Source organism: Lissotriton vulgaris, chromosome 4_1, assembly GCF_964263255.1.
Source record: "Lissotriton vulgaris chromosome 4_1, aLisVul1.2, whole genome shotgun sequence".
Lineage (NCBI taxonomy): Eukaryota > Metazoa > Chordata > Amphibia > Caudata > Salamandridae > Lissotriton > Lissotriton vulgaris.
This window is the reverse complement of record NC_141691.1, coordinates 347,497,254-347,641,432: the sequence shown is the minus strand read 5'-3', so window position 1 is coordinate 347,641,432 and position 144,179 is coordinate 347,497,254. Positions and strand designations below refer to the sequence as shown.

The 144,179-nt window shown below is 45.9% G+C and overlaps 1 protein-coding gene and 1 pseudogene across 1 annotated transcript; one reads left to right on the top strand and one right to left on the bottom strand.

The window, feature by feature from the left end:
- Positions 1–52,904: 52,904 nt before the first annotated feature.
- On the bottom strand, positions 52,905–113,117 carry LOC147718732 (sodium- and chloride-dependent neutral and basic amino acid transporter B(0+)-like). The gene is made up of 14 exons (XM_086918725.1): positions 112,929–113,117; positions 104,155–104,299; positions 98,013–98,144; positions 92,061–92,231; positions 87,841–87,973; positions 83,654–83,786; positions 69,939–70,079; positions 67,554–67,782; positions 66,545–66,670; positions 66,319–66,437; positions 63,035–63,134; positions 61,130–61,239; positions 55,555–55,722; positions 52,905–54,263 (listed from the first exon to the last, which is right to left on the bottom strand). The coding sequence occupies exons 1-14, from the start codon at positions 112,986–112,988 to the stop codon at positions 54,099–54,101; spliced, it is 1,932 nt and encodes a 643-aa protein (XP_086774851.1). The 5' UTR covers positions 112,989–113,117; the 3' UTR covers positions 52,905–54,098.
- Positions 113,118–127,395: 14,278 nt separating this feature from the next.
- Positions 127,396–128,429, top strand: LOC147718731 (mortality factor 4-like protein 1; annotated as a pseudogene).
- The last annotated feature ends 15,750 nt before the right edge of the window (positions 128,430–144,179 follow it).

Sequence of the window (144,179 nt, the reverse complement as noted above, 5' to 3'; positions counted from 1 at the left end):
GGTTGTTAGAAAAGATGCAATCCAAAGTATGGCCTGCCCGGTGGGTGTATTCCGTTACGAGTTGGGGTAGACCATAAGCCGCGAGATTATTCAGCAGCCTAGCTGATTCTGGGTTATCTATTAATTCTAAATGGTAAATAAAATCGCCCAGAATTGTAAGGGAATGAGAGTCAGTGAAGGACTCCAGAAGCATCAATAAGGCTTGAGAGAAAGCCGCCCTAGGTCCAGGTGGGCGATATATAAGAAGCCATAAACACAATCTTCGGGTAGAAAAATGTTCACTTCCATTTTCTGGCAGACTCAAAATTAGACCCTTAGTGGTTGCTCGATTGAGTATGACAACTGATAGGTGAATGAGAGGCTCAATAGATGAGTTGGTGAGTGACTATATATATTTATGAGAAGGGAAGTAGAAAGTGCTTGTAAGTGGGTTGAAATTATAGGAGTCTTACAAAGTAGCCAGCCTATGTGTGATCAATTGGCAACAGTGGGAAAGTAAGGATGAATCTGTGAGAGAACATCCTTGTATATGATTGAAAGATTGAAAAATTGTGTATTCGACTAAGGTATTTGAGCCAGAAACTAACAGACTAGGGCCTTTTTCACAAACGTAAGTTACACTATTAAGTAAGCATACATGTTGTAGTAAGTTTACTAGTTCCAGTATTCGCAAACAGAGTAGAAACTTGCTACAAAGGTGTATATTAAATTTCTCCACCCCCAGACTAATGTAATTGGCTTACATCTGTCTAGGTGATGTCCCTACCTAAACCCCTCTCTGTTTTAAGAAGTTGTGAGTGTGATCTCCAAGTAAGATTGAATTTATTTGCCAGGATTAATATCCGTTTTTTCAGCTCTTGATATGAAGGACAAAAATCTTTCTGTTTGTAGAAAAATTACTTTATTTTAATTCATACGATGAGGACAGCCGACACGTGTTTCGCCCCCTCTTGGCGATTTGCGCCGGGGCTTTCTCAAGGCTAGATGAGTTAATTCACGTCGAAAATTCCTGTTACAGAAGTATGTGCGTTATCCGTAGTATAAAATTACAATTCTTCAGTGATAAAACATTTCACGTGTTTTGGGCAGTTGTTGAAGCAGGTATGATGTCTCTTTTTTATCACTGACACTGCTGCAGCTGAATCTCTGAGGTAAGGCACAGGTGTAGAAGAGGAATTGACTTTCTTCAGTGTCTCAAAGGCTTGTGCTTCCAAGCGTACCACATATTTCCTCATTGTGGCTCCTCTGCGTGAGAAACTTGAAGAGCATGATAGTGGTGTGATGCCCCCTTATGCATCGCCATGCGTGGAAGTTTTCCGTTCCCTAAGAATACTTGATGGTGATCACCATCAAGTATTCTTAGGGAACGGAAAACTTCCACGCATGGCGATGCATAAGGGGGCATCACACCACTATCATGCTCTTCAAGTTTCTCACGCAGAGGAGCCACAATGAGGAAATATGTGGTACGCTTGGAAGCACAAGCCTTTGAGACACTGAAGAAAGTCAATTCCTCTTCTACACCTGTGCCTTACCTCAGAGATTCAGCTGCAGCAGTGTCAGTGATAAAAAAGAGACATCATACCTGCTTCAACAACTGCCCAAAACACGTGAAATGTTTTATCACTGAAGAATTGTAATTTTATACTACGGATAACGCACATACTTCTGTAACAGGAATTTTCGACGTGAATTAACTCATCTAGCCTTGAGAAAGCCCCGGCGCAAATCGCCAAGAGGGGGCGAAACACGTGTCGGCTGTCCTCATCGTATGAATTAAAATAAAGTAATTTTCCTACAAACAGAAAGATTTTTGTCCTTCATATCAAGAGCTGAAAAAACGGATATTAATCCTGGCAAATAAATTCAATCTTACTTGGAGATCACACTCACAACTTCTTAAAACTGTTTCCTTAACCCTGAAGCCCAAGAGGTCCAGAGCTTCGAGTGTGTCTCCATCCGCTAACTAACCACACTTATTCAAGTGTTGTCTAAAGCCTTGAAATCCTTGGACCTTTGCTACCTCATCCACACTAAACCCCTCTCTGTACCTCCCTGAACATCCCCTTTTCTTCTCTCTAATCCCACCCATTTTGTAGCAAGCCTGCCCCTTTTCCCACCCACTCCCCTGTGTCCTACCTCCACTACTAAAATCTATACTGTTTAAACTCCGCATATATATATTTAGGAAGAACACACATTTGGTAATATCTTTTGAAGCATGTTTTGTATTATGACAACACTTTCGACATAGTGCAGTTTGAGAATTAGGCCTTAAAAATGTAACAAATGAATGATCGTTAGTATACGTAGAGTTGCTAGGAAATGTAAGAGAGACTTAGCATATGATGTAGAGGGTCCTTAACATGCACATGCTCTTCTGAGGACTTCATCCTTATCTACATAGCCTCAAACTGCTACTCCACAAGTATTCTTCTCAGTAACTTCAGCCAGCCTCCAGGGTAATTAAACAACTAATATTGTAAACGCCTCAAGCAGTCTCCTGGAAATTGCCAACACCAAATGTTCTGCTCTTCATCAATCTAGACAAAAAATAAAATTTTGGACTTCAGTTGTACAGCTAGAATCAAGCTCAACTGCATTGCAACTATGTTCCTTTGGCTGAACCGAGTGCACAGCAATCCCTTGTGATTTTCTTTACTCCAGGCTTTCCAGAGAGGTCACAAAAAACACCCAAGCAACATATCTGCTAATTCAAAAGATTTCCCATTAAAAATCTGCAAGTTACATAATACACTCAAACAAACACATCTAACCCTAGTAATAATGACAACTCTTTATTCTCAGATCTCAACCACACCTTCTAGGTGGCATCCAAGAACAACACTTTAGTTAGAATGAGCTCAACCAAAGTCAAAGTACATGTGCCTGGTATATGAAATCCACCTTTGAATGGTCAACCCTGATTTTTCACCTTTTGCTGGACTCTTTATTTTATGCTGCTTTCAAAACTTTCTATGCTTACCCCTTCTAACAAGGAGTACATTGCATGTGCTCCCCCTTTAAACATGGATACATTGGCATAGTCCTGTTTGGCACATGTAACCTGCCTTTAATCCCCTGATATGTAGTGTAGAAAATGCACCAAGGACCTGAAAGTTAAACTCCACCTGTGGACTGCAGCACTTATTGTGCAGTCCATTACAGTGGCAATGCAAACATGGCTGGTGACCTCCCAGCGCAGCCTGATTATTGCAGTGTTGCACTTGCAGTATGACCTATTTAAAAAAACATTCATGACAAATAAAATCTTCCATTTGTAAATATCAGTAAGCCAATCTATGTAAACCTTGAAGGCTCACGTGTGGAAAATCATATTACCATGTACCTACAGTGCCAAGGCCCTGAAGGTTATTTACACTGTGGCAGACCTAGCTGTCCTATGTAGTAAACCAGAGTACAGATTAAAATACTAATGCTATATCTCAGGAATGTGGCCAGCTAAAAAATAATGAAACCGCTGTTTTTAATAGTTATTCACATCTGAATGAATGGTGAAATAGGCTTTTTAATAAATATTAAGAAAACGTAATGTTTCCAAAGATATTCTTTGCCCGACTTTCAGAAGGCTGATCATCAGGCTCTTAGCCTGTGCTCAGCCTTGAACGCAGTGTGAAATACCTTCCAGGACCGAAAAATAGGCTGACTTGAATGGGCAGAGATGTATCCACTAAACTCCACAGAATATTCAGAGTCCGAGCTGGGCATCCTATGACACCACTCTCTCAAATCCTGCTCAACAGGTCTGTTGAGTCAAATGTAACACTTGGGAAACACTTGAAAGGGAGAGAACAGGTCGCCAAGACAATTCTTATGCATCATCTGTCTGCTGAAGAGCCCTGCTCTTGTACTTCCCAATGTCTGTTAATGATGTCTCCCAATCTGCTCTAGTATTTTATTTTAGCCTTTTTGCAATTTTCATCGTTACTTGTTTTTTTTGTTAGGATATTTCTTTGATTTTGGGCTTCCTTTTAATTGGGAGTGGGTTTGTCAAAGTCTTGTTTGAAAGAAGGTATGAGGCATTGCAGCTGCTCCCACTCCTCCTTGTGCTCCCGTCATGAACCATCCCTCTCCCCTCCCACCATGTTGCAAGAGCTGCAGACTCGTAGGAGCCACCTGCATCCACAATCTTGCTCAAAAAGCCTTCCAACTACCTTCACTGTTGTTTTTATTCTTTTACATTTTGCAAAGTTGAGATAAGGCGAACTCTACCCGAAGGTGTTGGTGGCTTTACATGAGACCAGTTTCATCACACAAGGACATAATCATTTTTTGTAGGCACTGGTAGATTAAGTGATGGTGAGCAGATTCTGAGACTCAACCCGGTTCCTCAGTTCCAAAGTCGGCAGCTCTATTTGTTACTTGACAACCTTTCTCTCTTCTGTTACAATTCCATGGAGTCATGGGGCGTTGCTGTTCGTTAGATAGAGAAAAGATTGCATGGCAAAAATTCCCATAGCCTTAGGTAACTAATTGTTGCTTTTCCACTATATTAAACAGGAAAACTTTACTACTGAAAGGAAGGTAACAAACACAAGAAATAATATGTGGTACTATCAAAAATGTCACTTTAAATGAATGTGTATCTCATGTGTGGTTGGAGTTTTACGATAATGTTAGAGCTCAACAGCCTATTTTACATTACATCATTGGATATTGTTTGTTTGGAAAAAATAATGGATTTGATATAATGTTGCTTTCAAGTGCATAGTTTATTGAGCACTGAAGGGTTGAACAGTGCATCAACAGGACTCGACTCTCCCTGCAAGATGTCAACTAACATTTACTGGCGTTAGGAGAGCACAGGGGAGCTGTCTCGCACAAAATCCGTCCTTACGTTTCCAGCAGGGTAGAAGGGGCCCTGAGCACAATGCGCACTGCCGTCTGCCTCGGTGGCTTTTAGCACAGGCTTAGCAGGCTGGCGATCGTGGTGCTTTGTGGGAGCTCAAGGTAGTTACAGGGAAGAAAGGGTAAGAGCAAGCCTGTTTCTGACATGAAAATAAACCAGGCAGCTTGGTTGGGAGGAAGGGATACTTTAGGGTAGCAGGTGGACCCTGAGATATCTGCTACCCCACCTCTCCACAGCCTAAACTGGTAACCAGAAAAAGGCACGGTCACCTGCTTCTCATATGCCAGTATCCCTGCACTGTGTATCTCCTGAAGCCATAGCAATACCCTTCCTGTGCAAAGTTAACCGGCATTTTAGCAACTTTTAGAAAGACCGCCACACAACTCTCAACCCGGCTGGATGCCATGAGATCTCATCTGTTCAACTTTGATGGCTTCTTGTTTTGTTAGTGACAGGTTGTCTTTCTGTAATGAAAAACTAGTGTTGATCTTGTCGAGATGCACGCTACCTGATACATATACACTGATGTAGCCTGTTGTTTGTATTGTTGTAAGAGTGGTGGAAGCCACCACATCCCCCACTGTGTTAGGGGTGGTTCCGTTAGACCTCCCCCTACAAGCGTAAGTGTAAATGAGCCAGCCCGCTTACGCCGGCTTAACGTAACATATGCCAATAAATAGCCCAGGGCTGTGGGCGTGGCTCAGTCTGGATCTGGCCACCACCACTAACGTGCCTCGAGGTCTCATTATTTGTAGCGGCCGCAGGGCCTAGGCCACTACACCACACTGGCAACGAGGTGGTACCGTAGCCTGCTGCACTGCCTCTCACCCATTGTGCTGGCCATTGTCGCTTCTTTGGGAGCACTCCTGCACTGCTTCCTGTGCCCTCGACTCGGCATTCCCCTGCCGCGTGTACGGCCTACCCTGCACCAGTGAGTGGCGCCGGTCTCCTGCCCGCCCAGTTTGCTCACCTGCCTGCCTCTCGACCCGGGATCTCCACGCAGCTCCACAAACGAGTGCGCACGTGCAGTCTCAGCCTCCGACCCACGTAGCACTGCAGCGCTCTACAGACTGTGCAAGTGCGCTCTAGGACACTGTGCACCGACTCCAGGTAAGCTGCCCTAATTGGCCCCGCTGCCTCCCTGATATCAAGCTGACCTCTGCCAGCCCAGCGCTGCAGGCACTGCTACTCGTGCTACCACACCTACGAGGGCCCAGCTGCCAGCCCCCTCCTCTAACCACGTGGTCTCCCGGACGCCGGTGCTCCCTGTCAACGCCTGCATCCAAGGCCACAGTTGGACTTCTGCCACGCACACAACTTTCCAGCAGGGGTTTCCGCTGCCTGCAGTGTGCTCCCTTTGTCCATGCTCCCCCTCCAGGGACCCAGCCACCTGTCCTTCAGGCCCTCTCACCGACACACGTTGCATGGCGCCCACAACTCACCTGTCACACTCTCTCACCCAGCCTCTGCCTCATCTGTTGGTGCCTGCGCCCACCTGCGCCCTCTGCCCGTGTGCACGTCACCTTCTTGGCTGTTAACTACCTTCTTGTCCACATGACGTCTGTTCCACCACTGAAACCCTTTGCCATCACAGAGTCCCCGCCCACCCAAGCGGCATGCTGGAAAGTGTGGGTTGAGCGCCTAGAAACGTACTTTGATGAAGCAGACATCCCAGGCCTGGGGAGGAGGCATATGCTCCTCCACCTGGGGGGAGCAGACATTCAGAAAATTGAGAAGACTGTTCACGAAGCTGGGCCCCCAATGAACTATGTCACGATGCGCGATGCCATTCCTGCCCATTTGAGCCCTATGCCAACCTCGACTACAAGTGTTCCCTTCTTCGCCAAATGCGGCAGCAGCCGGATGAGTCTGTTAACATCTTCTATGGTTGACTTAAGGAGCTGGAGAGCACCTGCACCCTCCCCGATGTGGATGATAAAGTCTGGGCACAATTCATTCAGGGCTGCGTGAATGCATCCTGCAGGAGCACAACACGCTGATGAGGGACATCCTGACCCTAGGACGCTCCACGGAACAGTCCAAACCCAGGGCGGCCCACATGGTACTCAAGGCCTCTGCTGTTGTCAAGGAAGAACCAGTCTGCGCCATCCGCTAGGATGCCCAAGACACCCAGCTATGGTCCACAAAGCAATCCTCACAAACCTCCAGATAGAGCCCAAAGACTCTCCTGTGTGGATGGTGCGGCGGCCCACTCACCCACAAAGGCACCTGCCCAGCCCACAGAAAATCCTGCAGTACATGTGGAAAGCTGAATCATTTTTCCAAAGTATGCCGCTTGATGCCAAGACGAAAACCGAAAGGCCCACTTTGCCACATGAGAGCCCTCGAACCTCTCCCGGAAGAATCCGCAAGTGGGTACATGGACAAAGATGAAGCGGTGCCAGTACACGTCATACGCATGCTGCACACCCTCATGACCTCCCTGCAGGCGGCGCCCATGTGTACAATCAAGGTGCAGCCCATGTGGACAATCAAGGTGCAGTGCTAATCGACACAGACGCAACCATCAACCTCATGGCCGCCAGCGTCTACCAAAGCCCACCCAGCCCACCATCCCTCAACAACACCAAAGTCCAGGTGTATGCGTTTAGCACCTGCTCTCCACTCAAAATGTGTGGTGTCTTCCAGACGGACCTCTCCCATGACCACAGTCACCAGCGGTCAAAAGTCTACGTATCGCAAGAAGGGTCACGGGTCTTGCTGAGCTGTCGCACCATGCAGGATCTTCACCTTATCCAATTTGCCTTCACCGTGCATGCCCATGACCTTGACCCCCTGCTGAACAAGTTCACATGTCTATTTGAAGGGAATGCATGCCTCAAAGGCCCGGCTGTTCAACTGGGCATAAACAAGTCTGTATCTCCTATAGCCCTCAGACACAGGAGGATTGCTTTTCACCTCCGACCGAAGGTTGAAGCAGAGCTCCGCCTCTTGGAGAATGCTTGGATCATTAAATAGGTGCAAGGCCCCACTCCGTGGGTGTCCCCCATTATTGTCGTGAGGAAACCAAAGGAGCCTGACGAAGTCCGCATCTGTGTGGACATGAGGATCCCAAACCTCGCCATCAAACAAGAATGCCACCTGACGCCAACGGCCGATGACATCATTGGCGAGCTTGCAGGGTCCAAGTGGGTCTCGAAGCCAGACTTCCGCTCAGGGTACCACCAGGTCCCACTACTCCCTGACTCCCATCCGATCACCACGTTCTCCACCCGCCTCAACTTCAGAATTTCAAACGCAGCGGAGGTATTCCAAAACATCATCAAGATCGTCCTCCAAGGGCTAGAGGGAGTACTCAATGTGAGTGACGACATCTTGGTGCACGCTCCCTCTTTGGAAGAACATCTCCTGTGTCTTCACGCTGTGTTCGTTCGCCTCCGAGACAGCTGGCTTACCCTCCACAAGGAGAAGTGTGAGTTCCTGCGGCGGGACATCAGCTTCTTTGGATATCGGTTCTCAGACAAAGGCATCTGACCCGATCCGGGCAAGGCGTAGGCTGTCAGGAGTTGGCAGGTTCCTGGGCATGGTTATGTACTGCAGGCGTTTCATCAAGAACCTTTCCAAACTAACTTGCCCCCTTCGGGACCTCACCAAAACCACCAACCACTGGACATGGGGTCCGGAACAGGAGATGACGTTCCAGCAAACAAAGTCTGCTCTGTCTGCTGATACTACGCTGGTCCACTTCGATCCCAACTGGTGGTGGACGCCAGCCCCACATGCCTGGGCGCTGTCCTAGCACAACAACAGGACTGCGGAGAATGGGCCCCTGTTGCCTATGCCAGCCGGACCCTCATGCCCACCAAACAATCATATTCTCATATTGAGAAAGAGGCCATCTGATCCTATGGAGGTGCCGCCACTTCCACATCTACTTGTACGGCCACCCATTTACAGACATCACAGTCCACAAGCCTTTGATTTCGCTATTCCAAGGCTCCTTGTCTCACCCTCCCCCACAGATAGAGAAATGGACCCTACAGTTGGATGAATTCCAGTTCACAGTGGAATACAAACCTGGTACTCGAAATCTGCGGACTTCTTGTCGCAGCACGCCCGGCCGGTCACCCCTCAGGAAGCGGCTGAAGCAGCAGCTGCACGAAAGACTATGTAAGGCTGGTTGTGGAAAGGTCCCGACCTCTCCCAATGACTCAGGAAGTCATAGAAGCCACGCAAGCTGGCGTCTACCTCCAGATCGCCATCCGAGCTGTCGCTTCAGGAGACTGGAAGCCCCTACAAAGCCCTTCACCACTCTGGACAGTATCCGCCCAGGCAATATTGAAGTCCTTGTACCTACTCCGCCATGAACTGTCTGTGTCAGCTGACGGCTGCCTTCTGAGAGGCCAGCGCCTTTTCCTGCTGGAAAGTTTGACTCAATCAGCAGCCCTCCTTGTGCATGGCGCTCACCATGGAATCGTCATATAGAAAAACCACATCCGGAGCAAGGTCTGGGGCCAGATGTAGGTAAGTTCCATTTACCGTTTCTAAAATACCGAATTTTACCGATTCAGTATTTTAGAATCGGTAAATGGTATGTAGGTAAGTACTCGGTAAAGTTTACCGAATCAGTAATATTCGTAATTAATGATTCGGTAAATACCGAATCGGTAATTCCCATTCATTTCTATGGGCCTGGAGGCCCATAGGAATGAATGGGAATTACTGAATCGGTATTTACTGATTAGGTAATGGGGGAACACATTCAAGGGTGGCAGGGTGTCACATTGACACCCAGTTGCACCCCTGAATAGTGCATGGGTGCACATGTGGCACACATACATGCCCTAAGGGCATGTATGTCTGCCACATGGCACTTTTGAAAAAGGCACAAATTTGCATTTTCAAAGGTTTTCGATATTTACCACCAACTTTTATTTGGTGGTAAATACCGAATCCTTCACCATGCAATGCACTCATTTGAGTGCTCCCTACATTTCAGATTCAGTAATTTTCCGATTCGGTATTTTAAGGAATCGGTAATTTACCGATTCCTGAAATTACTGATTCGGGAAATTACCGAATCTGAAATGTAGCCACCTACATCTCAATAGCCAAATACCGGTTGGTAACGGCTTAAATTCGGTAATTTCGGCTGTTACCGACCGGTATTGGGCTATCTACGTCTGGCCTTTAGTTCCCTGGCCTGGACCAACGGATAGAGTCAGTGGTACAACACTGCCCTGTATGTCTAGTGATGAGCCTGCCAAGCAAGACCTTTATTCTTCCCCTCCATCGCCTCATCAGACTTCCTAGTGGTTCGGTCACTTTCCTTTAGCACTCCGCTCACCTGTCTTCTTATGTACCGCCCCCCACCCTCTCATCCCTTTCTTCCTAGCTTCCAAGACCTGGTGGCCACTCTAACAGTCAACAACTCCTCCATCTTGGTGCTAAGAGACTTTAACTTCTGGCCCTCAGACCCGGCTGAGTGTTCCACATCCAAAGAATTCTCGGAGACCCTTTATTCCCTCAACTTCGTCCCTCACGTTCATTCCCCCACCCATATTCAGGGACACATCCTTGACCAGATTTGAACCCTTAGTTGTCCTTTAACTTCTCTGTCCATCTCCCCTTGTACTTGGTCCGATCACTTCCTGATCTCATTTTCCCTACCCATTAGCCCAGCCGTTAAGCCCTCTCTTCCTAAAAATATCTGGGCACGTTCCTGGAAGCATGCAAATGTGGCCTCTCCGTCCGCCACACTTTCCGCATCCAGCCCGGATCTTCACGGACTATCGTCTTCCACGCAAGCCGACTCCCTTAACTCTTGGATTCGATCAGGCTGCGACTCAGTCGCCCCCCTTAGGCGGGTGTCTTCCAGGCGCACCAACGATGCAAACCGCTGGTTTAATGAGGAACTGAAGGCTCTCAAGCTCAGTGTCCGCCGTGCGGAACGGACCTGGAGGCGAGACTATTGCCCAAACCTTAAAACTCAGTACATCTCCCTTCTGGCCTTGTACAAAAAATCAATCTTGGCGACTAAGAATGCCTATTTCTCCGCCAAAATCCTAACTGCCAAAAATCAGCCCAGAGAAATCTTCTCCATCGTGCACGATCTTGCCTACTCTGACCGTGTCACCCTTAAGCCCGCTCTTTCCCAGCATCTATGCGATTCCCTTAACTCCTTTTTCCTAGACAAAATTTCTAATATTAAAGCAAACATCCCCCCCTCTCCCTCCTTTGTTGACCCCCAGTGCCCGCCAGTCTTAGCTCGCCTTGACTCCATCCCCCTTCTTACAGAAGAATCCTTCCTCTCCCTCCTGCCTATGGTCAAATCAGGCTCCCCTCTGGACCCTTGCCCCACTCAAATTTTGAAACAGATCTTTTCTGCCTGTGTGTCGCCCCCTCTTAATTTTCTCAATAGCTCACTCTCACAGGGCATTGTCATTCCACCTCTGAAATCGGCCGCCATCCTTCCCATTCTCAAAAAACCAGGCGCTGACCCATCCGTTCTTGTCAACTATCGCCCCATCTCCCTACTGCCCTTTCTGGGGAAGGTACTAGAGCGCCATGTGACCAGAGCGCTTGGTACCTTTGTGGAGGAGAACAGGGTACTAGCCCCCGGTCAGGCTGGGTTCCGCCCCGCACACTCCATGGAGTCCGTCGTGCTATCGGTCCTTGACAACCTCAGAGAGGGTATGGACACCAACCATCCCCAGGTCTTGGTCCTCCTCGTTCTCTCCGCCGCCTTTGACACGGTTGACCACTCCATCTTAATGTCCCGTGTCAGGGCGGCAGGGATCGGAGGTTCGGCCCTGGTCTGGCTATCCTTCTTCCTGAGAGACCGCACCCAGGCAGTGCGCCTGGGCGAATTTTCGGCGGACTTCCGTGCAGTCCAATGCGGGGTCCCCCAGGGCTCCTCCCTCTCCCCTCTTTTATTTAATTTGTACATCGCCCCCCTTATCTTTGCCCTCCAGCAGATGGAGGTCTCCGTCTACAACTACGCGGATGACCTCCAGCTAATTTTTTCTTTATCCACATCCCCCGACTCCACTTCCAACTTCCAGTCGGTGATGCTTTTCATCCTGGACTGGATGAATTTCAACCACCTGAAGTTAAAACCCGACAAAACGGAGTTGGTTTTGACAGGTGGTTGCTCCAGTCCCTGGACCCCCCTTTTCTGGCACCCTTCCTTAGGCCCCTCCCCCACCCCCTCTTCATTTGTAAAACTCTCGGTTTCAAACTGAACAACCAACTTACCCTTCACTCCCAAGTCAGCTCTGTCGTATCCTCATCCTTCCTTTCACTCCGCACCATTCGCAAAGTTTCTCGTTTTTTTTCCTTCCCTGCTCTTAAGCTCATAGTCCTGGTGATGGTAGCCTCTCGCCTGGACTATGGCAATGCCCTTTACTGCGGCATGCCCGCCTACAGCATGCGACGACTCCAGCTGGTTCAAAACCAGGCTGCCCGCCTGGTTTTCAACTTGGCCAAATCTCATCATGTCACTCCCTTCCTCAAGTCCCTACACTGGCTCCCCATCCGAGAACGAGCCCAGTTTAAGTTGGGCTGCATCACCCTTTGCCCTCCTAGGCTCAGTACTCCACAGCGCCAAGAAACCGCCAGGTGTACGTGCGCTCTATAAATATTTTTAAACTCAAACTCAAGCCTGCACCAGTCGTCATGGAAGCGGCTCGGAATGCACCATGGGAGAGAGTGAGTGCTGATTTTGGTAGCCTGCCCGGAGGAAAGTACATGTTGGTAGTAGTGGACGATTTCTCACAATACCCCGAGGTTGAGTTTGTCCTTTCCACAGCCGCTGCAGAAGTGATTCCTAAACTAGAGAAGCTCAGGGTGACCCATGGACTCTTTGTTGAGCTCTGCACCGACAATCGACCACCATTCACAAGTGCAGAAGTAGCCGAATATTTAGCCTTCTACAAAGTGAAGCACCGCAAGATAACGCCAAGATGGCCCCACGCCAACGGGGAGGTGGAACACCTGATGCGAACCCTGAACAAAACATTCCAAGTTGCCCTAGCTGACGGACACAATCTAGAGCATGCTGTATATCGGTTCCTCCAAGAGTATCGGCTCACTCCTCACTGCACCACAGGCATCATCCCCAGCCAGCTGTGCTTTGGTCGAGCCGTGACAGAAACCGTCCTGCATCATCCAGCGTGGGCTGAAGCACCCAACCCCCCGAACCAGTCGTTCTCCAGGCGAGAAAAGAGTAACAATGCAGCATCCCAGAGCAGACATACCAAAGAAAGCCCAATTGCCGTTGGTGACCGCGTACTAGTATGAGTCCGCCACCCAGGAGGAAAGTTCAGGTTGCCCTTTGAACTAAACCCCTGGACTGTCACTGCCATAAAAGGCACAATGGTAACTGCCCAAAGAGGGCATGAGAGTATGACCCACAACATATAATTCTTAAAGAAAGTCCCCGATGACAATGTGGGCAAATTCCTGATGCCCGTAGGGCACAATGAGACTTTCTCAGATGGACTCCTATGCAACAGTGGTGTAGCATGTGAGCCCGCCTCCCCGGCCATGGAAGGTACGCCCCCTGATCCAGCTCTCAGGGCGACACAAGACCCTGAACCTGAGAGTGACCAGAGGTCTGCAGTCTGCAGCAACCCACTCGGATTGTTGCCAACACCTCCAGTGCGTGGCAGTCAGAACCAGTACAACCTGTGGCCTTGTCCCAGGCCATCCCAGAAGTACGAAGACTATGTATCCTGTGGCTAGTCGGCGACAGCAAAACGGGTCGCAGCCAGTGGGACCAACCGTGCACGAAGACCAAGTAAGATTGTTTCATGAGTGCCCAGCTCCAGGGGTTGTGTTTTATAGACTGTATGTTTTATTCTGTTCTGCCCTGGTCACCCGTTGGAGGTTTTCGTTCAGTTGACACTTAGGTTTTCGTTCAGTTGACACTTTTCTCCCAGTAAAGGAGGAATGTAATGTTGTGAGGGTGGTGGAAGCCCCGCACTGTGTTGGGGGTGGTCCCATTAGACCTTCCCCTACAAGCGTAAGTGAAAATGAGCCAGCCCGGCGTACGCCAGCTTAACGTAATGTATGACAATAACTAGCCCAGGGCTCTGGGCGTGGCTCAGTCTGGATCTGGCCACCACCACTAACGTGCCTTTTGGTCCCATTATTTGTAGCGGCCTCAGGGTCTAGGCCACTGCACCACATTGTTATTGTCCACCATATAATAAACACATTAAAATTAATACTTAGACTACACACTCATATTTTTTCCTTCTGACCGTAGGTTTTTTGTAGTTGTTCCAAAACTAGTAAATCACGTTTATGTTTTGAGATTCTGTACTGACATAAAATGTACAATCGACCACTGGGGGCCTTGACCTGAATAATATACTCGTCATTCGACCATCAATGGCCTATCTTTAAGTTATACAAATTGCCCCTGTTTTGATTCAAACTTGATTTATAGTGACGGTGACAGCCCTTAAATACACGTTCTATAAAACGAGAATGTCGAATCAATATTTCTAGATATGTCACAGAATACAGCAGACGGCTTTTGTTCGGTTTTTTTACTCCGGCTTTTTTAACCAACCTCCAGTATGCAAATTCATTTTGCATCTCGCGATTGCACAGTTATAAGTTGCTTTTGTCAAAGGAAAGACAACGTGTTTAAAAGGAAAGTGGTAGTTTTGTCAATCTCTTTAAATCCAAATGCTGTAGAAATATCAAGCCGTGGTCAGACATATTCAAATGCAGTTGAAATTAATTTGATTATCTGAAGATTTTATGAGCATGTTCACGTTCTTCAAAGAGTCATGGAAAGAATGTTGGTATCCCTAACTTTCATTGCCTTTTATACTTAGTTTATGCTCATATTTATACAGGAAGGCATCTATAATTTGTGATCTAGCCAAGTACTCAAACCTGTCTTGTGTTATAAAAAAATAGCATAATAGAAACGCAACATCAGTAGGTAGACCATATCTTTTGAAATGGCTCCAAGTTCCTCTTTTCTTATTATGCGGGTAGAAAACCATTTAGTTCTGTCTCTATCGAAGTTTAAACATGAAAACAGAAATATGTAGTGTTAAAGTATCTGGGTGGTATCTATGCAGAATGTTAGGAAGGAGTATTTTTTTTGTAATAGAACAAAGTTTCGTAATAAAGCTTTAAACGGCTGATGATGTGCATGTCCTTTACTCCAATGCTAATATTTTTATCCAAGTGTATTGCACATGAGTGAGCCATATCATATGGCTTCTTACAGCCTTCTTACAGTCCCCAAACCCTTCAAGCATCCATGTGCACAGATATCTTTGCACATTTAATGAATTTCGGAGCTTAAAGTCCTGACTAAATTACAGCATCTGACAGAGTATTTAGAAGGGCTGGGGTCATAAATACCTTTCCCCCACATCATGTGTGTCTGAATAGTGACCATCTGGTGAAACACATAACTGCAATTTCTAACTGGGGAACAATGTTTGCATTGTCCAGCATTCCGTCCATCAATTGTTTCTTTTGCATTTGTCGCCCTAAGTGAAAAAGGATATGCCCAGACTTGGGTCCCATGCTCACTACACCACTGGATTCAAGCTAGCCTGGCTGATGAAGGGTGATGTCCTGAAACCGGTCCCAGGATGCTCGTTTCCAGTCCAGGGAGGGTCTGGCTTGGCAGTTCGAGCTGGACTGTACCCCCAAGGGACAGGGTCAAGACTGATTTGCATATGGCTGGGTCCAACCTGGGGTGGTGTGGTGAGCAAAAGAATGATGGATTAAACCCAGATCTTTGTGACTGGGGTTGAATGTGTTGTCCAGCATTCCATCCATCAATTGTTTCTTTTGCATTTTTCGCCCTAAGTGGGAAGGGTATGCCCAAACATGGGTCCCGTGCTCCCTACATCACTGATTCAAGTTAGCCTGGCTGATGAAGGGTGATGCCCTGAAACCGGTCCCAGGATGCTTGTTTCCAGTCCAGGGTGGACCTGGCTTGGCAGTTCGGACTGGACTGTTCCCACAAGGAACAGTGTCAAGGCTGATTTGCATATGGTGGGCCCACACTGGGGTGGTGTGGTGAGAAAAAGAATGATGAATTAAACCCAGATCTTTGTGACTGGGGGTGAATGTTTGCATTGTCCAGCAATCCGTCCATCAATTGTTTCTTTTACGGGGCGTGGCTGAGCAAGCAATGGCGGCGGACGTGCCTGGGTAGAGCTCTGTGCAAGCTCCCCTAACACAGGCCGTTTCTCCGCGACAATTGCCCGCATTTGGCCCAAATCCTGAGCGAGGCTGCCTATGGCGATCCCCGGCCCCCCTGTTAAATCTGGGGCCGATCAGACGCTTCTGACTACTCCGGCGGAGAAGAGGAACAGGTGCCCCTCCGACAGGCTCCCCCGGCCGGCGCGCGTGTTCACGCGAGACCGGGGTTGAGCCTCATCCACAAGGCCCAACTGCCGAGAACTGCTGCGTGAGGCCTCCGAGCCTCAAACACAGCGAAATTGCCCTGACTATCGCCGTGACCCCAGTGGAACAACCGCTGGGCCCCTGCCACTGCTGAGATGCCGTCTATCCCGGAAGAAGAGACCCTGCGCATGCTTGCTGTTGATCCCTCCCGACCGGCATGAAAGCTGGTGCGCAGCCGGGGTTGAGGCACAGTCGAGAGGCCCAGCAGTGAGCTGCCAGCAACGCAGGACCCGGTGAACCCGCCACAGTGCCATAAACTTTTGCCCCTTCAGGCGCTGGCACTACTGGGGGCGGCCATTCTTGACCAGGCGCCCCCTGGGTGGAGCGAGGACGCTGGCTGATTGCTTGGACCGGGGCGGAGGTGAACTGCGCTTCGTATAGCCACCTCTAGCTGGCAGGACGCCTAACACGAGGGCGAAGACTTACGGAGCCGTGTGACTCCCGGGGGATCCAGCCACCGGACATTCTCACTGGTGGTCCAAAGACTTGAGCGCTGGAACCGGGGACTTTGGGGCGCTTGCGGAGTGGACGCCCCCCCCTAACCAAAAGAGACTATGACCATATCCACGGATGAGAACCACACCTTATTCGAGTGGGCACGGACCCCCCTGCATCCGCTGGCCGTTCCCGAGGTGCGACACTTGGGATGAGTGAGTACACAATACTGCTTGCCCCGCTGAGACTCTAGACAACATTGCCCCACTGTTGAGAGAGCCACTCCCTCCTTGGAAGCACCTGTGGAACTGATGTGAGGCGAGGAGGAGAAATACAGCAGACGCCGCCTGCCTTGTTTCGCGCACGGGAGCGGCCTGCGTCGTCCACGCGGGCAGCTGAAAGGGGGAGACTCCTGTCGTCGGGCCGCGCTTCCTGCCCTGGAACCCCATAACGGACAACTGCCTGCCACCTGGAGGCAAGGACAGTCGTTGACCGCAGGTGGGGAGAGCGCATTTCATTCCTCCTGGTCGCCCTCCCGAGTGTGACCGGCCGCCCTGGTGCATGACGGAGACGCCCGAGTTATGTGATGAGGCGGCCATTCTAAGTCCCCCCTACAGTAGGACCACTTTTGGCCTCACGACAGACTGTGCCCTACTTGGAACCCTGGGGGAACTTCCTGGATGAACTGACACTTTGACTGCACTACGCTGCCCATGTCTGGGGGACCCAAGATGAGAGCTGGTGCGGGTGGCACGCAGGTGAATGGGAAGATGGCGAAATCAGCTGAACTGGACCAGACTGCCAAATTAGACACAATGCTGGTGGCGATGGAGCGATTGGAGGAGTTAATACAACTGACCCGCACCTTTTTAGAATGGAAAATTGACAGCGTGGCCATAGACCTGACACACCTCCGGGCTGATCATGAAAAATTGTCGGAACAAACGTCTGCCCTCAAAGCCACCATGACGGATGTCACGGCCAAGATCGCGCAGATGGATAGACATGTTCAAGCTCTCCTTAACAGAGTGGAGTTCTTGGAGGACCGTGCGCAGGATGCTGAAGGTAGCGCGAGGATAAACAACGTCCGTATCGTAGGCCTGCCGGAACGCTGGGAAGGCAGAGAACCGACGGTACACATGGAACAATGGCTCACGGATCTATTGCCAGAAGGCACCCTCTCGCAACACTTTGTGGTAGAACGAGCCCACCGAGTACCGGCCCGTCCTCCTCTTGTGGGCTCCAATCCGAGACCCATGTTAATTCGCGTCTTGAACTACCGGGACCGTGACGCCATACTACGTCACGGAAGTTGTCAGGCATCAGAGTTGAGAACACTAAGATCATGTTATTCCCTGATTACACTGTGCAAGTCCAACGCCAGCGCGATACTTCCCTAAAGGTGAAGCAGTGACTCCGCCGCCTAGATCTGAAATATTCACCTCTATTTCCGGCCCGCCTGCGAGTGGTGGCCCAGGAAAAGACACACTTTTTCGACACTCCTGAGGCGGTTGAGGTCTGGCTTGACTCGGGCATCGATAAGGAACTCAGTAAATTGCTGCCGACGATGCGACGTGACAGAGGGACCCGGCTACGCCGTCGGAGGAGGCCCTCGCCAACGAAGCCGGCGCGAACGGAGACAGAAGTGGGTCCCACTCCCGAGCTCATACATAGCGAACAGCAGGAAGCCCTTCGGATGGTGGCGGTGATCAGCGGCTCAGTGGAAGCGGAACTTGACTTGGAGGCCAGCCCCCGCGCCATCACAAGCGACGACGAAAATATGTATGGATTGCCAGATTCCCAAATATCGGCGGACCTACCAGATGTTACTCCACAGACTGCTGACTTTGTCCAGTAACTGCGTCCTAGGGCATTTGACCCTCTCGTCTAACTCTAAAGACTTTTGCAACTGGCAGAATTTGGTGTTATAGAGACATTGCTGTGCTACTGGCGCGGCCCCCCTGTCTCTGAGGAGGCGCCCATTTCCGGTTCATTGGCTGGGGTGTAACGGGCCCCACTGTCCCTGGTGTGGCATGAATATAACAGTTGCTGGTGTGTCGCACGACAACATGGCAGTGGTGGACGGACCCCCAAAGGTGAGTGACATGTTGGGGCCTGACCTGGGGCACCGTCGGATGGCTGAGATCTGGGCCTGTGGAGTCCAGAACCCTATGTAGCAGGAACTCCTATTGGAACTGGGCCGAATTACACTATCTGCCTGTGGGGGAGGAAGCACCGTCATCCTGATCGCATGTTACCCCCGTAAGGACAGAGCCAAGGGCTCAGCGATCCCCTCTTGAACTCACGGTTTCTTGTGCTCATTAGAGCGTTTGGACGACAACATGTTCTGCTGTCGACCTTTTGGTATTGTGCTTTTGTTACCCTTGTTTACAGGTTTAATTGACTCCTTTTCTTCCTCTCATATTTTTTTACGGGCCCATGGATGTGTGCTAGAAACTTTCAATGATGTAGGGGGATGCCTGCCTCGCTGTGTGATCATGCTGGTTGTTGGGGGTGGTTGGCTGGGGGGGGGGGGAAATGAGAGACCAGATGTGTGATGGCCACGGTTAAATGTTGCACCTGGAACGTGCGTGGTATGCATACACCTTCACGCCGTTACCAGATTTATTCACATCTCAAGCGACACCAGGTGCACATAGCATTACTGCAAGAGACCCATTTGACCGGCTCAGAGGTGCACCCACTGCGCAGCAGATGGAGGGGGCAGTTGCACGCTACTGGCTTCTCCACATATGCGCGAGGGGCTCTGATCTGGATAAGCCCTTGGGTCCCTTTTGCACTCATTCATAGCACGGTCGACGCAGAGGGCAGATATGTGGTGCTTCATGGACGATTAGACGGACAACACATTGTTCTCGCCTCCATTCATGCCCCATAACACTGAGCAGGGCCGATTCTTCACACAGTTGTGAACGGTGATAGCCCAACAGCCAGGCGTTCCGCTTTTGCTGGGGGGCGACTATAATTGTGTTTTAGACATTGCCTTGGACCGGTCATTCCCCCCCTTGACTAATGCACCGGCAAATGGGGCAATGAAAGCGCTCACAGACTGGGCGATCCAGTGGGACCTACATGATGCCTGGCGCAGTCGCAACCCTCATGCAAAGGTCTATTCGTACTATTCGGGTTTCCACACGCTCCATGTTAGGTTAGACAGGTGCATGCTCTCGAGCAATATACTTCCCCATGTCACTGACACATGTTACCTGGGCCGCACTCACTCTGACCACAACCCTCACACCCTGGACTTTACTTGGGAACGCCCCCACCCGCCGGTGCCCACATGGTGGCTCCAACCAAATGCCTTATTAGATGCCCTATATGGAGAAGCAGTTTCAACCCGCCTCTTGCAGCATTTTGACGAAAACAACGGTACTGTGTCTGCCCCACAACTGGAATGGGATGCGTTTAAGGTTGTCACGAGGGGACATAGTCTGGGTATGCAGGCGGGAATGCGGAGACAGATAGAGGGAAACTGACAAGAGTCGAAGCTGCACTATTGGCGGGGGAGCGGGAGGCGGCTGAGGGGGATGATGGGGCGCTGATGGCAGCTCGAGAGCAACACACACAGCTATTAGACAGGCTGAAGAATCTAAATTATGTGGCCCATTCGGCGCTCACGCACCACCTCGGGGATAAGCCGGGTAAGCTACTATCTTGGCTGATACGGCGCGACACCCAAACTATGCCGGTAATGTCCATCCGCACCACACAGGACACCACTGTCTACACACAGAGGGCTATTCAGGAAGCCTTCACGCAACACTATGAGGGCCTTTATCGCTCTCAATTACGGGTCACCGCAGCTGACATTTCAAAGTATTTATCAACCTTACCGCTACCAGTAATTACCAATGCGCAACGTGGGGAATTAGGAGCGCCACTCACCTTGGAGGAACTCCGGACAGTCATCTTTTCCCTCTCCACTGGTAAACCCCAGGGACCTGACGGATTACCCGCGGCGTTCTACAAAGCCTATTCTATTATCCTCATTCCCGAGCTACTGCGAGTGTATAAAGCAGCAATAGCAGATTCTGCTCTCCAGCCTACGCTAAATGAGGCGTGTCTCATATCCCTCCTGAAACCGGGCAGTGACAAACTCAATATGGGATCTTACAGGCCACTCGCCCTTCTCAACACAGACTATAAGATCCTGGCGTCCACGCTAGCCCAGCGACTGGCGCCCTTGGTACCTGTTCTAGTGCATGCTGACCAGAATGGTTTTGTGCCGACCAGCAGTACCTCTTATAACATCAGGCGCCTGTTTAGAGTGCAGAGTCTAGCTACACCCCAATGGCCTCGCTCTGGATGCTTGGTGCTCGATCTTGAGAAGGCGTTCGACTCCGTGGAATGGCCCAATCTGATGCTAGTGTTGGAGAAATTTGACTTAGGGGATGCCTTTCTTCAGATGGTGGAGCTTCTGTACCGGGAGCCCGTGGTGCACGTTCGCATAGGCAGGCTTCTTTCGGACCAGATTCGCGTATGCAGAGGCACTAGACAAGGGTGCCCTCTCTCCCCCTTAATCTTCGCTCTCATAATGGACCCCCGGAGGTGAGTGACATTTTGGGGCCTAACCTGAGGCACCGCCGGATGGCTGAGATCTCGGCCTGTGGAGTCCAGAACCCTATGTAGCAGGAACTCCTATTGGAACTGGGCCGAATTACACTATCTGCCTGTGAGGGAGGAAGCACCGTCACCCTGATCGCATGTTACCCCCGTAAGGACAGAGCCAAGGGCTCAGCGATCCCCCCTTGAACTCACGGTTTCTTGAGCTCATTAGAGCGTTTGGACGACAACATGTTCTGCAGTCGACCTTTTGGTATTGTGCTTTTGTTACCCTTGTTTACAGGTTTAATTGACTCCTTTTCTTTCTCTCATATTTTTTTACAGGCCCATGAATGTGTGCTTGAAACTTTCAATGATGTAGGGGGATGCCCGCCTCGCTGTGTGATCGTGCTGGTTGTTGGGGGTGGTTGGCTGGGGGGGGGGGGGAAATGAGAGACCAGATGTGTGATGGACACGGTTAAATTTTGCACCTGGAACACCTTCAAGCCGTTACCAGATTTATTCATATCTCAAGCGACACCAGGTGCACATAGCAATACTGCAAGAGACCCATTTGACCCCATTTGACCAGCCCAGAGGTGCTCACACTGAGCCGCAAATGGAGGGGGCAGTTGCACGCTACTGGCTTTTCCACATATGCGCGAGGGGCTCTGATCTGGATAAGCCCTGGGGTCCCTTTTGCACTCATTCATAGCACGGTCGACGCAGAGGGCAGATATGTGGTGCTTCATGGACGATTAGACGGACAACACATTGTTCTCTCCTCCATTCATGCCCATAACACTGAGCAGGGCCGATTCTTCACACAGTTGTCAACGGTGATAGCCCAACAGCCAGGCGTTCCACTTTTGCTTGGGGGCGACTATAATTGTGCTTTAGACATTGCCTTGGACCGGTCATTCTCCCCCTTGACTAATGCACCGGCAAATGGGCAATGAAAGCGCTCACAGACTGGGCGCTCCAGTGGGACCTACATGATGCCTGGTGCAGTCGCAACCCTCATGCGAAGGTCTATTTGTACTATTCGGGTTTCCACACGCTCCATGTTAGGTTAGACAGGTACATGCTCTCGAGCGATATACTTCCCCATGTCACTGACACATGTTACCTGGGCCGCACACACTCTGACCACAACTCTCACACCCTGGACTTTACTTGGGAACGCCCCCCACCCGCCGGTGCGCACATGGCGGCTCCAACCAAATGCCTTATTAGATGCCCCATATAGAGAAGCAGTTTCAACCCACCTCTTGCAGTATTTTGACGAAAACAACGGTACTACGTCTGCCCCACAATTGGAATGGGATGCGTTTAAGGTTGTCACGAGGGTACACTCTCTGGTTATGCAGGCAGGAATGCGGAGACAGATAGAGGGGAACTGACAAGAGTCGAAGCTGCACTATTGGCGGGGGAGCGGGAGGCGGCTGAGGGGGATGATGGGGCGCTGATGGCAGCTCGAGAGCAACACACACAACTATTCGACAGGCTGAAGAATCTAAATTATGTGGCCCATTCGGCGCACACGCACCACCTCGGGGATAAGCCGGGTAAGCTACAATCTTGGCTGATACGGCGCGACACCCAAACTATGCCGGTAATGTCCATCCGCACCACACAGGACACCACTGTCTACACACAGAGGGCTATTCACGAAGCCTTCACGCAACACTATCAGGGCCTTTATCGCTCTCAATTGCGGGTCACAGCAGCTGACATTTCAAAGTATTTATCGACCTTACCCCTACCAGTAATTACCAATGCGCAACGTGGGGAATTAGGAGCGCCACTCACCTCGGAGGAGATCCAGACAGTCATCTTTTCCCTCTCCACTGGTAAAACCCAGGGACCTGATGGATTACCCACGGAGTTCTACAAAGCCTATTCTATTATCCTCATTCCCGAGCTACTGCGAGTGTATAAAGCAGCAATAGCAGATTCTGCTCTCCAGCCTACACTAAATGAGGCGTGTCTCATATCCCTCCTGAAACCGGGCAGTGACAGACTCAATATGGGATCTTACAGGCCACTCACCCTTCTCAACACAGACTATAAGATCCTTGTCCACGCTAGCCCAGTGACTGGCGCCCTTGTTATCTGTTCTAGTGCATGCTGACCAGAACGGTTTTGTGCCGACCAGCAGTACCTCTTATAACATCAGGTGCCTGTTTAGAGTGTAGAGTCTAGCTACACCCCAATGGCCTCGCTCGGGATGCCTCGTGCTCGATCTTGAGAAGGCGTTCAACTCCGTGGAATGGCCCTATCTGATGCTAGTGTTGGAGAAATTTGACTTAGGGGATGCCTTTCTTCAGATGGTGGAGCTTCTGTACCGGGAGCCCGTGGTGTGCGTTAGCATAGGCAGGCTTCTTTCGGACCAGATTCGCGTATGCAGAGGCACTAGACAAGGGTGCCCTCTCTCCCCCTTAATCTTCGCTCTCATAATGGAGCCCATGGCGGCGCAGCTCGGTGCCTCTCGCGCAGACTGGAGCATCCCTCTGGCTGATGGGATGCATACGGCGTCACTGTATGCGGATGGCCTACTACTTTACGTCGGAGACCTGACCTGTTTCCCGCAGGTGATTACAGACATATTCCGCGTATTTGGTGAAGTGTCGGGGCTCCGAGTTTACTAGGTGAAGTCAGGGGTGTATTCTTTTGATGCTGGCATGCCGGAATGTGATATTGTGGTCCTGGGCGAACGACTTCTTTGGTATCCAACCACTTTCCGATATCTAGGGATTTATATATATCGAGAACCCGCTGACTTGTTGGAAGGTAACCTGACAAGGGCAATCACATCACTCAATGCTCAGGTGACTTTTTGGAACACCCTCCCACTCAATGTCCCAAGTAGAATCACGCTTACAAAAATGATAGCGTTACCGAAATTGCTGTATTTTTATGCCAACCTTCCGGTTTATGTCCCGGCCCGAACTTTTCGTAAACTGGAAACTTTGACCAGGTGATTGATATGGAATACAGGGCAGCCCAGAGTCGCGCTGAAGACATTATATGCCTCGGCGGAATATGGAGGGTTGGCTGTTAATTAACCATGAGCTCTATTACTTAGCGGCACCGCTGCAATGGGTGACCTACTGGCTGAGCAGGAAGAATCTAGGTGATACTGCCACGGATGATACTGTCATGACGGTTGCACAGGTCCACACATTATTCCACCCCTTAGCTAAGGTCCGCTGCCCTAGGCAGCTACACCTTGCGGGGGCGCTGAAGTGCTATGTGAGGAGTCTGAAACTCACAAACTCCACCAAGCCATATGCTCCTAATCTACCACTCTTGGGGACGCCCTGGGAAGGCGGCGCACTCTCGGAGACGGCGTTGAGCGGCTGGACACGGGCTGAGCTAGAGGGACTAGGAAACCTCTTTGCAGAGGGCACCCTACTTCCGTTCGAGACCCTAGCGGCCAACACGGAGCTACCTGTCGGTCAATTGCTAACACACGCAGCGATCATACACTTGTTCACGCAAGCCTGGGGCAACCTCACGGACGAACCACCAACTCATCTGCTAATACAGTATTTACACGTGATGGGGAATGGCTCCCACATAGTACACTGGCTTGCGCAGGCCCTGCACATGCATACTCAATTTTCCTCACAGCGCTTGCGAGACAAATGGACTAGTGACAGGGGTTGAGACTGGACCGACAAAGAATGGGCAGTGGTGCTGGCTGGTGCGCTTAATGTTCCACGCAATTCCCTTTCAGAAACATCCAATACTATATTGTGCATCGTGCGTATTTATCCCCAAATAAAATAAATTGATATTTTGGTCTTAACACGACTGCATGCCCCAGGTGCGGGCTAGTAGATGTGCAGTTCCTGTATATGCTCTGGTCGTGCCCCCTCTTACATGATTACTGGAAGACAGTATCAAACTCTCTGGTGAAGGGTTCAGGGAGCAGTTTACCACACACATGGGAAGCTTGTCTATTAGGCTTATTCAAGTGGACGAAACAGACGAAGGTCCCGGCTAGATTTTGGGATCTCGGTCTGATAACGGCAAAACGACTTATTACCAAGCGCTGGAAAAACAGTGAACCTCCCCAGGCAATACACTGGCGTCACTCTTTTGACAACTGGGCACGGGCGGAGAGTGTGGCCTTGCACAGGGAAGAGACGGCGGGGCTTCGTATGTATACCATAGCCCGAGACTGGGATAACACCTTGGCTGCTTTTCACTAAGCGTGCCTACAGGGAGGTATCACTTAGACAATTTCCACCCTTTGGGAGATTGCCCGACTCCCCACCCTCCCTCCTCTGCCTCCGCACCTTTCACCCCTCCCGGCTCTGGGTCGTGGGCGATTGCCGGATTCCCCCACTTCCCCCCTTCTCACTACGGCCGTAGCGCGTTGCGCCGGATGACCCCTACTGCTGACGCAGTGACACACGCACCTGTCATTGACCGCGCCCCATCCCATTTGTTTTGACATCCCTCAGTTTCCAATCCCTATATTCTTAGGTTCTTACTTAAAGTTCATTGTTACGAACAAACAGTGTTATATATTGTTTGAATCACAGTTTGTCTTGAACGCTGCTTGATAGTCGCAGAGTTACCCATGAATGAGCCGCTACAGCTATCCTCAGGGAAGAGCGCTTTACTTTTGGGATAGGCACAGGAGACACACCCTAGGAATTGGGAGACAATGTCGAGCAAAACATATGACCTCACGCGCTGACACACACTGACTGTCCTGTCCTCCCCTTTCACGCCGTAACTCTAAGTGCCCCGTTTTAACCATTTACTTTGCAGGGCATGGATGGACAGATTGATTATCTGAGCGAACTGTTGTTGTTGATATGTATTTTCATGCAGCTATGTCCAACAACCTGGTCATATTGTTCTTCCTACTTTGTTTTTCTAAATATTTTTTTTCTCACTATCACGTATGGAAAACTGATAAGACATACTATGCATTTTCTGAATGGACGCTGTGTACTCTATTTTTTCATGTACTCTCATAAAAGAAAATGCAATAAAAGATGTTCAAACAAAAAATCAATTGTTTCTTTTACAATTTCTAAGTAGCACATCTGGACTCCAGAAGCTGTGAATTCCACCAGACTGGAATCACTTGTGCACCTAAAACGGAAACAGCGTAGTACCACTTTATTTGCCATTGATACCCCATTATTCCCTGAACACCAATCCCGCACTCGCTTCATTGACTACTCAGAAACTTTCCTGGGGCATGAGGAACAATACCACTAGCCTGCGACTCACAACCCTCATGTTACCCCTCCCCCATTGAAAATGTAATGGAGTACACATGGTTCAATCTTAGTGCCTTCTCCCACCATCTAGCCTTGGAAATATCCCCCTGCTTTTGGTTTGTTTGTTTTGGTGTCTCTTAAAAATCCTTGCTTGCTAGTTGTCAGTCCTGCCTCTTTGTCCCTCCTTTTTCCCTTCCGTTCCTCCCAGGCAGCAGGGACTAAGTACTATCTTTTTCCACTATCCTGCTTTGAGTGTTCTTTGGGGGACTATTTTTTCTTGATTTCCTGGTCTGTTTTTGTTTGCCTCTGTTCAGCTTCAGGCCTATAGCTGCTTACATGTAAATATAGCATTCCTCCCTCCTACCTACTCTTAATGCCACAGTTGTCTTACTGCTGCCTCCCGCGCTATACCTCCCGTACAGTTGATTGCATTTGTTTAGCCTTTATGCACTTTTCATGGCCACTGTCCGTTTGGCTTCTTTTTCAAACGATGTTCGTTTTCTTTTGGGCTTTCTTTTAAAGGGGATTGGGCTTGTTGAAGTCTTGTCTCCCACTCCTCCTTGTTGCTGGTGCTTCCATCCCATCCCTCATCCCTCTCGCAGGAGCCACCATTGTATCGTACTTTCAGGTAACTTTGAAGTAAAGCACAACGTGGTGTTTTTACTTACAAAGGCTTGTTTCCTGTGTCACTATTTGTTTTTAGGTCGAGCAGACAGAGTCTGCGCAGAGACCTATTGTTGGCCGTATTTGGGAATGTGGACACGAAAGGGGCACGAGCGCAGATTTCACCTCGTGGGCGCGCACGGCGCCGTGCCCCTCTCGTGCCTCATATTCCCATGCGCAAACACACTCACACAGCCACACTCATGCATGCCCACATACACAGTCACACGCATACAAAGGCACACACACTGCATACACACACGCACACCCCCTTAAACAGACACACGCGCACACACACAGACGCACGCACAGACACACTCGAACAGACACACTCGAACAGGCACAGACACACGTGCGTACACCCCCACCCTCACCCTCACCCTCACCCTCACCCCCACTCCCACTTCCACTCACCGGGCTCAGCTCCCCTTAGGCATGGGAGCCCCTTTCCGATGTTCTTCACGACGGGATTTCAGCTGCCGTACCTGGTAAGGCGGGGGCTGCCCGCGCATGCGCGGCATTTCTAACCGGGGCTCTTCAGAATGAAAGTGAGAAATGCCACGCATGGGCGGGCAGCCCCCGCCCTACCAGGTCTCGTTTGCTATCTGTCAGCCAGCCAGAACCACATTCCTTCTGACTGATGTCTTTTGCTACACAATGCTCGTTTTATGACTGTTGTAATGCTTTATTACCCCCGACTAAATTAGCATGCATTGCTAAATTGCATACAACGTCCCCACTATGTTTTGAAAGTGGATAGGATAAAGTCTTCCGTGTATATCCAGATATCTTTAGTTATATAGTGCATACATTTCTCATAGAGTTGGAACATTTGAAATAGACAAACAGCACTAAGGTATACATTACTGCAATGTACTGAACAGTCAATCGCTCACACCAAGGCCGCTCAAGAATAGTTCTGTTTCAACAGAGACGTGAAACCGTCCTTTCAAAGATGGCCACCACGTTCGCTCAGAGCTTGTTCTGGGCACCAAGGCGTATCCGTCCTCGATGTCTATGCTGCTAGACATGCCGCTGCTCTCCATACTAACACTGGCGTCCCGGCGCATGGCCGCGGATCCACTGCGCTGTTCTGACAGCAGCCCCGCCCCCGCCGTGACCATGCCCTGCCAGAACCAGAAGCCTGCCTCGGGGCCCGCGGAACCCGCTCCCCACAAGCAGCTGCGGTTTGCGGAGTCGGTAGAGAACGACATCCGGGATGCAGGCGGCAGCACCGGGTTGTCCCCCGCCAGCAGCGACGGGAGCGAGGACAATGGGAGTAGTGCCGCCCAGCAGGAGCAGGAGGAGCAGCTCCTGGCACAGCAGATCGGGCCCCAGCTCAAGGTGCTGCCCATCAACGACCAGATCCGGGAGCTGCAGACCATCATTTGGGACTAGTGAACTAGTGAGCGCAGGAGGGGGCTTGTCATACGGGAAGAGCGAGAAATGCTGTTATGGGGTTTAGAGATGCTGGGATTTTTTTTTAAAACCTTTATTTATCAAATGCACATTACGCAGCGTCTGCCTACAACCCTTTTGGGCCGGCCGCTATGACAATCGGTCAAGAAATATAACACATTAAACTTCAGAGAAGGCCGCTGCGTGCTTCATTATGGTGTAGTGCATGAAGCAATAATTAGAGGATACCGAAGGTTCAATTTTGTCATTTTGTCGAAGTTAAACAAACAGAAGAACAAACACATGGTAAAGCAATAGCAAGTTCACAGGAGGGGAGGAAAAGCGGGAAACGATATACAAGAATGGAAGCAAGTCCACTAGGGGAGGGGAACGATGAAGGGAATGATGAATGGAAGATAATGAATGGAACGTAAACTATGGGGAGAGGGGAGTGGCCTCGGCATAATCAAGTGGTGGGGTACAAATATCACCCCGGTATTCATTCCATTGCGCCCAGATTCTATTCCACTTCCTAGGACGACCCCGAGCCTCATACTCCGTCTTCTCCCGAAACATGCACCAGTCCATGTTATCTTTCCAGGCACTGAGTCCAGGTGGTCTGTTGGAGCCCCAAAGCTGCACTATGTCCCTTTTGGCAACCATGTTGCCCAGGGTAATCCAGAAAGTCTGAGCAGCCGTACAGTCCGTAGGCTCCCACATATTAAGCAGGCAACGCCTGGCCTCGGGAAGGAGGGGGACCCCAGTGACACGCCCCATCACTTCGTGGACCCTAGACCAGAAAGCTGAGATAACCGGGCATTGGCACAAAATATGAAGAAAAGTACCATTCATACCACAGCCACGTCTACATAATCCATCTGTCGTAAGCCCCATTCGTACCAGACGCATACCAGTCACATAGACGCGATGGAGGATCTTTAGTTGCACAAAACGGAGCCGAGCCGGAATAACCACCTCCTTAGGGGAAGAAATAGCCATTTGCCAGTCTTCGTCATCCAGTTCGAGCCCATCCGCCACCCAGGAGGCACGAAGCTTCTCCAGTAGGTCAGCCCTGTTGTTAATGAGTTTTTTATAAATTAAGTAGATCGTACTGTCCGGGACATGGCCATCAAGAATACGATCCTCCAACGGAGACGACTGGGGGATGTCAGTCCCGGGGGGGAAGGCGGAGGATAGGGCATGCCGCACCTGAAGATATCGAAAATACTCCTTATCATCCAACTGATATTCTACCTTTAGGGCCTCAAAGGATTTCACTGTTCCTCTGGCCCAGAGATCCTCCACCTTGCTAATCCCAATCATATCCCATCTATCAAACCCTTTCGTCTGCCACAGGTTACCCAGCCGTTCAGAATCATACAGTGGAGTCATATGCGTCAATCTACCGCCCCAACCCGTAGCCTCATTTGCATACTTCCAGGCACGCACAGCACCAAGAGACGGAGTGGTGACTGCGAGTAGAGAGCTCTATTAAAGTTGCCACCTGGCAACAGGAATTTATCCAGGGCGAAAGCGGGAGCGGGTTCCGGGGAATACGTCACATGGTTAATTGCACTTAAGTGTGAGGCCCAGTAATATCATCTGATGTCGGGCAGAGCAATACCGCCGTCGTACCAGGGGAGCGTAAGTTTTGATAAGGCAATACGGGCACGTCCGTCCCAAATCAATTGCCTCTGTAGGCCTTCAATCTCACGGAAATAGCGAGCGGGGACAGGATCGAAAAAGTTCTGCAAGGCATATAGGAACCTGGGGAGCGACATCATTTTAAAAAGTGCCGCTCGTCCCAATGGAGACAAGGGCAATTCACGCCACCGCCGCACATCCTGCTTAAGGCGTCGAAGGGGAGCGTAAAGATTACGATCGTATCGCACCGAGGAGTCCATGGAGATAAAAATCCCCAAATATTGAAAACCATCCTCTACCACCTGGATAGGAAACCTGCGGGGCAGCGGAGGCAATACCCCCGCTATAACATAGACACACGACTTGCTCCAGTTGATAACAAGCCCGGAGTTTTTACCAAAGGAGGTGAGCACATCAAAGAGTATGTTTAAAGACTTCTGGGGTCAGGTAAAATAGAGAAGGATACCGTCTGCGTAAAGCGAGACGCGATCCTCTAGATCCGGTGCCCACCGGATCCCTTAAATCGAGGGCTCCCATCGAAGCCATGCCACAAGGGGTTCCAGTGCCAATGCAAAAAGAAGTGGGGAGAGCGGGCACCCCTGACGAGTGCCACGTCCCAATGGAAACGAATCGGAGCCTCTGCCGTTCACCACGACTTGGGCCAACGGTTGTTCGTATAGGAGCCGCACCCATGCAATGAAACTAGGGCCGAAGCCGAACTTAGAAAGGGCCGCCCACAAATATGGCCACTCTATGGTGTCGAAGGCCATTGTAGCATCCAGGGAGGCCACCACTGCAGGCTCAGTGAGAGTTCCAGCTCTCGCGAGAACGCTGTGGAGTCTGCGAAGATTAAGAGCTGTGTTTCGATGTGGTATGAAACCGGACTGATCCGGATGGATCAAGTCGCAGATTACAGACAATAGACGGTTAGCCAGGACTTTGGCCAGAATTTTGGGCTCGGCATTGAGCAATGAGATGGGGCGATAAGAGGTGCCGCGATCACGAGGCTTGCCTTCCTTGTAGATGACCACTATAGTAGCCAAACGCTGTTCAGACGGAAGGACGCCCGCCTCAAATGCATCCGGAAACATTGTCCGCAAGTGAGCAGCCATTTTGTCCGGTCGAAGTTTATAGAGCTCGATAGGTAAGCCATCGGGTCCCATCGCTTTACCCAATCGCAAGGACCTGATGGCAAGAGCGATCTCATCCACTGTAATAGGAGCCTCTAGGGCCAATCTATCCTCCTCTGAGACACAGGGTAGTGCAATGTCACGCAACAGTAAACGGGAGTCGGCTTCATCACGGTCACTCACTGAGCTGTAAACTGTTCGGAAATGATCCACGAAACATTCAACAATCTCACCGGGATCAGTCACACATTCACCAGTCTCACGAATAATAACGGGCACCACGCGGTTCATCCTTTCAGCCTTGTCCAGCCACGCCAGGAGTTTGCTAGCCTTGTCACCCACATCATACAAACGGCCAAGCTGATTCACACGCATCACCTTAGCAGCATCAGTCACACAGGCTCTATAATCTGCCTGCTTCAGTTCTAAGGAATGTAGGAGTGCAGGCGTACCATCTCCACCCAACTCACTTTCAAGCGTAGTTATTTCGGCCTCAAGGGCCAACACCGCCTCCCTCCTGGCCTTCCTGTCCGCTGCAATAAGGGACAGTGCGGAACCCCGTATAACAGTTTTGAAGGCCTCCCACAGAACCGTAGGGGAAGCAACCGAACCCACATTCTCATCAAAGTAGCAATCGATCGCCTTAATCAAATCCGATCGGAGCCGAGGGTTCCTAAAGTGCCGGGGTGGGACAGGGGAACCCTGCTTCCGGAAAGACCTCCCACCGAAACCTCGAGTAACAAGAGGGAATGGTCAGAAATACCCCTGGGGAGATGTCGGACTTCACGCACCAAGGATAAATTAGCAGTCAGCATAAAAAAATAATCAATCCTTGAGAGGCTGCCATGGGCACCAGAGTGGAAAGTGTATTGAGTTTGTGAGAGGTGCAGCGATCGCCAAACATCTACCAATCCGAAGGTTTCCGTAAAGTCAGTCAGCCACATCTGTGACAATGGCAGAACTCTAGGGGGCAGCCGATCACACTCGCCCGACATCACCAAATTGAAATCCCCACCCATGATCAGGAGTCCATCTGGAAGCCCCAGGAGAGTCCTACCAAGGTCAGCATAAGTGGTAGCCTGCAGTCCCGGAGGAACATAAACAGTAACAATTACAATCAGCTTCCCCTCCCATCTCCCCGAGACGGCAGCATAGCGACCCCGATCATCGAGGGTGACATCGTCAATTTCAAGGCTAAAGAGGATTTCACCATTATACCAACCCCTCGGGAGCCAGATGTAAAACCAGCATGAGCGACAAGTCGGTAACCTCGGCGGTCAAGAGCTTTACAGGCATTACCAATCAAATGGGTTTTGTGGAGTAAAACAACATCAGGGGAATGGCGTCTTATAAATTGCAGCACAATACCACGTTTGATCCTGTCCCCCAAGCCATTAACGTTCCAGGATAGAACCTTCACGTCACCCCCCCATCCCAGAAAGAGTCCCAGCCCACACGCTCCCGGAACCTCAAGTCAAGGATGCATAGAAGCGATACAGTACCCTGTGAAAAGAAAAACATAGAACACAAAACATAACCAAGTCCCCACCTCCCACCCCCCAACCAAAAACCTGTTACAACACCCCCCACCCTGCACCCCTGCTGACCAAGAAGCCACCCCAAACTGCAGTGTGCCTGTCGCCCCATCTAAATCTACACAAAGAACCCCTGAGGAGGAAGGGAGAAACTACCCCAACCCGCCCCACCCCGGGCATAAAAGTGGAACACATGATAGAAGTTACGATCCAAAATCGGATCCAAAATCGGACCTCAGGACCCAAAATCATTCCTGCGCCGTTGCGCCTCCGGGGCCCCCGCTCTCGACATCGTCCTTTGGCAACGAGTCCAACCAGTCACTGGCACTGTCCGGTTGATCAAAGAAGTAAGCACGTTCCCTGTATTCGATACGCAGGCGAGCGGGGAACCGCATCGCATATTTAAGTCCCAAATCTCTCAGGCGACGTTTCACTCCCAGGAATCCGGATCGTTGCCGCTGTACTTGAGGAGTAAAGTCAGGGTAGATAGAGATGGAGCTGTTGTTGAACTTCAGTGGGCCGTGCTTGCGGGCGGCCTGAAGAATGGCGTCCCTGTCCCGAAAGTGAAACAGCCTAGCAATAATAGGCCTCGGGGGTCCCCCCGGCTTAACCTGTCCACCTGGGAAGCGGTATGCACGCTCAACCGCAAAAAACTTACTGAGGCCTACGGGAGCAAGTTTAGCAACAATGAATTCCTCGACCAGTAAATCGATCGAGGCAGCACCACTTTCCTCCGGCACCCCGACCAGGCGGATGTTGTTTCGTCGGGCCCTGTTGTCGTACTCCTCCATACGTCTAGTTAGCAGGTCCTGCGACGACCGCAGATTCCCAATCTCAGACTGCGCTTCCGCCATATCTGTCACCAGACTGGTAGCTTTTAGATCCAATGCCTTGACCCTCTCGTTAGTCTTAGCTAAATCGGCTCGAATAAGGGTAACATCGACCGCACCGTGTCTATCTTGGACACGATGGCCTCATATTGCTGACCCATATCAGCCTTGAGTCCTGCAATGGCGGCCAGTAGGGCTTGAAGTGACACCTCCGATGAGGCCGTCATGTCCGACTTTGGGTCCTCCAAACTGCGGCTGGCAGCACCGGGGGATCCTCTCGGCTGGGTATATTGATCGATCACATTAGAGTGGACCGATCCCCCACGATTGGTGACTTTCCTGCGCTTCTCCAGCTCGGGTTTCGTCGCCATGTTGGAATCAGCACCCCGCTGGGTCCTCCCTGGTGCGATAGAATGGCAGCCACCTTCCGAACCTCGAGAGTCTCAGTTTCACAAAAATCACAGACCACTGAGCCGGCGCTGCGATGGAGACCCGTAGCTGGTTAGACCACCAAAACCAGGAATGTAGATTGGGTCATAGGCAGTCAGTTCAAGGATGGACAAGAAACCGAAAGTGAAAGTGACACACCATCGGTGGAGCAGATGCCAGGCAGCCGTTGTTGTTGCATTACTGCTCGGCCATCCAAAGCAGCAGAGTCCCCGGTCCCGTCCGGGGCTAGGCCGGAAAGATTATGACGACGTAGCTATGGTTCCCGAAGTCCGATCTCGGCCCCAAAAAGTACAGTAGCATCAGCAAGAGTAGTACTTCAAAAGCCCGTCGAAGTGACCAGGATAACAAAAGGATAGATCAATAAGGGCGGCGCGGGTCTCAGGAGCTCTCTGCTCACGCGACCATCTTGGATGCCCGCGTAGCTCCTCCGATGCTGGGAATTTTTATTTTAAAAGTTTTATATAGCGCTAGCTTGACCCGTGGGTATGAGAGCGCTTTACATATACACAAGAGATAAAGTTTGCATTACATAGCATGATCTCAGGAAGCAATAAAATATGTAACCTATAGAGTACCTTCCCCACTTAGTCAAAGAGGTGGCTACTACTTTTTTTGAACCCCGATAGTATACTTATTTAATAAAGCCCCCTTGTTTCTTTTAGGAAATATCTTGATTGTAGCCCATTAGGTAAAAACTGTATGCGATGGGATGAGCATGACCAGCAACCAACTGAAGACTGTCCAGTGTTTTGAAACTGCTTGTCACGATGCTGTAAATGACACTGGGTTAAGTGAGGTTAAGGCTGGCCACAATGATGCCATAACAATTATATCCTATGATATCATCTGGGTCAGAAGCCACAAATCTGAAGGGGTATCGGATGGGGTGCGCCCGTTACAGGCCCTCAGGGCAAAGTTCACTATAAATTACAATACCTTTCATTTAAGTATTAATTATTGAAAAAAAACTAAAAGGCATTGTTATTTGCAATATCAATACGTGTAAGTCACGTAAATACAACACATATTGCATTACAAATGCTATAGGTGTCACATTTGCGAAAGTTATAACTATTGGCATTGTAAATGACAAAGCTATTAATTTAGCTATTTTCAAAAACAAAACATAAATAAAAAATGTGTCATTTACAATACCAATAGCTCAAACTTTCCTAATGCGAGACCTATTGCATTGCAAATGCTTGTTTAAAATGGTGCGCACTGAGCCGCGATTTCATAACCTAAGCTCAGCTGTGCCTGAGAGTTGAGGATTCCTGCATAAAGAACAGACGAACGTGACCTTAGTCCTTCCTCTATGCCTGCTTTATTGGATTACACACTTTTAAATTGTAAAGGAGCAGCTAGTGCAGTCGCAAAAGAGAGTCATATTAGGGTCAGGCAAATGGACAGTGTAACTTGCTTAGTATTGCGTGAACCTGAGTGGGCGGTAGCATTGAGAGGTATCACATTACAGGGACCATATTTTATTTTATCTGCCCAACTTAATCAGGACCAATATAGTTGTAAAGATGCATATTTATGCAAGAAAGGCCATGATGTTTGTGAGTTTACCAGCACGGGTTCAGATACCTCTCTGGTGCAGCAGTAAGATGGTGGCGCTCATGCAGTGTGTACTCCCACTTCCAGGTCAGGGATTTTCACAGTTTGGATGATCATAGACCTGATATGCTGTCAGGAGTGATGCACTGGGGTGCATATTGTTGTTGGCCAGAAGTGACAGGATGGGAAGGTGAATCTTTGATGTCTGTAAACAATCTTTCTTTCCAGGGCACTTTGTGGACCAAACCACTGTGTGCATCTGTGTGTTATTTAATGGCATAGATCCACGTGTGGGTGTAAATAATGTCATCATGTATGGGTTTAAACTACATTTTTAGTAACCCAACACTAACAAGTGTGTGACTCGCCTCCTCCTCTTACAACATGAGCATTGTTGTAAGAGCCACAGGTTCACATCTGTGTGCTCCTCCATCAGCGATAACAGCCCTACCCAAGCTTGCTAATACAATGCTATGGAATGCAAGTTTTCATCCTCCTTCTGTTTTTTCTCCAGTGTTCTTTTTTACCCCCTTCCCTGCTGTAAGTGAGCAGGAGGCCCAGGTTCGGCATCTCTTGTTCCACCTACCCCCTTCTTGCTCCTCCGGTTTCCGTTTCTCTTCTCCCTCATTGGGTACTCCATTCCTAGCTGGAGGCTGTACAGGTGGGCGCTAAATGTACTAGGCACCGGAAAAGACAAGGCTAGAAATTTTTTTCCCAGATTTTTTTATAGCGCAAACTTGACCCAAAGGTATCAGAACGCTTTACATGAGCACCAGTTGCATTATAGACGGACACATTCATTTTGTTAGGCACAGGGAGATGAAGTCATTTTCCCAGAATGACTTGATGTTGCACGCCCTGCCGAGAATCGAACCCGGTTTGAGGTCGACCGAGATTACGGGTGTCTTTATTGATACACACCTGTCGGCCTCCCAAACACACGTGCTGAACTAACAGTGATATGCAAGCATGCAGTTGTAAAATACCGGTTTTCAGCCTGCTTCTGTTTTTTCCCCATGTTCTTTTTTTTTTTTTACTACACCACCTACATTCACTCATAACACGAGTAAAAGACATTATCATTTACAACGGCAAAGCTCTAACTCAACAAATGCGAGACCAATTGTATAGCAAATGCTTGTTTAATTCAAATATTTTAGAGGGCACAGCAGCAAATTGATGCTGACCATTCTGCTTAACGAAAAAGTGATCTTGCGCAACTGAATTTCTTTTTTAATTATGAACCATCTTGTATTTGTAAATGAAAAAAACATGGCACCCTAGTCATATTGCAGGCGTATGCATGTTTAGTGCCTGTGTACACCTATGAAATAAATAGTAGCTGCAGTATTGCACCTTTTTCCCCCTATGACTGATTCTGTACCTCCTCGTCAAAAGGCAAATTCATTGCTTGTTTTTAAAGAACCATTGTACTCCAATCTAAATCAAATTCAAATGTGCACAATTAGAAAGCGGAATCTAATATAAAAATTTCACTCAAATTAAGTCGATTACACATATAAATATTAATAAAAACACCTATTTAACATGTTCACGAGAAAGACGGCCGCCGCCTAACTCGCCAGTAGCTGCATTCACACTACCGTTCTGGGCTGTTGGCCCCGATGCGGACAGTCACCGCATTTCTCGAGCCTGCCGGTGTGCAGCTCCATCATCACCTGGATTCTATGGCAGGACGGAGGCTTCGATTATGCTTTCTCTATTCCTTCACTGAGAAACAACAGCAGCCAATCAGTACACAGTAAAGAAGAAACTACAATACCCATGAGTACTCCGATAGTATAAATAGGGTCACAGAGGTCATAACTTCCTCTTTCTTTGCTGCTTCGCAGCCAGTTAAGTGCATTTGCTATTATTACTTACTGTTTGACTGTATTTACTTAATAGTGTATTTGCCCACGCTTTGTGCGCTTCTTTCGCTTTCCTTCGCGCAGGCTTATTTACTTTTGCAGCGCGTTCGGTGTGTTGTTCTCCGCGGTCTTCCGCGGCGGTGTGTATTCGACTTCGGTCTCTGTTCTGAGAGCGCGTGTGTTCGCCTCTCTTCAAGACACGCTGTGTCGCGTCTTTGTTTTCTGTGGAGCGGGAGGTTGACAAGGGCTGGAGAGACGCGCATGCGTCGTGCGTCCCTCCTATCGGCTGGCTGCTGTTCGCGCATGCGCGTCAGCGTTTGTTTTGGTCTGACGACGCGCATTCCTGAGGGGCCTGTTATTCCCTGAGGCATTCGCGTAATTTGGAGAGTCTGGTTTGCCGTGCCCGGTATTTTGCCTGCCGCTTGAGCCCTATTACGCCCCTGTTTGGATTTCTAAATTGCAGGGGTTGTAAAATTCTCGCATAGGCTCTGCCTAGAGTGGTTCAATTGTGTTTTGGTGCAAGCCCTCCCTCCACTTTCTACTACTTGTATCCTGCTTGTCAGGTTTTGTATTCTTGCTTGTATTAGGGGTTCCACTCCCCCAAATTTGGCTATGGCCTTTGAATACTTTGGACATTGTTCCTTCAAATAGTGGGCACTGCTGTTCCTTTTGTGGAAATGGCTGATTACTATGATGAGGAAGGGTACGACTATGACGAGGAGGAACCCTCTGCTTCCATGGATGCCTTCATGGGACAAGCTCTGTTTCAGGCGATTGCGCCTTTGAAGAAGCACTTGTCTGACTATGCTGCCCAACAGGGCTGGCTGCCTCCTTCCTCTGGGCGTAGTGGGAAGTCGCCTAAAAATCTATATCGTTCTGACTTTGTAAAGCTGGCAAAGTCTTTGTCTTCAGCGCCGAGAGCTAAAAAACGCTCTGCACCTACTCGTGACTCTCCTTCTTCAGCTACAGATGATGGTTCATCTTCTTCATCTTCTTCTTCTGAACCGGCGAGGCCGCCTCCTTCCGAAAAATCTAGAAAGGAGCATTTCGTGGATGCCCCTGCAACTCCTCAGGTATTGACTTTTGATCCGGCGGATATAGTGCATCCAAACTCTTCTTCGTGGTTGCCCTCTCCTGAGGTAGCTGATTATGTTCAGGATCATATTCGCACCCCTTTTGAGAAGGAGGTGCGAGAGCGTTTGCGCTCTGAGTGCCCTCGTTCTGATCTTTCTAACAAGTTGGCACTTACTCCTGAAGTGGATCTGACTATGATTACTTACATGAAGAAATATTTGAAGGATCCTACTAAGGGTTTGGATCGTTCTTGGCGTTCGTGTCAAGACAAACTTTTGGATCTGTTGGGACCCCTCATAAAAATCCTGGATATGGCCTATCGCGCCAAAGAATCCGGTGCTTTAATTGACCCGGACGAGTTGGTTGGGTGGTCCCAACGCGCCGTTTGCATTCTTGGCAATGCAAACTGCGCACTTTCATCGGAACGACGCCGTTCTATTCTTATGAAGCTGGACCCCAGATTGACCGACCTGGCTTCCTCTGAATCTGGCCCTCAGGCTCAGGGCTTACTTTTCGGAGCTCCTTTCCTCAAGGAATTGACAAAGTTCGTTTCCACCTTCAGTGGGCTGGATAAGGCCCAAGCCAACCTCCGTCGAGCTTTTCGTCCACTTTTTGGCAGGGCCGGACGAAGGGGACGTTCGTCCGGCCGTGGAGCTGAGCATGACTCACAGCGAGGCAATAAGTCCCAGCGTGGAAACCAGACCTATTCAAGCAACAAGTCTTCTTTCTATCCTTCCAAAAAGGGTAGAGGCAATTACGGAAAAGGTGGTTACAACGGTAACCAGGGAGGACGTCCAGATTCCGCCTCAGGTGAGCTTGATTCTCGCTTCAGATGTGGTTTTGGGGGGCAGAGTACAATCTTTTCTCCACAATTGGCATTGATCTCCAAAGATGCCTGGGTGCTGGAAACGGTGCAGGGGTTCAAGCTCGAGTTTTACTCTCCCCCTCTCCAGCATCTTCGGCCGCGTCCTCTTGTTTTTTCCCTACAAGATCAAGAGGTTATCTCCGCAGAGATCGCCTCTCTTCTGTCAAAAGGAGCCATTGCGCCCACGACTCCTCATCCCAGGGGTTTCGTCAGCAATGTTTTTCTGGTTCAGCAAAAAGGGGGTGGTCTCGTTTGGTCCTCAATTAAAAGGATTTCAACGGCGGGGTAGTCTACCGCCATTTCAAAATGGAGGGCATTCATCTTCTGTGAGACTTGCTGCAAGAGGGCGACTGGATGGTTCATCTAGATCTCAAAGATGCTTATCTCTCAGTGCCAATATTTGCCCCTCATCGTCGCTATCTTCAATTTCAATGGATGGGAACTTGGTACGAGTACAAGGTTCTCCCCTTCGGTCTTTCCTCGGCTCCGTTGTTTATTTGGACGATGTCCTTCTTTTGGCACAGTGTCCCATCCTTCTCCGTTCTCATTTGCAATGGTCCATCGATCTGTTACAATCTTTGGGTTTCCTGGTGAATCCTCAAAAATCCGACTTTATTCCATCTCAGTCGATGGATTTCCTGGGCTTTCGGATAGACTCTGTCTCTTGTCAACTCCTTCTTCCCGGACAGAAAATCAGGGCTATCAAGAAGGACTTGCGTCTCCTTCTTGCCAGACAGACTGTTTCCGGAGCGGAGAGCGGCAACAGAAGCAACAGTGGCAATAATTGAGAACAAACAAAAACTTCAAGAAACACAGCATGTTGACTTGATGTGGAAGATTGAGGATTTTGAGAACCGGCAGCGCAGAAACAACTTGTGGTTTCTTGGCCTCGCAGAACACGTGGAGGGAAAGACATCAGACACTTTATACTTGAGCTGCTTATGGGTGCCTTTCCAAAGCTTTTCTGATAGGATTGGGAATCTGAAATTCAAAGGTCCACCGATTTCCACTGTCTCCCAAGAAAAATTCCTCTCTCCAGCCATAACATCCAAGAGCCATCCTGGTTTACTTTGGTAATTTTCTTCTGTGTCAGGCGATCTTCGACAATCTTTAGGATTCTTTAAAGGCCTATTTAGTCTTGTTGTGCTGGGGACCTTTCCACTTTGTTGTCAGATTTCTTTTTTCCCCCTTTTTCCTTTTTTTTCTTTCTCTTTGGTATCTTTTCTGTGCTTGACAAAGGGCTGAGCTGTTCAGGGTGGGGGGCACTGGAAGTAGTGGTGGCATGTGAGTTTGTATCATCACCAGGGTCAGGATTTACCCTTTTGCTCATGGTATGGCAGGGTAAGAGGGGGGGGGTCGAGGATATAGGGGGAAGAGGCAGGGGGATTCAAGCACAGTTGGGGGTTGAGTTTGTGGTCGGTAACCTTCAGGAATTTATACTTTGTATTAAAAATGATTAGTTTAAGAATTGCCTCAATAAATATTTGTGGCTTAAATATTTTTCTGAAAAGACAGAGGGTTAATATTGATATGCAGTACCCAAAAGCCCATATACTCTGTATCCAGGAAACCTTTGTGGAAGGGTCTCAGAAACATCTTTTGGAACTCACTGGGTAGCAGGTTATTTCTAGAACGCTGCAAGGTACCTTGCCGGGAGGGGTGGCGATACTCGCACGCAAGGGCAACATTAGAAACATTGGATCTAAGTCAGATAAATTCGGGAGATGGGCCATTGTAGAATGCAAACAGGATGGAGGGGGTTTCCACTCTGTTCTATGTACGGCCCTGTTACCGATGATCCAACACTATTGGACTGGATTAGTCTTGAATAGGTGGGGTGGCCTATGCCTCCAGCAGTATGTGGGAATGTCAATATTAATTTAAAAAGGGAGGCCTTGTTATCAAGGACTGTAATGTATCAAGGGCGTAAGCCCAAGGTTTTCAGAGCATTGGCACAGCTGGTTGGTTTACATGGGCTTCCTGATGTATTGGCTGCTAAAGAACCACCAAACCCAGGCTATACCTATTATTCAGCCCCTCATCAGGGCCATGCATGCCTAGACTACTTTTAATTTCCAGCAGGTTGATCTCTTCCTCTTGCATATTTAAATATCCACGGGTTATGTCCAACCATAACCCCCTTGTATTAGAACTTGATATTCACGCAACTAAAGGGGGGTGGTCGTTTGAAAGGGCTCTGCTGCTGGATGAGGAGTATATTTCATGTATTAGGGAGTGAAATCCATTATTAATGGCTTAAAATCTAGGGACTGCTCCCATTGAAGAAGTTTGAGACACTTTTAAATCCGGGATTCGTGGGGAAACTACTAGATATAGCTGGAACTGGCAAAAAAACGAAACACCAACTGCAGGGATTCTATCAGGGACTAGAACAGGCTGAGGCAGGCCTGGTAGAGGCTGTTACCAGAGGCCTTGACATCGAAGTAATCCTGCTTCAGGTTATAGTAGCCAAAGCAGCTATAGGGGATATTTCAGCTAAAAAAGGCCCAAAAAATACACAGTATGGCAAAGCAATGCCTATGAATTGAGTGAAAAGGTGGGCATAACTTGCTAGACAACAGGCAACAAATAGCGATATTAAGCACATTTTGGCTCCATTTCTGAAGCAGGGGGATACGGTACACTTTCCAAAGATTCTACCAGAAACTGTATGCTGAGGAGAAAGGTGATCTGAAAAGGACTGAGTTATATTTAGATCAAGTGTCTATAGATAGCCTGGGCAGGGAGGATCGGGAGCTTTAATATTTACCTATATCAATTGAAGAAATCACAGCAGCAGTGTTGGATTAATAATAATATTAATCTTTATTCGGTTTTTTAGCATTTGCAAAACCATAAAAGATGACATTCAAACATTCACAGTAAAAATTTGCAGTTGAATATACATTTAAAAGAAGAGAAAGTGCCTAGAATTTACGTGACGTATAGAATTATCTTTTTAGTTTAAAGATTGTTTCTATGTCTCATAATGCACTTCAAAAAGTTCAACACATGATACACAATGGTTTCAGAGTCCAGAGATTGAAGTGCTAGCATAGCTGGACGACATTGTCTATAACCCCATTTTTTTAGTAAGGGGATAAGCCATATTTTTCGGTGGGTGTGGAAGAACTTGCAAAACAATATTGTATGCATGGTGGACTGTTGAGAAAGATCATCGCAAGGACACAGGTCCAGCTGAGTTTTCCAGTTATTTTTTTCCGGAAATGTCACAAGTCTGAAGAAGAGGTTCATTCTGAACCTTGTTAAAAGCATTTTTTCGTATGCGGTGATCTCTAAAGTCAAATAGAGCTGGATTTTTGGAGACTGCTGTGTTAAAATCGCATGCATGGTAGATTTTTTTGAGATCAATGAAGACAGTCTCAAAGATTCCAAATGGCTCAATGCAGTCTGTTTCAGTTCTTTTTTGGATATGTCTTTTAGGTCTTCTGGTTTATGATAATATTGTTGTAGACCCATGTCGGAAAAGAAGTGTCTTACATAGGAGAGCCAAGCTATTTTGTGGGCGTGGTCCAACTCCATAATGTCCTGTACGATGTTTTTGGTCAGAGTATTCTTTTCCGACAGCCAGACTCGCCTCCAAAGTAAAAGAGGTTGGATTTTAATTAAATCCTCAATGTATGATATTCCCAGTTCTATGTGTGAGGCATAGGTGGAGGTGCCTCGTGGTGTTGATAGAAGGAATCTTATGAAAATGTTTTCCTCTTTTTGAATAGAGCCAGTAGGAGTATGACCCCAGATCCCTGCGCCGTATAATGCGATGGATTGGCATTTCGCAGCATAGATCTGTAGTAGTTCTACCTGGGTTTTTTTCCCAAGTTTGTTTGAGAATTTCATTAATGCCATAATTGCACGTTTAAATAAATGTCTCCTAGCCTCAACCGCCGCTTTCCAATTTAGGGCGTCATCAATCATATCCCCTAAATAGGGATATTGTGAGGTCTTTTCTATTTTTTGTTTTTTCAAGTAAATGGATTTAGGAGCTTTTCTTGGTCCACCGACCACCATGACGAAAGTTTTTTTAATGTTGATGTGCAAGTCCAGTGCACCCATGAAATCTGCATATTTAGATAAGGACTTCTGCAGTTCAATGGGGGTACGTGCTAGTATGACAGCGTCGTCCGCGTATAATAGGGCGGGGATCAGGCGGTCTTTTGCTCTAGGGAGGTCCCTTCCTCCTCTCAACATGGTCTCTTCTAATCCATTGGTGTACAAGGAGAAGAGGAAGGGGGCCAAAACACAGCCTTGCCTCACTCCCCGCTCTATTTTGAATGGCCTCGTTAATTCGCCTCTTGTCCTAAACCTCACTTTCGCCGTGGCTTCACTGTACAGCTCTCTTAAAAAGTCCAGAAGAGGGGGATCTACCCCCATTTCGCTCAACAGTGACCAAAGCTTAGCATGCAAGACACAGTCGAATGCGGAGGACAAATCTACATAAACCATGTAGATGGCACCAGGTTTGGCGTGGGTGTACTTTGATGTTAACAAGCTTAGATTTAAGGCCTGTTCGATGGTTCCAAAACCCTCTCTGAACCCGAACTGCAGGTCCGAGAGGATCTTTTTATCTTCTGCCCAGTCTTGTAGTTTTTCAAGGAGGACTCGGCCCACAACTTTGCCCAAAGAGTCAAGAAGCGATATTGGTCGATAGCATTTAGGATCTTGTCGGTCCCCCTTCTTAAAAATTGGTACCATGGTAGAGGAGGACCATGAATCTAACAGACCAAGTTTGGTTGTTGCCATGCAAACTCTTGTAATTATTGGTACCCAGAGGTCAGGAAGATGTTTAAATAGATCGACTGGGACCCCATCAGGGCCGGGGGCTTTCTTGGTCTTGCTTAGGGATAGCGCCAGTTCAAAGTCCTGCAAATCCACTTCCAGTGGTATAGGATAGGTTACTACAGTGGTGGTATACTGGGATTCTTCAGTGCTAGATGTCAAGTTGAAGATTTTCGAGAAATAATTCACCCACGTGTCCTCATCAATAGCCACGTCGATTTTTGGGCCGTTGGAATCGGTTAGGAATGGGGTTTTAACTATTTTCCAGAATGCCTGGCTGTCTTTCGTGAGTGCACTCCGGTGCAAAGCATTCCACAAGGATTGTTTAAGCTCTTTTTTCCTTGTTTTTCTGACGGAGTTATACTCCCGTCGAAGTGATTGGATATTTAACTTGTCTCTGTTTGGTTTTCCGAGAGCTTTCCTCAGATTAGTATGCGCTTTGGTACAGTCTCGGTTAAACCATCCTGCGGAACTATTTCTGTTAGATGTTTTAGTTAAAAAGTTTTTAATTTGTTCTATTATAATGTTGAAGTTTTCCAATATTTGTTTTGGTTCCGCACAGGGATCGAGACAGATCATTATGTTATCATATGCAGATGTTATTAATTGCTTTGTCAAGATGTTAGGGTCCACTTTTTCCCATCTTATGGTAAATCCGTTCCTTTTGCCCAATTCAAGCTGATTCTGGGTTAGTGCGGATGCCATGGTTGTCATCAATGTTATTGGTTGGTTTATTATTAGGTTTAGGCTTATGGCGGAATGGTCGCTGAGGTTGTTTTCCAACATTTTGAAATTGTTAGTTTGAGCTTTCAAAGCTTCTGTGCCTATTACATAGTCCACGGTAGTCTTATGGCCCCTTCCTCTGTACGTTGGTTCCAGTGTGTTATTTGGTTGATGGATAGGATTTAAAATTTGCAAATCCAAATCAGACAGTATTTTATTCATGGCTGTCCCTGCTCCTGAGTGGATAAAGTGGACTAAGGGGTTGTCGTGCTCGTCCACCAGACCACAGGTATCGTTGTTGGGGCAAGGATGTAGGTTAAAATCTCCTCCCCATAATATGTGGGCATTTTCCGTTTTCTGTTTAGAGTGACAGTGTTCGGTTATTTTTTCCTGAATTATAGAAAGAATACGCAAAAAGTTTTCGTCCTCCAAATTATTGTATATGTTGATTATAGAAATAGAGAGTTTTTTCCCCAGCATGACAGTGAGGATCTGGAAGTTCGATAGTAAGTCTACCTTGAGAATCTTCATATCTGGGATTGTATTTGCCAGGTAGATTACCAGACCCCCTTTTGGTCTGCCTGAAATGCTGGGGAGGGCGGGGGATGTAAAAGTCCTGTACCCTACAAGGTGGAGGGACGCCGTTGCCCAGGTTTCTTGTAGGCAAATGATTTGAGTGTCCTTTAGGAAGCCAGCGGCCGTACCATCCTCGATCTTGTTTCGGAGGCCGGCCACGTTCCAGAAGATCACAGAAAGCTGGGTGGACATATTTTCTGAAGCTGTGTTTTCCATTTGTGGGGGGACTGTGATAAGGACGGGGGAGGTCACAGTTGTTTGTGGGGGCTCCGGGGGTATAATTGTTGGTCAATCGACCATTTCCAGGCCGCTAAACCTGTTCGAAGTTGGTATGCCCATGCAGTTTTGTCCGTAGATGTTATCTCTGTAACTGGATCCATAAGGTTGGTGGGGTGGTCTCTCCCATTGTTCCCAGATTCTGAATCTATTTTGTGGGCCGATGAGCTGCCATGGGGCCTCTCTCTGCTGATGGTTCTGATTTACTGGCCACCAGGAGTTATTCGGGTCATTAAGTTGTGGTGGTAGTTTGGGACCAGTAAAGTCTAGCTCCCATGGCTGTGGGATTGGTTTCCGCCAGATAGTAGGTAGTTGTTATTGTTAAACCTTTTTGGATAAAAATACGACAGAGATCTTGTTGCAATCCCTCCTGAGGAGTTATTGTATTCCCAGGAGCAGATATAATCGGCTATGCTGGGGTCCTCAAACGTGATAACTATGCAATCCCCCCGGATGGTTTTTTTCCTGTGACCTACCCACGAGGTACGGGATACTGATGCTATTTTGCTTTTCCAGGGTGGCGGGACGGGGCGATTTGTATTCAACCAATACTGGACTTTGTTCTTTAACGACCAGTTAGGTTTTGTCCCCTCACCTGTAAGTTCGGGGACCCCCGTCATAACTACCACAAATGGGGATGCCTCAGGGGGCAAGTTTAAAATAGGTCTGTGATCAGTAATCCCCCCCTGTTGACCTTTTGTTTTTGGAGCATTTGCATTTGTTGTAGCGGGAGTTTTAGGAACAGTTGTATTTATTGTTGGGGTATTTACTGTTGGTGTCGGGTGGGAATTGGTTTGTGAGGGAATGGTCAGAGGCTTTGGGATTGTTTTTTGTGCAGTGGGAGGGTTTGTTACTGTGGGGACTTTTACTGTAATTTGTTTTTTGGTCTGTGGTGGAGGTAAAGTTGCGGGTTTCTTATGTACGGGAAGTGTGGTCGTGGGATTTGGGGCTGGTTTAGGTGGGAGTATTGGTTTGAGGGAGCCAGAGATTTTTATTAATTGGCTCTCAATATTGCTGAGTCTGGTTTCTAAAGGGCGAATGTAGGAATTTAGGAGGGAGGCTATCTCCTTAATTAGCCTCGCTGATTCCCTGTCTCTGCCTGATTGGTGTGGTATAAGGGGTTCTGGTATTAAGGAGTCTTGGAAATCTTGTGGTACATGATGGATTGTTACAATATTATTGTTTGGGGGAACCGTGGGGTGGGATAAAGTTGCCGGGTTTGTATCACCGACCAAAACTATGTGTTCGGACGGTTTGAGATTTTCAGTGTGCTCTGGAGTTTTCCTTTTCTTTATGGCGCCCTCCCGCTTCCCTCTCTTTTGCCTTATTTCTTCTGGGGTTGGGTCAGGGAAGATGTCAGGGGTTTTCTCTAAGTCGCTCTCTGTAAAAGTTATGGATAGTTGAGAAGCTGAAAGGTTTACATTATTTGGAAGGCTGAGTCTATTTGCAGTCGCCGAGGTTTGGTTTGGCGCTGACTGTAGTTCTGGGGTTCTTGCGGTTGCTAGTAGCCCCATTGAGGAGCGGCGTGCTATTGCAAGTTCTGATGAAACTCTTCCCTCCATTAGACTTATGCTTTGGTCTATGAAGGAATTTGCTTTAGCTAGAAAGTCATCCATTGGACCTAACAGTTTTTCTCCTATCCCGTTATTTTTAGATTTTTTCTGCTTGCTAGATCTCGTATTCATTTTTCCGTGTTATGTTGCTAGGAGATCTTTCTAAGCTGTCTGACAGGGTTATTGTAGAGGTCAAAGAGATGATGGTTATCTGTGTCGGGATGACCAGTGTTTAGTGCTTAGGGATATGGGCCGGACCGGACTCTCACGATCTCGAACGGCCTCAAACGGCCCGCTCTTTGCCCGGTCTTCGCCCCGGCCTGCGTCCCGCGTTGCGGGATGGGCCCCTCTTCCTTTACGCTAGAAGGCTGGGGGCGTGGCCGCCGGGGGAAGAGGCAGCAGCTGTGGTGAGCTAAGGCTGCTGGTACTCGCAGTCCCCCGGTAGGCTTGCCGCTCTCTTGACCTCCGCTGTACTCAACCTGGGAGCGAAGATGGCTTACCACCGACTGTGGGCGCTCACACCAGGGAGAACGGAGGCAGGCAGGTGATGAGCGGCACCCGCGAAGCGGGTGTCGCGAAAGGTCAGCGTTGTATGCAGGCAGCAGGTTGTCCTTGCAATGGGAGTCAGATTATGGCCAGGAACACACCACTCTGTGTGCGCAGCTCAGCGCTTCAAGAGGCCGAAGGCTGGGGGCGTGGCCGCCGGGGGAAGAGGCAGCAGCTGTGGTGAGCTAAGGCTGCTGGTACTCGCAGTCCCCCGGTAGGCTTGCCGCTCTCTTGACCTCCGCTGTACTCAACCTGGGAGCGAAGAGGGCTTACCACCGACTGTGGGCGCTCACACCAGGGAGAACGGAGGCAGGCAGGTGATGAGCGGCACCCGCGAAGCGGGTGTCGCGAAAGGTCAGCGTTGTATGCAGGCAGCAGGTTGTCCTTGCAATGGGAGTCAGATTATGGCCAGGAACACACCACTCTGTGTGCCCAGCTCAGCGCTTCAAGAGGCCGAAGGCTGGGGGCGTGGCCGCCGGGGGAAGAGGCAGCAGCTGTGGTGAGCTAAGGCTGCTGGTACTCGCAGTCCCCCGGTAGGCTTGCCGCTCTCTTGACCTCCGCTGTACTCAACCTGGGAGCGAAGATGGCTTACCACCAACTGTGGGCGCTCACACCAGGGAGAACGGAGGCAGGCAGGTGATAAGCGGCACCCGCGAAGCGGGTGTCGCGAAAGGTCAGCGTTGTATGCAGGCAGCAGGTTGTCCTTGCAATGGGAGTCAGATTATGGCCACGAACACAGTGTTGGATTATCATCTGAAAAAGTTGCTGGGTCGGGGCAATTTTACAAAGTTCATTCCTCCACCCATAATAACTTTATAATAGAGGTATTTCTGGACATTCAGAAGGGCAAATCCCCTCCTGATTCATGGGCTTTAGCTAGGATGGCAGTTTTCCCTAAAAAAAAGGGAAAACCAATGAATCAGCTAGGATCCTATCAACCCCTTACACTAAACAATTCGGACACTGACCTTTTCGCCAAAATTTGAGCCTCGAGACTATCCAAGGTTATTAAAAAAATGTCTCACCCGCACAACATGGTTGGTTAACATCCAGCGGGGGACAAGGCAGGGCTGACCGTGTTCTCCCTTATTATTTGCCCTCTATATAGACCCTTTTATCCTTGGAATTAAGGTACTGCCTTAATTTCACCAAGGTCACTAGGGGCTGGGAGATGGAAATTCTTGCGTACGCAGACGATTTTGCAATTGTTATCCACGCTCTTAGTGAAGCAGTTAGGGAAACACATTACAGGATACAGACTTAATAGGTTTGAAACCCAAATACTTATAAATGAAAACCTTAAGTTTGAGGATATACGGATGGTCCCTAACGCAACATACTTGGTCGTTAATATTAGTGCTGATACGAATGATTCGGGTAAGGGCAACTTGGGTCCATAATCTCAGACTCTACCTGATTGAAAGGTGCAACTTAATCAAAATGATGTTTCTTCCAAGAGTTTTGTATTTCTTTAGGGCTATACTTCTTGAGGTGAATAACTCATGGTTCTAGGCTCTGGAGAGTATGATTGGGCTGTTTCTCTTGGCATATTCCTTGCTTTTGAGGGCCCTGAAGTTCCTCTGCCTTCCCAGGGAACAGGGCTGGTGGGCCTCAGCACTACAAAACTTAACACCAATGTTGTTTGATCCGCCTCAAGAAGATCTCAGGCGAAATATGTTTTCCTCATGTTTTGACTTAACCATTGCAGCTACAGTTTGCAGTTCCTTGTTCCGACAATTAGAATTTGGCTACTTTAAAAAGATTAGGTTTAAGACACTTATATATGCTTTCAGAGTATGGACTGGTGTTAGGAAAAAACTCGGGATTGGTTGCTTCAGTTTCTATACTCCTCTTTTTCATAACCCTCTCTTACAGGATATATTTCATGACTCATATATTAAACGATGGAGGAAAACCTTGGTCCACTTATTTTTGGGGGTTTCTTTTTCGATAATAGTTGTGCAACTTTTGAAAACCTGAAGAGTAAATTCCCCTTAGGGAATAACACATTCTTTAAATTCCTTCAAATTAGGGATTTTATAGGGAAGGAAAGGAGAGGTAGGGAGGAGTTTAACAGGTGTCAACTTGTAAATCTACTAGCTAGGCTCAACCCTAAGATTGGAGACATATATAAACTATTAAATGATAGGATGGGGAATGATATAGAGAAGCACACTGCTCGATGGTCAAAGTCACTACAATCTATGGTCAATACTTATATCTGCCAACCTCCAGATCCAACATTATAGGACTGGGTTTAATTTACATATCACCCTGGCTAAAATTTGTAAATGGGGGGAGTGTCTGGCACAAACTGTCCACGGTGTCAGGAAATAAGGGAAGATCTGGTATATATGCTGGCAGAATGTCTGGGTCTGGCAAATCTGAGAAGGGAGATTTCTCCGTTTTTTGAGGTACAATTAAATCTGTGGATCAAAGGTACCCCCAACTGATCTAGTTGGGAGTCCTGGAGCAGGAGCAAGAGGCTCTTCCCTTGGCTCGCCCATCAGCTATGCTGATCAATCGTGTCTCAGCCTTAGGCACTGGGCCTAAGGCCAGAGCCCTTCTGTCCTCATTTCTATCTAATTGCACCCAGTCAGTTAGTCTGGGCAATTTTAATTCACCAGTTCTTTCACTCACATGTGGAGTTCCGCAAGGATCCTCGCTAATTGCGACTTTGTTTAACATCTATGTCACTAGCTTAGCACAAGTAATTAAATAGTTTGGGATGGGTCTCACGTCATATGCGGATGACACACAATTGGTGCTCACCCTGCATGAAAAGGGGGACGTACTTTCGGCCAGCTTTCACAATGGCATTTTGGCCATCAGTACCTGGATGTCAAGTCACTGCCTTAAATTAAATTCAGCCAAGACAGAAGTAATGGTCTTTGGAAATTTATCCCCAGGATGGTCTCCGGGCTGGTTGCCAGATAATTTGGGATTACCCCCAATCTCTGTCAAAAAAGCCATGAATTTAGGTGTCAATTAGATTATCTTTTATACATCATGCTAACGCAGTGGTCTCCTCATCCTTTTATGGTTTAAGAATGATAAATAAATTGTTACCTTTCATCCCGGCTAGTACGGGGAGAAAGTTAATTCGTGCTCTGGTCATGTCTAAGGTTGACTACTGCAATAGCCTTTTAATTAATGCACAGGAAAAGGTTCTTAGTAAGCTGCAGTTGGTGCAGAATGCAGCCGCTAGGATACTGTAGGGTACTCCCAAGTTCAAGCTCATCTCTATTGTGGTGCAGCAGCTGGATGTACGACGTTACGACGCGTAATATAACAACGCGTGCTTTCACAACGCGTCCCTTACAACGCAAGTCGTTACCACGACTTGCGTTGGGGGCGCGGATTGAGAATAGTATAATTTACTATTCTAACACCAGTCCCCCTGGACACTAGGGAAGGTGTTGGAATAGTAAATATACTATTCTTAATCCTCTAGCGCCCTCCAGCGCAAGTCGTGGTTACGACGTGCATTGTAACGGACGCGTTGTGAAAGCCTTGCGGAGTAAAATCCGCATTGTAAAGGATGTTCCCCGCGGCAGCTCCATTGGCTGCCCATAAGAAGCAGAATGAAATTTAAAGCCCTCTGTATTGCCTACAAGGCAATACACAATTCAGGACCGGAATGCTTGAATAAAGCCTTTCTGGCTTACATGCCCAACAGATCTCTTGGCTCAGCAGATGTCAATCTTCTGGTCGTCCCTAGAACCAAGAAAGCCAACTAGGGTGACAGAAGCTTCATAGTAGCCACTTCCATACTGTGGAATTCTCTTACCTCGCAGATTAAGGCTGGTTCCACGCTGCTATCATTCAGAAAACAAATAAAAACTTTGCTTTTCAAGCAATAGGCTTTTTTACTAGCTCTATGCCTACCTTTTCAGCACATAGCACAGAGACACCTACGGGTATTTGTGCAATTTACAAGTGGTTAAAAATAAAGAAATAAAATAACTAAAAATCAGCTCCGTTTTTGTTTTTAGCTATAGCGGTATTTAGACTGTGCCTGGCAACTGTGTGGCTCGACCGGGCCCCTCCATCATTTAGTCACTGGTTGGCTCGACTAATCTCAGTGTATCAGATCAAGAGGATTGTATACGCATACAAAGGTGTCAAAACTCAGAAAAGGGAGCTTCAAACCTGGGCCCTTTTGAGGGAATGGCTTAAATCTGAAGGACAGGAATGAAATGTGTGATCTTCAAGAAGCAGCTAAAAACACACCTCTTCAGCATGTCTTTCTAAAACTCTCTGCTGCCCTCCTCAGACTCATTCCGCGCCAGGACACTCATGAGTAACAATGCGCGCTGTAAATACCACTATAACATAACATAACATAACATAACATAACATAACATTATGGAATTTTTGATATGCTATGATGTTGTTAGGATGAATATGTGACGTTACAACGTGATCAGTTTCATCGCGGTACGTTACATCGCAGTTATTACAACAAAAGTCGTTACAACGACTTTCGCTAGGGGTGCTGGACTTAGGAATAGTATGATTTACTATTCCAACTCCAGCCTATGTAACAGTAGGGAAGGTGTTTGAGTAGTAAATCACACTATTCCTTAGTTTAGAGTGCTATCCAGCGCACGTGGGTGTAACAACTTGCGTTCTAATGACCGCGATGTAAATGTATCGCAGTGTAACAACCAAGTTATAAAGGTCGTTCGCCTGCTAGGATATAAGTAAGTCTTACTATATCTCCTGGCTACTTACTCAACTTGTATTTAGTTATGTGTTTCTGTTGTTTTGTATGTTCTTGGATGGGGGGGTCGGAGGGAAACTTTGAAAAATGCAATAAAGATGGTTTAATAAAAAAATAAACACCTATTTGAAAAAGCAGCCGGAAACTAGACAAAGTATAAAACATTTGCATTTTATTTACTACATCTGATATTTCCATATTTGGAATTAAACAAAGGTATTTTCAGTTAATTATCATATTTAAATCACATATAAATTCATAAAATGTACACCGGTAAAAAAATATATGCGTTATTTTGTTTTGCCTGCACATTGGAGTTAACATTGTAACAAGAAAATAACTATATCCTTGTGTGGGTAATAAAAACAGTGGTTCTTATTAGTACGAAAAAGTACCTACAACACATGTAACAGTTCAGTAAGCATTCCGGGTAAAATGATAATTTACAATGTAATATATATTTTAGCTATGACTTTTTCTATCAACGTTCGTACACATCTCCCTGCATCTTTGATCGCTCTTTCTTTGGCAGCTCAAATAATGCATTTTATTTGCAGATGATCGCATGACGTCTATTATGATTTCAACATTAACAATATTAGGTATTCCCCCTCAGTCAAAGTTATGATTTATGTAGTTATTCCACTAGAGCAATAGCTTAAACATGTTCTTGTCATAGTTTAAGTAGCACAAATTCCACCTTTTAGTCTTGCCCTTTAAATAATCTCAGGTAACAAATACCCGGTAAGGCTGGCAGAAAACATGCTAGCGTTACGTGACAAAGCCAGCTCGTCATGCGCGTAGCGCAGGTAACGCCCATGACGAGCTGGCTTTGTCATCAGCACTGAAAGGGCTAGGGAAACTGAGCATAATGGGGCTTCCTGAGAAGATGAATAAAACATGTACCACAAGCACACCAACTCTGCTGGTGACTGTGGGGTATATGTTCAGGGTCCTCTGGTTCATGCTAGATACGCAAGCCTCCTTGATTGGGTCTATTTACCACGATTCCAGGCCATACATTACTCGCTGAGCAATTAACTAAAACACAATGCATTTACCTTTCCAAGTGTTAGGTTACTCAATGAGCAATTCACTAAAACAGAATATATTTACCCTTCACTCATACATTTACAGTGTCTTTGCCACAAACATCTCACAAAAGAAGACCCAACAGTTTGCCAATCTTTCACAGACATTGGCAAGTTTGCTGCCTTTTTTGTTACTGAATTGTATTGCAATATCTTTGTTGCCTCTGGTGACTGGGGCAACAAATATGTTGCACTATTGTGAGATTGTTCACTGTGGCATTATAGCCTCTCCAGATGTCCAACAAATCCAAGACTCCATCAAGATATATATGCTGTGTTGTCATAGCCTGAGATGGTCGGTATTTCCAGACCTTTGTGGGACTTTTTGGGATTCACGTCCAAAAGATGTTCATATCGCTGTCCATAGTGTTGTTCAAGAGCTGGCCCCCAGGTGGCAGCAGGCTGGCAAATGGATCTGAAGCGCTGGCGGAGAAAAGACAAACATGTTTTGGTGAAAGAATTGACAAAGCAAGGGCCTTCTGCATTTTGAAGTACTTCCCTTTGTAACTTGTGTTCATGGTGGTGTTGTCAGTAGAGACGGGTTATGGTCAAATCTGGTCAGTAGTAACTACTGCTTGTTAAACTGTGTGTTTAGTTATGTGTGGAATGTTATGGTGCTATATGGGTTGATGCTGTCAACAGGTAACGTGTGTCTTTCTGATCAGTGAACAACAAAGAAAGAGTCCCACCTGTCAACTATTTTAAATCTAAAAAATCATCTTAGCGAGGCTTTGTGGAATATCACCTTCGTGCAAGGTTGATCAACTTACACCTGCTATAACACGCACTATCCACACATTTTTTCCTTGTTGTTCACACGCCGCTGCTCCCTGAGATGCAGATTATCTTGCTAACCACTACAGACAAGCGTGTAGGCTATGGTTCCATTCATTGGATTCAAGTTCTTATCCCTTCACATTTAATCTCTTATATTGGTCTACGCGAGAATGGGATGTTCTTTGTTTATGAATGGCACCTTTGGCTCATGCCAAGTGGTGAAATAAAGAGCATAATATTTGTATTGCTTAAGTTTTCGTGTATATGAAGAATCACTGTTTTGAGTCATAACACAAGATCAGGCTAGAGACTCGACTGAGTTCCTTTGTCTTTAACAGCCACAAAACCTGTAGTTAGTGACTACAGGATTATTGTAAGGCCCTCATTTAATGCACAAGCTAGAGCCACACTCTTACTGAGCTCTCATTCTTTTACTTCCTCCTTTTTTCTATCTCCGGTCCTCCCTCTACAGCCCCCTCACGCTCACTCCCTCTCTCCCTCCCCCTTCTCTCCCTGACTCACTCTCCAAATCTTTCTCCCTGTTCAGTTCTCTCTGTCTCTTCCTCTCAGCCTCTCTCTCACTCACTTAGCTCTTTCACTCTCTCGTACCTCCCTCCTTTTTTCTCTTTATCTCACTTGCTCGTTTTCAATCTCCCACTCCCTCTCTTCCCCCCTCCTGCTCTCTTGTTCTTCGCCAATCAGTTGTATGTTGTGAGAGTGTGTCGGCTGTGGACCTGTAACAGGAGTTAGGGCTGTGTTGCGTGCAGTGATTGCTGGTCCCATTATACACACGACAATCGTTGTGCCAAATCGAAGAACATTTTAAAGGCATTTATTTTACTCTACAAACATAATACCGACTACCACAAAAAATAAGCAAAATGGTTTCATAGCAATTACATTTTCATGTTGCATGAAGTATTCCATGAAAACGTACCTGCCACACAGATCCTTCTGCTCTGATCATCTTGATCACTGCGAGGATTGGGATCCATATGAGACAGAATGCAATCATACACCAGCCAATCGCCGTTCCCCAGGCTGGATATACTATCGATCCATGCATAGGGGCTTTAAATGTCACCAGAGACCAGATTAAAATTGCCTGTAAAAATGCAAGACATTGTTCAGTAGCTCTTCATGAAGGAAGCTGAGCCTCTTATTCAGACAATTAAATGACTTTCAGCGCACATATGTGACTGATACTACCGGAGGGAAAAGGCCGGTTTCTGAATTTGTCCTCGTCATAATTAAGATACAGAAATTGTAAACAAAGCATCCAAGCAGCTTTCTAACACTCATGGTCATACACCCTAACATTGTACCACCATGATTAGGCTGTTGCCCTAAAGACTCCAAGGCCTAACACTTTAAGCATAAAATAAGTGCACGCACGTGTGCAGCCCCAAGAAAGAATCCAAATAGGATCAATTTAAGAACCAAGCTACATTTCTGTAAAATGCTGAGTCACTCGTAATTGAGACGAAAGACCATTGGAAGGCATTATCATGACAGGGCTGCTTTGGAAAAGGCCAGGTGGCCCCAGTTCTTCCCAATGGCTGGCTGGTAATTGGAAATATAAAAGGTTGCGAATGTGAGCTGTCTGAACACTAATTTGCATGAGTGTGTGTCTATAACATCAGGAGCCTGCTGCAAGATGAATGAGTGACAGTGGCAGAGTTACTGTCTATCAGATTATCTTGAGGGTATTGCTCAACCCCAGGCAGGCATGATTGGTTAGAAAGTCAACCAATAGGGCTGAGCAAAGCAAAAGTCTACCTTAAGCAGAGTGTCTTATTGAGCAGTTGCCTGTTCCTCTGATGTAGTCAGCTGGGCAGTTGGGCTCAATTTAAAAAACCCATATGGAGCATGGAGGTCCATTGTTTTAAAGTGTCTGAGAGTGGCCACACACCGCTTCTTTGCGATATACCAACTCAGCCTCAAACTTTTTTGAATTCCTAGGCATAGCTTTTGACTGAAGGAAAGAAAGATTTAGGCTTGGAATTACCAATTTGTGATTCTCAGAGTTAAGATTAGCAGAATTTTCAACCTTAAAACTCACAGCTATGGAAAGTATGCTAGTATTACCGATTTTCCATTGTAATTAGTTTAGGTTTATGGGAGCATGTGCTCTTCACAGTGGAGGAGGATGGGCTAGAAATTAGGCAAATGGTAACACCCATAAAGGTAGACGTGCCAAGCCTATCACAGCGGTTACTCACACACAATATTTGCACTTCCCTTCGTGCTGAATCAATAGTTCAGTGTGCACATTTGGTATGAAAAGGTCCAAAATATTTCGGATGGTATATGTGGAAGACTTTTTTCTATATAAAACATATATTTACATGCAGAATAAATGAAACTCTTTGAATGTGAAAGCCAATCTTTCCACCATATTTATTGCTGCAAATTGTCAGCAGTGTGCAGAATACACATTGGGTATTGTAGGAGAGTGTGCGTTGAAAAAAACTCTATGCATACTTTTGAGGTTTGTATGCATTCCAAAAATGAGACTTTTACAATTGGTGGTCACCCGTTTAAAAGTAAAACTAATTTAAAAATATTTATAAAAAGACATTGTGTCTTGGCTTACAAATTGGCAAATGAAGGAGTATGGTGGTTTAATTTTAATGCAAATCTAAAAAAATGGTCTACAATTTGAAGGAGCAGTTGGAAATTGTCCGTAATATCTTGCTAGCCAACGACCTTCGTGAAAACTGTTTTTTTTTTCTAGCTGTCATTACTAATGGGGTCAACACCTAATTATTGAGCAAGGCCAATGATTTGTAATATTTGAAACTGAATTATTAATATAGTTTTCTACATATTTTCCTCAGAAATCTATGGGATCATTCTAATACTCTGCCACTCTACACAATGTAAATCAAAGCTGCATTGAGTTTTCATTTCATTAATTTATTGTAATTAATAGCAAGGTATACTAACTAAAGTGTCAGGGAGTTTTACGATGTAGAGGAGTGATTTATATAAACTGCATACTCATTGCTCTCAGGTAGCTACAGATTAGGAACTATGTCTGTTCTTGTACATACTAGATGGCATGTGCAATGTCTGCAGTTCTTCCTCGAAATGTTCATGACAGGTTAGAGTAGGGCTGCTTGTGATTTAACATGACTTGCTGGCGTGGATTGTATAAAAGAGCAAAAGTTCACCTTTCTACCTGATGGACAGGAAGAGTCAGCTAACTTAATTCGCTTTATGGTGTGTTCTGGAGACAGGACTAAACTAGTAGCAACCTAATTAGTTAGCCAAAGTTAATTTTAGGGGGACGCAGTGGGAGAGTCAATATTGGAGCTAAGTGTCTATTTACAGGTGGACTGCACAGACACCTACAAACCTCTGTCACCACACGCCATTCAATTGGCCGTGACATAATGGTCTATGCTGTCATTCTGTTGGAACTTACTCAGCACCCATCTATCTCTCCTAGCTAAGAATAATAATGCAGTATTATACTTGTAACATTCCTGGTAACTAGGCTGTATCCCCTAAGCTCCCTGAGGCGATTTCCAATGGTATAAAATGCTCCCAAAAATTCCAATCTAAGTAAATAAAATGATCATTGACGTTTTTGACGGGAGGGAAGATGTGCTCTCATTGCAAAGTGATATTCATATTTCTTGATGTTGTACTAGCTATAGTACTTAAATGCCTGCACTCTACCAGAATATAGTTGCAGTTATCCACAGCCCTATTAACTAAGCATGAGCGAATTTTGCGGATCTCGCGTTCGCGAATTTTGCGGATTTGCGGATTTGCAATCCGCAAAATCCGCGAATTTCCGCGAATTTGCGGATTTTTTTTTTTTTTGTGTTCGCCCGTGTTTCTGCCAGTTCGCGAGGGTTTTGTACACTTTCGCAAATTGCGAACTTACCTGTCGGGTCGCAAGTTTCGCGAACTTGTTGTTTCTACGTGTCCAGCCTGTTTGGGACACTCTTCTTCATCACTGCCACTCTCTGTCACCACTGCCACTCTCTGACTACTCATGCCACCCTCTGGCCCACCCATGCCACCCTCTGTTTCATCACCACACCCTCTGGTTGTCCAGTGTACATTATTTTCGGCAAAGCAAAGCACACCTTCCCTGCCTCAAGTGACCTGAATTAATTTGGGGCTGATTAATGTGTCACAGAATATTTTTTTAGCTGGCACCTGCTTCCTTAGTGCGCCCTGATTAGTGATCTTTTGCACTTGCTAAGTGCTTTCATTGTTGCAAAATTAGTTACAACACCTGCCCTGCCCCAACTGACAATAATGAATTAGGGGCTGATTAATGGATTTTAACTTCCAGCCTGGCTCCTGCTTGTCTCCCTTAGCTGTAATTCAGGACCTTTGTGGCATATGTGTAACTATTCTGAGGTTCAGAGCAGGGTCACATAATAGTTTCAACTGGCAACTGAACTCTGGAGGGGCCCCTCAGGAAGCACTACAGGAAATGGCTACTAATGATGAGCCTGAACTTTTGAACCTGGTAAGTAGTTACTTTCAGTTTTGCTAAGATCGTATTTCTGCAATTTTGCACTTATTCGCGGGGCGCGAACTCACGCGAACAGTGCGAGCAGTGCGAGCAAAATCCGCTGCTCGCGGATTTGCGGATTTTGCGGGAGATTCGCGAATCTCGCGGATTGCGGATTTCCCAAAAATCCGCAAAATCCGCAAGCGGAACGGATTTTCCGCCCATGCCTACTATTAACACAGTTTTTTTGTTGAGTAGATGTGACTTACACATACAAATGTAAGAATGAATCCAGAATAAGCAATGCTCACTCAAGCAAATATTTGTGAATCGGTCCTTAGATAAGGCAAAATGTGGGTCATGGTAGTTTGGATGATATTCTCAGTGGGTGGGTGACGTTTTTGAATGGGCTGATAATTGAACATAAATGAATAATAGACAAGATAAGTAATTTGATCCCCAGGAATGTGGGATGGACAACAAAAAGTAGAATGTTTTTGAAATATTGACCCCCAGTCAGTTCTGCCGACTTGAAATTGAATTTGGTTCTCAACAAACATTGAAAGAGCATACCTAAGAAACGATTGACACTAAGAATGATCTGCATAATGTTTACATTTGCCATTGCCCGGGACAGATGCTACTATTCTGATGCATAGTAAAAGTAAAAACAGGGAGTTAACGAATCCATGAGGGAATCAAACTTTTACAGCATAGTTTCGGAGCCATGCTCTCCATTATCACTTTGTGATTCTGACCAATATTGTCTGTGTTTTGTAGCATTTCGGCTAGACAACGTTCAGACTATGAATGTATGTATGTGGCTTTATGTAGCACCGACCTAACCAAAGTAACAGACTGGAGCATAAAAGGTGCAGTACGGTGAGTGATAATAGGATGAGTAGTGGTGTTAAAGGTATTGGAGGAGGACAGGGTGCTGGGGGAACTTTGATGGGTAGACAGTAGTTGGGGTTTAGGTGAAGGTCTTTTGGGGGCAGCCCATGGTGGCTGTTGAGGCTAGAATAATGTCCCAAAGCATATATGGTGATGAGGAGTTCGCTGAGGAGCACGGTCTTAAATTCTCTTTTGAAGTGTGTAGGGAGGGAAGGCCCGGCAGATGTCTACTGTGGTGGCTTTCCACATGCTTAGGGATACAGCAGGAAAGGGCATTAATTCTCTTTTTCACTTTCTTGTATTTGCTCTCTGACCTGTGGTACTGTTTCGGCTGATTTGTCGAGTAGTCTTCAGATCCTGATTTTGGATGCCTGTCAAAGTGAATGTCGCACATTTGAACACCTTATAGGTGATGCAGATGGTTTTGAGGAGGCCATGTTATAGAAAAGTTAAGATAATTCTAAAAGGTACAGTGTTCGTCCAGAGTATACTACTGCCTGCTATATGTTGTGTGGCTCTTCCATGTGGACAAGCTCTTCAATGACTATTCTCCAAAAGGAGAGTCTTGAAATTGGGCAGGCGTGTTTCAAGTTAAAAAAAGGTTGTGGATCATTTTCTTTAGAGTACTGGAAAGAATGTCAGATTTTGGGGATAGATTTATAAGTGACTTAGAACACAGGCTGCAGACTTGATTAGGGTACCGCATGTGGGGTTATTGGGGCAATGTTGCTTGTAAGCATAAGTTATAAGTGAATGGTTGAACCTGTGAAAGATGATTGTCAGCTCTAGTTCGAGTGGGTCTGGATATTGCTGCAGCGTGCTTGGAACTTTAGATAGCTGCGTGGATTTTGTAAATTTTTGTAGAGCCATGTTGGAATGGATTAGGGTAGAATGCCCCATCATTATCATCTTTATGAAAGATTTGAGTAGGGGACAGCAGTTGGAGTGTTTTCACTCTGATCCTGAGAGTTTCCATTTGTTTCATTTTTTGCTTTGAGGAATGTGTTTAATTATATATGATTAGAAACACAATGACACATATCACAGGTGAAGGATCCAGCCTTTTTAGGAGGCACCTAAATCATATAGAAGATATAAAAATAGCAAAGGTGAATAATACTTAATGGTGCTACCTTACCAACAAGAGACATGGGGATATGAAGAACCAGCAGAGTCTCCACCACGCCCAGAAGAGCCAGTGCTTTTTACCAATCATCATTTCTATGTCTTCAATAAACCGATTTCCTCCTGTTGAAAGTTGTAAATGTTCAAATATTATGTGGTGTAGAATGGGCAGGTGACAGCCCTAAAGTGTTAAATATGTAACAACAAATGCATACAAAAAAATGTTTCAATTATCAAATTTAAAATATTCCAGAAGTGGGAGCACATTTACTCAATTATAGTGCAACACTGTAGGAGAAAGAAAGGCAGAGTCATATTTACTATCTGCTGCTACTCTCTTCTCTGGTGCTGCCGCACAAACAGGCTGCCTTGTACCATGAACACACATTTGCACTATATTGAAAAGGTGTGTGTATGATGTCCCATCTAGCACAAAATCCTATGCATTTTATTTACATTTCACCCACTGCATGTGTTCAGTTCAGCGCAGCACACAAATAATAAATGAAATAGATGGAGAAATAAATATATATTTCTCGTAGTTAAAACCTGCCTCAAAGAGGTGTTATTTCTTAATGCAAAGCCAGGTCTGATAAAATGTGTAGATCTGGCCTTGCATAAAAACAATGTGTGGTAGTGTAGAATGCTGAAGTATCATTCATGAAATGGCCTCTTGAAACAAAGTAATGCACATGAGCGCTATTTGTAGTATTTGTGAAACTTTCAGTGCAGCTTTCCAGCACAAACCTGTTTTGCACTGGAAAGTAAATATGTTATCTGACTTTGCCCCGCTTTTTTGTCACTTTATGTTATTTTGCAGAAGCTCAAAGTCTTCAAAAATCCATTACTTAATTTGTAAAACGATAAGGGCCGGGTCTCAAAGTTTTGATCAGCAGCCGCAGCTGGTGCTATAGAATGTCATGAGTGGAGAATACAGGGGCATATTATCAAGGGGGTTTATCTCCGCTTTTTTGGCTTTAAAAGCCAAGAAAGCAGAGATAAAATTATCTCCCTATTACCTAGCTGTTGCTAACACCAGTTAGCGACAGCTAGTAGGGGATAGCGACCATCTTGTGCCCCGCTTTGCATGTCAGTGATATTTATCACTAATGACATGCAAAGTGGGCGTGCCAAGATGTTAGCGACTGGAAACAGTCGCTAACATCGCTATCTCCTATTACCAACTTTTGGAGATATTCGCGCTAAGCGCGAATATCTCCAAAAGCTAACACCTGCCCCAGAGCAGTTCTTAGCCATGTTATCCAATGGTAGGTGGACAACACGGCTAAGAGCATTATCTCAGTAATGCCTGAATATCGCTGACTTTTCAGCGATATTCATGCATTATTTCCGATTTTTATCGCATTTGCGATAAACCTTGGTAATACCAAGGTTTATCTGCGATAAAAATCGCTGCAGCTCAGCGATAATTTTTTCTCGCTAACCAAGCAATAGCGATAATTATCGCTATTGCTTGGTAATATGCCCCACAGAGTCTGTGTAGTCGTGCTTCCACCTCATGCCTCTTTAATCTACCACACATCACTTCCAGTCTCTTTATTTCACTATTTCAGGTTCTTTTTTATCCCTTCTTCCCTGTGTCACCAGTTGTCCGCCTTCTTTCCCCATTTGTGTTTCTCTCTCTTGCACTGGATCAAAGCCTGTTGGGAAAAATAAATCCCAATCACCGAAAAGGTGTGCCGGTGGGCCCCACCTCCAACTAGGGCTTAAATTAGGCACTTGAAAAACCTGCCTGATGGTGTCTAAAATAGAGTACATACAGGATGCCTCTGTTTTGAGCGTACTGAGTAAGCTTATAGAAACCCCTTTTCATTTGGCATCATAAACCTCAATTCCATTTTACTACTCATTTCCTTAATAACAGTCTTTTACAGTTAGGAACAACAAATTTGCTTACCGTAAATCCAGCACACTCCCACGAGTTCCAGCACTGCAGCAATCAGGATGCCCCATCCAGCACAAAAATGATCAATCAAATCAACCCAGAAAATTCCTGCCTGTAATGATATAACAAAACACATATTTTAGGTATCTGACCCTCAAAGTAGAAAGTATTTCAATATTAAACTTTGACTGAAATGCATCCTTATTTTATAAATCAACATCAGGGGCAGCTCCTCTGCAATAGCAGAGGAGCGTCGCCCCACTGGCATGGGGGCCGCATGAGGGCAGCGCGGGGATTGCACAGGGAGTCTCTCCTGTTGTCCCAGTGTCTGCTGGGACCAGGAAGCAGCCCCACGAGGAGCGATGCAGATTCAGGTACTCCTTTAAAAAAAAATATTAACCTTCCGCGCTCTCCCGCTCTACCTTCACCTGCGCACCACCTCTTCATTGTGTCGGCTACCACTTATCAACATCTGCAGAATCCATCACATTTTTAGTGAAGATTTTTCTGCACAGTAATACTAAGAGCCTGATTCACAAAGGTAAACGTACACTTTGGTGTACACTTATGATTGTTTGCTATTCACAAATGGATATAGGACTGTCCTATCTTTTTATGTGCAGAGACTTAGCTTTCGTAAAGATACTACTAAATCCCTTTGTGAATAGCAAACAATCATAAACTTTCACAAAACTATAAGTTTACCTTTGTGAATCAAACCATGAGTTTCTAAGGTCCTGATCTCAAGAGATGGGATATTACCCTAACCCAGTAAATACCAACATTTTGGGTTGTGTGTTTACTGGATACACTAAATACTTCCTCTTCTGAGTTTTCTTACACAAAATGAGCAGAACATGCAAAATGTGGCGCATAACACACTGGATTCCTCAGGTATTGGTATTATCGGGCCTTTCCCCCTAGTAAATTGCGAGGTTCTGGTAATGGTTTCACATCTTCGCTATGTTCACTAAGGGGCTGCACCAAAGAAAGGGATTTTAAATCTCACTTGAAATGGAAACTAAATGTGTATGGTTTCTTTCTTTCCCCTAAATGATATTCTAAACCAATATGAAAAGCCTTTATTTACAGCATCATTTAATTTGGGATGCGCCCTACACAGTCTCACCAATACCATACACTCAGCATTCCCTGCGTAGGAGTAAACCTGCCCAGTCTCCCTGGAGGGAGTGCTGCAAGAAGCTTACAATACCCACAAACCTACAAATGTGTAGGTGTTGTTCGCTTTACTATGGCGGGTAGAAGCTCCATTGAACAGTGCACTTTCAGTGTGGGGGTGGCTGACACGTGCACGCGGGCCAGCAGACGCCCATAATCTCATTAGCGAGAACGGCGGTCCAATGACGCAGGACATGTCTCAAGAGCTCAGGAGATGGATTTGCAAAAGCTAGACATTGCGACAGTAAGGCAGAATGGAATGAACAAGTCAGCTATCAGGATTATGCTGATAATTCCATATGCCTTTGGTGTCCTCAAGTTTGATTCGCTAATTAAGTGGCGGAAGAAAGCCCATATTTAATCTTATGGGGACACAATTATCGAAGAACAGGAGTGGGGGTCAAGTATAGAAACCCCAATCCAAAGTAATTTCCTAGAGAGAGATATGCGAGTCAGAACCGCCGGGCAGTCTATTCAGTTTTGTTAGTTTCTAAACTTTCCTTAAAATGTCAATGTTTCGAATTACATATATATTTGTTTAGCAACCTTTTGTCCTTACAAACTGTATTTTAAAGTATGATTTAAGAGAGGCAGGTCTGCCAGAATTTAGAACATTAGTAGAGAACATTCTGCTCCAGATCACAAACAACATATGCATGCAGTGTTCAATCAAGAATTATTAACTGCCTAGAAAGGCAATATATTCCTAGCTTGTATCATCCAGGTGCATTGTGCCAGTAGTGGTAGGTCAGCAGGCACTTTGAGAACTCTATAAAACAATAGTTCCCGCTCTCTTTTATACCACAGCCATTTTACGAAAATATGTAGCCAGGATTATCTGACTTTTTCACCATAAAAGCAAAACGTCTTTTGTTGGTAAAGGTATTCTCAAATACTAGTCTATGCCTTTAAAGGTGGCTTGATTCATCCTCAAAAATGTAAACAGCTGGAGAACCCTGGATTCAGTTTAATTCTAAGTACTTCTGACTTGCTGGGATAGTAAATAATGCTGTAATGTCGGACACCTAGCCAATAGTCCTACCTTTCTCTCCTTCAACAAGGTAATTTTGCTTTATTAAAAATCCTGAAACTGCAGAATTATTTAGCTGGATTTCCATATACGAGCCATGAATAAACAAGGTTTGAAGCAGACTTCCATCATCTACCAAGCCCTGTAGTAAAGAAAGTCTGCACTACCACCTGGAATCCGTCAGAAAGAAACTCTTCTCTCCTACCTAGATCTAATACGGGACATTCAGCTCTACTACTTGAACCCTGTAGTAAAGAAACTCTGCTCTACTGACTAATCTCTGTAGTAAATGAGCTTTGAACTACTACCGAGAGCATGTTGTACAGACACCCTCCTCTACCACCTAGATCTCCATAATAGAGAAACTCTGCTTTAATACCTAGAGCTAATTATAAAGAAACTCTGCCATACTACCTAGAGCCCACAGTAAAAATAATCCAATTGTACCAAATAGGTCTGAGAGTGAAGAAAATCTGCACTCCTACCTAGACTCCCACTGTAAAGATACTCCAGCTCTATTTCTTTGATCCCCACAGTAATGGTACTCTAGTTCTGTTGCCTAGACCCCACAGTAAAGAAACCTTACACTACCACTTAGACCACATAGTAAACCAATTCTGTCGTGCTCTCATGACCCCAACTGTAAAGATACTCTAGATCTGCTATCTAGACCCCATAGGATAGAAACTTCGCTCCACCGTCCAGCCCCTATAGTAGAGAGACGGTGCTCTACTACTGAATTGTTTAACATTGATAATCTCCAGTTATTGAAAATATTACATACGGTTATATGAACATGCCTAGCTTGAAAGCTTAATAATACTGGAGGTCCCTAAAAGGAGAATAGCAAAATGCTAAAAATAGTATTTGAACTACTTTCACCCCCAATTTCATAGTACGTAGAAAGTGAACATGGAAAACCACAGTAGCCTGTGAAATTGAAATTAGTAATATTGACTTAAGTGTTAATTAACAGGAAGTTCATATTTTTTTAAACCTTGAATCTTTTGCTAGGTTCAATACTAAAAGTGTAGACCCAATACGGAACAAGGTGCTGTTCTTAAAGCAAACATTAACGGTTCTGTACCTGGGTGACACAGACGAGACCAAGGAGGAACAACATTAAACAGACACCAATGGTAACAGGGATGCGCATCTTTTTCATCAATGTTGGGAAAGCGTCATGAATGGTTGTTGTAATGGTTTCTGCCGAGAAAAGAGTCTGATTTAGTCTACGTTGTACTGGGTCACTGGAATGTTGTAAAGTTTGTACAGAGACCAGACCAGAGGCGCGGTAAAATAACACTACTTACCTATGGAGGCAAACTGAGAGTCGAGACCCAAGGTCAGCAGCATGAAGAAGAACAGAATGGACCACAAGGGAGCCACCGGCAGCTGAGAGAGCGCTTCAGGATAAGCAATGAATGCCAGGGCAAAACCTAAACCACCAACATGAAAACAAGCGTCAAACTGTGCCAACCACTGAAGCGTTTGAAGAAAAATGGTACAAAAGAGACATACATGAAATAAAGAGGTCAGCAGCATGGTATGCAATCTGCGCGCTGGGACTGCTACAGCAATGCCTACAGCAGACTATGAAATTCAGGATACATTTTAGCAAACACTCGTTTACAGGCAGTAAATGTAACCTAAAGATGTCCGGATCTTCAAAACTGCCTCTCCAACTAATGCTGAAGTAGTCCCTCACCGCTGTGTGTGTTGCCACGCAAGAAGCTACTGGGAAGAAGAAGTAACCTGGAGAAAGTGTCCTAATAGGCAAGAAGACTTTCCACAAAAAATGTAATTACCGCTCCAGAGAATGTGCATCCACCAGAGCTTTCTGGGTAACACAGGTAGAACAAACTACGGCGAATCTACGGAGTGCAGTTCCAGAGTCCACCAGAGTACCCCACAGGCCCACTAACCATCCCCCCGCATGGAGGACCTAAGGAGCCTGTGGCCCACCTAGACAGCCAGGCTGGTGATACCCTTAAGCACACCTAGAGCGTGTCTACTGTAACTCATCCATGGAATAGTCTGCTGTGGACGGATGCTAGTGCCGCCATCTGGAGGACTTTGGTAGGTGCAATCTTTGACTTCAACCCACAAGAACTCTGTATGTTCTCTTTAGATGTGTAGTAGAAGTGCTACTTTCACAAATCTGTTCATTGAAAGGGTTAATTCTAACAGCATTGCCATAAGCATTTCCAGTCTCGTTCAATCAATTTCAGGCGCTACTGTCAACGGATTTGAATTTTGCACTAAGCCATCACTAATGATGAGGGACCCATATCTCACCCCTCTACACAATTTCAGACTTACCTGAATCGACCACCTTGGAGACAGGTTTTCCTGCCTTGAAAGCCATATGTCCCAGGATGGAAAAAATTGCAAATCCGGCGAAGACGCTTGTAAGGCAGTTGGTAATACAAACGAATATGGCGTCCGAATAGCAGTTGTTGTTGAATTTATTGTAGGAAGACAGAGCTACCAGACCTCCCCAAGCCACCGACAGAGAAAAGAAGATTTGGGTCGCAGCATCTTTCCAAACCTAAAACAGGATCAGAATTTCATAAATATATGGATAACATTACATGAGGAAAACGATGATATCCAGTAAAAAACACATGTTTACATGAATCAAGTCTTAGCATATGAAGTTTTCTAATGAAGTTCATTGTTTTTTTGTTTTTTTAAGTCAGCGAATGCAGCCTGCTGTGAAGAGCAAATTATATGTTTAAGAACCAGAAAAGGAACAACTGTGCCTAGACTGCAGGCTATTTTACATCAGCACTATTATAACGAAATTGCATTAGCACACACTGATGATCGCTTCAATGGCATTTGCACCATCTAAAAATGATAATTTGCGCTGGTTGACCAGTGGAAGTCGCGATGCTAATTTTACTTATCTATCTTATCTTATTTTACATATTGGGCATTGGTGCAAATAGGTAATACCGCGCTAGGTCGAAATGGTGAAGTATATATTTAACTGGGCTGTTTACATGCTGTGCAAAGGCAACTTTACGTATGTAAACAGAGCGCATGTGAAACATGAACACAATGGGGCAAAGAGCACCATTCTGTTACTGATTGCTCACAACAAGTTGAACTCACTTTAGTATTCTGGTGTGGACCGGGATGCTCATCGCCTAATCTCGCATTGAAATGTGACTGCTTCACATTCAAAGACTAATGTATTTTCTCCATGAGAGGTTCAGTTTTTAGGGGTCCTGTATCCAGGCAAAGTAAGTGTTGCCTGGTATTGTCGGTCAGTGGTCAAGTTTAGTCTGCTCCACACTTTCAGAAAGATTTCCAGTGTTTAATTTGAACTGGTGGTTGGAGGTGAGGCCCACCGGCATCCATTCTTGGGAACTGGCATTTATTTTTCCTCAACAGACTTAGAACTAGAGCAAGAGAAAGAAAAGCAAACAAGGGGGAAATCAGGAGGAAGAGAAAGACAGACAAGCATTGGCAAACCTAATAGGTCTCACCTATGCAAGAGCTTTTGGCTTTGCCAGTGTGTTTGAGCCATGTTCTACATCAGGGTGGCTGCTGTTCAGCATGACTAAAATTTAGGGGCATAGAGGAGAGTGGAGCAGAGTGGAGTAGAGTGGCAAAGAGTGGAGGGGCATAAAGTGGAGTGGCATGGACTAGAGCGTCCTAGAGTGACGTGGTGTAGGAAGGAGTGGCGTATAGTGGAATAGAGTGGTGTAGAGTGTCATAGAGTGGAGTGGAGTAAAGTGTCTTAGTGGAAGGCCTTAGACTTGAGGGGCATAGAGTAAAGTGTTGTAGAGTAAAGTGCTGTGGTGTGGTGTAGAGTGGAGTGGTGTACAGTAGCATAGCGTATACGAGCAAAGTGTCAGAGTGGCGTGGCATGGAAGAGAGTGGGCTAAAGTAGCATGGAGTACTGTAGGATGGTGTAGAGTGACAAAGAGTGTGGTAGAATGGAGTGGCATAGAGTGGAGTGATGTATAGTGGGATACTGGAGGGGGCGTAGATTGGAGGGGCACAGGGTTGGGGGCATACAGTGAAGTAATGTGTTGTAGAGTGAAGTAAAGTGTTGTGGAGTGGTGTGGCATAGATTAGCCTGGAGTACTGTGTCAGAGTGGCTTTGTGTGTTGTAGAGTGGCATAGAGTGTCGCAGAGTGGAGTGGAGTTGAGTGGTGTGGTATAGAGTGGAATACAGTGGCATACAGTGGAGTGTGGATGAGTGGAGTTGAGAATTTCAAAGTGTCATACAGTAGAGTGGAATAGAGTGGTGTAGAGTAGAGTGACAAAGAGTTGAGTGGAGTATGCATGGTGTGTTATTACTCCACCATTACAGACAACACATTTTCAATTGAATTGACCATTGCAATCTCACATACAGTTTTACTGAAAAAATGATATAATACACAACAGTATTGTGCCGAATTGGTGTATTGATTTGTTTTATTATATTACAATATTTTTCCACCATACTTATAATTTTTTTTAACAAGTGCTTCATTTGTGCTTTTCTTATTCTGATATATTCTGAAATATTTGCACAGTTCATTAACAGACATTTACTGTTTGTTGTGTTTACTTTGAAGTCAGAGAAAGAAAAGTAATTTGACCTCGGTCTTTGAATTCACAGCAAATGTGACAAGATAAGAACAACATTTAAAGGTACGAGCATAATTTACTTTTCTCATTCAAAGTTAAAAAAAAATAACTCACGTCTGCGTTAGTCAGCTTTGAGATGTCGGACTGTTGTCCAATGTAATACTGGATTCCCTCCAAAGCGCCTTCCAAGGTCACGCCTCTAATTAGAAGGATAAGCAGCACCACGTAGGGAAAGATAGCAGTAAAATACACAACCTGCAGCAGAAGACACGTCAAAATTAACTGAGATGATGAAAAACATACTGAGATATTATTTCCATATTTATATCACAAAACACAATCTTTTAGATATATGAGTACTTCATATTTGATTGATTTTCTTACTGTCTTCATTGTGTGATGTCTATTCCTTGAAACACACCAGCTAAGACAACAGTGGAACTCAAGCTCATTTTTAGGATGACCGCAACAGAACCCAGGAAAATTCTGCCTCCTGCCTTCACTACAGTAGAGCATAGCTAATTATTATGTACTCCACCACAGGCATTAGTTGCTGAGGCAAATATTTTACAAACCATATTCACCTATTTCGTTATCTCTCTGTTACACAGATATGTTCATTTATTAAAACTGAATTGCTGGTGGGTGTTTTTTAGGAAAGTTATTGGGCCTAATTCCCAGACTGTATTTTGTAGTACATACAGCATTATTACAAACATACGGCCAGAGACCCCCGCCTCTCCAATCTTTTCACTGTGAAAATTTCCGCAACAGTGGCAGAGATATCCGCACATGCAGGTGTATGTTTTAGTAGTAATCAAAGCAAGACCAATATCCACTAGTAAATGAGAGGAGTGTAGAGAAGTTTTAGTTGGGGTTTAGTGAGGGACATGCTAATACTAACACACACCCACATAAGGGTAAGGTCATTGCTATTCACAAGCTACCCTTCTAAAATGACTAAAATTAAGGCCCAGCCTTACCATAAGTCAAGCACCCTACTGGCCCCTGATACTGCAACATACTCACTCACTCACTCAAAATTGTATATATATATATATATATATATTTTTTTTTTTTGAGTGAGTGAGTGGGTGCCCCGTAGGGCATTGTTTTCCTTGCGCACTCTCTGGTAAATAATAAAACGATGCCCAAACAGCAATGATAATCATTAGTCCCGTGAGCAAGGTCTCTGTACAGACCGAAACGAGTAGGATTTTGCTGCTGGTCGCTGTTATTAAATAAGCAAAATCAGAACTGATATATTGTTTGGACATCGTTTTATTATTCACCAAAGAGTGTGCAAGGAAAACAACATCCTACGGGGCAAAGACGGTACAAAAGGGGGTGGTGATGGACGGAGCATCTGAATCAATCAAACACTCACACCCAGTCAAAACGGGGCAAAGAAGCACAATATTACTGCGGCAGGCTCTGCCGCTCCTTGCTTCACCGCTGAAGAGTGCCTGGAAGCTCTACAGTGGGCCAGGTTTGTAAATATCCAGCGTGAGCCTCTGAGGAAGAAAGGGATGAACTTTCGAAACACGTAAGGCTTAATCACGTGGAATATAACTGAACATAACGGCAGACAGGAGCCTGCACATACCTGTAGTGAGGTAGGTGAGGCCTACCACGTGCTGGTGTACTATAGTAATGATGACACTCGGACACTGGATGGAAGTTAGCCGGAAAGACCACGAGCGGTCTTCCGCTTGTTTATTTATACCCCGGCGCGAGCCCGCCCCGGGGTTGTGCGTGCGTGCGTGGGGGAAAAGGCAACATTGTAGTGGAGAGCCCGAGTGGCTCTCTACATCCCTCCTTTGTTTTAGTTCGTTCTGCCCTCAGGCATTCGACTGACAGTCTAGGGAGATGTCCATGCAAAGTCCCTCAGCCGTTGGCTGGGCACCGGATTAGGCCTCAGGCTGTAGCGATGACTCCTGATCCCTGATGGTTCGGCAGCCCCAGCCGGGGTTGCACTCGGGTCGTTGCTCGACTCTGAGGCCCTTGGCTGACTCCGCTCGGTGCTGAGGCCTGGTGACATTGGCCTCGGTTGACTCTCTCCGCGTACCGATCTTGGCAGAGGACTCGGGGACCTAGGGCCGCTTGGCTCTTCCAGCATCGGCTCTTCCTCTGCCGCTTCCTCCGCTCGCTGGTGTCCCGTGGCTGCTTCGGTTGCCTTTCTGAAGCAGGATACGTTCCGTGTGACAGTTTGCCCATTTCTCCTGGCCGTGATCATTGTCCCTTGTACTTTCTCGACTCTCCACACCTCTGGTTCAAACGGTGTTCGAAACTTCCATCCTGGGTAGCGATCCTTGACGACCACTGCGTCACCTTCTCGGATGTCCGGTTCTCTGGCACGGCGGTGCAGGCTCGCCTTGGCATTGGTGACCTGTCTCCTGGCTTGCGTAGCCTCTGCGTCTCTCTCCGCCGGCATCCACTCGCTCACCGTGGGTATGCCGTCTCTGGGGGCCCGCTTGAACAGCACGTGGGCTGGGGCGCACTTTGTTGTCGAGTGCGGCGTCTGCCGATAGGCTCCTAGAAACTGGTCTAGTGCCGTCTCCGGATCTTCCCCGTTGTCCACAGCAATCCGAAGTGCTCTGTTTATGGTCCGCATCAGTCTTTCCACTTCTCCGTTGGCTTGAGGCCACAGCGGAGTGATCCTTCTATGGTTGATTCGAAGGGATTCTAGGTACGATTGGAACTCTCGCCCTTGAAAGGGAGGGCCGTTGTCTGACTTAATTTCCTCGGGGAGTCCCATGGTTGCGAACACTCGGTTGAGTACCTTTCTGACGTGTGGGAAGGCGGTGGATGCTATGACTTCCACGATGGGGAACTTCGAAAAGGAATCTACCAGCACCAACATCTGCCTCCCATCCGGGAAGCTTCCAAAGTCAATACTCAATTGGGTCCATGGAGCCCTGGGCGCATCTTCCGTGATTACAGGAGCTGGAAGGGGTTCGCCCCCGGTGATCGTGCAGGCATGGCAGGACCTTATCATTGCCTCTACTTGGGTGTCCATCGCTGGGAACCACACCTTGCTTCGTAGACGCGCTTTCGTCTTCGCCATGCCTTGGTGTCCCACGTGAGCTAAACTTAATGCGCGTTGTTGGAGGCTTTCTCGCATGACGAGGAGGTGTCCTCGCAGAATCACTCCTTCATCTCCCACGCTGAGTTCACTGCGAATGTGCCATAGCTGCTGTCTCGCATGGCTGACCTCCGGACGGAGGCTTGCGGCGCTATCAAGGAAGCGGGCCCATTGGTTCTCCTCCAGGGCCCGGCGGACTCTCGTGAGGGTTTCATCACCCGCCGTGGCTTCTCCGATCTCCTTGAGGGTCATGTTGTCAGGGCACGCGGCCTGCGTGACCATGTGCACGATCTCTTCTACTTCCTCTCTGTCCTCGGTGGGTGGCGGTCGCGAGGCAACGTCCGGGTGCCGCGACAGGTAGTCGGCGGGATTGTGAGCGCCAGGCCGGAACACCACTTTGAAACGATAGCCCTGTAGCTGGACGGCCCACCGCTCGATCCGTGGAGGAGCTAGTCTTGAGGTTCCTGCAAAAAGGGGTATGAGAGGCTTGTGGTCTGTGACCACGGTGAATTCCTGTCCACAGAGGTAGAGATGGAAGTGCTGGCAGGCCCATTTGATTGCCAGGGCCTCCCTTTCTATCTGTGCGTACCTGGTTTCCGTGTCTGTCAGCGCCTTGCTGGCATAGGCGACTGGCCTCCATTCCTCCGGACCGTACTCTTGCAAAAGGACGGCTCCCAGTCCCACGGGACTGGCGTCCACAATCAGTTCAGTTTTCCGTCTTGGCTGAAAGTAGGCCATGGTGGTGTTGTCTAGAAGGCCAGCTTTGACGTCTTGGAACGCTTTGTGTGCAGCCGAGGTCCAGTCCCACTTCTGATCGGTGCGGGTGAGAGCCCGAAGAGGTTCCGCGATGGCAGCCAGGTTCGGAATGAACCGGCCGCAGTACGTGGCCATGCCCAGAAAGCTGCGTACTTCCGTTGGGTTTCGAGGTGTGCTGGCCGCTTTAATCGCCTCCGCTTTCTTTGGGTCCACCTTGAGGCCTTCCCTGGTGAATGTGTAACCGAAGAAGTCCACTGCTTCCTGGTAGAAGGCACATTTGGCTCGATGCAAGGTCAACCCGCTGTCGGCAAGCCTCTGCAGAGTCGCCCTCAGGTTGGTGTGATGCTCTTCTAGGGTTGAAGAATAGACAAGGATGTCATCGCTCAGGTTGATGACACCCGTCAGTCCTGACAGCACCTCCCGAATAGCGTTTTGGAAAACCTCGGCTGCCGAGGATACGCCGAAGCTGAGTCTCGTGTAGCGACGCAGCCCCACGTGCGTCGAAAAGGTGGTAATGTACCGGCTGGCGGGCTCCAACTCTAGCTGGTGATATCCGGAGTTAAGGTCCAGCTTCGAAAACCACTTTGCCCCGTTGAGGTCCGCTATGATGTCCTCCATGGTGGGAGTAATGTGCCTCTCCCGCTTAACGGCTGTGTTCGGCAGTCTCATGTCCACGCATAAGCGAATGGCTCCTGGTTGCTTTGGTTTGGGGGCGACGACCAACGGGGAGACCCAGGGAGTCGGTCCCGACACTTTCTCAATCACCCCCAGCTCTTCAAGCTTCCGCAGCTCCTCCTCTACTTGTGGTCGTAGGTTGAAGGGCACCCGCCTATGCCTGAGTGCGACGGGCCTCACGGTGGGGTCTATGTGAAGTTTGAACTTCCGCCCCTTGAGTTTGCCGAGTCCTTTAAACAGTTCGGGGAAGTCTTTGAGCATGAAGTCCGCTTGTGCTTGATGCACCTGGTTGGCGAAGAATACCAGGCCGAGATCCTCCGCGGTGTGACAACTCAGGAGGGTGCCTTTCTTGCCTTCGGTGATATGGAATTTGGTCTCGGTGGAGTATTCCCCATTGACGACTGTGGTCTGTATTACCCCTCGGAGAGGGAGCGGTTCCGTGCTTCCATAAGTGTATATCCTTGCCGTGGTCGGTGTTAGCGTCGGCTTGGGGGACATGCTGTCGTATTGCTCTGAGTCCATGACGTTGACAGACGCTCCAGTATCAATCAATGCGTTGACATCCGTCCCGTCCACAGTGATGGAGCACATGGGCGGTGGCCTTCGTCTTGTAGATGCCCGGCTGACGTAGGAGACGATGTATACCTCGTCATCTTCATCGTCCTCGTACCTGGGCCGACGGTCTTGTGCTTCGGTGTCCGGCGGGGGTCGCTCCTGGTCGACCGATAGCTGGTGAATCCGCTGCGTCACCACCCGGGCACGTGGCCCTGCTGATTTGAATTTGCCACCTCGGCATACGGCGGCAAGATGGTTGAGGCGCCCACACTTGAGGCACGTCTTGCCTCTTGCGCTGCACGTGGCAGCGGTCGGGTGATCTTCTCCGCAATACCCACAGCGGTTGGTTCGTGGAGGGCCTTGTCGCTGCCTTGCCGGTGGGAATCGCCTGTGGATGGCGTCTACTCGCTCTTCCTTGATGGTCGGGGTTCGCGCCATCGTTGGGGCAATGACTGGAGTGCGCAACGCCACCTCCATCTCTTCAGCCCTTGCATCCGAGAGTTCATGCGACCTGGCCAGGACGAGGATCTCGTCAAGTGAAATCCCTGGTTGCCTGAGGATCAATTTTCTTAGCAGCTTCGACTTGCATCCGACAATTATTTGATCCCTTATTTCTTCCCTGGGGTCCGTGAACGGGCACGTGCTCGCAAGTCGACGGAGTCGAGCATAATACATGTCGACGGACTCAGATTCAGTCTGCCATGCGCGCTTAAACTTGAATTTCTCGAAGTCGTTGTTTAGCTGTGGATCAAAGTGGGCGTTTAGGGCCGCGACTGCGGCGTCGTAGTCGTCCTCGGCACCAGTGTTCGGGAGTGACTCGAATAGGTCGTAGATTTCTTGTCCCCCGTAGAGGATGAGTAGAGATCTCTTCACCGTTCCATCAGTTTCTCTAGTCCCCTTGAAATAAAGATTGAGGCGTCCGACCCACGCCCTCCAACGGAGAGCGGCCGTTGCCGGATCCGACGTTTCGCTGAATGGCGGGATGGGCGCTGCGCCCGCGTGCAGGTGGGCAGACTGAGCAGAGGTAGTGGGCCCGGCAGGGGCCTGGTTTCCCGCCTGGGCGTTGGCCTGTGGGACGACTGCAGGTGGCGGTAGCTGGACAACGCCGTCTTGTGCTGCGCCGGCGTCCTGACTCATGGTGACGCTGTGTGTGAGGAGGTATGGTGCTTTCCGGGGCCGTGGCGGGGGACTGCTGCTGTCAGTTGTCCTTGGGGGCAGTGACCGAGATTAGTGTTCCCCTTATGCCTTGACCTGATGAGACCACAGGGTCGCAGGCTTTCCAAATGACAAGCAGTACAGGCAGGAGCGAGGACTGGATTGCCTTGACCAATGCTTGTTGGGCCTCGTAGTGTTCTCTGTCCCCGGGTGCAGGCGGCCTGAATTGTGGTTGCCAATGCTTGTTTGTATTGCGGGCAGCTTGACGAGGGGAAAGAGAGAGAGAGCAGCGCGGAGCCCCGCGCGCACAAGCAGCAGAGGCGTCTCCCTGCAGCAGCCTGAAGAGGGGGAGGGGCGGGCCTGCTCCGGGCCGCGAACACGTGGTTCTGCCGGTGTCTTGACTCTCGCCGGCCGGCAAGATGAAGGGGCGCGGTGAGCGCGCGCAGGCGGGGCAGGAGGAACACTCACCCGCAGGAGGCGCAGGCTGCGCACCGTCGCCGCGAGTCCCGCCAGCTGAAGGCGCACCCTCACGGGTGACGCGTGGGCGGGTCTCGGCTTCAGGGCACGGCGAGCCGGATCGGCTGTGTACCGTAGCCAGGGCACCCGCAGCAGGAGGAGCAAAAGGCGGTGGGCACGCGTGGCATACGACCGCCTCGTCGCCAGTGTAGTGAGGTAGGTGAGGCCTACCACGTGCTGGTGTACTATAGTAATGATGACACTCGGACACTGGATGGAAGTTAGCCGGAAAGACCACGAGCGGTCTTCCGCTTGTTTATTTATACCCCGGCGCGAGCCCGCCCCGGGGTTGTGCGTGCGTGCGTGGGGGAAAAGGCAACATTGTAGTGGAGAGCCCGAGTGGCTCTCTACAATACCCATGAATAAAGGTTTGCCACCTTCTGTTGTTGTTTGGGTGCTGTTCAACTGTGGGCAAAGTGGAGCTATGATATAAATATATATATATATATATATCTATAAATATCTATATATATATATATAGATATATATATATATAGATATATATATATATATATATATGGATATATATATATATATGTGGAGAAGTGTGGCTCATTAGTTAGAGCAGGCAGACCCTGACGCAGAGGTCAGACCCGGGGCCAGGGCTCAATTCCCGATGCGGCAGGGTCTTGAGCTCAAATGTCCATGGACTCGATAATTCTCGCTTCGGTGCCTGACCTAATCATGGGTTCACACTCTGCAACTCTGGGCATTAAGCTTGCTTAATCTCCACATCGGCCCCCCTGCGGCGGGATGCCTGGCTTTCACCTTGGGGATGCCCTGTAGGGGCTATCTCACAGGGAAAAGCCAGGAAGGGTTCCCAAGGCAAGCGCGGAGATACCCCTTTGGGGGTCGATTCAGGCGCTATATAAGAAACATAATAATAATAATATATATATATAACAGCAGCAGTCTCCCAAAGCTCCGTATGAAAAACCACACGAATCCAGCGTAGATGAAGGCACAGAGTTCATTTAAAAGTTGCGCCTAACAAAATCTGACGCGTTTCGGGCATCCACCCTTGCTCACAGACAGTGAGTAAGTAAGACAACCACAGTTAAATACCAGGTGCTTCACAGTTTTTTTCAATTAAAATTTTTTTCTTTCTCAAGCATTACACCATGTGATCATAGAAATGAAGGACATACTCCATTCTTAGTACTTTGAAGTCTGTTTTCCATATATATATATATATGTGGCAGAAGGACGTGTTTCAGATATTCGGCATCAAAAACGAGGCATCAAAGACGAGACGAACCCATGTATGTATATAATATATTCCAAAGTTTATCTGAGTGAAGATGCACACTCAGAAGTCATTTGCTAAACACCAAAGTTTATTCCTGTGAAGCGCTACACATTTCGACATGCAGAGTGTCTTGATCACACTTAATGACGAAGGAATAAACTTTGGTGTTCAGCAAACGACTTCCGAGTGTGCATCTTCACTAAGATAAACTTTGGAACATTTACAAAAGCGGCTTGGGGCTCCTGCCGGCGGATGCACCACCGGACAACGGGATTGATCTTGGAAGGACCTGTACTTGGTTGGATTTTATATATATATATATATATATATATATAATATTGGCAACAAAACTAAATTCGTCCAAGGTATTGGAAGTGGCAGGAACACCCCGAGAATGAGCCAGGCATGGGGGCCGCTGCGGCTAGCAGTCCGTGACTTCACGGAGACGTGGGATCACTGAATCTACACGCCACGACCCGTCTTTTGGACTCTAGCCTTGGGGTTGGTGCGACTGGGGACTCGAGGCGGCTTCCAACACCATTATTGCAAGTCTCTCTCGGCTGACATTAGCCCTCTCCCCCCTTGCGGGGCACAAAAGTATTCACTGGCTCAATCACGGACACTTACCGGAATAATGCCTGCTGGGATCAGAAGTCCATTAATCAACGGACGACAGCTGGAGGCAATCAACTACGGAGCCAGTTACACTCCAGATAAAGGGAGCGCCACGGAACATCAAGGGAGGAGCGAGTGAAACATGCAGCAACTGGGTGTCTGACGAAGGCAGGAGCCGAAATGCATTATACCTGATGTTGCTGGTGAATTAAAGGCTGCCAAGAATCTCCCCGCTGTGTCCTCTCGTCTTTTCTGTTGGAGGGACTTATTCGCATACTTTCACGTGTTGGCCAGTTACACGTGTAAAGAGGACCCGCACCATAAGTTTCCTGCGACAAATATTGGCAACAAAACTAAATTCGTCCAAGGTATTGGAAGTGGCAGGAACACCCCGAGAATGAGCCAGGCATGGGGGCCGCTGCGGCTAGCAGTCCGTGACTTCACGGAGACGTGGGATCACTGAATCTACACGCCACGACCCGTCTTTTGGACTCTAGCCTTGGGGTTGGTGCGACTGGGGACTCGAGGCGGCTTCCAACACCATTATTGCAAGTCTCTCTCGGCTGACATTAGCCCTCTCCCCCCTTGCGGGGCACAAAAGTATTCACTGGCTCAATCACGGACACTTACCGGAATAATGCCTGCTGGGATCAGAAGTCCATTAATCAACGGACGACAGCTGGAGGCAATCAACTACGGAGCCAGTTACACTCCAGATAAAGGGAGCGCCACGGAACATCAAGGGAGGAGCGAGTGAAACATGCAGCAACTGGGTGTCTGACGAAGGCAGGAGCCGAAATGCATTATACCTGATGTTGCTGGTGAATTAAAGGCTGCCAAGAATCTCCCCGCTGTGTCCTCTCGTCTTTTCTGTTGGAGGGACTTATTCGCATACTTTCACGTGTTGGCCAGTTACACGTGTAAAGAGGACCCGCACCATAAGTTTCCTGCGACAAATATTGGCAACAAAACTAAATTCGTCCAAGGTATTGGAAGTGGCAGGAACACCCCGAGAATGAGCCAGGCATGGGGGCCGCTGCGGCTAGCAGTCCGTGACTTCACGGAGACGTGGGATCACTGAATCTACACGCCACGACCCGTCTTTTGGACTCTAGCCTTGGGGTTGGTGCGACTGGGGACTCGAGGCGGCTTCCAACACCATTATTGCAAGTCTCTCTCGGCTGACATTAGCCCTCTCCCCCCTTGCGGGGCACAAAAGTATTCACTGGCTCAATCACGGACACTTACCGGAATAATGCCTGCTGGGATCAGAAGTCCATTAATCAACGGACGACAGCTGGAGGCAATCAACTACGGAGCCAGTTACACTCCAGATAAAGGGAGCGCCACGGAACATCAAGGGAGGAGCGAGTGAAACATGCAGCAACTGGGTGTCTGACGAAGGCAGGAGCCGAAATGCATTATACCTGATGTTGCTGGTGAATTAAAGGCTGCCAAGAATCTCCCCGCTGTGTCCTCTCGTCTTTTCTGTTGGAGGGACTTATTCGCATACTTTCACGTGTTGGCCAGTTACACGTGTAAAGAGGACCCGCACCATAAGTTTCCTGCGACAAATATTGGCAACAAAACTAAATTCGTCCAAGGTATTGGAAGTGGCAGGAACACCCCGAGAATGAGCCAGGCATGGGGGCCGCTGCGGCTAGCAGTCCGTGACTTCACGGAGACGTGGGATCACTGAATCTACACGCCACGACCCGTCTTTTGGACTCTAGCCTTGGGGTTGGTGCGACTGGGGACTCGAGGCGGCTTCCAACACCATTATTGCAAGTCTCTCTCGGCTGACATTAGCCCTCTCCCCCCTTGCGGGGCACAAAAGTATTCACTGGCTCAATCACGGACACTTACCGGAATAATGCCTGCTGGGATCAGAAGTCCATTAATCAACGGACGACAGCTGGAGGCAATCAACTACGGAGCCAGTTACACTCCAGATAAAGGGAGCGCCACGGAACATCAAGGGAGGAGCGAGTGAAACATGCAGCAACTGGGTGTCTGACGAAGGCAGGAGCCGAAATGCATTATACCTGATGTTGCTGGTGAATTAAAGGCTGCCAAGAATCTCCCCGCTGTGTCCTCTCGTCTTTTCTGTTGGAGGGACTTATTCGCATACTTTCACGTGTTGGCCAGTTACACGTGTAAAGAGGACCCGCACCATAAGTTTCCTGCGACAAATATTGGCAACAAAACTAAATTCGTCCAAGGTATTGGAAGTGGCAGGAACACCCCGAGAATGAGCCAGGCATGGGGGCCGCTGCGGCTAGCAGTCCGTGACTTCACGGAGACGTGGGATCACTGAATCTACACGCCACGACCCGTCTTTTGGACTCTAGCCTTGGGGTTGGTGCGACTGGGGACTCGAGGCGGCTTCCAACACCATTATTGCAAGTCTCTCTCGGCTGACATTAGCCCTCTCCCCCCTTGCGGGGCACAAAAGTATTCACTGGCTCAATCACGGACACTTACCGGAATAATGCCTGCTGGGATCAGAAGTCCATTAATCAACGGACGACAGCTGGAGGCAATCAACTACGGAGCCAGTTACACTCCAGATAAAGGGAGCGCCACGGAACATCAAGGGAGGAGCGAGTGAAACATGCAGCAACTGGGTGTCTGACGAAGGCAGGAGCCGAAATGCATTATACCTGATGTTGCTGGTGAATTAAAGGCTGCCAAGAATCTCCCCGCTGTGTCCTCTCGTCTTTTCTGTTGGAGGGACTTATTCGCATATATATATATATATATATATATATATATATATATATATATATATATATATATATATATATATATATATACTTTTAAAAAGTAAACTTTTACTAAATAATGACAAAAAGAAAACAATATTTAAAAAATTAAGTACATACCTACATAGCTTTTAACAGTATTTACTAAGTATTAAATAAAAACTAAAAACGCTAGCGAGGGTGGCTAATTTTTTATTTCTTTTTCAAAATGTAATGTCTTTAAATGAATATATTATATTATCGACAGGCTTCTTGGGCCCGTCCGAAGCAAGTAGGTCCAACTGGCCTGTTTAAACTCTGACCGCCTTCATTGTAATTAGGCACCTGTGAAACAATAATACTTTCCCAGGTGGAATTCAAATTCCTTTTTGATACTGGAAACATGGGCACAGCCTTCATGCATGTCTGTGCTATATGTATAGTAACCAAAGACTACAGCTGGCAGCTATGGCCTTTTGAGTACTCTGGGCAAGAGTACGTTACAGCATCCCTCACAGTATTATCTAAGGTCATGTTGTGTAGCTATTTCTAACAGAGATATGCTTTTTGCACATACTGAATTTCATATCCCCTGGCAATACCAGCATGGCATATCAAGACAATGTACTGTGATTAGTGTGAATAGAGATACTAAATAAGGCACAGTGCATACAGGCCACAGATATTGGATGTGAGTAGAATGTCTAAGGCATGGGTGTAAGTTGTACCCTGTCTAATCTTCTGACGGGCAGGGTCAAATTATATAATCACAAAACCCAAACAATTTACTGAAATAAAATGAAAATATTTAAGTTGAATGGCGGATATGGTTATGAATAAAAACTGAAACACACTAAAAATTAAATAGTTATGGTTAGTTTTGCAGAAAAAATCCTCTGCCATTGCTGTACTTACAAAATCATACAAAACACCAAAGATGGCATTAGAAATATCATCTGTGATAATTTTATGTTTGACATAACCAAAGACATAATTGGCAATTCATGCAGGGCATGTGGTGCAGAAGATATTTGCTGTGGCCATGCCCTATATGTAACTAACCCTGGGTGGTGAACTCCGCTTGTGGAGTTTGCAGAGTTTTCTGCACTCGCATTACCGGAGCTCGCAAAGTTCTGATCATTTCTGCTCTGCATAGCAGAGCAGAGTTTTTTTCCTCACTCGCATTCGGCAACCTCAAGTTGGCAAACGCGAGCATGGAAAATCAACTTTGCGGCGAGATTTCTCAACAGGGGGGCTCAGGTTTCTCATTGCGAGTGGTAGCAAATGCTCGCGACTGCTCGCATTGAGAAACCGCCCGTTCGCATTAAGAAAGCTGCCGCTCGAGTTAAAATCTACTCGAGCAGCAGAAAAGGAAAGCAGGGACCGCTTGCACTATGCAAGGTGCCGTTAGCAATGATTGCCCAGTGCGGACAAGCATCCGGCATTGTGCAATCACCGCGAACAGCATTTTTCTATCGTCCTCTGCCACTTGTGGAGCTCCGCGTAGTGCAGCAGAGTTTTATTTGCGCTTCACCGAGTACCGCATATTGCAACTCCTGCCCAGGGTTACATGTAACAGACAACATGAATTCAACTATGCCCTCTTCCCACAAATACGTAAGTGCAAACTACACATATGTAAGTTATGTGAACATAGTCTGATCTTATGCCATTCCCTTTACCCATTTCTCAAATGTTGCACGTTTGCAAGTAGCAAACAAAGGGCAGGGTTTTAGGCCTTATTCTCGGTACATTAAATACAGGAACAAAGAACAGCCATACATCACTTGGAGCACACGTGTAGCATGCAAACAAAATGTGCTGACTCCAGTACCCATGCACCATTTCTTTTCCATTCATATTTTTTTTTTGCCATAATATGCAGGCCCAACCATAGTCCAAAACACTACCGAAATACTTTTTTAGGTTTTATATGTTTTTGTCCTACCAAGGTCGGGCAACTAAGAATTTACATTTTCGATTTGTGAACCAAAAAGCAGGCTGCAGTCCTGCAGTCCCATCATATTAACTGCTCTTAGAGCACATCTCTGTGTGTACCTGGTCTACTGAAAAAGTGTCCTACAAACAGACTGGTCAGACTCTTAGTCTACAAATTACGCCCCACTCCAGTCTACAAATCTCAACACTGCTATCGGACTACAAACACAGGTTCAAATGACTGCCCTGATCCCAGATTCTGACCCCAAGTGCCAATATGCCTATACAGTTTTGCCCTCATTGTTAAACATGTTGAACAAAAGTTGGCTAAATTAAAAACTCAAGGGCACTGAATGAATACTTTTGCAAAAAGTCCACTCGGCGTCACAGACGTTAAACAGCCAAAATGCCCTATAGACAGAAAATTAGATGAACAATGAAAGACTGTTTCTACTTATACACATCCACACCCGTCACATGCTATTTTTCAAATTAACCCTTCAAGGCATGATTATTCTGTTTTACTTGTCGCATACTATACCTTTCCAGAAGACTTTATTCCTTTAAACATAGCTGCGCCAACTATGAGCCATGCTAACAGAAGACAAAGAGCCAAGTGCCAGACAACGGTTCCAGTTTCATCCATTCCGCTTGAGCGACGAAGTGCCTCCCGTCTGCAAACAACAAAAAAAGAAATGAGTACAGCTCCCACTATATGCTGTATGCTTGCAATGCTGCTCGCACTTGTCAGAGTTAAGAGATGCTTAGTACCACTGTACCAAGGAATTTTAAACGCTGATGGAAAAAAGTTTGGGTCACATTCAACTGGTCTTGTGTATTTCCATGCGCTCCATGTCTAACAGTTGCTTGAGGAAAACTCTATCAACTTGCTCCCTACGTGGGGAGTATTAACACCTTGGCTGCTTGGCAGATTCTTCCCCTGTGCTGGGACTCAATGTAAATGGGTGTGGTCATGACGAGGCACCCTAGAGGTATACAGCTCGTCATGAGCACAGAAGGGTTTAAGAAACCACCTATCTCAACTCCGCTCATGCATTGCTGCCTTTTAGTATCCCTTCTCTACTGTCTTTAATGTCCCTTCCTTTCTAATTCGATTTCATCCTGATTACCCGTGTCTAAGACCATATCCTTTGCCTTTCACTCCTCTATGTCCTACCACCTTTCTTTTCCACCTCTGAATAAGTACCCTTCTAATGCTCGCCTTACATCTGATAAGCTGTCCATTTCTCTGCTTTTTCTCTCTATCCATAGTCCTGCCTCATACACTTAAACCATATCTCAATTTTTGCCCCTTCTGCCTTCTTCTCTTCAATTATCTGTCTTATTATGCCTTCTCCTACTTGCTACTTTTGTCCCTTCTCCTTCCCAACATTCTCTCAATGTCTCCAATTTCCTTAGCTCCTGCTTTCCATCTCTCTTTCATGTTTCCTTCTCTCTCCAGTCCTTCTATTTCCATGTCCTTTCTTCATCGAGCCACCTGCCCTGTCCCCTACTTCGGAGACAGGGCACTCATGAAACTCATGAAGTTTCACTGTGCGGAAATCCTGCAGAGTAACATGAAAACTCCATTAGAATCAGCGGAGTTCTGCTAGCGGGCTAAAATGGCACATCATGCTGAATTTTAGCGCTTGAGTAGATTTTCAACTTGAGCGGCAGCTTTCTCACCTCGAATAATCGCGACTGCCCCTGACAGCCCGGGTTGAGAAAATTTCACGAGGTGACATCCTCGTGCCCAAAAATCACACTTGGGGATGCCAATTCTTGATTGCACTTACCATTGGTGAGTGGGCAAAGCTATGAACTTCGCCAGTGGAGCAGAACTTATTTCCCAGCCCTATCTCTGACTCACTGCTCCTTCGGTTTCAAATAGACACACATTGGTGAAGGGTTTGTCATTTAACATAAAATTGCCTTTGAACACATGGGCAAATAGTAGGGGAGATATTTGAGAGAGGTTACTGAGAAAAATGTTACATTTATAAAAATTGATCACAGTTGGAGTATTATATATTAATACTTGAGACTTAACCAGACACCACGACCTAAACTGCACTAACCCTTGACAAGAGTAGCAATTGTACTGATTCTGCACAGTTTTGTCCTTGACTGTTTATTTCATTATATCCTAAGATCCTAGATTGCTCTGCTTAGAGTGTTTTTGTGCTGTAAGGAAGCAGAAGATTTGTTTTAAAGAAAGGTAGCACTGAGTGAAAGATTGTCCTAACAATGCTACCCTTCATTGACGGACACAAGCCAACTGCTCACAGAATAATTTGGAACCGGCAAAAGGAATATGCAACCAAGAATGGTACCACACATGCAAGGCCTACTTGCACAGCTTGCATGTTTACACTCTAGTGTGCAAGGATTCAAGTCTTTAGGACTTTTGTTAAATCCTGATACTCCTGGTCCCATGATATCCTAATGGGCACCTGGAAAATTTTGCTATATATACACAGCGTTTATTTAAAGGTCTTTCATTAGCATACATATACGCACGCCTTGTTAATCAGCATCTTCACAAAAATTTATGAAAAATATGAATTCATCAATACTAATATAATAAAGAGAGAGCCCAAACCTTTGAGGCGGGTAATCTCAGGAACCACAGCACCAATCACAACACCCAATACAACGTTGGAAAGGGCAGTTGCAGCAGAAGGACATAGGCTAGGCAGTCGCCCACCATATACATTTAAAAGGTAAAAGAACTGTGCCAGCAAAGTAGTCCCTTGTGGGCGTGTCTGGGTTGTGCTGTGGGCGTGTGCTGGGGGCGGGACAATAGCTGGGGGCTTGTGGAACATTCCGCCCTTCATGCCATGTCTCATATCGTGTGCTGTGGGCGTGTGCTGGGGGCGTGGGCGTGTGCGGGCGCGGGATTACGGAAAAAAAAGCGAGCAATTGTGCCTAATATTTCATTGTTTTTTCTTCCCAGGTTCTGTACATTCCAGCTCCGGGTGCCCACCCTGCTCCCTTAAAATACCCCTACACCCCATAATCATAACCCACCCTTACTCCTTAAAATACCCCAACACCCTTAAACACTAACCCATCTTAACCCTATAAATATACCCTGTAACCAAAACCTAAACCTATCCTTAAACCCTAAAAATACCCCTGTACCCCAAAACCCAAACCTAGCCCTGAACCCTATAAATACCCCTGTACCTCAAAACCCAAACCTACCCATGAACCCTAAAAATACCCCTGTACCCTAAAACCCAAACCTAGCCCTGAACCCTAAAAATACCCCTGTACCCTAAAACCCAAACCTACCCCTGAACCCTAAAATACCCCTGTACCCTAAAACCCAAACCTAGCCCTGAACCCTTAAAATACCACTGTACCCCAAAACCCAAACCTACCCCTGAACCCTAAAAATACCCCTGTACCCCAAAACCCAAACCTAGCCATGAACCATAAAAATAACCCTGTACCCCAAAACCCAAACCTACCCCTGAACCCTAAAAATACCCCTATACCCCAAAACCCAAACCTAGCCCTGAACCCTAAAAATACCCCTGTACCCCAAAACCCATACCTATCCCTAAACCCTAAAACTACCCCTGTACCCCATAACCCAAAACTATATCTGAACCCTTAAAATACCCAAACACCCCAAAACATATACCTCTATACCCATACTTACCTTATCCAAACATTTTAAAAAAACATGCTTTTACCATTCATGCATTTACAACGAATTTCATTGTAAATGTATGCGTGGAAAAAGCATATAAAATGTAATGCCATGCGTTATAATGGCATTGCGGAGTCATGGTACTTTTGTAATGAAAGTATGCGGAGTGATGGCATGCGGAAAGAAAGTTGCGGAATAATGGGTGTTTACCCTCCCCCGGTAAGTACATTGGTGGCACGGCGGCCCACATCTCCAGCAACATACTCATATTTTTTCACCACCGATTTGAAAAATGCACAGGTCTCTCTCATTGATGGCCAGCACCGACATACACTTTTAGACACACCTCCCGCCACAAGTTCTAGAATTACGAACTTTAGAGCTGGGGAGCAACGTTTGAATCTCGGAATCAGCTCAAGATCCTGTGATTCCAGGCAAATCGCTTTGTCTCCCCATGCCTACCACAAATGAATGTGTTCTTCTGTAATGTAAATTGTGCTTATGCCATGTTGTCGAGTTCGCGCAATATAATATTGCAAGGAAAAATAAAGTAGGGAAATTCGAGTTCACACACTACTGAACGCGCACTCATAAGTGAATCAGCAGTGCAATGTGAATCAGAGCGTTTCACAGGCCTGTCACAGATAAGAAATGCTATCAAAACGAAATCCTACAAAACAATATACTACTGGCCGGCAGCAATTCATACCTGGATAATGTCGGGACGGGCTGCTAGTTAAATATATTTGGGAATTATATTTTTTTCAAAGAAGAGGACAATTATGCCATTCTTCAAGTTCCCCAACCCGTTTCTCTGGGTGGAAAACCATCAGACCAGAAGAGTGATCTCAATGAGATCACAGTTGACTGCGGATATCAATAACGATCAATAGTTGCTCTATTGCTAAAAGATCATTTTTGACTAAAGAGAGCAAATCATAGAAGAGGAACATCTGTGAATATGCTCTGAGAAGTCATTTGCAGGTTATATTGGCAGTCTCTTCAGAAATACACCTATAGGTACCAATAAATGAAGGAATGTTTACTACTAGCTCAAGAATACTTACTCCCAGTACAGCTTGCTTGGAAGTTCAACATCTAGTTCGAATGTGCTGTTGGCTAGGCAGGTCTGGTTACTTTCTTTCACCCAGGTTAAATTTGCTGTCACTATGTCATCTCCGAAACTTACGTTGCAAAAGCCTGAAAGAATACAAAATCGATCATGCAAAGCTTATTATGTAACAAGGTAGTTTACTGTCCTTTAAGTCTCAGTATGAATTGCATATTTTATATTCAACTACAAAAATAGTTGCAAGCAGCATAACAGAACAAACCTCATGCATGGGCCCCAATAGAAATGGGATCACACTGAATTTGCAAATTTAGAATTTTCATCGCAATTGAAATACTACTGATAAAAATCATTTTTACAGTTGTAAATATTTTTCTATTACGATCAATTTCTCATGAATAATCAATAAGACATTTTGCAAGTTGTAAGTTGCGTCATAAAGTTATATCTGAAAATCTTGAAATAACTTGCTAGGTTTTACATTGAAACTCAGGAAACAAAGTAATGCAAAGTACAGATAGTCGGAGTCACAGAGCCATTTACCACCTTCAATTCTACATGTATGGATAAAATTGACTCTGTTTACATATTCAGTAGGTTTTACTAATGCATATTTTGCGCCACAGCGTCTTATAATCACGGCTGGACTAGAGGCTAAAGCAATCCTGGATCATTGTTCAAATTGGCCCTACACTGCAGGAGGGTGTAACTAGAAAGGGTCAAGGGATCCTGGTAGGGTCATGGCAACCACACTTGCTCTGAAAGGAGCCCCCTTGCTTGCAGCCCAACTGTTAAATGCCAAAAATGCACAATGGCCAGGCCAACACTACCTACAATCAAGCAGTAGTAAACCACCTGCGAGTGGTGTGAGAATTGATGGATCAAGACAAAGTATGATTTAGAGTTTGTGAACATCACCAGACTCATACGTTTGTAGGCATTTGCATAGTCAGCAAAGGAGCAAAGAGCTGGAGTAACTCTCCTTCCTGTGTAAACATTAGAGTGTAAAACCATTAGTCTTCCGGTTACAGGCAAAGGTGTTTCTCCAAGGTGAGAAATGTTATCCATGCATGGAAAAAAACATAAAATGAAGAAAAACATGCATTTGTCAACTAAGTTGCCCTGACCCAATGCAGAGATGTGTAATTCATTTCACTCTGTGTCAGGGAAATATAAAATGTCATATGATTTTCTCAGTAAAGGGTCTGAAAAGCTGCAGTTTTACAAGTCTACTACTGAAAATATTTGTGAATTCCCAAATGTATACATTAACACCTGCGCATAGAATTATGAGCACGAGTGGAAATCTACAAGGCCTGATTGGGTTTTTAGTGAGCAAAAGACACACAAAGATTCAAAATGTAATCAGCACCATACTTTGTATAATAGAACCTCTTCCTTACTGCTCAGCCTGATTTATTACATTGTTGTCTGCTTCCAGGTTTATTTTTATGAGCCTATATTGCTGTCCTTCACCTTCTTCATTATTTTCAGACACACTTCCATTGCCCTGAAGTCACCATAAGTGCTATGTCATCTTCAGCCTCCATTGTTCCCATCAATATCAGCAAACACCCGATCTCTCTATGAGCCATTTAACCCTGGAAATCTTGTTAAGTTCTTCAGCAATTTTTGCTCACAAATAATTATGAGTGACCCAAAATTGATGTATGCAGTTTATGGTAAACAGGGGGACCGTGAGCACACCAAGCAATATCCCATTTTCATTTTGTACATTGAGGGTATTTTTCCACCACCTCTTTGCAGAGTACATTGGATCTATCCAGGCTTTGAGGTGCACTGAACCTCATTCTCAGTAGATTCAGGAAAGCCATCAAAACCTGGATCTACAATCAAACAGCCACCATCTGCAAAGCCCTGGTCTAACTCTGAAACGTCTCTAGGGGTTATTATATCTCTTACCCCTCCTTTGATCCACACAAATCACATCTAGCGCCAAGATGCTCCTCGGAGCGATAGAGCGCTATATAAAACCCGAATCAAATCAAATCAAATTCTATATAGTCTCACAAAATATTATGGTGTGATTGTTGACATTTTGGCTCAATCTAAGTAGAAAAGTGGAGAATTGCATCTTTATGAACTCATGCTGTGTATGGGCTCTTTCAATCCTTACTGAAGCTCTCAAAAGTTTTGGCTGATCCTTGTAGTCAACATCTCCAACGTCACCTACAGTAACATAGTCTACAACAGGCAAAAGGCCAAAATGCTAAACAGAATGCACCACGCATAAATTAAGCTGCTGTCTCAACTTGGACTTATCATGATCAAACCACATCATCCTGGATACGAGAGCTGCAATTGACTGCTAATTAAAGAAATCATTGATTTCAAGACTCTGTTTGAAACTCAAAATGATCCATGGCAATTTGTCCAACAACATTACCAGAGTGTTGGCACTTTAACTAGTTACAAGTAGCCAAAGGCCAATCTCCCAAATCTAGCAGAATTTTCCATGCTGATTACATGAATTTTGGACGCAGATCCATTGATTTGCAGCATTCTTTTTTTGGAGATCTCTTCCTGCTATACCTCAGCCTAAAATCCATCTATAGGAAATTCAAAAGACTGTTGAAGACCAACTTGCTTCGTACTACCTACAGAACTTCCATGCAATGACAGCGTGAGAGCTTCACGAAAAATAAAAGATAAATTAAATATGTAAAATATGTGAGTATAAATGTATGTATGAGGCCTAAATAGCATGAACCTAGCTGGAAAGCAAAACGAGCCTTTGAAGGAAAAAATTAAATATTTCAGGCAGGAAGCATCATAGGAGTAAAATATTTTTTCTACTGCTTACAAAGTTATCAACGTAGCTGTAGGGAGAGCATTGTTTCATCCCTCTCAGTACTAGGGCTTGTGAAGTCACTACACAGGAGGTGCTCTTTCAAAAAAATAAAAATGTAAAGTGCTATAATTTTTAAGATTAAGAATATAAAATAAAACGTTTACTTAACAAGCGTGTGCCATATACATACAATAAGAAATTAGTAAACTTTCAGTTACATGACGTGCGAGGCAAAGCTATACAAACCCCCAACACAATGCCTTGACACATTCTCTATGAGGTAGCATACACTATGAATCTAAAAACCGCTTCAATGCAGAAACAGTGGAAAGATTTTAGGCGCTGCAGGCAAAACAGAGTTTGCGGGCAAAACAGAGTTTTGCCTGCTGGAGGGCACCAAATGCTTAAAAAAATAAGAAATTGTTTCAGTACTTTTACTCAAGTTTATGAAACATGATGCTTTGGGCGAGAGGTGGATCTACTTCAAGGGTCAGAGGTTACCAGTGCCAGGAGTAGGATTCAATTTAGACACTAAGGGCCCTATACATAAAAGTAAATTGGCTGTATCCTTAAGGTTACAACCAAATTGAACTTTTCTACAACTGCTAGGAATTCACATAAGAATTTCCCGTACGCATAAGCCCTTTTGCAGGGGCAGAGATATTCACCACGAGAGCGGAGATTTCCACAGCTGTAAATCCCACCAGTGGCATATCGGTATTTCAAGACATAGCTTGCCCTGAAAGTTTGAAAAAGCCTACTCACATTGAAGTTTGTTGCCATTCTCAAATTATCATCCAATTCCTTTCTAGCCTGAAAAAGGTCAGAGATGTATTCCTGGATAGGACTGGCGTAACTCTCCTCCAAAGATGAGAAGCAGATCAGTATCCCCCAAATTTAATGGGGCATCGTGGAAGGGGGTTCTCCATAGGAAAAAATAACACACAAAAACAAAAATATGTATTTGCAGATGGGAATCCATTCCTTCTGTGCGGAGTTGTTCACCACAGAGAACCCCATGGAAAAGGAACAGATTCTCACATTTCCCATGGAATCTGCATGGAAACCTGAGTCAGGTGCATCTTTCCTTACAAATACTTCAAGGAGTTGGTGAATTCCAAAAAGTAGTAAATTTGCAGCCGTAAGTCAATATAAATCTGTGGGTGTAGATTTACAGTTTTCTTTATGAACAGGGCCGCATATACATTCCAATTCCATAAATGTCTCTCCTACCTAGACTTGTTTTCAAGTTTCTTCTGAAATGATAGCAAATTCAATTTGAAAAAAATAAGGTATCGCAGTATTAAATATATCAATCATTTAGTGTGTTAATGCTACAACACAGAAAAAGTAAGTTATGATAGAAAAACAAGACAAAAATGTCAAAATGACACTCAACCTACCTTTGGGTGTTTTACTGCATATCGTGTCGTTCAACCCTTCCCACTTGGAGCAGTCAGACCACGGAAGCACACTTGTGAACGAAGCAAAGAGATAATAAAGACTGTAGGCGATTATGACATTATAATAAATAGTCACTAGTGTTGAAATAAGGACCATTGTCACTCCCACACCTGCAAAGGAAAACACATGGAAGAAGAAACAAAGTTAGATTAAGGTGGAGGGAAAAATAAATTAACTGTCTAGGTATCAGGCAGGTTTACTTAATCATACAGTAAAATACTTTGTTGTAAGGTTGAATCAGAGACAAAATAGACAAAATATTGTAACATTTAAGATCATAGCCACATGTATTCAAAATAATTCTTTGTAAGCCAAAGTTCAGCCTTTCTCTTGTTATTTCTGCAGTTTTGTGTCGCTGCTAAAGCGCTCTTTGAAATACTTTCAACTTTGATTTAGCTGATGTGGTAGTACTTTTGAAATTTTCAGTACAGAACCAACTAAGTGTGTGACTACCTATATAAAAAAAATGCACATAGTGTTCACTCTTGTTAACGACTAAAGATGTTTCTGGTTTGGAAATGCTATAAGTAGAAGGGGTCAAGTTTGCATCTTACCACACAGGCTGTATGTGATTTCATAGAAAAACAACTTAGTAGAATACCATTACTGAGCAACAATTTCATCTAGACGGTTTAATGGAAGTTTTCAGGATGCATAGCATTCACCATTTAATAGAAGCCAATTCATAGAAAGTCTTTTTTTCCAAATTCACTTCTGCATACCTATTTAAAGGTGTAGAAGTAATTATTGGTGGTCTTACTTTCAGAATCATTGTAGCCAAAGAAATGTATTTCAGTTCCTTATTTCAGTCATGGGACATTATTTGGCAATAATATATTTTACATTGTCAAGCAAATACTTTGGATATTTGTAATTCACTGAACACTCACCACCCCATAAGCATTCATCTCTGCTCCCTAAAATGGCCTCTCCATACATAAACTACACCCATCTCTGACTCCTAAACTCCAACCAATCCTGAAACTTAAAGCCCTTTATACTCCTAAACTCTAGCCACATCTTAACCTAAAACCCCTCAATACCACTAAAGTCCACCCATTTCTGAACCCTAAAAACTAATTTGTATGCCTAAACCCCACCCACCCTTGATCCCCTAAATCTCACACCACCCCTAAATGCCACCCATCCCTGAACCCTAAGAAACCCTCGCCACCTCCTGAAAATCCCCATTACTGACCCCTAAAACCCTCACCACCCCTAAACTCTCACATTCCTTAAACCTAAAAACACATTCTACATATAATATTCACCTATCCCTGAACCCTTAACATCCCACATTACCTTAAATGCCACCTATTCCTGAGTACTAAAAACTATTCACCACCCCAAAATGCTAACCATCACAGAATCTTAAAAACATTCACCAGCCCTAAACTCCACATATACCCGATTTCTGAAAAACCTTCACCAGCCCTAAACCCCAGCCACCCCTAACCCTAAAACTCTAAAAAAAAGAAAACCCTCATCACCCCTGAACAGCTACCATTTTCCTGAACAAAAAAAAACTCATTATGCCTAATCTTCACCAAAGAGTGTGATTTGGGGTGTTTCCTTAAAATTGTCTTTCCTTTAAAATGTTTTCTTTCAGTTTCGATTTATTTGTGTTTCCTTAAAATTGGTTTTCCATGATTTGGTTTTCCCCAATGTGGTTTCTCAGTTTATGTTTTTCCCTAAGTCACATGTTGTGTGTCGATTTAGATACTGTATATAGGTTTCCCGATGTATGCCCTTATATAGGCACAATTCACATTGCCCTTATTTAGGCATAGAAATTCTACTCTTATTTAGGCACTTTCCAAGCTAGCCAAATACAGGCATGGCCACCTACATCCATCCATCAACGTCACAACGAGTTCTTGGAAAAACAGACTCTTAAGGCGTTAGGACTTCCCCTTGCTTGGATTTTCGATTTCTCCAAGAACTCATTTATTATGCATGAACATCTATTCCTTAGGGGTTCATTCATGACGTTCTTCTGCCCGACCTTTACGTCAATACTTACATTCCTAAACTCCTTCAAGGTATAAATATATCTTCACTTGCCAGGGCAAACCATGGTTAGGCTGCATACTTGCACGACACGGCTCGCCACAGCAAGTTCAGAAGGAAGTTGAGTCCTCACCGACGCACTGACCAGAAGCTGTCATCCTCCTCGCAGAAAATCCAGCTCCAGTGTTTCTGACTCCCCTTGCGGGGTGTTAGAGATCAAGACCTCACTCATTCTAAGGTATGGAGCGGACTAGAACCTAGAGGGACATTTGGTTAATCTTGGCAACACCAATCTAAAATATAGCCCAACTAGACTATAGACAAACAGCACCTACTTCTTACCTCGTACAACACTTAGGTTAGGTACACTGGGGTAGAACTAGCTAGAAGCACCAGATGAGTATTCACATTTTAGCCTGTGTTATTTATGTATGTATTTTTATGAATATTTGTCATAGCGACAAGCCATGCTATTGCAGTTTTATTTTATCTTATTGCTAACACTGTACGTATTATACTTCGCACACTGTCTTACGATAGTAGCAGTTCATAACTTTTTGCTCGCGAAATAAGAATGTTCAATAAACCCTTTTTATTGAAACGCCTGTCCATCTATTTCTGTGTAACTCTGTAGAAACGAAGCATGCACGATTGACTGAGAGAAACTGTTATCTATTGTTTCCACGATTCTGAGATTGTTCCGATTCTAAGTGAAACAACGTTGTCATGTTTATGTGGTTGTCGGTAACTAATCCCTTCTTGTTTATTCGAGAAGTTTCTAGTGACCTCTGAGTTAGCTGGCACACACAAGCAATTAAGTTTAATGTACTCGATAGAGACATACTGACCTTAGTCCTATGTCAAAACTATAGTGTATATTATTCCAATGCACAGAACCTATCAGGGATGTAGGAACTACACTACACACATACATTATCTTACTACTTTATAGCACGTTAACCCTAACAGAGTGATAAACACTTCATTAAACAAACAATAATCAGGTACTTTTGACTAGAACCTCATCTCTCACCTGTAAAAAGGAAGCAACTGTTTTGAAATAGAATGAAAATCTACTTCATTTTGAGATGCTGCAGCAGCAAAGAAAAGAACAATTTTCATTTGTACACATAGCCTTGTGCACAGGAAGTGAATGATTGTAAAACTGTCTTCTTCAGCATCATATCTCTTAGAGTAATTCTAGTGCAGTGGGTCTTCATGAAACCCTACGCTATTCACTGGCAGCCGTTTTAGGAACAAGACTGAGTGATATCTGAGTTGCAACTGTAATGAGACTTGTTTCAAGTCCTGGGTTCGACTTTCCTGGATAGATATCGACCGACGCTGAACCAATAAAAATGCAGAACACTCCTAATGTACAGTTCTCTAAATAAAATAACCATTGTTGTTATGTTTAGCTTGCTGCATTATTTTCCTTTCTGTATCCAAACACCTTCACTTGATGCAGCATGTGTCAGTTGTCTATAGCAGGAAAACGCAATAACAGAAGAATTAAAAGCTTCACTTTATAACTTGTGTTGAGACCTTTCATGAGAATAACAACGTCAGATGACAAAAACAAGGGCTTTGTGCCTGGAGGATTTGTGTGTAATGACTTATGGGGATGAATCATAGCAACACATTCCGACATATTAGTAAGGATTGGTGACTGCCTGGATTAGACAGCTGTAGAGAGGAGAGATGCATAGCTGCCTGCAGCCTGCCTTACACCAAGTCCATCATAACACCACCCTGACGCAAAAAAAATCCTGAGCCGCAAGTGTTGAAAGAGAATGAACAACCCTGCACATTCACCTCTGTCTTCAGCTAGAGCTTCTCACCCACAGAAAACATGTTGAATCAGGCCCGGGCTGACCGTTACGGGCACCGTGCAATCCCCCGGTGCGCCGCGAGGGTGGGGGCCGGTTTTGGGCCCCTGGGGGCCATTTTTGTTACACGGCCGTTTATGCAGCATAGTTGCAAAATAGGCCCTGTAACAAAAATCGGCGGCCCCGGCAAAGAGCTCAGTGGCACCCCCAACTTCCACCAGGGGGGCCGGCCGAGCACTTTTCCGGGCCGGTTTGGTTCCCAGTCCGTCCCTGTGTTGAATCCTAGACAAGCTTAACATCACACAAACCCACTCAGGATATCAAGAATTCTATCAGAAAGAAGCAAACCCTGCTTAGTGTTTCTGTGCTGTACTATTTGAAAATAAAGCACTGACTCAAAGAAATATTGGGTTAAATAAATTAGCTTTAGACAGGTCAGATGCAAAAACAAGAACTCTTGGCTCTGCGCTGCACCAGCAAAGCCCACCATGATACAGCCCCAGGTATATGTATGTCCTACAGGTTGACGGCAGGTATTTTTAGTGATATTGCAAATCACTCAGTTATATTTACAGCTATATTGATCGCTGTACGTATCAGTGTTCATCTGTCCCAATAATCCAACTACAGTCAACCAATGAGGGGTCTCATATGGCATGTTTAACCCGATATATTTCTCTGTAAGAAAGCATTACATAAGGACACGAAAGTAACCACATGATGCATCATGATATGAGAACATATAGTAAATATTAAAAATATCAAGACGACATATGGCATAATAAATATCTCATTTCTGTTAGCTTGATACTCAAGTCCCTGGTGCATGTTGTGTAGAAACGGAAAACTCTTAGGTTAATAAACTTATAGATAATTTGAGAGGAAATCCCCACCAACCCAGAGCCTTCTGTCCTCTAAAAGACACCATGACACCATAACCAATGTAAATCCATATCTATCATGTTTTCCATTAACAAAGGGTCCCCACACTGGCCTTCAGCCGGCATTAATAATATATGCAGGGCTGTTTCAATTGATTTTTCTGTGGCAATGTGTTAACTCTGACCCTAGTGATGCTGAATAGTGTTTGGGATATCAGTAGTAATCGACTATTTATAACTTAAAAAAACAAGTCCATGCTGTTTGTTTCCATCATAGATTAGACACAAACAATCTTACTTCTATATCTTTATCCATTAAAAGGAATCTTTTATGGCTCCCCTCATCCTCCTACTTTACAACCATTGCTTCATCTTTGGCCAGTTTATCTTCTAACCCGGATGAAGTTCGGAAACCTCCATGAATTCTTTGTTGTCTTTACATAATTTATTTTTATAAGATTTACTCCTTGTTCTTACTCCTTTTATCTTTCTCATTATTGCAATTTTGAATGTTATGCCTTATAGTTTACTTGCTATTGTTTCTTGATGATGTAGTAAGATTTAGGATTCAGGTAATTTTCTTACTTGTACTGTTTTATTAAGATACCCCCCGTTTTTCCCTCCCCCTTCAGTAATTATCAGATTATATTTTTGTTATTTACTGTATAATATTATTCGTCCTATGTATATTATACCTTTTCTTTCAATAAACTTTGAACTTAAAAAAAAACTAGTCCAACCAGGACGACAGGACAGTACTCGAAGTACTGACACGCTTCAAGAGATATCTTGACAGCTGTTGACAGTTTGGACATTTGATTTTCAAATAAAATGGGCGTGCATTTTGACTTTTGTTGGATGAAGCACTTCTGATAAACATTTACCTTTTCTATTTCTACTCCCAAGCCAGTTCTCAAATTACACAATCCTCAAAGTTCAGAGTTTACAGTACACTCCATTATCTTTAAATTGTGTAGATACTTTCTGGCAATCTGCAAAAGATTTGTAGATTGGATTTTTATAAACTACCCCAACACGGTCCAAGACCGCATATGGTTTACAGGCGTGTACTCAGTAAGTCAGTCCTTCATATGTTAATTTTTTTTAATCCAAAGTCATCTTGGTTAAATCCGTGTCAGAAAACAAAAACAAAAAACAAAAAAATGCTCACCTTCAAATGCTGGCAGTAGTTTCCACACCGAAACAGGCCCTAAACTGGCAAACTGGCCCAGGGAACATTCCAAGAAAAATAAGGGTAGTCCAGCAAGAGCCAGCATAACTGCGTATGGAATGAGAAATGCACCTGAAAAATACAATTGGAGTAAGAAAAACAATTTAGCAGCACTTTAACTAATATTGTAAACGAAATCAGTGCACAGTGATCCTCTTTCCCAGGCATGTTAGAGGCAAGGCTCCCTTGCATGTGATGCACAATTATCACAAATCATAATTTTTCGTAAAAGACATGTAGAATTTTTTTTTTTTATTCAATAGTTTCTTTTATTTGAATTACTGAAAATCTAGACTGGGAGGATGTAAAAATATGGACACTAATACACTAATTCAACAGAGTAATAGGATAGTTGAAGAAAATATTATTTACACTCTCTCTATCTCATTAGAGAATAAATTCATCTACTTCGATCGTGCTTCTGTCTTGGAAGAACGTGTCCACTGTATATTCCGGAAAAGATTAATCTGTAAATAGTGTGCAAACTAGGCAAATGCATCCAAAGGTTATTTTGAAAAGAGATTCTATGTGACACATGCAATATGACGTAGTTGCCTGTTAATGGCCGGGCATTTTGAAAAACATTGTTTCACTAGAAGTTTCCTTCAGTTTACAGCCAAAACAATATGCATCAACGCCTCTTAAAACGTATGAATAATGCAGCGTTCAAAATGTTTGCAGTTTGACTAAATGAATGTTATGTGGTATCCTGATACTCACTCTGAGAGATTTATTATATTGAAGATTGTAAATATCACTTTATATCCCTAGCACAGCCAACAAGCCCTTTGATTAACAGTGGGATGCTGGCAACCGTTCAGAGTGCATTCGTTCATGGCTGTAAATGTGTGGTTGAAGTGCATGAGGCTCAGAGATAAATAACGCAGCGCAGGGCCGCAAGCCATTTGGCTGTGCCAAGCTAATTCCAAAACAGTGAGATGTGTCATATTTACAACATTTTACGGATTCCTTTGCTCTCTCCTGCGCTGGCGCACTATTAGCTGCCATGCGTTGACTACCTGCGTCACAGGGATGATTAGTGCATTTTTGAAATGTGTGCACAAATATATTAGAAGGAAAGATATGGCAAAGTGCAATATATTCACATGCTTTGAAGGTTCAACTTAATTAAGTATTGGCTTATGCCCATGCTGATGTTTGCAGAATTTAACTGTAAGAATGGAATGAGTACGCACATTGGGTCTGATTCATAGGACATGTAGTTTTTCTCGTGTATATTTACTCCCACACTTAGGCGTGTCTATATTTGTTTGCTATTTTCCATTTCTGAGTTTAGATCTACATCTAAGTGTAGACTTACATGTTTTCACCCCCTCCGTTCCGGGAGTGAAGCCCTCTAAGACTGGATTCATGAGTGTACAGTTACTTCTAGTAACTTTTCACACAGAGGTGGAGATCTCCACTACCTGGTGGAGTTCTGCCTATAGAAAAGTATGGGGGAAAATATTAAAGATTATTGGGGCATTTTATCAAGACAAATATTGATGTTTTTTCGGCACATAGCGCCGAAAAAGCAGACATTTTAATATCGCACAATCATCAAGGCGGCGCAAACATGCGTTAGCCCATGTTAGCTGCTGTTTTCCGAACGCCTTGCCTCGCATCGCTAATTAGATGCAAAGTAGGCGTTCCTCACATAATATCCTTGTAAAACATTGGTAATACAGCATTGCGATATTTACAAGGATGCCCTAGAGCTGCGAAGCGATGATAAACGTTGCGTTAATGCCCCTTAACGCTGGATTTTTACTCCTACTAAAATTTCAACTTAGCTATCTGTGACATGGGAGGTGGATTGCCAGGCTAGATCCACACCTGCCTATTATCAAGGATTTTGTGATCGCAGGATAATTATCGCTGCTTTTCACATGTTAATGCATGTTCACACCCTCTATCACTGGATTTCACATCGCCTTGGTGAATGGCGTTGATAATACGCCGCTAACCTGGCGCAGGAATCCAGCAATAGATGGCGGTAATGTAAATCGCACTAAGCGCTATTTGCGATAATCACTGTATGTCCTTGGTATTATGCCCTTATTATTCTTTAAAAAAGTTATTTTCTGGATCTAACACGCCCCTCTATCCTACAAGGGCCTGAATCTCAGAAAACGCTTTATAAATTAAAAACTCCTCCTAGATGATTCATGGTGGGAATTCAGGAGCACAATTAAGGCAATAGATAACTGCAAATCGAGCTCAGTGTCCCAGGTGAGTTTGTAGATGTTTGCCAACCAGTTCCTTGCAGTCTTGGGAAGCAGCTGATAATGAGTGAGTTGATATGGATTCAGCTCATAATAAGTGAGCAGATAAGGTTGTAAACATGAGCGAGAAGTGCAACTCATTTTAACCTCTTAGAAAAATAAATAAAGGAAGAGGTGCTATCTCACAGGTATCTTATATACTTATTGGTTAGATAACAAACCAAGCAAAGAAAGCAAAGTAATCAGAAAAAGCTTCATAGCTCTGGTAATGCAAACAGAAGCATAACAAAAGAACAAATGTTGTGGAGTGATGTACATTAGAGTTGGAAGCCCCCTCTTTCACTGGTGATGAATGGGTGTATCCGTCAGTTAAGACGAAAGAACAAAGATTTAGCAAAAAAGAGAAAGACAAGAGAGCATGATTTCTTCAGAAACAAATAATATATTTAAAAGAATATTCAATAAATTGAAAGTTTGTTTGGTGAAAGGAAGTCACTTCTATTTTGGACTATAGGTTAGTTTGGGGAAAACTGATAGGATAGGATAGGATATATGTTTGTAAAGCGCTCGATTGCCATGGCCTCTTGGCGCTAGTGTATGTGGAAGGGAATTAATCAAGGCATTAATCATGTTAAAAATAAGTCAGAACGCAGTGAAAATATTGACAGTTAACTAAAAATAAATAGGTAAATCAAACGTTAATCCACCTGTAATGTGATTATAAGGAATGGCTATATTTTCACTACAGCACAATGTGAGTCTTCAAACAAATAATCTAACAGTAAAGGAAGAAAGAACTCAAATGCATGCAGTTAGGGGGAAATTCGAGTATGTATAAGTCATTAAAGATTAACGAGGAGGCTGCACTTTCGCTTAACACTTCATGACTAGAGGGAGCATTTATTTTTCAGGAAATGTTCAGTTATGAGTTGAAAGGTGAAAGTGTGAAGTTAGGCAATTGCATTGAATGCCTGGTAGCTGAGACATGGGTGTATGCTTTATAAAATATTAGATACGAGAGGGAAATATAAACTTTAAAAGAAAGCATAGTGGCACGTGATTCGCGTTATTCATTCAAGTATTTGTTGCTAAGGATTATTTGAGCAAAGGCTAAGTTTTAATGATCTGCTTTTGGTATCTTTCTTCCTCTGTTAGTGGTCGGCTGTCATCGGGGTGGAGTGGTGGGTCAGGTATCTGATCATCTCAGGAATTCTTTTGAGGTAGTGTACACATGTTTGTGTTTGACCTGGTTAAACAGCACAGGAGAGGGATTTGAATTGTGTGGTGTCAGCAGAAGATTGAGCAGGAAGTTGGACGTCACCCAACAAATTGTGTTCTTCTACGACTAGTTGCTTTGACTATACTAAGCACATCAGTTAGCCTGTCTCTAGGGCTGTTCCATGGGGAACTGAGCAGTGTAATGTGTTACTTATCAGGTAGTGATGTGTTCACTTCTGAATGTTTGTGCAGGGGTATTTATCCATTAAAAAAATATTGGAATTCTCTGGTGAGATTTTTAAACACGGTCAAAGTTCAAGGCCCTACAGTGTTGTTTAAAGAGCAGGTGAAAACGGCTGACTGACCTATGGCTAAAAACAGTTGACCCTATTACGTATTTTAAGCTGAGGTGGGTCCTCAACTGATGCAAAACGAATTCCATTCGCTTTGTTGCATTTGATCAATTGTTGTTCTACAGGATGGTGATTAAAGTCCCTTTATAGACACGCAGTGAATGCAGGTGTATGTTTAAGGACACATATGTGGCCTTACACCATCCTACTCTTATGGGTATTCAAGAAGCGCCCATGGGCCCTCTCTGCTGCCTCTCTGCATCGCTCCCTATAGAACCATACACGAGGCAGCACTGAATTGAGACCCCCTTCATTTCGTGGTAAATGCGAGAGCCTGCCACACTATAGAGGGTGTGCACAACTTTTTCACTTTGCACAAATTGTGGAACACCATGATTTCTTTCTTTTGGGTGCAATCAGTGTTCTGCTAGATAAAAAGGCCCTGTGTTTCAAAGTTGGTTTCCTGGCCCTTTGCATTCAGCAGATCAAGCTTGGCTACCATCATTTTCTGATAAATGTATAGGCCTCTTTCTCTTACCGCATTTTCCTTTTCCATCCAATAAATAGTCTTTCTGCCCACTGGGCTGTACTGCATTTTTGTAGGCAGGGTGACCAGTCACAACAACCTGTTTTAATAAGTGAATTCCAGTAGAAGCCCGTGTTCACACCAGAACGTGGGCTTTTATGGGAATTCACAAGGGCATATTATCAAGTCCATTATCGCCACTTTAGCGGCAGTTTCCTGACGCTAAAGCGGCGATAATTTTAACGCCGTTTGTTGATATTATGCCCCTACCTTATTTGTGTCGTAAAATGTTGGGCAAGCTGATAGAAATAATGTGGTTAACCGATGCGGAATGTAGAACGTGCTGACATAGTGCATTGTATGAAAACACCGTGCCAAGGAGGAGACATGGAAACAGAGGGAAAGCTGGTTGTTGCTGGTGGCGTCACCGTACATGAAACGGGATGAGTGTTTGAGTGAGGGCGCATGATTATAATCCCTGGCAAGGCGTGGCCTCTAAGAAGAAATAATTCTATAGAGAGAGAGTTAAGGAAAGAAACTACCTGAAGAGGTGTACAGCATCTTGAGTAACTAAACGCCAGCCATGACTCAGTGGGATGACGGACTGTCTGGCGTGAAAACATAACGATTACAGTCCATTTTGAGGAGTACGCAGCAGCCGCGGTCGGTAGGGGAGTACCTGCCGGGGCGGTGATGTGGGGAGGGGGAGGGGCAGGGTGGGGGTTAATAATGTATGGATAATGGAGGTTTGCAGGTAAGTAATCATTTAAATAAATCAAACACATTTCGTTGCGAGCACTGCATTGCATTTGGGGATGCAGTGCACGCAACGAAATTCATTTGATTTATTTAAATGTTTCCTTACCTGCAAACCTCCATTATCCATACATTATTAACCCCCACCCTGCCCCTCCCCCTTCCCAAATCACCGCCACGGCAGGTACTCCCCTACCGACCGCGGCTGGTACGCAGCAGTTACCCTCGGCCCCGGGAAGAAAAACTGGGCAGACCGTACTTTCTGACAAGCGGTGTGTGCGTGTTTTCAGGTGTGGGTTTCTCAACAGCTCCTGGGCGTGAATTACTGCGATACACTCTGGCCCGAATGCGCCTTCAAGTGCCGGTGGCCTACGGCGTCCTATCAAGACTAAGTATGTTTTTAGACGCAAAGCACGGTTAATGATCAGTCTAGAAACGGCCTTACTCACTTATTACTGACTCTCTCACTCCGTTCTTACACCTCTGTGTGCCCTTGTGCTCAGCTGTGCACGCCTACCCTTATTAATGGATAATTTTGTCAGACAAATAAGTTTCATTCCAGTGGCATGTGAGATTTTTCTTTCAGGTGCTTCTTTCAAACCCCAGCTGAGAAATCATTGACTGGTTGTCAAAGTCCGCAAGTGCCGTGCCTTTGTGGGAAGGAGGCACCTTGGACTGCCCATCAGAGACTTCCCTGTTTCCCCACTTGCACCTTCGCATGTGATCTTGGACACATTGTGTAGAAACAACAATGGCTGATAGACGTAAAGTTGATCCCGGCCTGCAGTGGCATAGCTTAGCAAAAGATGGCACTAGAAAGTGGACCAGAGAAAGTACCAGTTGCTGAGATTAATTGAAGCATTCGACACATCACTTTTTTTATTAAACGAAGAAGCCTCCAAAGTACAACATGTGCCAATTCCTTCTTCAAATACGTTCTTTTTAATCAGAAGTTTATTACTGTGAATTCTTATTAGAAATACGTCTTTGAATCAATACGGTACCTCCTCCATTTTGGAACGTCAGGTAGGGGAATCTCCAGACATTGCCCAGTCCCACAGCATAACCAACCATGGACAGGAGATATTCTGTTTTACTAGACCAGTTCCCACGCTCTGTGTTCTCATCTTTGCTGCCCTCGTGTGACGCCTAAAAATAAAATCATAAAGTTATTGCAGAAGAGTATTATAAAATATAATGTTAATCCATTCTTTTGCTAGACCAGCCGAGTTAAAACTGATTCATTCTTTAAAAACGGGAAAACGACTTTGGAGTTATATATGCCCCCAATCTTTCTGCAGGGTCACAATAAACATTCGGGACACAGATGGACTGCGGTGATATCTCAAGAGGGGGCCGTAAATCATTCTAACTTTGATATTTGGAGTAGAGGGGGTGAAAATCGCAGATGACACCCTGTATATTTGCTGTGGAGCCATTAGGGTTGAAGGGGCTCTATTGATGGCAGGAATGGGGGTGAACTTGAGACCTGCTTCATGTTTTCTATTGACTCCCCTTGGCCTCTTCCTTACCCCCTCTAGTACTGCATTATAGGACAGTTTATAGGTGAGGAGGTGAAGCTGGGTGCAATTAACCGGATAACAACTGTTTTCCCCTCATGGTTCCTAATGTGTCACTGACCACTACCGATTCCTGTCTTTTTATATGGCACATTAATTCAGTACTTCTATGTTTCATACCAAACACTTCATTTTGTGGAACTTACCTTTTATTGGCTAATATATATGCACAATGCGAAGTACTAAAAGACAACATCACGTGAAACATTGCATCATAAATGAGGCACATTAAATCAACAGGGAGTGATGGTAAAAGGCATGAATCCGAAAACCTAATCATGCAAGAAGGAGAGGGCAAGATTAGAAAATGTGAATGGTAAAAATGGTTGCAGTATTCAACTCATTCATAAAGAAAGGATGTTGGATGCAACAAAGCTATTTCCTGATCTTACAGTTTGTGAACTGTCATACTGTCTGAGAGATTCAATACTTTGATGATATCGAACAGGCCATTGATTTATTTAGAACTTGTTTTTGTAGCTTAGGGGAGAGGATAGGAGTGAAGATTGAGCACATAGTTTGGACTTTGTAACAGATTCCAAGGGCTATTCAGGGTTCTCTCCATATAGCCTGCTGTAGCTCAGATTCGTATTCAGGAGTACATGCCTGACAGTCTTGTGTGTGCAGCCTTCTCTGGTGAAGGATGATTCTTGCGGTATCTCTGGCCTCCTCTTGTGTCTTGTGTGGGGAGAGGTTGTGGCCTTATGGCTAGAGTGAGCGGTCAACCTCGAACCTGGGGAACTGGATCCGAGTCTCGGCAGGGGCGCTCAACATCCAGTGAATCACTTAAACTCCCTGTGCCCAACAAAAATGAATATGTCCATCTGTAACATAACTGGTACTCATGTAAAGTGCTCCCATACCTTGGGGTCAAGTTTGAGCTATATAAAACTCCAAAAAAATAAAATAAAATCTATAGTGGCTACCAGATGTGTCATTTGGCAGTGGCATGTGCTCCACAAGGGGTTCACAGGATGCTAAGACTGAGGCTACCAGGTAATAGGGCTTGATGGGTTCTGGAAGGCGGAATACCCCAGCTGGTCCTTGACCACCTCCCCTATTCCACAGGACAGGCCATAATCTTCCTCTGAGGTTCAGGACACTAGTCCAGGCTCTGATAGTAAGTCGCCTTTCCTATGGAAACACCCTAATGGTCGGTATGAATGAAGGCCTTTTTTCCAGGCTTCAGGTGGTGCAGAATACAGCAGCATACCTTATCCACAATCTTGCTCCGCTTTCCCCATCGGAACCCTAACTGCACTCCCTTCATTGGTTACCTATAAAATAGCGTACACTCTTCCAACTTCTTTGTTTAGTCTGTAAAACTTTGCACGGAAAGGGACCTTGTTATATGAAAAACAAACTACAGCTGTATTTCCCAGTTCATAAGCTTCGATCCAGTGATCTACTACAGCTATGCTCCAAACGCATCCATACAACTAGATTTAAGAGTCGCTCCTTCTCTTTCTTAGCTCCGCATCAGTGGAATCGGTTGCCTATGTCCATCTGCTCCTGTCCTGATTTTACTTTCATTAAAAAACTTCAGAAAACCTGGTTGTTTTATCTCTAACCTCGGCATTGCACTGCAAACAGTCTTCCGTGGCTATGGCGCCAAGAGATCCTCTTGGGGATGATTTGTGCGCCTAACAAATAAATAAATATCTGCTATTTAAGATGGGGCATTTGTAGAGCACTTAGGGCTCATATTTGCTCCAAGTATGAAGGAGGTGTTTATGGAGGTGGTTAGGTTCTGGAGTCAGGGATAAGAGCCACAGCAGAGAGCCCTAAAGGTGGCAATGGAGATGGTCTGAGTGAGGTGTGCACCTTTTGTTGATGTTGGATTTGTTTGATGCTCTTTTGAGCATCTCGCTTTCCGATTGGCAAACCCCAGATTCAATTTAGGTAGTTTCATGCAGGATTAATGTGGTGGGGGCGGGACTGATTTTCAGTGGGGGTGCCCAACTTAAATGGAATTGAATGGTTGCAATGGGGGACACATAGGAAGGGTGGTCAATGGTTGTTTGGCAATCCTGTACGCTGGGCTTTCTGGGATCAGGTCTCAGAGTTGGGTTAAGGAACCATGCTACCCAGTGGTGAAGATGGTTGTGAATGACAGAGGTGGTAGTGGTGGAGTCAGAGTTGGCTGGGTGGGGTTAGTTGAGAGCTCATGTGAGTTTTGGCCCTGGCAATGGTCCTGGCAAAACTCTACTTGTTTTACAGAAAATAAACACCTAACCGGGTTATTTATTTATTTATTTAGGAAGTTTTCTATAGCGCTGTCAAGACCCGGAGGTAGCAGAGCGCTTTACAGTAATAGAATGACAAAAATCTGTATAAACATATACATAACATAAACATAAACATAACATATGTGAGGTATAAGCATTCAATGAGTGACATTGTAAGCGGAACATGGGTGAGTTGCCGAGCTTCTTTGGTTATGGGATTCACTGTAATCACATAGTTCAGGGGTTGCTTGCTGACCCCGGTTATCCACAGCCAAGGGAGCGGATCAGGAACAGGGATTTGAGTTGCTTTTTGAATTCCACAAAAGAAGGAATAGTTCTGATGTGCGGGGGGATGGAGTTCCAGATTTTGGGGGCGTTTCCAGTGAAAGAGCAGTCCACTGTTCTTTTCTTTCTGGTTTTGGGTAGGATGAGCAGGAAGGAGTTAGAGCTTCTCAGATTCCTGGCTTGGCCTACTTTTTTGAGTTTATTTGCCAGGTATTCGGGTTTGCCGGTATGGAGGGCTTTGTGGGTTAGGCAGGCCGTTCTGAAGTTACTACGCATTTCTACTAGGAGCCATTTGAGTTCCTTGAGTGCTGGGGAGATGTGATCCGATTTTTTGATGCCGGTAATCATTCTAGCGGCAGCATGTAGTGTTGTTTTGATCGGTGCCAAGTTCGATTTCGGGATGCCTGTTAGGATTGCGTTCCCATAGTCTAGCCTTGACAGTACTAGAGATTGAGTGGCCAGTTTGAGATCCTTGTTGGGAATGTAGGGTTTGATCTTGTTCAACAGTCTGAGGTTAAAGAAAGCACCTTTGGCTGCATTATGGCTGAACTCATCCCTATGACCAAGAATAGAGCTATCAGCAAGTCCATGACAGGTAAGGTGTTGAAGGAAAATACTTAACCTGCAGCTGTTGGAAGAGCTGTAGAAATACATTTGCTCACCACACATTTATGTTTGCTTAATAAGAAATATATCAGCAACTTAAAACTGGCGACAAAGAGGCAAAAGACTCTTACTTATGCCATGCCTACTTTCTTAAGAGAATCTGTGTCAGAAGCCAAATTGCTGTCTCCAGTGTCAGTCAAGTTGTTTAGCGTGTGCATTGCCCACCTGAATTCTTGGTTACATCCCTGCTCTCGTAGCCACTTCCACCCTTCTTTTTACCCATCCAGTATCTCCAGGCTTTTCTCTTCAGAACTAACATATGTACCAACCCGGGTTCCGCTCAGTTCCAGGGGTTGGCTCCCATATCCTTGCCACGCCAGTCATATGGCACAGCAGTGCTGGTTCTTTTTCCGAGACTACTTTATGCTATTTTCCAGTGAGACGAACGGTGACCGTTGGGTGGTCCGGCGGTGTTGGAAGAGAGCCAGAGTGCGTGGGACTCTTCACATGACAGTTTAAAAGGCTATATAAAAATAATCGATTGGGAATTAGCAGAAGTGGGATGTTTCCTCTTCTGTGCTGTGAGGGCTTCCTAGAGTCTCTCAACATGGGGTGATGTTTTCATTTTCACATACTTCCTCTGTACCAGGTCATTTTTAAGAACCATTTAGTGCAATTATCGAAATTGCTAATCCCAGTTACATATGTTGTTTTCCTTTCACCACCAGCTCCTTCTCCCACCACAACAAGGAGACATATTTCCCACACACATGGGATCCGGTAGCGTCAAATGCAGGGAGGTATAACTTCCTTCGCTGCAGCTATTCCCTCAACTAAGTCCCACTTTCTCTGGATCCACCAATTCTGCTTGTGTCTCCCTCTCTGATTTCTCTCTGTGTCAAAATCATGCTCCACGACGATGTTATTATCTTTTGCTGCCACTGGTTTCTCTTTGCAGACCACTGGACGTCCCTTCACATTTTCACACCCTTTTTTTTGGTTTGTTCTCTCCTGGGACATGGACTGCATTGTTTTACTCTGGTAATTCCTGGTTGAGGGGCAATACTGGGATACTACAAGCAGAATGGGTGTAGTTGGAAGAACTCTGTTGTCTGGTGGCAGAGCCTGTGGTGAAAAACACTGACACTTCTGTCCTCAGTTTGGTCTTCGGGACGGTGGCTACAAGGATTTTCATTCCCGTGGGAGTTCTATTTGCACCTGAATGTGCCAATTACATTGTGCCAGCTTGTGCTGTTTCCCAGCAGATCTTAGTTGGCAGAACATTTAAATATCTAGTACCTACATCCAACAGAAATCATTTGAAGCAATACCTGACATGCATCCATCATCGGCCAGATACACCATATAATTTGGTATCACAGATCTGTCCTCATAAAAGTAACTCAACATATCAGGCAATACTCTGAATACCTATTCAACACCGATGGTATATTCCATATAGCCGGATCCCACAAACTTACCCCAGTACTATCCATAATAATAAATAAACAAACATGTATGTTAGAGGAATCCAAATCAAATGCAATGCTATCAATTATCTCAGACATACACTTCAAACTAGGAAATGCAAATGCCACTACTCTCATCTGGAAAGTACCTGAATTTAACACATAGACTTAAATATACCAAACCACGCTATGGATCATCCAACCCAAACCACCTGAACTCAGACTAGTCTGGGACAGATTCCCAGAGAGCATGGGGTGAAGGGACTTGAACTCTGCAAGTGCTGCGAGGCCATACTAACAAAGAAAGCACTCGGTGCAACTATAAAGACCCAATTCACAGAACTAACTTAAGACATAATCCTAAACTTACTACTTTTGGTATTCACAGAAGTTAGGATTTTGTCTTAAGTTTGTCTTAACAAAATCCTAATTTCTGTGAATACCAAAAGTAGTACGTTTAGGATTTTGTCTTAAGTTAGTTCTGTGAATCGGCCCCTATATCATTACATGGTGTACTTCAATAGTAGTCTACTTTACTAGTTGGCTGCTATATGTGCAAGTGGGAACCTAGAGTATTCCTTAAAAGGAGTGAAATAACGATTGTGTTTGAGATGAGACTATTGGAAATAGATTTGATTTAACAAAGCTGAAATGTATGCTTTTCCCTGCACATAAGACAATGAGCGATCCTCTCCACGGAGCGCTGCAGCGGATCTAAGGTCTCTCCAGAACTGCTCTGAGCATGCTTCGATGCCCTCCAGCGCCTCGAGTTTATAATAAACGTGTGGTCTGACCTCAGGGTCAGCCTTGTGTCTGCTAGCGTGTCTCCTTTTCGTGTCTCATTCTGCCACATAACAGCGCCCCCTTCAGGAATTAAACACTTGTTCGGATTGAGTTTAATTGAACAAGCCTTGAAGGCAGCGAGTCTAGACTGACTGTCCCCAGGGCACGACAGAAAGATACCCACTCACTGGCTACTCACCCCTTCACGTTGCAACCTGCCAACAGGGCTGCAAACCGGTCATTTATAGAATGCTGAGCGTTAGGAACTCTGCTGAGCTGACATATTGCTTTGTAAAGCAATGACCACTCCACACCTCACGCCTTTTCACAACTTGTTCATTTCTGCATGTATCTCTATACTTCAGGTAAGAAAAAATAGACTTTTCTAAAAATATTCAAACTTGAACTACTCTGCCTTAACAATAAAAGAGCACACTCGAGTCATCTGCCCACATCTTTGTTTTGTAGCGTATATGACCTCTGAGGCAGTAGTTCTGGGGACCAAAATGCCACACATGGGGTGCTTTTTAATATTACTGAATAAGGAACATAAGGATTGTTAGTCCTGCAGTAGCAGTGGCATTGGGGCCTAGATGCGTGACATACCTGCAGCACTGCAAACATGGCTGTTTTTAGGTCTGGCACAGAGACAGTCTCTTCAGCCTCATGGCTTCTAAAAATATCATAATAAAAAGCAAGTAAACATACATATGTTCAGAGGCTTTAGGTCAGCCGTCTTTAACCAGCGGCCTGGGGAAGTGACACTAACATTTTGCTTCCACCAATCTCTCCCATTGGCTATTTTTCACCGTTGGTGAAGGCATTCTTGCATATTCGACTTTTTTTGTATATTTCGTATTCGTATGATGAATAAGTTAGTTGCGTATGTTTCCAAAACAACAAAAAACATTCCAAAACCCATTGCATTCTTTCTAATGTCAGCCCTATTGGCTTTGCCAACAGCTGTTGACATTGTGCCTTTTGTCCTTGCGTGTATTAGAGCCAAGGGCGCCCCTGCTACGCCCCTGACAATGCCCAGTATACAGTATCTCGGGCTCCCTGTTTTCCGTTTTTACGGATTTTTACAGATAAATGCAGACAGAAAACAATGTGTTTTCTGTGTGTATTTATTTTTTAAATGGATAAATACAGAAAATGTGCTTCTTTTCAGTGACTCTTCGTGCTGTCTTTCATGAATTTAGCCCAACAGCTGAGCAGATGGACAGCATGGAAAATTAAAAAACGGGATGAAATTTCTTTAAATAACCGCATTTGTCAACAGACATTTTGTGGTATAATGCTAATATTTGCCAGTGGATGTACTGTTATGTAATATTTTGCAACTAAAACTAAAATACGACGGACATCAAAGTATAGGTGTGTGTCTATTATTTAAATATATATGGAAATGTACCGTTTTACTATTACATTTATACGTAAAATACAAAATAAATATGGATACATACAGATAAAATGGGCAAAAAATAAATATGGATAAATACAGACGGAAATGTTAGAAAAATAAATACCATATAACCAGGACGTTTCACGTCAGAGACAGCAGGGTGTGACTCACAAAGGTGTTATTAAATATTGAAATAAGTGTGGTGAGTGGCAGTGAGCATGCCACAACTCGCCGGAGCAGCCTTAGCATCTGTAGCCTGTGGTTTGGTTGCTGGTTAAGAAACAGTAGCAATAAAAGAAACCCGTGCTGAACAACAGCACCGAGGGCAGACTTCTGTGACTCATGGCGGAAACTCGGGTGTCCATTAATGGACAAAGTGGGCTCTAGCCCAAGGCCCTGAGGGAGCCCCCTGATAGAGCCAGCTCTTTTCTGCAGTCTGCAGAGTCTTGCCCTCATGGCCTTGAACAATTCTTAAACAGATTGTTTTAAATACCATTTTACTTTTATTTATTTTTAACGTGGGTGATGTGTGAGAGTCTATTAAAGGCATTTTGCAGCGAAATGTTGTGTTTAAGTTTCACGCAAGAGCCATACATCTTTTTTTTTAGCTCAAAAGAAGACATGCTATATGAGAAATGGGAGGGCAACACAGTGATTATTTCCGTAATATAAATGAGCTGCTGCTCTGTTACAATATTGAAAACACAACTCTCTATCCCTGAATAGTAGATGTAAACATATTTAGAATTTAGTGCCTGCACAGTGCCATTGCCCTGGCCAAAGATGGCATGAAAGAGCGCAAATTGGATCGTACATTAAAAGCTGTTCTAAAAAGGGGGCCCCGAAATACCTTTGACCCAGGGCCACCAAAATCCTTAAAATGTCCCTGAGTGCAGCCACTTGGAACACAAACCCCACAAGTGCGTGAGACCGAGTTGGGGCTGGTTCCAAGTATTGGTGTACCGTGGGCGCTGTGTCGCAATGGTGGAGGGGAGTCTGCCAAGAACACGTCCACCCTGCAGAACAATAGCAGCCTTAACATGCATGCGAGCTGGCATGCCACGCAGCGCCCGAGGCTAGCCGCGTGGATGCCGGCGCCAGTACCTGCTTCCAGGGTGCAACAGGTGCACCGCCCAAGCCTGCTTCACGGCACGGGGTTTGGACGGCGAGGGGGTGCCGAGGCGCACAGGTTCTTCAGTCGGCATACCTCTTTTAACGGCAAATAACTTAAAAGAGGAGTAACTGCGCTGCGTCCTTCATTCCGCGCGGCCCTCCAGGGCAAGGCCAGAATTGCTGATGCTTCAGTGCCTGAGGCTGTCAGATCACACATCAGACAGTATGCCTCCGGGAAAGAAGCATGCGCCCTGAAGAGATAAGGTGGTCAAACAGTGAACCTCTCAAGTGAAGAAACGCTGCACTCACCAAGTCCTTGCTGGCTGTCCGACCACAGCATTTCAGGAATCCCGGCAGTGAGATACCCATGGCCTCCGTGTGTACCGGCGCGGGGAGCTACAAAGGAATGTTATTTGCTTCTTCCTGAGCTCTTGAGGCTGCAAAGCTCACCCCGGCCCCGAACCTGCTCTTAACACCGGCTCACCTAGAGAGGTATGCCAGCCCAAGTGGCCATGCCCCGGCTGCCAGCCCTTTTAAAGGCAGCCAACCGCCTCCCCGCCTGCCCCTGAGTCAATTACAGGAAACGTTGCAGCATTAGCAGCGCGACGAGATTTTGTAATTTCAATACGCATCTCCTGAGAGTGCTCATTGTTTTTCATGACATGGCGATAACAAGAGGTTGCGATTAGGAATTTCCATTCAGAGGCGGGAGGGGTGGGATTAGCAAACCCACATCTTTGAACACTCACATCCACATCGCTGGTGTTGAAACCAGGCGCTCACCGCTGACAGTCAGGTTACCTATCACCTTTCAATTTAGAGGACATTTAAAATAGTTTATACATTGGTAATACTTTGGCAGGTTACATATTAATTTAGTGCATTTTTGATGCTCATGTATTTATGTGGAATAGTAAATAACACAAATCATTTGTAGTGTGTGTGTAGGCTTACATGTTATGCTTCAAAATGATCCCCGGAGCACCGCTGAGTCCAGAGGTATGTTCAAGGGAGTTCGTGAGAAAAGCCTTTTAAGATGTTTTATGACTTGAAACTTTCAGCAAGGCAGGGGAAAGCACCGCTGTAGACAACATAAAACCTGGCATGTTGGTAGCACTCACCGGAGTTCACAGCCTCGTCTTCATTTGTTGTCAACATGCTTAGCTGTTTTCAAATCAAAAACTTAGATAAATAAGTCAGCTGTAAGAAATGTGGTTATTAGTTGAGAGGCGTGAGTTACTCTCTCTAATAATATTCAAAACCCTTATCAGGGTGAACCATAAAAGTCACGAAATAAGCATGTGATTAGCCTTCTAGTAGCTTGGTATAAAAGTTGTCAGGCTAAACTTAGAGGTAATGTGTAAAGTATTTATGTAGCACTTTTTCAGAAAATAAAGTGATAACACCACAAGAAATATCCGAAACCAATTTTAAAAACGGAGATTATTTTAATTTTAAAAAAATGACACCAAAACATCAGAAATCAAATCAGATGAACATGAGGTATGAGTTTTGGGAGTTTAAGGTCAAAATAGCACCAAAAAGGAGTGAAATGCCCACTTTGGGTATCTGGTTGTGCCTGACTGGGACAAAGTCAAAAGTTCAGGCTAACTGCTATGGAATGCCGTTAGGGTACAGAACAAGGTGCAGCTCACTGGGATCCTTGGTGCGGAGGCTGTGCGCTTCTGCAATGCATCCTCTGTGTTGCTCTGCATAGGATGCACCAAATCCACTGATCCGGTGCTGTGAGTTGCTGCGATGCAAGGCCCTGAATCGTTCTGTGCCATGCTGCGTCAGATACAGTGAAGCCGCAGATCAGGAGCTGCGAGTGTGTCAGTGTAAGGGGTGCATCTGTCTGTGCTGTGTCAGATCCGATGAAACCTTCATTTGAGCAGGGAGGAGTACACTCTGACTCCGGCCAAGGACCCACGATCTAGAGAACAGCACTTGGAGGAGGAGGGGCTCAAGAGTCACTCCCACAGAAGCCGCAGAAGGAACCAAGTCAGTTTCAGTTGGGTCTGGTTAGCTGGAAAGCAGGAAAGGCCTTTGGAAACTTGTTCTGGTCCGGTTGCTTAAATACAAGGTTAGTCAACTGATCCTTGGAGTCACTTCTGAGGTCCTGGGTTCAAAGGAAGTCAAGTCTCCCTTCTTCAGACAGTGGAACAGTCCTTCGGAATCTTCTCAGGTCCAGGAGTGTTTTGATTCTAGTTCTGAGGGTGCCACTTTTATAACCAGTGCCATTCTGTTGGTGGAGAACAAACCTTCCTCTCACCGTAAAAACAGGTTCTGGAAATGTTTTCCCTTTTTCCATGGCTTAGGCTACCGTCTGTCTACTGAAACAAAGGACAGGCAAGCCTAGGTTAAGGCTGCAATTGCCCGTAAGCAAAAGACACACAGATGATGGATGGAATGCAGAGCAAATCAAACATTCACCCCCAGTCAAGAGATCTGGGTTAAATCCATTGTTCTCTTGCTCACCGTGCCACTCCAGTTTAGACCCAGCCATATGCAAATCAGTCTTGACCCTGTTCCTCATGGGAACTGTCCAGCCCCAACTGCCAGTGCCAAGCTAGATCCTCCCTGGACCAAAAACATGCATCTTGCGACCGGTTTCGGGACATCACCCCTTATCTGCCAGGGTAGTTTGATTCTAGTGGCACTATGAGCTTGGGACCCACATCTGAGCATATCTGGTGCACTTAGGGCAAGAAAGCAAAAGACACACAGATGAAGGATGGAATGCAGAGCAAATCAATCATTCACCCCCAGTCAAGAGATCTGTGTTAATCCATTGTTCTTTTGCTCACTATGCCATCACAGTTTAGACCCAGCCATATGAATTAATTAATTAATTTATTTATAGTCAAAGTCAAAAGACTTTATTCGGTTTTGATTCAAACCATAAAAGTGCATTAACATTATACACAATTTAAAACATTGAGACACAAAATTATAAAACCTGAGCACAAAGTGCAAAGTGCAGGGTACAGCAAATTTTCATACATAACAAATTCATTAGTGGGTGTAATCAAATTAACAAAGATTCCATCATTGGTCCAAACAATTTCTCATCCTGATAGACAGTTTTAAAAATTCAGTTACTTGAAGGATACTGTCAATGTGCAAAAGTTGCAGATACAATAAAGCTGGTCTGATACGATTAAAATTAAGTTTCTTTAAAAGGTCTACCAAATAGCGTTTGCGAGGGTATTCATAAAATGTACATAAAAATATAAAATGCAGCATATCCTGTGAAGACACACCGTCGCAGCCACAGGGAGCTGCAGGTTTAAAAAAAGCAGCATTTTTAGGTCTGAACAGCAGATGGTGGAAAATATTAAATCTAAACCTCGTTAGCAGGAACTTCTCATGAGAAGACAGCGAACCCATCAGATAGGGCTCCATCATATCACCTGTTTTTAACATGGCAAATCTTCTTACACTTGGTTTCAGGAGCTCCTCACCTTCCCTTTTAAGCTTTCTGTCCAAAAAGAAGGCTCGCTTAACTGCATCCACATCACCCTTCACAATCCCACTCGGGTACTTGAACAAATCCAGGCGGCCAAGCCTAGAAAAGTTCGATTTCAAATACTTTAACCAGGGTGTACCCATTGCCTTATCCTGTGACAAATAATCTCTCATAATCAGGTGGGTCAATGGAATATCTTGATTCAGCCACAATTTTAGCCAGCAAGTCAACGGGCGTAGTGAAAAAATATCACAAAGATATTGCGCCCCTAGCTCTTCATGCACCACAAAATTGGATGTGCCTACTAGGACACACAAGAGGCGTTTCATGAAAGAATTTTCTACAATCTGTAGTTGCTCACCGGCCACATAACCCCATATTTCACTGACAGCTGGCCGGCGCCCCTGTGCTCTGGGAGTCGCACGCAGACATTCCCCGTTGAAAGAGTGAGGGGCCAGAGCGGAGGAGGAAACCATCAGCAACTGCTTGCCGCACCCGCTTTGCGGGTGCCGCTTCGCCGCAATTATCGGGACCAGCTTTCTGGGCAGACTCGAGGAGCAGTGTGTTTGGCAGGCAGAGAAGCGCTGCAGGGACTCGCTCTCCCAGGAGTCCCTGCTTGACCGTTTACACCTGGTCTGCGCTCCCTGCCCGACATGCGCACAGCCCGTCACACGTCTATTTGTTGGACACAGGCCACCGCTGCGCGGTAGTGCGCCGGGCGAAGCCCGGGCAAAGGCGGGCCCTCTGAGGCCCACAGAGGCACGAGGAGGCCGGGCCTATACACTAACGTGTTGTGTAAGTTCATATCCTTTTAGGTCGAGTTTACTCGAACCTATTGTTGTCAACCTGAAAATTCCTTTCCTAACAGGCAGATTCAGCGGATTTTGGACAGTGCACGAGAGAGTCACGTGACTCCTCGTGGACGAGCATGCCCGAGCCTTCCCACTGCCAGCAGCATTTCTCCACGGCCGCCAGGCCACATCAAAGGCTTCCCCAGCACTGCCCCACCCATCAATCACCCTCCCACGCTTCTTCACACCCTCATCGCCGCTCTCCCCGCTCCGCCTCCTCCCCTGCCCGCCGTGTCGCATTTCTCCTCCCCCCCTCCCCACAGCAACGCCCTCGGTCTTGTTATTTATTTAAGCTTTGGGTGGATGCTCAGCACGGCGCTGCTCATGTTAACTTTAAAGGGTTCTCTCATTCGTAGGCATATCCTCATAGGCTTCCTAAAACTCTTCACACCTGAGCTCTAATACGTGCCTTGGTGCATTCTAAGTGCACCCCTGTTCTACATTTTGCTTTTGTTTCATTTCTCTCACTGGGTGAGTGCCAGTGGGGGAGGGATCCTGTGCGCTCCACCTACCTTCATGGCACACGCTTCAAGGAATAGTCATGCACAGTGACAACAGTTTAATTACAGATGACATCATATTGAAGCAATATCTTACTGCGGACAGCCACCTTTACCTATAGAAACAGTGAGGGGAAAAACATTCTCGAGGAACGCGAGTAATCTGTCCATGTGGGAAACTTTATTCAAAAGTTAATTTACTTCTCGAGGAACGTGAGTAATCTGTCCATGTGGGAAACTTTATTCCAAAGTTAATTTACTCATTTCCCTCAAATGTATTGAGCTGGGTCGAATTTGCAGTGTTATCACAGTTTTTAGGGTTTTGCAAAATGCCTCACCTCCATGCGAACCATGCCGGAAAACACAGGCTCCACCTTTCCCTCACTTCGGGCTGTTCGTCTCCCTCTGTCTCTCTCCGACTCTCTCTCTCTCTCTCTCTCTCTCTCTCTCTCTCTCTCTCTCTCTCTCTCTCTCTCTCTGCCTCTCTCTCTCTCTCTCTCTCTCTCTCTCTCTCTCTCTGCCTCTCTCTCTCTCTCTCTCTCTGCCTCTCTCTCTCTCTCTCTCTCTCTCTCATATATTTATATTTATATATACACACACATATCTGGTCCCTTATGCTCGCCCCTATTCCCCCCTCCTTTACGTCCATGTCTCATTGCCTTCTCAGACCTCGTGCGATTCTATGCCTTTACCTCTCGGTTTCAGCTCACTTTCTCTTCTCAGTGGTTGATATCTAGCGGTATACTAAAACCGCAAATAAAATAAATCCAGGTCCCATCGGGTATCAACACTGCATTTACTTCTGTAGCTGTCTGCTTTCTCCTTCCCTTGAAGTTCAATAATGTGTGTTTTTTGTTTTTCTGGAGTTGAGAGTATAAATCATGTTTTCAAATAGATGAAAAAGTTAATTGTTTTCGAACATGATTGCACATGTTTATTTCAGAGGTAAGGCAGCCTCCTTATTTATTTAGTTATAACGTAATAGTTATATAGTGCAGACATGACCCACGAGGGTATTAGAGCGCTTTACAATATAACCTAATTAACCAATCTAGAGGTCGGATTTCTGAAACTGAAAAGAGTTTTAAAGTTTACCCAACATACATGATGTACACATCCCAGAAGGCACCTCTCACTGCTGTTGTTGCGCAGTGATTTTGTTAGGCAGTTTGAGATGTCGAAGTCCAACTATGGCTCTGCTGATAAAAATCTTTTTAATATAGGGCTTCTTACTGCACGTTGTTCATTCCTATGTGCTGCAAATGGCAGCTGTTAGTTTTGCCCACTGTAGTGACACTCAGAGTACAGACTGCAGAAGTCTGAGCTGGCCTTGCCGAAATTGAAAGGAGTAACCTGAAAACCACAGCAGATGCCAGAGATGAGTGTTTAACTCACTGGGTGTTAACACACACCCCTCACATCATGACTAGTGCCATGAAGGTATTTGTTTCTGAAACTGCACATCTTTGTAAATCTTGGGACATGGGCGAGCCACCCAGCTGAGCTGTTTTACATCATTTTTCTGTGTAGTGAATCACTTTTGCACGTTGGCTCTGAAGGCCAGGTCTATTTCTTCTTTTATGGTGCTAGTTTTAGCTGCATGTTTAAATGTAGGCCATTCCAACTCCTGTGGCTTTCCAAAGTATAACTTTTACGTGTGTGTGGATCATGAGCTGACTAGTCAGTGCACCTCCCACCCACATACAGCTCTCCCTTAATACAAATTGTACCTCATGCAAAATGTGTTTTTCACTACTTTATCTAATGCCGCGTACTTGGGGCAAAATGCTTCCCAGGCGCTTAATGCACTACTGACCAATTTTCAATGGTGATGTGATGTATCCGCAGCCCCTGCCGGTAACCAATCACGTGTGCGAGACTTACCCTGTCAGCTATCATTGATGTTAACAGGCTGCTCCCAGCCCGGAAGGTTTGTGCAAAAGTTATTTACAAAAGCTATTGCCATTATAAATTACAATAACTTTTAAGTATTAAATATTAAAAAAATAAAAGCCATTTTTATTTGTAATATCAATACATCTAAGTCACGTAAATACAACACATATTGCATTACAAATGCTATAGGTGTCACATTTGCGAAAGTTAAAACTATTGGCATTGTAAATGATAAAGCTATTCAATTCACTATTTTCCAAACCAACACATAAATAAAAAATGTGTTGTTAGAAACGGGACCCTGGCTGGCCAAGACTCACGCCAAAATCAGTCAGGGATCACCATTCCTAAGGTCAGGGCAAGGGAGTTACACGCCAAGATAACCCCTGCTCACCCTCTAGGTAACGTGGCGCGAGCAGCAAGGCTAAACCTGGAGGCGGTATGAGTTAAGTATTTGCGCACGCACCCCAGCAACAACACCCAAGGCCCACCACAAAGGAAACTCCACACCAGGATATTTAAAAAATAGCCTTTGTATTATAATAATAACACATTAGATAACACACACAAACTTTACAATGTGTCAGAGGCACGGGCAGAATTTACAAGGGAATTATGTACAGGACAGGGCCACATGGACCACTGTCAGGGGTAGGCACTTGTTAGAAAATAATACTTGTAGGTATACACTTAGCACATAAACATATAACGATTAGCACCAAAATAGTACATGTAGCACACAACCAGTAATCACTGGAAAAGAGTAAATACCTCCTACGCAACCCTAAAACACTGTAGGAAAATCACGCAGGTAACTAGGACCTTATCATCAGGACCTAAGGAAGGAATACCATCACCTAAGCATGTCACTCTTAGCAAAGGGAAGGAAACCTAAACATAAAATGGGACATCAACAATCCTCTATGCAGGTCACACCTAGCAAAGGGGATAAACATAAAGTGGGACATCAACAATCCTCTAAGCAGGACACCTCTAGCAAAGGGGATAAACATAAAGTGGGACATCAACAATTGCACATGAGGCATTAAACACATTCAGCGGTGCAGGTTAGAACTTTTGCGCAAGAATCACATACATCAGTAACTTACAATGCGCAGGGTGCACATAGCACAACACTCGAACTTGTCCCTCAGGCCAACTGGCCTCGAAAGGGGCGGAATGCCCTGAGTCTCAATGTCAAGGGGTCTGCGCAGGCAGCACAGAACACGAAGCCTAAACGTAGCAATTGTCCACTAAGTGCTGAACAGTTGTAAATCAGAACTGGGCAAACGTTGGAGCCACGTGGGCTCAAGAACAAAGGTGACTGGCACCTAAGAGCTTCAGCGCTCTACACAAATAAAATGCCCCTAGAGCCTCTCTAAGGGCTCTGCATCGATGTGGCCAGGAGCCTCGTGGGCTCAAAGAATAAATGTGGCCAAGGAGCGTCTCTGGCCTCGTAAAACAACTGCCCCCTCGAGCCTCGGAGCTCGTAACTGCAATCAGGGCGATCGTTGGAGTCCCTCACGGGGGACTCAGGAACCAAACAATGCCCCCAGGAGCCTCTCTGCTCCCACCAAGAATTGCTGCAACGTTGGAGCGGCCCTCTGCCAACTGGGGCCACTTGAAGAAATGCCTCCCAGGAGCCTCGGGGCTCCACACAACAAGAATGCGGGTGTCGTGGGAGCGGCCCTCTGCCAACTGGGGCCGCTCGGGACACACAGAGAAACGCCCCCGCACTCACCGGGTCTCCTGGGCCGGATGCGTCTCTCTCCTGGTCGGCGCGGGGCTCCCTTTCACTCTGGGAGCCTCGAGGACAGGGCCGGCTGCTTCCTTCCTCGCTGTTCGGCTCCAGGGGCGGGACTTCCGGTTTGCCTCTCCCGGGCCGCGCAGAGATTGGATGACGGTCCTAGCACTTCCGGGTCGTCGCGGGCAGCGCGGTGGGCTCACAGTATCCGAGGAGTGGGCTCCCTCGTGATACTTACAATATCCAAAAACGGGGCAATGCCGGGTGGGCACCGGCCTTTAAATAAAAGTATAAAGCGAGGTGGGCACTCGCTATGCGCAAATCGGCAAAATAAAACGGGCAGATGCCGGGTGGGCACCGGCTGCACAAAAAGCGCTCCGCAGCGCTATGGACCACAAGGAAAAGCGCTCCCAGCGCCACAGGACAAAATAAAGCGCTCACAGCGCTAGGAGCCAAATAAAGCGCAATCAGGCAGGGAAAAGCGCTCAAAGCGCTAAGAGGCAGACACAAAGCGCTCCCAGCGCTGGGGACAAGGGAGAGCGCTCCCCAAGCACAAAGTCAAGCTCCAGCAGGGTCTGGAGGCAGGCAGGGGGGCAAGGCAGGGCCAGAGCCAGCACACTGGGTCTCCAGGCAGGGAGACAGTCCAAGTGGCGGTCCTCCTGGCCCCAGCAGCAGCAACAGCCCCCTCTGGCAGGATCCTGGAAGAGAACAAATTGTATGGGGACACAGCCCCTTCTTATACAGTAAATTCCCTTTGTCTCAGGGTGCAGGGTGGGGGAAAACCAGTCGCAGCTGGTTTTGAAGTACTCTGTTTACCTCAACCACCCTCTCTATTCACTGGCAGGGCTAGGGACATCAGTCGCACTACAGGGGGTGGAGCCAGCATTGTGTGGGGAAAGTCCAGGCCCATCAGGGACCAGGTGCACTCCTCCCAAGCCATCAACATGCTAATCTCACACTCACCACCGGGCAGACCAATCCAGCCTTCCTGGAGCCAGGCTCACCAGCCAGCTCCAGCCAATCACACGGCAGGCATATTTTACATTAATATGCCAAGTCCCGGAAATGGCATTTCTACACATGACACACACATGCCACATACACCGTTGCGAAGCATTCATTCCCACGAACTCGCACATACCAAATTCGAGCATGCACTCCCCACGCATCAGGAACTACTAGGGACACAGACATTACCCATGCATCCCTATGGGAGAGCAGGCCAGCCTAACTACATGCACACACTTTACTCTGGGACACAGAGAAAAAGTGTGCACAGACCAGAAAATCATCCACACAGATCACAGATTAAAAGCGAAAAGATTAGGGGTGAACCTGCCTTAAGGGCCAACTCCAACATGTGTCATTTACAATACCAATAGCTCAAACTTTCCTAATGCGAGACCTATTGCATTGCAAATGTTTGTTATATTTGTTTACCTCCAGAGTATGGCTGAGATACGAGAAAAACCCACTTCTGGAGGCATTGTTGGGAACATCAATGGGACCTTGGAAAACTATTTCTTCAAGACTGGCATTGATCTTGATAAGGAGAGTACATTGGCTGAGCGCAGAGCGGAGCGGCGTCGCTCTATTGAGTGCCTGAAAAGTAGACCTCTCTTGGATGGGGTGCCCTGTATTACACCAGCTGGGGCTACTACCCACACATAGAAAGAGGACATTCTTTCTATTGACAATGTTCCTATACTTTTACGTGATACGTCCCTCTCATTTGATTCCCCCAATAGTTTATCTATGAACATTGTACCCCCTCCTGGCGATCCCATTGCAGGCATGGATGTGTTAGCTGAGCAGCCCGTGCCTGTACTTGGAACCGTTAGGAATAAGAAGGCTAGGAAACCAGCCAAGCCCAAAGTTCATGGCCCGCCACCCAATAATAGAAGGAAAAGGGGTGGAGAGCCGCTTAGAGGCAGGATTCACCACTCTGACTTCGGCAAAATCACCAAGGGGAACACAATACCTACATCTACACTGAAGGCCACTGTACCAAACGTCCAAATTTCAACGGCCCCTACGCATACTGCGTTAACTTTAAAATCCCCTATACAGACTGCACCAACTCCCTCTGGTTTGGCTACCCCCCTGAACCCCCCGACTAATATAACAGTGCCGGCTGTTCCTCTCGAAGGCTTTGAACACCTAATTAGGTCCTTTGCTTTACCTATAATAGAGAGGTTGAAGAAGGTAGAAGAAAGGCTAGGAGTTTTAGAAATGGCCGTTAACAAATATGTTGCACCATCTAAGGGTCCTGTGAAGCTAGCCCCACCCCCTGTAGCAGCACTGCCACCTCCTGCTCTTGCTGTTGAGACGAGTATAAATAAAACTAGTAAGCCCACAAACATAAAAAATCAGAGGGCAATACCCCCTAAACCGGTCCAACAGTTATCACCCCGTACAGCTAGTGAGGAAATAAGCGAGAGGAGAGGGGAACAACTAGTACAGCTAGGACGGAGAAGGGAAGGGGCAGTAAGAAATTTTGGGAGATCATAAATCACCCTTTCTTTGCCGGGGCAGATAACGCAGCAACTGACTGCGTTATTCCGGACGAGAAGTCGGTCCTCCATTTCAAAGACGTCTATGGTGACAAGAATAGCCCAGCCCCGCGCAGGCCAAACGGTTGCTCGGGTGTCCCCCCCTGTAGATTTTTCTGAGGAGGAGGTGTTGAAGGTCGTTTTGGAGACTTCTAAAAACAAGGCTCCGGGCCCCAATGGTGTACCTGCAGACCTATATAGACATTCCCCGATAATTTGGTCTCCGGTACTAACTAAAGTCTTCAGGGTAGCAAATGACAACGTGTTCCCCAATACCTGGGCGACCTCCATTATAGTGCAAATCTTTAAAAAGGGACAACGTGAGGACCCGGGGTGCTACAGACCAATTTCCCTCCTAGACTCTGCCATCAAAATCTTAGGCAGAGTCTTATTGTCTAAACTTAGTGGAAATTTGGAGGTCTGTGGGGGGCTTTCAAACATACAATATGGGTTCAGAGAGAAACGAGGTACTCTGGACCAATGTTTGAATTTGCACCTGTTAATTGCCAAATATGCGGTGGCCGGGGAGGGGTCTCTTTATCTGGCTTTCATGGACCTCTCCTCAGCCTTCGATTTGGTAAATAGGTCCAAACTGTGGTCAATCCTTCTCGAGATGGGGATAGATCCTTTCCTGGTCACATTCATGGCCTCTTTGCACCAGGAGCTATTTGCCAAGGTAAGGGTCACAAATAAGGGGAGGTGTACGGACACTTTTAGGTCGGAGAAAGGGGTCTGCCAATGGTGCATCCTGGCCCCCCTCCTTTTCACCATTTACATAAACGGGGTGGGAAAACATCAAGAGGAAGGGGTGGCAGACTTTCAGCGTGTGGTAGGACTACAGGTTCCGGCCCTCCTATACGCGGACAACGCCGTACTGATTGCTCGCACAGGTATCGGTCTACAGACACTATTGGATCGTTTTGGTTCCTTCATGGAAAACCTTGACTTGAGAGTAAACGCCAAAAAATTTCATTCCATGATAGTGGGTAAACAGAGAGGAAAGTTTAGATCTCAAACCTTCATATGTAAGGGCAAGGTGGTTTCCTGGGTTCCGGTCTTCCCTTACCTGGGGGTCCTTTTTGACGAAAGGGGGTCCTGGGCAGTGTTCCCTCTAACCCACGCGGCTGGGCGCCCGCGCACCTTTAAGGCACCGAGCGCGCAGTGCCTCTTGTGAAGCGCGCACACGTTCTGGCCTCCGCCCGCTTTCACAACGCGAGCGGCGAAAAACGGCAATTTACTGGTTGCCTGAGGCCTTAGAAATGCCCTCAATCAGCCCGCAGCCTCTCTCTATTCGGAAAAGCCACGCATCAATTCCAAAAGCATTACGTGTGCTTTACACGTCATGCTTTTGAACTTGCTGCATTTCTTTTCTAAATAGAGCGCAGCTTGGTGCTGATTGCGGGCCGTTGTGAAAATATTGCTGTTAATTGCTGCACTCTCATGTGCTGCAATTAACAGCAATATTTTCACAACGGCCCGCAATCAGCACCCAGCTGCGCTCTATTTAGAAAAGAAATGCAGCAAGTCCAAAAGCATGACGTGTAAAGCACACCTAATGCTTTTGGAATTGATGCGTGGCTTTTCCGAATAGAGAGAGGCTGCGGGCTGATTGAGGGCATTTGTAAAGTAGGGAGGGCACTTGAGGGCAGCAAGGCCCGGTTCACCGGCCTGGAGCATCGGGGAGAGAGGGACTGAGGACCAGTGGGGTAGCTAGGGGCGGTCCGCCCCAGGCGGCACCATTTTTGAGGCGGCGCTGCACAGGAGACTTCTTAGGGGACTGGGCTCCGAGTTGCCAACTTTACAATCTAAACTGTATTGATTCGCCGGCCCCACAGTAGCGCGGTATGCTTTCACTTTCGTGAGTCCATGATGGGAAGGAGCTCTGCTGAACTGAGAATGAGCCTGATGTGGGAGGCCGGACCCAACAGGGAGAGGCGTGCTAGGCGGAAGGCATCGCGTGAAAAGCAGCTGCTCTCAAGCAGGCCGCAGTTGCATTTTCTTTTCAAGTAAGTGTGTGCCCAGCCCTGGTCCGGAGTTAGAGAGGGGCGTATCTTGCTGGCAATAAACAGTTCCAAATTATCTGTGCTCCCGGGTTTGGTTTGCATACCGACCTCCTCCAAGATCAAAGCGCGGTGCAGGGCTCGTTTATTATGAATTGGTTGTTGTGCCATTAGCCCCTGGAGATCAGAAGGTGTGTGTGAATTTTTTCAAGGCATGGTGGAAGAAAGCCATCTATTCTATACAAAACATAAATCGCACTTGAAATGTCCGATTTTTCCACCAAAACGTCATGATGGCTCTGAGGATAATATTTTTCACAGAAGCTCGAGCCACGTTTTGTATGACCAGAGAAATGGAAATGAAACACACCACCACGCATGGAGAGGTGAATAATCGGGTAAAATCTACGAGGATGTGTGTGTGTGTTTTTTTAAATAGATGTGCACAGTTATATAGTGCTCTGTTAAGTACCATTTCAAGATTCAACTTTTTAATTTTTCTTGAATGTCAAAATAACTTTTTGAACTGTATAAATGTTGATCGAATTTTTTTCAACTTTCGCTCTGACTTACCCTAGCTTAGCAGGACTGCCTAGGAAATGCTGTTTGTTACTAAATCTGACTCTTAAAGGATCATACAAACACGCCACACACATTAAGGGAACGTCTATGGCAGGCCAGGCTCTGACGGTCCTGGACCGGCAGCTCGTGCCGGTCTCCAGCTCCTCTAGGTTAACGGCAGCTCACGCAGCAGGGGCTTTTAGGAGACAGAGGGAAAGAGGGAGAGAGAGCTGAGAGGGAAAACAGATCAAAGTGCGAGGGAGGGAGAATGGTGTGGCTAGAGAGAGACATAAGCGATCAGAAGAAGAAGAGAGAGGGGAGAGACAGAGAATGGATGGATAGAGATAGAGAGCAAAAGAAGGGAAGGAGCAGGGCTGGCTTGGACATTTTTGCCAGCCCTGCTCTGAGTGAGCTTCCAGCTCTAGCGGAGGTTCTTGAAATTTTAAAATCCATTAGGGATTTTTCAGGCTCCCCAGAGCACACAAGGAGCGATTTCACAAACCTTTTGTGGTTTGACCAAGTTAGGAGTGTCCCATCCCAAGTCCATCCATGGCTGCTCAGGCAATGATGGGGTGAAGTACGCCATTCCCATCTCTAACCCTGCCCCATCGGAGTCCACGCCTCATCTCTCGGACAGGCAAACCGAATTGCCCTGTCCAACATTGGCTTGCAGCCTGAGCCTGCCTGCCTGCCTACAGCCAGCCTTGCACTTCAAAGTCGCTGCCTGCAATGGTAAACCCAAAAGCGCAAGGCCAGAACTAGTTAGTTAAGGGAGCCCAATCTACTGCCTCTGAAGATGTCCAGGGTTTCATCAGCAGGCAACTGACATGCATACCTGGATGATGGTAAGACAATACGTTTATAATAAGTTGACAATAATCTGATAATCATGTGATGTGGATACATTCAGATGGTCATGATGGGTCACTCACATATTGAAGGATAGCCATTGATGAATAGGACATCCGCACACTTAGTAGCATTGCTGAGTGCATGCTCGAGTCAGAGACTCAAACTCTAAACGCTAGGCTATTTTCATGTTGCGCACAGTACAAGCTAATGTACAGACAGGTTGTAAATACGCTCCACACCAGGGTTGGATACAGTTAACACTTGGTGATTTGTATCATTTAATCAGTCTAGGTAAACTTGCTGGTGAGTGTCACTCATAGTCATTGAAATGTCACTCATCAGGTAGTATAAATGGTGCCGAAGCAGGAGCCCAGGCCCAAATTTACCGAAGGTAAATAAAAAAGCACACCGCCTGCTTTTGAAGGACAGTTGCATCAGTGCAAGGCTTTTTAGTAAGGAGACTCCAGATTTATCACTGCTTGAGTTGAGAAGGGAGCGCGTTTTGTGTTTCCACAGACCTCTCCTTTATGAAGCCAAGTGTGTGAAGGTTTCCATAAAGGCGAAACAAGTCAAGTGAAATACATTATACATTACAGCGGTTGGAATTAGAACTGGGATGAGTGGGTGGCAGAGAGCAGAGTACTCAACTACGTGGAAACCAACCTGCAGAAGCAGAAGGGACTTCAAAAGGCTAATCAGGAGCAGTATGCAGAGAGGAAAATGAGAGGTGCAGCACCAAAGAAGGCCGGGGGTCCGTAGCAGAAACATGTGGAAGTAAAAACGAAGAAAAATAAACAGAAAACTCCAGGGGCTGGAGAAGGCAGTAGTACGAGTGAAGCACCTCAACCCCCACGTAAGAAGAGAGCTCGTGAAGACCCCAGCGTGGAAAATGAGGAAACGTTTATGGACAGAGTTGAAGTGAAAGTAAAGACTCCAGAGGAACTCAAACCGTGGCTGGTTGATGACTGGGGCTTGATAACTAGGCAAAAGCAGCTCTTCTATCTCCCTGCTAAAAAAAGTGTTGATGCCATTTTGGAGGATTATGCAAATTACAAGAAATTGCGAGGCAACACAGATAACAAGGAGTATGCAGTGAACAAAGTGGTTGCTGGAATTAAGGAATACTTTAACGTGATGCTCGGCACACAGCTGCTGTACAAGTTTGTGAGGCCACGGTATGCAGAAATTCTGGCTGATCATCCAGATGCACAGATGCCACGCGTCTATAGAGCGCCTCACCTTTTAAGACTGTTTGTATTGGTGCAATGCTTGCCTACACACCTCTGGATGAGAAGAGTCTGGCTTTATTATTGAACTATTTGCATGCTTTTCTGAAGTACCTTGCAAAGAATGTGCTAGTATTGTTCCCAGCTTGTAGCGAGTGAGGTAAGAGGAGAGCAGCAGCAGATTCAGAGGGGTGGGTGGCTGAGTCTGTGGCCCATCCATGATAGCTGCCTAGGTTTCAGATTGCTGTGTGTGGCACTTTCAGAATTTCATTGTAATTATGAGTGACATTTTAACATCTAGAAGTCACACTTTCTCAGGGGAAAAAATTAAAATCCCTCATGTACGTGCATGTAACTTGCATGATCGAGGTAACTATTAGCAGCAATACTAAGTGTCTCTCGGACATCTTTCAAGTGCTCACCGGCCTTTTTCCCCATTCTCCCCCCCCCCAAGGGCTGGCAATCTAAGGGATAGCCCCGGGTGCCACAAGCTCTAGCTACGCCCCTGCTGAGGACCCCCGGTACCACAGCTGTGTTGAGGAGATGCATGGAGCAGTGACGCTGTGCTCGCTGGTCTCTCACATAATTTTTTTATGCTAGTAAGCCCTCGAGTGAAAAAGTAATGAGAGATACTTAGGAGTATATTTATGGAGGGGTTTTGAGTCTTGTTTGCACCACACAACATGGAGAAAAGAAATGCAGCAAGTTTTTATATAGTGCAAACTCAACCGAAAAAGTATTGCAGCGCTTTACATGATTTATTATAATATATTTTTTTGTATGCATGGGGAGATTAATTGGTTTGCCCAGAATCACAGGATTTTAGGCTGACCTGAGACTAAAAACCCATCTCCAAAATCGACAGCTCAATCATTAAGCCACAACCCCAACCACAAGAGCAGAAGCATTTTCATTAATATATACAAATTGATTCAAAAAACAACTATTGATAAATTCAATTGTCTTGGCCAAGGCTCGAGTCGGGGTACCACGCGGGTGGACGGCATCCCCCCACTTATTTTGCCGGCAGCTCGATAACTGGAGCAAATGGAGCCACACATTCACTCTTTGGCCTCTCTGGGGTGAGATCGGAGCCCATTCAGAACGCTGCTCACGCGCTGGCTTCTCTGATGCAATCGCATCCAAGGGGTGAGTGAGGGGAGGCAATGACAGAAGCAGCAAAATATCAGTAGGCTGGCACACTATATGATGCACTCATTTTTAGCTTAATTGCTTTGAAGCCACACCCTTAATTGCATTGGTTACGCCCCTTTGTAAGATCCCCGAGAATTTTCATCCCACTCAACGCCCTGGTCTACAAGCGCGGTCAGGTTCTTGGCGCACATAGCCTTGGTTGCAGCGCACAGAGACCTTACTCTGCCGCACACAGAGGAAAATAATTAGAGGGAACATTGGTCCTGGGCCCCCCAGATAAAGGTGAAGAGTTTATCCTTGGCTTGTTCGACATCTGCACTGTTGGATTTTACAAAAAGGTTGGGGGCTAGGCCGATGGAAGCGCTTTTAAAGGTTTATAACACCAAGTGTATTCCCATTGCCACCTATGGGGCCGCTTTGTGGGGCTACGCTACCCAAGATAAAATCCAAAGGGTAGAAAATGGGATAATCAGACAATTGCTCTCAGTCCCCAAATCTACCCCCACCTTTTCTATCCACGAGGAAGTGGGTTTGCCTTACATTGCAGAAAAGTTGAACCTGGCACCCTTCTTATTCTGGGCAAAGACATGGCTTAATTCAGAGTTAACCTTGAACCATCTTATCCTGGAGGATGTTATTTCTTTGGACCACGCCATGAAAATACCTTGGCTGAAGTATTTAAAAAACAAATTTTCTGTTCTAGGTAGACCGGAACTTTTTTTATCTCCATCTAACATCAGGAGAGAAGATGTAAAATGGATCAAGGTCCATTTTTTAGGGCGAGTGCGTCTTAATAGAGAGGAGAAGGAAATAACGAAACCATCTGTAAGAGCACACTCTATGTTAATCACCACTCCCACCCTGGAACCATACCTGAAATTTGTTACAAGACCTCTTCATAGATTCTTATTAGCAAGATTCAGGTTTAATTTGATTCAATTTTCCTTAGGTTGTTATCCATCATGGGCCAATTCAGAAGATGCCCCTCCCTGTGAGTGTGATAACTTTTCAAAACAAGATACCATGCATTTCATGATGTTTTGTGGGTTTTATACCACCGCTAGGAAAAAACATCTGTTACTTGTTTTGAGGGAGGCTGGCTTTATTCAAGTCAGACCCGCATTAATCTACCTCCAGATGTCGGGCAATATTCACATTACTTTTAGTGTTGCCAGTTTTCTAGCGGAAGCTTTTAGACTTAGGAAGAAACGTGTACCACTGAACATTTCATTGTAAACATGGTATCATTTTAACAGATTTTAATCCTATGTGCCAAATACGATGTAGAATAGTCTAATTATGGCCTGCACTGATTGTGTACATAAATGAACTGTGATTTTAATTTATATGTATTGTATGTGCCTTTTATGATTTTTTTAAAATCGAATAAAGTAAACTTTGACTGACTGACTGACCCATATTTCAATGCCATAAACGGCAGATGCCACTGATTTTGCGTTGTAAAGTTTCAGCATGGCATTGTTGAGTTTTTCCCTAATTTGGATGCAAAGTTAAAAATAGTAGCATTCACCCTTACCAATTCCTTTTTCTTTTTGTCAAGGTGTGGGCCCGAGCTAAGTTTGGAGTCAAAAGAGACCCCCAAATAAGTGAATGTCTTCGAAATAGGAATTGCTACATTATCTATTTTAAATAAGAAGTTCCTTCATGGTTGTTGGCCAACTTGCATAATAAAGGATTTAGAGTTATTGACCAGGAGGTCCCTATCCATCATAACATTATTTAAAGCATTTAATAAAGCTTGGAGACCTCTCTCTGTTCTAGAGATGAAGACTGCATCGTCAGCATATAAAAGGACAGGAATACCACGCCTGCCGACTCTAGGACAGTCGGCCTTTACATCCTGCAATATGCTGTCTAGTTCGTTGATATAAAAATTAAAAAGAAAAGGGGTAAGGATGCAACCTTGACGCACACCCTTCCCGATGTTAAAATTATCAGTTACACATAGCTCTTGAGAGTACCTAAAATTAGCACTGGTATTGTTGTGTAAATCAACAAGGAAATTAACAATCCCAATGTCAACACCCTTGTCCCTCATGGACTGCCACAGCTTTCCCCTGTTGACACAGTCGAAAGCTGAGGACAGATCCATGAAGGCAAGGTGGACAGTGCCCTTTTGGGCAACAGTGTACTTACTTAAAATTAGAAAGAGGTTAAGGCACTGTGTAATGGTAGAACGTCCACTGCAGAAGCCATACTGGGCGATGGACATAATGCTATTTTCCAGCGCCCAGTCAGAGAGCCTCCTCAGTAGGATTCTTCCCACTATTTTGACCATAGAATCAATTAATGAGATGGGTCTATAACAAAGAGGGCTAACCTTGTCCCCCTTCTTAAAGACTGGGACAATCGTTGATACCCCACCATGAATTTGGGCAGCCCCTTTTGGCCGCAGCGTTAAAGACTGGTTCTAATATTGGTGCCCAAAAGCTGGGGTCAGACTTATATAAGTCTGGCGGGATCCCATCAGGACCTGGAGCTTTCCCGGCTGTGAGTCCCATTATTCCCTCAATAACCTCACCTCTCTCAAACCTAATAAGATCACTACTAGTAGGAGAAGAAGGATTGGGATTAACACTCAACTTGCCACCATACAATTGGGTAAAATGTGTGACCCATTCCTCCTTTGTTATACAACATTTTAGTCCATCCCCTGGATCCTGGGTCAAAAAAGGTCTTTTTACTAACGCCCAGAACCTAGAACTACACTTCAGAGTAGAGGGTTCGAGAATCTCATTCCATGCCGCTTCTCTTAAAGACTCCTTACGTCTATTAATTACGGACTTATATTCTTTTCTGCACTGTTGGATATTCTCTTTTATTCTGTGTTTTGTTGTCAGTGCTGCCCTTAAATTATGTGAGGCCCTAGAACAATCCTGATTAAACCATCTTGGTCCCCTGGTCTCTGAGGGCTTTACTGGAGCTGACATCAACTGAGACACCTTATTAGAAATACTTTGGAAAGCACATAGGACCTGACAATGTTCCTTGATATCTTTATACAAACGGTCTGGTGAGATCATGGACCATTTAAGGCACCTTCTCCCGTCAGTAGTGCTCAGTCTACCAGTGGTAAAGTTCCGTCCATCCTTGGCCACCCAAGGGCCCCTCAAAAGTACAGTAAAAGTAAATTTATATTTGTATAGTGCATGTGTTAGAACTCGGGGTCTCTAGTTGGCAGAGGTAAGTACCTTTGACCAAATAGGGACCCTTACTTCTAGTCAGGGTAAAGAGATACACACTGTAGATAACCCCTGCTCACCCCCTAGGGAGCTTGGCACGAGCAGACAGGCTTATCCCCAAGGCAATGTGTAGGGTAGTTGCGCTTAACACACACAGTAATCCCAGAATGCACCACAAACTGACACCACACAGGTAAGTATATCAAAAATATATCTTTATCTGGTTTTAGGCAGTTCACCATAGGTAATGCAGCTACACAATCTCTTTACTCTTCTCAAGGGTGGCACTATTTTCTAGGAAGGTTTTATAACTTTAACTCTCAGTCTCATAAGGATCGAAAACAATTGTAGTAGGCTGTAAGGTTTTAAAATCAGCTCTGTGCCGTGTCTAGCGCCGTTCTACAGAAGCGCCTCACAGTGTTTATCTCACAGGAAGTCTCCGAGTAGGGGAAACCTCAGAAACGGCCTCTGCCGGTCCCGCTAGCTCTCCGCCCACTCTCGACAATCCAACGAGCGGCGGGGAGCCAGATTACCTCTTCAGTGCTGGGACGGCAGGCCGGGGAGGATGAACACACCCGCAGTACGCTCAGCGAGGACGGGCGCTCTCGTTGACTTGAGCGCGGCTCTGGGCACCTTCCACGTCGTCTCCTCACACGGTCCAATCCGTGTGCAGCTCCTCAGGCGAGCCCCTCGTGACGTCGAGGCTCCTCTCCCACTTCAGCCACTCGCAGTGCGGCTCACGGGACAAGCCGCTCGGGACGTCGAGGCTTTCTCTTGCTTCCGCCACTCACATTGCGGCTTGATGATGACGCGGCGGCCCGGGGACCAATCCCAGCGCGGCGCCGCCAACCAGGCTTCAGGGTTGTTGGGGGGGCTTGTCTCTTGTAGCCAATGAGGGCACAGATCCTCCGGTTTCTTCTCCGCGGCCCCGGTGAGGGACAGCGAGGACTTTTTAGTGAATGCAGGCCCCGGGCAGCGGCGGCGATTAGCGGCATGGCGGTTTTTGGGTGCAGATTGGGGTCAGACCGCTTACAAGGCCACAAGATCGTTTGGGGGAGATTCCTGATGTAGGGAGGCACAACAAGCCTCCGGTCACCCTCGATAATGTGCCGAAGAGCACACCGATCCTTCCACACGATCAGCAGTTAAAATCACGCACTGAGGGCAAACACAGCTCAATCTTTACAGCGTCTTGGAAATGCTTGGGAACCTTTTAACCCTGGGTTCCAGGACAGGAGGCCAGCTCTTCTCGGGCCCTTGGAGATTCTTTCAGACACAGCACACAGCAAAGTCTTGAGGTCAAGCAGGCAGGGGTCACAGCACACAGCAAAGTCCCCTTCTTCTCTCCTTCAGTTGAGCAGCAAAACAGGTCAGCCCCAGAGCACACAGCAAGGGCAGTCTTCCTTAGTTTCTTAGCGGTTCTTCTTCTGGCAGAGGTTCCTCTTGATTGTAGATATCTGAAAATCTGTTGTCAGGGGTCCTATACTTATACTCCTAAAAGTCTTTGAAGTCTTTGTGCAAGTGGGTCCTGAGCCTGGTCTGAACCAGTTCTGGGTGTTGCTTGATCACTTTGTTTTCCTGGCTTCTTCCTTCTTTTCAGAGTGAGGGGCAGGGTCGTCAGCCGCCCGGCAGGAGGTGGAGCCAGCATTGTGGTGGGCAGGCACAGCCCTATTCAGTCCCAGGTGCTATCCCCTCCCACCACTCTAGGTGCAAATGCAGTCATTCAGCCTAGGGCTGACTCAGCCAACCTCCTGGGGGCTCCCCAGCCCCTGTCACCCTCAAACCAGACAGTCAATCCACAAGCAGGCCAAGGCACATAGAAAGGTCAGACAAGAGAACAGCCACTTTCTAAAAGCACTGTTCTCAAACACAGAATTTAAAAACAACCTTTCCTAAAAGATGTGTTATTAAATTCAGAGTTCAGGGATATCAATCTCTTATGTCCTGTCTTGTTCCTATGGGAAGATAGGCTGGTAGCCATTGGAACCAGCCTCCCCCATGTTAGTCTATGGAGCAAGATAACCTTGCAGCAGTGACCAAACAAAATGGCTGTTGTTCACTACCAGAGCATGTCACCTGCACTAGTACATGCTCTACCTTTCATATACACTGAACCCTGCCCAAGGGGGTACCTTGAGCCTTCCATAGGGGTGACCAATTTGCACAAAAAGGGAAGGGTTAGGCCTGGCCCCTGGGGACACTGACCAGGAGGACATGGCAGTTCACAGACTGCACACAGGCTCTGCGGTGGCAGGCCCAATACACCATTTTAGGGCTACTCATGTGGGTGGCACAATCAGCGCTGCAGGCCCACTAGTAGCATCTGTCATCACCAGCCCTGGCACACCCAGTGCACTTTACTAGGGACTTCTTGGTGATACAAATATGCCAATCATGTATATCCAATCAATATCACAATTTCCATAGGGAGCACTTACACTCTGGCACTGATCAGCAGTGGGAGAGTTTCCAAAGCATCTAAACCAGCAAAAACGAAATCCAGCACAGCATCAAAAAATACAGGAGGCAGAGGCAAAAAGATAGGGGAAAACCACGCCAAGGGTGTCAGGTCTAACAGCATGGCTACCCCGAGGCCTCCCAGCGCTGCATATGCAAATCAGTCTAGCCCGAACTGCCAAGCCAGCTCCTCCCTGGACCAGAAACAAGCATCCTGGAACCGGTTTAGGGCATCACCCTGTGCTCACCACACCACCAGATTCAAGCTATCCTGGCTGATGAGTGGTGAAACCGGTCCTAGGATGCTTGTTTCTGGTCGAGAGAGGACCTGGCCATTTGTTACAGCATGGAGTCTGAGGTTCCGTGATTCTGAACCCGTTCAATAAAGGTAGTTGTATCAAGAAGATTTTGGTATCAGCGGACTGCAAATGACGAGTGCGGTATGTACGAGTGTTTTCGTCATAATCGATTGATGGAAACACTACGTATTCAGGGATTTCGTTCGAACCTCCGAGTTCCATTTTGTGTACGGCAACCATTTTGTGGTTGCCCTCACATAGGCCGATGACTGCGGCCGAACGAGTCTTTGGGACACGTACACCTTTAGCTGACTTCTGTGTGACCTGAACGAACTGACTCCATTGCCCGAAGCTGACCTTGTTGAGCCAGTTCCTTGTTAGGCAGCTGGTCAGATAGAGATCAAAGAACAGGACATTGCTGAGTTTATGGTACACACACACACCCTTCTATCTTGCTTCTCATCAGTTTCTGTTCCTTCTTTTATGGCCTATTTATGGTTTGGGTTGAGGTCCTTTTATTGTGGGTTTGTCTGGCTTGTCCGAGCAAGAATGTTGGATTTTGCCTTGTCATTTATGGTGGGCTGGACAACTGAAACTGGGCTTGTCGTTATGCGATATCTTTTGAAATGTCACTGTGTGATTGGACAGTTCGTAAGTAATTGACGCTAGTCAGGAATGTGATTTTTGGCATAAAAGACGATGTCTCGCTCTACTAAATTGTACAGTCTCTGACGAACCACCCGTGTTGTGCTTCATAGACCTCTGTTCCTGGTTGCAGCCAATAAACTTGGTCTTTGACGTCACCGAGAAGTATCCTGTGTCTCTGTTTGCCAAGACAGGAGAACTCGAAGACTTTGGGCGTGCCCCTGGCGCCGCTGGGTTCTAAAACCCGGTTCTTCAAGTCTCCAATGCAGGGTCTCTGGTTGTTTTTGTAGTCGAGGCGGATCCTGCATACCATTTCGAAATGTTTTACTCCTGGTTTATTATAACGTTCCCCACTGTGGATGCGAATGATAATTGTTTTCATGCTTATACTGCTGTCGCTGTTCCGGCAGCGTATCATGCTTTTGCGATTGTTGAAGTTCCTCCTATGGCCAGAGAGCACTACGTTTTGTTTAATGGCTTCCTACCCCATTCTATTACTACTGTTTGAATGGGCCCCTTAAGTATTTACGGACCACTTGGCCTGTGTTGGCCGGTTTTACTCCATACCCTAATTATATTATTGCCAATTTGGCGGATGTACTTTTGCTTTATGCTCTGGTAGTTATACTTTATAGATGCCTGATCCAATTTGTTGTTCATGGCATTCCCACGGTTCTACAAGTACAGAACAAACATGAGGCAGGTCCTGCCCTGGATTTAGGGATACATTTTATGGGTAATTTTCCACTAGTCTCTGAAATGATTCTTTCTAATATTAAAGATGAAGCAGCATTCTTATTGGTTTTTCAACACCTTTCGGCGGAGGTGGACATTGATCGGGAACGTGAGCTGCCGATTATTATTGCTGATGTTTATCCATCCTTAGGTCAAAATAATTTGGGCGTTCGGCCTTCTAATCAGTCTCAAGGTAAGCCCCCTCCTGGGAAAGAGGGTTATCCTGTCTTTCATAAAAGACATGGGACAAATCTAAGCAGCAACAGAAGCCTAGGTCTCGTTGTGGGTCACCACGTCCGTACGCTTCTGAACGAATGTCTGACATAATATCAACAGACAGAATATCGAAATACAAAAATATCGGCACAAAAATATCAAAATCAAAAATATCGGAGTCATATCTTCATAAAGGTAAGTACAAAAATATCGAAAAAATAATATCGTAGTACAAAAATATCGAAATTAAAAATATTGTTTTTTTAAATGTATTAATAATAATGTAAAAATAATTTTAAAATACATATAATTTTACAAATATTAAATAAAAATATTAAAACAAAATTAAAACTAATACATATACATTTAAAATAAATAAAACACTTAATAATTTAATGTAAGTTTTTTTTTTTTTATTTCATTTAATTGAATTAATGTAAATTTATGTTATTTTTACCCTGTACGCCTGTACCCCAAAAACCCCAAACTGACCCTGAACCCTAAAAATATCCCTGTACCCCAAAAACCCAAAACTGACCCTGAACCCTAAAAATACCCCTTTACCCAAGAACTGAAAACTGACCCTGAACCCTAAAAATACCCCTTTACCCAAAAACTGAAAACTGACCCTGAACCCTAAAAATACCCCTTTACCCAAAAACTGAAAACTGACCCTGAACCCTAAAAATACCCCTTTACCCAAGAACTGAAAACTGACCCTGAACCCTAAAAATACCCCTTTACCCAAAAACTGAAAACTGACCCTGAACCCTAAAAATACCCCTTTACCCAAAAACTGAAAACTGACCCTGAACCCTAAAAATACCCCTTTACCCAAGAACTGAAAACTGACCCTGAACCCTAAAAATACCCCTTTACCCAAAAACTGAAAACCTACCCTGAACGCTAAAAATACCCCTTTACCCAAAAACTGAAAACTGACCCTGAACTCTAAAAATACCCCTTTACCCAAGAACTGAAAACTGACCCTGAACCCTAAAAATACTCCTTTACCCAAAATTAATTAATATTATTTAATTACCAATTAATTATTAATTAACAATAACAATAAAGTAAATATATTAACACATTAGCTGTAATTAATTTAATTTAATAATTAATATTATTTTTTCCCAATTAATTAATTAAGAATAACAAAAAATTATATATAAAAAAATTACTCTAATTAATGTAATTAACTAATTAATATTAATTAATTACCAACTAATTAATAATTAAACATATGTACATAATTATATTAATTAATTAACTAATTAATATAAATTAATTACCAATTAATTATTAATTAAAATATTTACAAACATATATTAATTAATTAATTATTATTAAATTACTTCCCACCCTATTCCCCTATAAACCCATAACCCGCTACAGAACATATTTATCAATTAATCAATTAATTAAAATTAATTAAAAATTAATTCTCAAATAATTAATTAATACTTCCTACTAATTAATAATTAATTTAACATAATTAAATTACTTCCCACCCTATTCCCCTATAAACCCACAACCCGCTACAGTAGTAAAAGACAATATTTAATTAAATTACATTAAAAATAAATAATAAAACATAATAAATACAATATAATATACACTAAATTTATTTAAAAATTGATATTAGTAACATCGAAATTATTTATTTCGATATTATTGACATCGATATTTAAAACTTCGATATTACTGATATCATACTAATATCGATATTAAGACTGTCGATATTACTTACCTTCTATATTTTGTCCCATCGATATTTAAACTTCGATATAATTGTATATCGAAATTTAAAACTCGATATTTTGTCTGTGTACCCTTCTGAACATAGATATGATTTACATGATCGCTCTAAAAATAAAACTCCAGACTGGTTCCAGGTTCCTGATCCATGTTCTCCTCATTCCTTTCAGGCATTGTCTGATCAACAGTATAACCAAGGAGAAAGGTAGAATCGCAGACAGGGCGAGTCCTACCAACCCAAGGGCGACCTACAGCGCTCTTTTGACATGAAAGTTAAGAAAGAGGAACCACCTCCATATAGATCCCCGTTCCAGAAGAAGAAAGTTGCCATTTTAAGAGTAAAATATGCCACAGACGGTGAGGAGCTGTTTGGTGACTCTCTTCAACAGCGTGGCAAAAGTTACTGTAGTACGCCAGACACCCCACCTGTTTCTAGAGGCAAAAGCAACTGAACTGCAGACACCCGTGTAGCTCCACCTGATAGACTCTAGACTGGTTCCAGGTTCCTGATCCACGCTCTCCTCATTTCTTTCAGGGATCATCAGATCAACAGTGTAACCAAGGAGAAAGGTAGGATACCAGAAAGGGCAAGTCCTACCATCCAAAGCGGGATCTGCAGCGCTCTTTTGAAATGAAAGTTTACACCTCTAGACTATCTCTCCTCTCTCCTAATCTCAATTACCGAGTAGCTACCGTTTATTGCAGTATTATACCTCCACATGTACTTAATGCACTAACGGATACCCCATATACTTCTGGCTGCTCACTAGGGGCTTCTCTGAATCCTTCTGCTTTTCCTTTGCACATCTACTATGTATATATACTCTGACCTAGTATATCATTAATATTATACTCCTTTATATATATTACACCCCTCGCACTTTCAATATAGTATTGCACTGTTAACTACCTCATATCTCTAAAAACGACATATCTCCTCACTCTGTATACGTGTATCTTGTTCCAGTGTAGCACTAATATTACACCTCTAGACTATCCACTGTTATAAGCTGTACCCTTCTTCCTCTATCCCAGTACTGCACCGACTGCTACCTCATACTCTTATTATTACTATTACTATGCTACCTCATACCTGTATTATTACTATTAGTGTGTTTATACCTATGCGACGTCGTCTCCCTTCACATATCTCTGTCTCCATCCTGTGCGGTAGGGTGAACCCATTTCACTCCGCTCCTTGGACTGCACCAATTAACACCTCCTATTTCCTGTTTTCGTTGTATTTTGAGTCTGATTGTGTTTATTGTATTTAGATTTTGATTCTGACCATGTTTACAACGACTGCTGAATCTGATAGTGATTATTGTATTTAGATACAGTGATTTAGATTTAGATACATGCTACCTCATATCTTTTCTTGGACGCTACCTCATATCCCTTTTGGATGCTCACTAGTGTCACTATAACGCCCTAGCTCCTACACCCAACTTTACAGCCTCTAAAATGGAGCGCAGCGGCAAGCACACTTTTAGAATTAACTACCCCTCCACCCTCACCAAAAAAGCCATTAAACGTTTTAAACATAACTTCATGAGGTCGCACCCTGAAACACCCTTTGCCGACACCTACTTTTCACCGGGCAATGGAGCCCTGAAGACCGATATCATCTTCCACACCTCACGCAGAGCCCAATGGAGAAAAGCGTTCCTAACCCTACTTACCGTCTCCTCCACCAGGAAAACAACTCATGGCCTAACTCTCTCTATCACACCTTCCCACCTCTTCCCTGGCAGGACTACCATTACTATCTATAACAACGGGATTGTCCTTATTCAATCCACGGACAAGAACCTGGAACTACTAGACAACCTGTTCCCCAAGTTCAAAGAGCACCTCTCCAATCCGCGGACCCCCACCCTGATCTTCACCAGCACCATCACTCCTGACGTCGCAGCCCCCACCTACAACACCTCTACCCCCAGCACCCCAGTAAATAGCCCACCCGTTGTTAACACCCCACATTCCCCAAGGACAGACTCCCCCAGCACCCCAGTAAATGGCCCACTTGCTGTGACTAACACAAACGCCGCCACCTCTTATACTAACCGCCCCTCTAACGTGATCCCTTTTACCCCCACTCACATCCCCCCTTTCCCTCTCCTCCCTGACATAACAACCCACATCCGCAACACGCCACCTGTACACACCACCGCTCGGAGTTTATCCACCCCCCCTCCCATCCCCCCCACGACAGACGCCCCCCCTCCCCAGCTCCCTCCCCACTCTCACCCGCGACACTCTCACACCTGACAAAACAACTCTCACCCACAACACGCCACCATCTGATAACATCACCACTCGAAGCCTATCCACCCCCCCCTCCCATACCCCCTACGGCGGACACCTTTCGCCCCCCAGCCCCCTCCCCACTCCCACCCACGACACTCACACCCTCCCAATAACACACACAGAACATACCACCTCTCCTACCTTAGCATCCCCCTCTCTTCCACCTCCTACTCTCAGCCCTCACTACCATCCGGTCTCCCCCACTGTCTTCGGCCTTCACTCACTCTTCCACTCACCGACTCCCTCTCCCACTGGCGGCACTACCTATGCCTCCCACCCACCGCCATCACCGCCTGCTTCACTCACACCCCCGCCAACAACGCCATTATATCCCCCCCTTCGATTCCCTGCCCGCTTTCCAGTTCACTACACAACCTCTCACCAATGGCTCCCACCACCTTCGCCATCCCCAATGCTCCCCCTGACCAGACTTTACCCACCCTCCAACAAGTCAAAGAGGATATTCTACAAATCAAAAAAGATATCCGCGCAATCAAAGACCTGCTCTCATCACAGCCCAGCCCTCCTCCCATCATCCCTCTACCCTACAAAGGACGCACCCGCCCTACATACCCTCGCCTCCAACGACATCCGCGCTGGCCGACTATCCCCGTTCGCAACAACTCCCACCGCCCCCGCCGTGTCCTCAACCCACTGTCGGACCGTGACCTATGCTCACTACTACGCTCTTATGGCTCGGGTCCGGTAAAACACATACCCAGCACACACATCCCCATACCCACAATTCTTACAAACCCTCTGAGGCTCCCAACACTCAACAACAGAGGTTCCGTCCCTAACAACCTCAGAAAAGTTCCCCTCACTCTAGAAAGCTCGACCACCCCTCTCTCTCCCAAACTCAAATGCATCCTACTCAATTGCAGATCGGCCCAGAGACACTCCTCCGACATCGCAGAACTCGTCTCAGCTAGGGATCTGGACCTAGCCATTCTAACAGAAACTTGGCTCACTGAAGCCTCCACCCCGATTATGGACATACTAGTCCCCCCCAACTATCACATCATTAGGTTAGACAGGTCTTCAGACAAGACGGGCGGGGGAATTGCATGCATTTTTAAAAGCAACCTCTCCGTTACTAAAGTCACCTCCCCCTCCCTCTCCTCTTGTGAACTCCTCTGCCTCGACATTACCAGCGAGGGCAAACAAGTTTGTGCTCTACATCTCATCTATCACCCGCCTGGTGACAATCTCATATTCACCCAACAACTCATGGACATGATCACTTCCAATGCCAGTCAGCAGACCACCCAAGTCTACCTGGGTGACTTCAATCTCCACTGGAACGACCAGAAAGACACAGTGGTAAATAGTCTCAAAACTTTCCTTAATGCACTTGACCTCACCCAAATATGTGATAGACCAACACACTACAAAGGCGCGATACTTGATCTCATCATTGCCAAAGAGAATTCTACACAACTGGAGACGATTCTACCCTGCGACTGGTCAGATCACCACATTATCACATTCTTTATCAATGAAAAAGTTAAACCTAACCCGACTCAACCAATCAAATCCAAAACATGGAAAAGGGACATGAAGAATCTCAACGCCTCTACTCTGCCTCCCCACATCGGCAATCTCCTCCTTCCCCCTTCAGGTGCCTCGGATGTTCAATCACTGACTGACCACTACCTTGAATCTATAAATACATTAGTCAATGAAGTCGCCCCACTGCAACTGAAGAGAGTCTCCACCAAAACTTCTAACCCCTGGTATGACGACAGACTCAATGACGACAGGCGTTCGATGCGAATGGCAGAGCGCACCTGGAGAGCGGACCCCTCAGCACTGCACCTCAAAAGGCTCAAAAACAAGAGAAATGCCTACTTCAGGAAAATAAAGCGAACAAAATTGGACTTCTTCAGCCGCCAATTGGACCAAGCAAAAAACAGGCCAAGAAAACTCTTCGAACTAATCAAAACCCAAACAAAGGCACAACCCCTACAATCAAGTAGCACAACAAGCGACACCCCACACTGTGAAGACTTCTCTGCTTTCTTTAAGCTTAAGACTGACAACATAAGAAATGACCTCATCATGGATGTAAGCCGATTCCCCAACCACACAAGAATGGCTAACACTCAACCTAAAAACATGGCTTCCTGGCAGTACTTCGATACCTACTTGGAAGAAACAATACACAAACTGCTCTGCACCTTGAAGCCCTCTAACCACCACACAGACCCTCTACCTGCTAATGCTGTAAAAGACTTCATCCCCTTGCTCCTCCCTCTCTGGACCAAAATCATCAACTGCTCCCTGCAACAAGGCCTCATTCCGGACTCCCTCAAGGTGGGGCAAGTCACACCTATACTCAAGAAACCTACAGCTGATCCGACTGACCTAAACAATTACCGACCCATCACCAATATCCCCACCCTGGCCAAACTGCTGGAGAAATGTGTCCAACTCCAACTAACAAGACACATTGACCAATTTGACCTCCTCAATTCTCATCAATCAGGATTCCGAGCGAAACATAGCACGGAAACAGCTATGACACACATAATTGATGACGCCCTCCAAATTCTTGATCGCAATGAGTCCTGCCTCCTCATCCTTCTTGACCTCTCGTCAGCATTTGACACGGTCAAACATGAGAACCTGCTGGAGTTGCTAAGCACTAGAATGGGTCTATCGGGAACGGTTCTCAAATGGTTTTCGTCCTTCCTACACAACCGGTCTCAGAAGTTCAAGATCGATAATGTGCTATCTTCACCTGTGCCTGCAGATCTAGGTGTTCCACAAGGATCCTCCCTCTCCCCCACTTTGTTCAACCTCGTCATGGAACGGCTCGCCACCTTGCTCCAAGCTTCTAATGTCCAATTCCATATGTACGCCGACGACACACAACTGTACCTAAAGCTCCAATCTCCGGAAGATATCAAACATCTGAATTCCACGCTTATTAACACTCAATCTTGGCTAGCCGATAATCACCTCAAACTAAATGCTCTGAAAACTGAGTTCCTTCTCATCTCACCCCCGGCGAAAATTTCCACCACCCAAACATGGCTCAACAACCTAACAGCACTCAATGTCCAACCCACCATCGTGGACTCAGCGAAATCCCTAGGCATCACACTGGACGCCAAGCTCAACATGCA

Coding starts and splice junctions, on each gene's coding strand:
- LOC147718732 (XM_086918725.1), bottom strand. CDS start 112,988: ATGGGTATCTCACTGCCGGGATTCCTGAAATGCTGTGGTCGGACAGCC. Junction 87,974..92,060: donor ATGCAGTAAAACACCCAAAG/GTAGGTTGAGTG, acceptor GTATTCTTTCAG/GCTTTTGCAACGTAAGTTTC. Junction 66,671..67,553: donor CTCCAAGGTGGTCGATTCAG/GTAAGTCTGAAA, acceptor TTGGTGGTTTAG/GTTTTGCCCTGGCATTCATT.